This window comes from Sorex fumeus, unplaced genomic scaffold (genome assembly GCF_029834395.1).
Source record: "Sorex fumeus unplaced genomic scaffold, SorFum_2.1 ptg000003l, whole genome shotgun sequence".
Classification (NCBI taxonomy): Eukaryota; Metazoa; Chordata; class Mammalia; order Eulipotyphla; family Soricidae; genus Sorex; species Sorex fumeus.
In genome coordinates, this window is record NW_026606060.1 from 48,858,483 (window position 1) to 48,972,730 (window position 114,248).

Sequence of the window (114,248 nt, forward strand, 5' to 3'; positions counted from 1 at the left end):
TGCCAAGGAAGCGGCCTGTGTAAACTCGTTTAATCTTTTCACCTCTCTATGAGGGAGAGATGATCATTGTCTCAATCTAGATCTTGAAAGGGGACCAGCAGAAGATGAGGAAACTACCGGAGGGTAAGGAATTCATCCCACACTGTGAGATCTGAAGTGCAGAGCCAAGAGGTAAATCCAACGCTGACCCCAGTATCCCAGCTGCCACTTAAAATGACAATGATAATTTGTTCACAAATTATTTCATGTGCTGACTTCTTGTTATCCCAGATAGGCCTCTATGGGAAAGGGGTTAGGAGCCACCCTTGTTTGGTTTATATCTTTATACTTTCAACACACACTAGAAGGTGAGATATTCATGACCAGATATTTCAAGATATCAAAAGATGGAATAAAGGAATGGGGCAACATAGATCCTAGTGACAGAATCTCAAAGCCATTACAAAAAAAAAAAAAAACAACCCAAAAAAACTCTTAACCTCTCAACCCAGCACATTTATTTTTATTTAATTTAATTTTACAAATTACTAAGTGCCTGCTGCAACCTAAAAACGATGGTTAAGATGAAATCTTGCCTCAGGAATTCTGTAGATCAGATCCTATCAATTAAATGCCCACCTTGACCAGGAAGTAAGCACAAATCACTAAACAGAGCCAAATAAAAAAACCTGGAGGGAGTGTATTCTTGGAGCTCCAGCTTAAATCCTTCCACCTAAGACAGCATTTCCAAGAAAAAATAGAAATTCCTATTTTCTGGGATTTTACTTGTTTCTTTATCGGAATTGGGCCATACCCAGCCAATGTTTGGGGAATATCCTGGCTCTGTGCTCAGGAGTGATCGCTGGCAGTGCTCAGAAGACCCTGTGAGGTACCAGGGAAGGAACAGGGGTTGGCCATATGCCAGGCAATTATATCTTGTTCCTGAGTTATGTCTCCACTCCCAGGATTTTATGGGGGGGTATTTTGTACGAAATACTTATGTGGGCCATGCAAAAAATTCACTTACAAAGTAGATTGAACTCATGAGCTACCATGTTGAAATCTCTGGTTTAAAAACTAAAGCACAGGCTGGAGTGATAGTACAGAGGGTAGGGTGTTTGCCTTGCATACGGCCAACCCAGGTTCAATCCTGGGCCTCCCATATGGTCCCCCCAACACCAACAAGAGTAATTACTGAGTGCAGAGCCAAGAGTAACCCCCGAGCATCACTAGTTGCGAACCAAAAAGAAAAAAAATAAAATAAAACAAAAAAACAACTAAAGCACACAGGAGGCTGGGGACTAGCAGAGGAACCTGCTGGGAGTATAGGTTTTGCATGCGCCAGGACAAGGGTCCGAATCATGCACAACCAGGTGAGGCCTCAAGACCCCACCACCATTAGGGTGGCCCTGGTGATGCCCAGCACTGCAGGGACAGAGCAATTCCACATCCTCAAACCCTAGGATTGATCCATTGGCCTGGTTAGTTGAGAATTGACAGAAGTAGCCTCTGGGCCCCCTAAGCACTGCTTGGGAGTGCTAAAAAGGACACAGATATAAGACAACTGGATTTAGAAAAGACTACAATGACTATAGACGGGTATATTTGTGTGGGTGTGTCTGTGTGTGTGATTGTGATTTGAGATCACAGTCAGCAGTGCTCAGGGGCTATTTCTGGCTCTCTGCTCAGGAGTGACCCCTGGTGGTGCTTGGTGGACCCTATGTGGTGCCCAGAATCAAACCTGATCAGGAACATGAAAGGAACATGCCTTACTCTTTTACTGTCTCTCCTGTCCCAAGAATGGATATAAATATATATTGTATATTATATAAATATAAATATATAGACACATATATATTATGTATACACATATATTTATATATAATATTCTGAGAAGGTAGATATAATTTCCACCTAAATCATTAAAACATATTTGCATTACATATGCTATATAAGATATAAATAAAGTTATATTTGTGGTGGTGATTAGCCTTATACATGCAAACCAAGTACCTGATCACTAAGCTATATCCCTGGCCCCAAGTTGAGCACTAGAGAAGGCTTTGTGGAGGGAAAATGCCTTTGATTGAATTTATCCTTCTCAAGTAATCAATTTTGGAAGAAAGGCTGTTCCAATGGCAGAAAATAGAAGCAAAGCCCTGAGGATGAGAAATGATGCATGTGTCAGGGTCAGGGATTTTGGACTTAAACTCCACATTTCTTTTGTTTGGGAGGCATGCCTGGAAGTGCTCAGAGATTTCTCCTGGTTCTGTGTGCTGGAATAACTCCTGGAGACCTTCCTTTACCCAGGGGATCGTGTATAGTGTCAGGAATTAAATCCGGATCTGTCATGTGCAAGACAAGCGCCTTCAAACTGTATTATCTTTCTGGTCCCTTCACTTGGGGTTTTGCTTGGTATAGTCTTTTCTTCGTGAAACATACTATAGGCATGACCTATAGTCATCAGAACTAGTCCTTTCCCCATACTCCCATATGCACAGTAAGCACCGAGTAGCAGACACAGAGGCTAAAAGTGGTGAGAGCCCATAAATGAAAGGAGATTTGAAGGCAAGGGAACTGTCAGAGCTTGCAGCCGAGTGCATGGTGTTTGGTAGAACACGGAGCTTAAAAGAACATCCAAGTCTTGGAAGGGATCCAGCAAAGGCACCCGGACTAATTTGGGAGATGAAGGGTATGTCTTATGAGGAGAGGCTTAGAGGGCTTAACATGCTTCGGCTTTAAAATAAGGTGGGTGAGCAGAGTTCTATTGATAGCCCGCAAGGCTTCCAGTATGAACTTGTACTTGCTGTGACATAAAATTTAAAGTCACACTCAGGAATGTCAGGAAGGCAGAGTCCTTTCTAGCTCATTCGAGAATGATGAGTCCAGGAACATTTTGTGCAAGAAAGTAGCTTAAAATGGAACAAATTTCCATACAGTATATGAAAGAATATCTTCCATTTAATCACCAAAATTTCCATACAGTATATGAAAGAATATCTTCCATTTAATCACCTTCCATTCATAGAAGTACTAAATTGAAAATCAAGTATTTCTAATATTTATAACTTTTAATATTTTATTCTAAAATTTATAACTTTTGAGTATTTTTGTTTGCTGGTATAAGAGAGAGAGAGAGAGAGAGAGAGAGACTTAGCCATTGCTTTGTAAAACTTTGCTAAAATTTGATAAATCTTAACCACCTTTGTCCCTTATATCTTCTTGTTTCACAGATTCTGATGAAGTTTATGGACTGGAGAACGGGTAGACCTGAAAATCCGGCAATACAGAGAAGCAGTTTATGGTGGGAAATGTACACTGGTGAGGAGACAGCTTTTAGTATAAATTTGTAACTGTGTATCTCAGTGATTCAATTTTGAAAAAAGGGACAAGGTACAATATCAATACCAGACAGTATAGATTTTAATTCAAGAATTGGTACAAGAGAAAAAATACCTTATAAATTGTTGTCAATTGTTCAAGAAACAACAAAAGTATACCAAGCAACTGAGTTTCAAAGCAGATGGAGCAAAGACAGACAATGAAAGAAAGAATACAGAGCTCTGCAACAATAGTTGACAAGTTCAATAGTGCACTTTCAATAATGAATACAGCCAAACAGAGTATTAGAAAAAAAATAAGGGATTTGCACAACTATGAAAAAATTGACACCTAACAGACAGACCTAACAGACAGATATTAATAGGAAATTCCAAAAACAGAAGCAGAATGTACATTGTTTTCAACTGTACTTGGAATACTCTCTGGGATGGTTCCAATATAGTTATAAAGTGTTTTAATTTAAATTAATAAATGTTATTTGCTCTAATTATAAGGGAGGGGATAACTTGGCACGCTATTCCCATGCATTGTTCCCTTATAATAGAAATATTACATTCTTTTATAAAAAAATACGAGCCACACCCAGTGATGCCAAGGGCTACCTAGGGTTCTACCTGGCAGTACCCGGTCCATGCAGGGCCTGAGTTGAATTCAGGGTCTAGAACATGCTAGATTTGTGAGTTACCAATTAAGCCATATACATTGCCACAGACAACACTCTTTTTTTCTTTTACTTTTGGTTTTGGGACCATACCCAGCAAGCTACCCGTGACATATTCGATATGCCAAACACAGTAACAACAAATCTCAAAATGGAGACATTACTGGGCCCGCTCGAGCAAACTGATGAACAACAATGACATACAAATTTGTCCTCACTGCACAAATTTATAACTGTGTATCAACAGGGAGGACAGTGACAGTTGACCCAGCGATTCTCGGGCATTACTCCAGACTTTGCACTCAGGGATCATTCCTGGAGGTGTTGAGGGGACATATGGGATGTCAGGGATCAAAACCTAGGTCAGCTGAGTGCAAGACAAGCACTTTACATGCTATGTGATCAGTCCATCCTCTGCCTAAATAACAAATCCAAGGAGAAATTACAAGGGAACTAAAACCTGAGAGATGAATGAAAGCAAGAACACAATATACCAAAGCCTGAAAGATTACAGTGAAATCAGTGCTGAGGTGGCTTCACTGGTGAGTTCTACCAAACATTTAGGAAAAAAATAGCACCAAAACATCCTATCAAAACTCTTTCAATCCTAGTATCATGTTAAGCGAAATGAGTCAGAAAGAAAGGGATAGACATAGAAAGATTGCATTCATCTGGGGAACATAAAGGAACAAAATAGGAGACTAACACCCAAGAATGGCTGAGATTAGTACCAGGAATTTTACTCCATGGCTTGGAGGCCAGCCACACATGCTAGGGGGAAAGGGAGCTCAGATAGAGAAGGGAACACCAAATAAAGGGTGTTGGGAGGATCCTCCCAGAATGGGAGAAGCATGCTGAAAGTAGACTATAGACCAAACATGAGTGCCACCCATTGCCTCTTTTGCAAACCACAACACCCAATAGGAGAGAAAGAACAAAAGGGAATGCCCTGCCACAGAGGCAGGGTGGGATGGGGTGGATGGGGGGTGGGAGGGATACTAGGATCCATGGTGGTGGGAAATGGGCACTGGTGGAGGGATTGGTATTTGATCATTGTATAATTGAAACCCAAGCACAAAAATTTGTAAGTCTACAACTGTACCTCATGGTATCTCACTAACAAAAATTTTAAAAAAAAAACAAACCTTTTCCGATCCTGTTCACAATCATGCCTCAAGAATCATGGGCAGAAGCGATAGCACAGTGGGTAGGGAATTTGCCTTGCACGCAGCCAACCTGGGATCGATTCCCAGCATCCCATATGGTCCTCTGAGCACCACCAGGAGTAATTTCTGAGTGCAGAGCCATGAGTAACCCCTGTGCATTGCCGGGTGTGACCCAAAAGGCAAAAAAAAAAATCATGTACCTCAGAATCAGCTTAACCAAGGAGGTAAAGGACCTATACAAAGAAATAAAAGAGTTGTATGACTGAAACACAAGAACAAAAGTTTGTAAGTCTGTAACTGTGCCCCATGGTGATTCACTAATAAAAATTTTTTTTAAAAAAAGAAAGAAAAGAGGACATGAGGAAATGGAAACACGCCTCCTGTTCATGGATTGGGACCATTAACATTGTCAAAATGGCAATACTCCCCAAAGCATTATATAGATTCAGTGAGATCACTAGGATAACCATGACATTTTTCAAAGAAATTGATTAAACAGGCCTGAAATCCATGGAGCAATAAGCCCTCATGAATAGCTAAAGCAATTCTTGGTGAAAAAAAGATGGGAGGCATCACCTTCCCCAATCTCAATCAGTTATAATTAAAACAGCATGGTATTGGAACAAAGACAGATCCACAGACCAATGGAATAGGGGTGAATATCCTTACAAACACCATCAAATACATGATCATCTAATCTTTGATAAGGGAGCAAGAAATATAAAGTGGAGCAAGGAAAGCCTCTTTAACAAATGGTGCTGACAAAACTGGATAGCTACATGAAAAACAATGGGCTTCTACTTAACACCATGCACAAAAGTCATATCAAAATGGATTAAAGACCTCAACATCAGACCAGAATCCATAAGGTACATTGAAGAAAAAGCTACATATTGAAGCCAAAGGTATCTTCAAAGATAAAATGTCACTCACCAAGCAAGTGGAAGCAAAGATAAACAAATGGGACTATCTTAAACCAAGAAGCTTCTGCACTTCAAAAAAAACAGTGACCAGGATACAAAGACATTCACCCAATACCTTTCTGATAAGGAGTTAGTATCAAAGATATGCAAGGCACTGGTTGAGCTTTACAAGAAAAAAAATCCAAATTTATAAGAAAATGGGGCAATGAAATAAACAAAAAATTTCTCAGAGAAGACATCCAAATGGCCAAAAGGCACATGAAAAAATGTTCTTCATCGCTAATCATCAGGGAGATGCAGATCAAGACAACAATGATATATCATCTCACACCACAGAGACAAAAGAACAAAAGCAACCGGTGTTGGCATAGAGATGGGGAGAAAGGGACTCTCCTTCACTGTTAGTGGAAATGCTGACTGGTCTAGTCTCTTTGTAAAACAATACAGATGTTTCTCAAAAAACTAGAAATTGAGCTCCCATTTGACCCAACAATACCACTTCTGGGAATATACCTTGGGGGCCCAAAAACACATAGCAGAAATACCATCTGCACTCCATGTTCATTGCAACACTGTTCACCATTGTCAGAATCTGGAAACAACCTCTGTGCTTAGGAACAGATGAATGGATAAAGAAACTATGGCGCATGGAATACTATGCAGCTGTCAGGAAAAATGAAATCATTAAATTTGCCTATAAATGGACATGGAGAATATCATGCTGAGTGAAATGAGTCAGAAGGAAAGGGACAAATATAGAATGACTGAATTCATTTGTGCTGTACAAAAAATATATAGTAGAAGAATCATATCTATGGCCAGGGAAAACAGGGGTTAGGAGGAACTGGTCAATGGTTGGAACTAATCAAGTATGTGTGGAACTGAGGGTAGGTAAGATAGAGAATAGAGCAGTATGACAATAATAGGCAAGAGTGATCACGCAAGACAAGATCTGAGGGTTTAAAGTAGGTTAGAGATACTCTTGATAGCCTTTCTGTATCAATACTGCAAACCACAATGCCCAAAATCAAAGAGAGAGTGGGGAGGGAGAAGAAAGCATCTGCCAAAGAGGCAAGCAGAGGTGGGGGTTAGGGGGTGGGGGGTGACGGGCCGGAACATGGGTACACTGGTGCTGGGATATGTACATTGGTGGAGGGATGGGTGTTGGAATATTGCATGACTGAAATCCAATCATGAACAGCTTTGTAAGGGTCTATCTCACAGTGGTTCAATAAAAAAGTTAAAAAAAAAAACCTCTTCCAAGCAAATACTGAATAATTTCATTATCTGTGAAATATAGATACGAAACAATACTATGTATAGTACAGTGTAGTGTAGTGTAGTGTATTATAGATTTGAACAAAGTCAAACCTTTGGCCTTGGACAGCAAAACTTATTAACAAACAGTGGGAGGAGGGGTGGGAGGAAGAAGATTAAACCAGAGGTGACATAAGAGAAGTGCTGGAGGGTCACAGACACTTTGGTGGTGATGAGGTAGCAACTTTGTACATCAATACTATAAACTTAAACACTATTGTAATCACAACAATCACAATCACAACCATCCTGTTATTCGTCGATTGCCTCGAGCAGGCCCCAGTAACGTCTCCTTCGTCCTAGCCCTGAGATTTTTTTTTTTTAAAGTGCCATATTCAAGGCTCTTTCAGGGCTAGGAGAATGAGACCCATCATTGTTACTGGTATTTGGCATATTGAGTATACCACGGGGAGTTTGCCAGACTCTGCCGTGTGGGAAGGTTACATTCGGTAGCCTGCCAGTTTGTCCAAAGTAGGAATGAGATGATAAGATGTCGTGCGGCCGCAAATGCGGCCACGCATTTCCGGGACCTGGGTTTTATAGTCTCTGATCTGGGTGGAGGATGCTCAGCCCCAATTCTAGTAGGCTTGGAGATCTCAGCCCCGGGATCCGCGTGCCCTCGTTCCTCTGCTGGTACCTTCATGTGTACAGAGAGTGGTCTCAGCATGGTGGTGGCTGGTTCTGGAGGTCTTCGGCTGCCGGAGCCCTGGTGGGGGCCGGGAGGAAAACTCAACCCGCTCCCCTCCAAGGGGCCCTGACGAGGACACTATTGTAAACTATTGTAAACTTAAACACTATTGTAATCATGTTACCTAAACTATAATTTAAAAGACTCTTCCAAGATATGGGGGGGCAGGTAGTACAGCAGATAGGATGCTTGCCTTACACTTGGCAGATTTAAGTTCAATTCTAGCACCACATACAGTTCCCCCAAGCCCCACCAGAAGTGATCCCTGAGAGCTAGAGTAAGCCCTGAAAACTACTGGGTGTGGACCCCAAAACTAAACCAAAATGTAGAAGGTTTTTACAAAACTAGTATCCTGAAAATAAAACTCCAAAAAGACAACACAAAGAAAGAAAACCACAAGTTAATATTTTGTATGAATATAGTTGCGAATTCTCAATTTAAAAAGGAGCACACTGAATCTTAGAATGTATTTAAAGAATTTTATAAGTAAAATTTATCTCAGGAATACACACGTGTGTCAACATAAGAAAATCAATCAATGGTAACTGGAGAGATGATACAGTACAGCAAGTAGAATGCTTGCTTTCCTTACATGCAAGCAACCTGGGTTTGATTCCCACACCTCATTTAGATCCCAAATCCTGCTAAAAGTGACCCCTGAGCACTGAGTTAGGAGTAAACCCTGAGAATATTTGGGTGTGGCCTCAAAACAAAAAAAAAAGAAAAAAGAAAAGCAATCAATATTAGACCACAATAATAGAATGAGGAGCAAACGGATTCACTATTAAATTTTCCTATTCTCTCTAATAACAAGAGCCATTACCACTAATAGTGAAAGATTGTGTTTCCTGGCTTCCTTTGTAGACAGAGCCACATGATTAAATTCTAGCCAGTGGGCTATTTAGGTGGCTTTGTGTGGGATGTCAAAAAAATAAAAAGTTCCTTTAGAAAGAAAATGAGCCCTTTTCTTCTTTTGTTCTGTTGATTGAAATGTAGATGTGATGGCTAAAGCACTGGAAACCATTTTTAAATTAATTAATCAATTTATGCATTAATTTTATCAACTCACCACGAAGTAGCACTGTAGCACCGTAGCACTGTCTTCCCGTTGTTCATCGATTTGCTGGAGCAGGCACCAGTAACGCCTCACAACAAATTGTGAGACTTGTTGTTACTGTTTTTGGCATATCGAATACGCCACAGGTAGCTTACCAGGCTTTGCTGTGCGGGCGAGATACTTGGGTTTCAAAATACAATATTTCAACACCAATCCCCTCACCAGTGCTCACTTACACCAATATCCATTGCCTCACCCCCATTCCCCTCCTACCCACCCGCCTGCCTCTATGAGAAGCACACACATGGTTTACAGTACTGTTGCCAATAATGTTTCATGCATAACACTTCATTACCTTTCATTCTTCTGTCTTCCTCCCAGTTGAGCAGTCATTTTAGACCACTAAGTTGCCTGGAGGATGATACAGCCAGAATAAGGAATCCAGATTCCTGACGACACTGTTGAGTACCAACATCAAGACTGTTAGGGCACGACTCTGGATCTCCGACCTCAAGCAAGGACCACGCAGGAATGCAATCAGCAAGCAGGTAGTTTATTGAACTGACTAGCCAGGGTCAAGCCATCAGGCAAGACCCCGAGCTTCTTCAAAGGAGATCTTATATAGGCCTTCACTGGCCGTTATAGCAGAGCGAGCGCATTTCATAGCCAATAGATTTGTAACAACATATACTTTCTTAACCAATCCATTTGAAAGTACATCACTCCTTAGCCTATAGATTCAAAGATCAGCATTTGTGTACATGGGCATTGTGGCTAGCGGGCATCTCATAACTCAGACATCTGGTTATCTTCTATGTCTACCCGGGTCCCTGTGATTTACAGCTCATGGCACCTGCTTTCCGGTGGAGGTGGATAAGGAAAAAGTTACTAGCAGAGGGGCAGATAAGGAAGAGTTAACAGTGGAGATGGAATTTACATTTCAATTAGGAAGAGTCAACAGTGGATTTACAGCTAAGAGCTCCACTAGGGAGGGGGCAGGATTTACATCTCAAGGCTTTACCAGGGAGGGGGCAAGTAAGGAAGAGTTACTCCTTAGCAGAGTTTAGCTCTGGAATTTCCCTCGAGGTCCCACAGGACCTTACAAAGATGATACTCTATGTGGAGAGTCTGTCTGTCTGTCTGTCTGTCTGTCAGTCCTCCCATTGTTCATTGATTTGCTCGAACGGGCCCAGTAACGTCTCCATTTTTTTGAGACTTGTTGTTACTGTGTTTGGCATTTTTAGGCTTGCTGAATGCTAAGAAGAAATATTTCATTCACCTTGAATGAATTGTTATTGGTGGTTTTATGCTAGACTTGGTCAAATCTTGTAATAATATGAGAAAATGAAAGATACGGCAAAGCATTTATCAGAAGATAAAGAAGCCCTGTTGAATATTTCACCACTAGCTGATGCTGTGTTTGGAGACAAAGAATCTGCAGCTTTCTAGAAGAATGTATAAGATCTGAAATAACAGTTCTACTAAGACAGGAATACGGGGGGTGGGGGAGTCAGTTTATTAGTCTAATCTAAAGTCTTACTAATGTATTCTTCAATAGCTTATTCTAAAACTTACCCAGATTTTTATTTATTTATTTTTCTTTTTGGGTCACACCCGGCGATGCTCAGGGGTTACTCCTGGCTTTGCACTCAGGAATTACTCCTGGCGGTGCTCAGGGGACCATATGGGATGCTGGGAATCGAACCCGGGTTGGTCGCATGCAAGGCAAGCACCCTACCCGCTGTGCTATCGCTCCAGCCACATTACCCAGATTTTTAATGTCTTCCATACTTTGTTTTGTCTTTGGGGAGGAGATTGGGTTTCATGTGGCTGTGCTCAGTGGGGTGTTCTTGGCAGTGCTTGGGGGTTATTCCCGACTCTGCTGGGATCGGGAGAGGTCTTTCCTCGTGGTGCTTAGGGGGACCATGTGATGCTGAGGACTGAACACAGGCATCCTGCATGCAATGCATACAATGAACCCTTTGTGCTATCTCTGGTACCCAATGGTCTGTGTTTTAATAATCAAGCCTTTTATAACCAAGAAATTTCTCAGACCATAAGGTATTTTCTTCATGGGTTGCAAGATTTCCTGACACATGTATCTGGCCTAGTTTCAGGTTCTAGATTCTTTCATTTATTTTTTCTATGGTTCTCTCAGGGTAGACTCAGTTGGAGGGGTATACACATTTTTTCTTTCTAGACATATCCATTTAGGGGCCAAAGAAATAGTACAGCAGATAGGGTGCTTGCCTTGTACACATTCAACCCTGGGCTCGAGCCATGTTGTCTCATGTGGTCCCCTGAGCACTGGCAAGAGTGATCCCTGAGCACAGAGCCAGGAGTAACCCCTGAGCATGAAAGGGTGTGCCCCTAAAACAGACAGAGCATATCAACTTTCATTAAAGAATTTTACTGACAAACATAAAGTAACAAAATAGGAGACTAACACCCAAGAATAGCTGAGATAAGTACCAGGAGGTTTACTCCATGGTTGGAGGCCAGCCACACATGCTAGGGGAAAAGGCAGCTCAGATAGAGATGGGAGCACCAAATAAAGGGTGTTGGGAGGATCCTCCCAGGATGGGAGATGCATGCTGAAAGTAGACTATAAACCGAACATTGCCACTCAATGCCTCTTTTGCAAACCACAGCACGCAAAAGGAGAGAGAGAACAAAAGGGAATGCCCTGCCACAGAGGCGGGGTGGAAGGGGGTGTGTGGGGGGGGGACCAGATACTGGGATCATTGGTGGTGGAGAATGGGCACTGGTGGAGGAATGGGTACTCGATCATTGTATAACTGAAACTCAAGCACAAAAACTTATAAGTCCATAACCGTACCTCATGGTGTTTCACTAATAAATAATAAAAAAAAAAAACAAAAAAAGAATTTGACTGACATTTGTTCACTTAGCATCCAAAAGCAAAAAAGGAATTTTTTTTTTTTTGGTGGAGGGTGGTTGGGTCACACCCCATGGTGCTCAGGCTTACTCCTGGCTCTGCACTCAGGTATCACTCCTTCCAGTGCTCAGGGAACTGTATGCGGTGTGAGGATTTAACCTGGGCTAGCAGTGTGCAAGTTAAGTGCCTTACCCATTCTACTACCGCACTGCCCCTCTCCCCCACAAAAAAAAACACATTGTATTTAGAGCAAAAACAATATGCTTACTCGCACCAAAGTGGTGATGTAAAGACAATTCTTTGTAGATGTTTGTTGGATATGAACCGTGTTTTAGGTTTCATCAGTGAATTGTCCCTTTTTCTCCCCCCGCCCCCACCCAGAGAAACTTACAGCGCTCTTATGAGAACTGTATCCCCTGAGTTTATCTTTAAATTTTTCTTTGTGTTTTACCTCTTATTGTCACAGTCCCCAAGTCAGTCTTGGTTACTTATAAGTCAAAACTTGTGGTGATTCTAGACTTTGTAGTGAATTACTTCCTTTTTTTGTGTCCCTTATAGCCTTTAAATATTTTACTATAGAGCAATGTTCTTTGCTTAAATACAGAAAGGCCATTAATGCTATGCTTCTAACATTTGAGAGTTGATTGACTCTGAAATATATCTTCTCCTGGGCACCCATCATAATTACAGGACTCGGGTGTTGGTTGCTGTAGTTCCTAACATCCACAAAAGGGTGGGTCCCACTCTTGGCCATGAATGGACCGGGGGTGAGTGGCAAAGCTACCCTGGTATAGAAATGGGACAGCCTAGAAAGCAGAAAAGCACTGTCTTGATGCAAACTGTTTTGACTTAAGAGACAGAACTCCCATGGGGAAGGACAAACTGACCTGCCAGAGGACCTAGTCTGGGATTTACGGTAGAAGCCCAGCAGCCTTGTCCTCAGAGCTCAGAGATCTAAGTTTTGATATTTATATCTCTTATTATGTTTACCCAAATAACTTTAAGTATTAATAAGAAGTAAACTTCATTGTTTAATATGCACAACTAAAGAGAAAGAGAAAAGCAATACAGATGTCCCTGGGCGACAGTATGTTTCCTTGAGATAATCCTCCCAAGAAAACTGCCTCCACCGAAATGCTTTACCTCTATAAATGATCAATCATTCATATGTTCAGTCCTTTGCCTTGAAACGCCTCAGATGTGCTGTAAGTATGCTAGCAGCTCTGCAATAAACGGGCTGTTTTTACAACCTATCCATGAATCCCCTGTCTTTTTGTTCCTCTGCTGGAAGGCCTGGGGAGGCGATTCTCAGCCACCGAACACACACATCACACACCCACACACTGAACTCACAGGTGTTCATTGGTTTATTCATGTCTTTTTTTTTTTGTCATGGTTTTCCCCCTGGATGGAAAGGTCTCCCTAGCTGTGCTCTGTAGGTCTTGCCGAGCCAGCCATGGAACGTGGGACTCTGTCCGTGCCAGGCCACCTTCCCTGGACTGCTCACTGACCTTCCTAACTGACTCTCCTTCCCTTCCCTCCCCCGCCCCCACATAGCTAACGCATGATGCTATTAGTTCTAAGTTGAGTTTTCATCCTTATATGAAAAGTTAGCTTGGCACAGAGGTCTGACAGGGCTCAGTCTGACCAGCTGCACTCAGAGTCGCAAGGAAGGTTAGACGAGACAGCGTGGCTGGTTCAGTACAAAGCAAAGTCTCTCGACAATTATCTTGAAAACACAGACTTTAGATAAGGGCACAAGTAGTCATTGTTTCATATGAACTCACTTTAGTCTGGGTCACAGCGGTGCCATGCCTGCGGGTCCCCAAAGTCAGGTCATCCGCCGTTTGAACCACTCAAGTGGCAGTTATTGCTTTTCCATCAGTTTCCTGAGAGTCTGCAGAGAGAGTGCCTCTATCTGGTACATCTTCAGTTAGATGTGAGGGTCTGTTTGCTACTGTCACACAGAATAGCCTACCAGGCTATGACCCACACTGAAAAAAAAAACTCAGGAGACCCCAATGATGCCAATATAAAACCCAGACCTCCTGTATGCAAAGGAAGAGTCCGGCTAAATGAGTTACCTCTCCAGTTTCCTGGAAATTTTTTGTTGCCGCTATTGTTGTTGTGGGCCTGACCTACATCCATGCTCAGAAATTACTCCTAGCAGTGCTCGGGGGACCATGTAAGGCAAGCACCCTCCCCACTGTACTATTTCTCTGGCCCCTTCCCTGTAAAAAAAAGTTGTTTCTTTTTTTTTTCCCCAAAAAATAGGGCAAAGCTCAAGTACTTCTTTCTAGAAAACCATACTCTTTGTGAAGAGAAAACGAGGTAAGAGATTCAATACAGGCATTTGGCTTAAGAAATTAATCTTAACTATGAAAGATAGGAAAATTAAGTAGAATAAGAACTGGTGAAAATGCAAACCTCCTAAGAGTATAAAAGTTTAACCAAACACCAGGATTGTATCCTGCATCATCTTAGTAAAAATATAAGACTTTGTTGAAGCAACATGCTGTGGCTTTTCATTTCATTTTTCGTTTTCTCATCCAGCAAACTCCCTGAGCTCCTGCGTGCACATTTGCTTCTGTCAGACATCAGGGGTAAGAAGCACGAGGCTGCGGCTGAATTTAGAAAGTCAGAGGTGTTCTCATCAGCCACATGAGATGGACAGGAGATTCCTTCCAGTAGGCGAGAGCGCAGAGTGCAGACAACAGATGCGAGAAAGGTCCTTTTAGCTGTCAAGTTCCAGCATCTCTGCTTGAAGCAAGGGGCGGTGCCAGTGTGATTGATGGTCCCAGGCTGTATAAAAGCCCCGGGCCCTCGCTCTGACTGCTTGTCACAACGACCAGCACCAGCTCTTGGTTGCTTCTGTCAGCTCAGGCGAGAGGGGAGCAAACTCTGCAGAGTAGCATTTTTCTGTGGCCATGCCAGAACCCACTAAGAAAGAAGGTAAGAGTCCCCTGTAAATCTTGTGTGTATGTGTGTGTGTGTGTGTGTGTGTGTGTGTGTGTGCTTTTTTAATAAGGTGTTTACTTTGGCTATTTACTCACAAACCTCTGATTTCAAAAATGATGATAAAAATCACAGAACTGCTGTGATTTAGGGAAAAGTTTGTTGAAAGTAAAAAGACCAGATAGAAAATACAGGAGTACAATCAATTGGGGAAAAAATATGGGAATGATAGCTGATGACAGAATATTGACAAAGATGCACTGATTATAATTTTATCATCCAGTTGCAAGAGATGCTCGAAGTGAAGCTTCAGGATGTTAAATACTTTTTATTAATTATAGATTTCAAGTATATTTTCTTTGGTTCAATCACCAAGTTTTCACCATGCTTTGCAATTTGGACTGGGGTGGGGGTGTTGGTGGGAGGGACTTGGAAAGCTCTCTTAAATGCTTAGTTAATTTGATCATGGTTTCTAAAAAGAATTTGCGACAATATTTCCTAATTTTCTGGACTTTTTGCACAGAACACATGTAGAATGTGCAGATGTGCAAGTTTTTTGCTTCTATCAATGCTTTTGGAACGTCACTGGTTATTGCATTATTAAATTATGCTTAGAACAAAAACCAGATAACTGGGTAAAAGAAAATGTTTATATGTCATTAGTAGATTGTGTTTTTTATGAGTTTTACTGTAGATAATTCTCCAATAGTTTCTTTTAAATAATGAAATTTCAAACATTTGTTAGAAGAAAATTTCCTCCACAGTTTCTCCTTTCTGTAAAACATATAATATAAAGCCACTTATTGATAGCAAAAAGTGTAGAACTGGAAATTTCTAAAATATCAAATAAAATGACAAAATAACAGCACAATTATATTTAAAGGGGAAGGGATTAAGAGAAAGGGAAAGACCTTTCAAATTATATGTGTTTTAAAGGGAAACACCTTTTAAATATATTTTATCATTCAGATAAGACTTCCTTTGTGCTTATCGAATCTTAATTCTTGACTTCTGCAAATGAAAGGAATTTTTTTTTCCAAAAAAAAATCACACTGAATTTTTTTCAGCTAAAATTCTTAAACGACGTTTAAGCATTTTTGGAGAAACTTAAAAGACACTAGAAGCTGAATGAAAAATTCAAAATGCTGTCCAAATTTTCAAAAGTCTTTGAAATATATTTTCTTTATGTAATTAAGTAACGAGTGTTGACAGGCTGTGGTGATCAGTTTACAGGTTGGCTCTATTTAGTGGTGGAGAGCATTGATGGATGAAGTCTTCCACCCGAAATAACCACACCAAATGCATGCATTAATATGGGAACTTAATCCTGACTAGGAGGCATCAAGTCCAACCCCTGCTAAAGTGTCTTATTTGTAATGCAAATGATTTACATGTGTATTAAGTGTCCTTTTTCTGTGACCTGTCACTTGTCTTGCCTCTTCAAGTTTAATTGGGATGAAGTGCATTCGATGTTCCTTGACTAAGGGTGCAATATTGTTTTAATAATTTCATATTTAGTGACTGAATTAGCTAGTAATCTTTTTAAAACTCAAGGGAAAATGACAAGAAAGCTGAAAAACAAATAAAGAAGATAACAAGCTGTAGAGATGACAAAACTGATTACATAATTCTAATTGTGAGCTGTGATGGTTTTACTTTTTCTCTGGCAGCTCACTCTGATCCATTCTACTTTAGAAACAATAAATTTTTTAATTAATTCAGTCCCTCCTTTATTTTTTTTCTTTTTGAATAAATCCTCACATGGGCCCAAAGATCCCATGATCTCCTTTTGCAGTGAAGGCACTGTGGGTATCCTGTGTACACGCCTACAGCCAGAACAGTAATTTTATATTCATAGATTCTTTGGTTGCTTATGTTCGGAAGTTGGGAATAGGAATAAAAGATTACTGATATATTTTAAATCCTTTGAGGAAATAGGAAGATTTTTTTAAAATCACATCCTTATCCCAGAACAAATGAACTTCACCTTGAAATTATCATTATGTTATGATTGTATCATAAAAATCACTGTACTTTAAAATCACTGCACTTTAAGCTAGTTTTTAGCAAAAGAATAAGTCAGGAACTCTAGATTCAGAAACTCTTCCAGTCCTTAGTTAACACTGATTTTCTTTTCACTGTGGTTGGTTTGATTCCATAGAAGCATTTCTAAGACCAAGTCCACATGCTCCCCAAGCAATCCTGGACTCATTTCAAATTCTCTGCAGTCAAACTCAGATAGAATGGGTTCCTTCTGTCCCCCACCCCCACACTTCCCTAAGTCACCCCAGCACAGAGACTCCTGCCAGGAAGGACATGAGCAGCTTGCTGTGTAAATCTTGATGTCAGACATGGCCTGGTTTGGCCCTCCCGGAATCCAGGAGAGCCTGGCAACTCCTTAAAAGAGACTGAGTTTTCAGCACCTGAAGGTGCAAAATGTGTCTCTCTGACTGCTTTGTAACCTACAGTGGCCTAATTCCCGCAGCTTCATGTTAGTTCTAAGGAGAGCTGTGCTTCTAAGGAGGTGGGGAAGGACAGGTGTAACCCAAGAAGCCCAAGGAGCCTGCCTAATGGAAGTAATTAGTCAACAGTTCTTATTTAGACCCTTGAAAATATTCTGGATGGCTCACTAACCTCTTTTGGAGGCAGAAAGCATTGTTTTTAAGGAGGAACTATTTCTTATTCTCCCCTCTGCCTGTCACGCATTTCTTCAGGGAAAAATGGAAATGTTGGTATTGTCAATGTCAAAGAAGACAAAGGCCTGCCACTCATCTCAGTTCTAGGCACAAACTGAGGCCTCACAAAACTCAGTTATTCTCAACTATTACTGAGAGGGGATCTGGAGGGAAGGTTATATTTGTGGGCATCTCCAGAATGCTTTGTAAGCACATTTACTTACATATCAGCTATTCGTGGTTGTGGGATTTCAGAAATGGATACCATATGCTCTTCTAAAACTCTTCACACTCAATTTTTCCCCTTATTCCGCTATATAAAGGAAGCATATTTCATTGGAAATTTCTTTTCCTGACAGAAAGTGATTTTATCAACATGACATGAAAGCTTTCAATAGCCTGATTCTGGGGGTAGAATCTCTAATAATTAAAATATATGCTACAAATGGCTACTAAATCCATGAAAATGGTTTTTCCATCTCTGCTGTATGTGCTAGGTCAGTTCTTTCATAAACAATTATTATTTGTCAGATATTATAGAGCATAGAAAATTATTATCTTAATAGGAAATTGTCTTTTTGTTATGTTATAAAAAAACTACATTTTATAATTTTTTTTTTTTGCTTTTTGGGTCACACCCCCGGCGATGCTCAGGGGTTACTCCTGGCTCATGCACTCAGGAATTGCTCCTGGTGGTGCTCAGGGGACCATATGGGGTGCTGGGAATCGAACCTGTGTCGGTCATGTTGGCTGCGTGCAAGGCAAATGCCCTACCCGTTATGCTATCACTCCAGCCCCTACATTTCATAATTTTTGCACTTCATTTTTTTAATTTATTTTTTAATCAAATCACCATAAGATATACAATTACAAAATTGTTCATGTTTGGGTTTTAATTCTATAGTGTCCCATCACCCGTCCCTTAACCAGTGTACATTTCCTGCCATCAATGTCCCCAGTTTCCCTCCCATCTCCTCCCCCCTTATGATCTTTTTAAAGAATGGCAAAGAATTCCCCTTTGTGCATATGTGTTATAAAAAAAAATACTTTATGAGAGCCAGGAATGTGGCTCCAGTGGCAGATCAGATGCCTTGCAGGTGTAAAGCTCTGAGTTCAATTTTCAGCAGCACACGGCCCTTCAAGCACGACTGAGTTCAAGCACTACAGGGTGGAGCCTGGTGGCCCGCTGAGCACTGCTGGGAAAACCCTCTCCCCCATAAGAAACTCAATGAGAGTCACTATATTCATCCTGACTTCCCAGTGGGCTCTTTTCTTGTTTTGTTTTTGCTTTGGGCCATGCCAATGGTGCTAGGGGTTACTCCTGGCTCTGCACTCTAGGATCACCCCTGCAGACTTGGGGGACCATAAGGGATGCTAAAGATGGAACCTAGGTTGACTGTGTGCAAGGCGAGTACCCTGCCCACTACTATCTATCCCTGTTCCCTTCATGTAGACTTTCTTCTTGAACTCTCAAATATATGGTAAAATCAGGGTCTGTTTATGACCATGAATATAAGGTAGCATGCTGATTCTAATTGCAGGAATCAAAAGCTTGGCCTTGTTGTTTCGAATTATTTTGCTATGGAAACATATTTTATCAATTTACTAGGTTATTTAGTTTTGTTCATTCATTAAGAACATGATGATGGAGAAAACAATCTTTTTGGGCTTTTCAATTCATAGAGATTATTCCTTTCTTTTTGGGGTAGTGGTGGTTACTAGAGACCTCCTTACTTAAAGTTCTGCTAAGCCCCAAATCTTTCTGAATGCAGAAAAGCATTCATCACCCCTGGCCTACTTCTGCGTATCCTTCAAGACTTAGTCATCATCAGAGAAAGGAGTTCTTATGATGGGAAACTTCGCTCTCATAGTCACTTCTTGACCTTTTCTCTCTACCTGCAGAGAACTGCCCTGCTGACAAGTTCCACCTTAATTTGTCTTTAGAAAAAGCCATCTTCTATATAGAATATAACCTTCCCCTCAAATCGGACAGGAATTTATTTTCAGAAAGCATGGAAAGGAATAGAAGAAGGAGGATGCGTTTTATTGGGGGCAACTAACTTTCCCTCTTAACTTCTAACACTGCCTTAAAGACCCCATGAAACGTCTGAATAAGAAATAAAGAAGTGGGCTGGAGCAATAAATAGCACAGCAGGCAGGGCATCTGCCTTGCACGTGGCCAACCCAGGTTCGATTCCCAGCATCCCATATGGTCCCCCTAGTGCTGCCAGGAGTAATTCCTGAGTGCGTGAACCAGGAGTAACCCTTGTGCATTGCCGGGTGTAACCCAAGGAAAAAAAAAAGGAATAAGCAAGTTCCCCGAATCAATACCAGAACATTTTCTTCTTCTTTTTTCTTTGAAAATCTTTGCTCTGCCCTGATAAGAATTTGAGGGAGCTGTCCTGAGAAGCAACGGTCTTGGCTAAAGGCACACCAGGAGGCCTGGATACTTGGCAAAACCAGTCTTTTTCAGTAGCCTGCTTTTATGACTGTCCAGGCTGCACCTGTTAGGAAGATAAATAAAGGACTGGCCAATTCTTTCCTCTCAAGCACCCTAAATATATCACTTTAAAAAACACTTGGGAGATACACGTTGTATCCTTGATTTTTCATCCAGTATCTCTGCAGAAGTCTGCTGTAGGCCTTTCCACCAGCAGCGAAATCAGGGATCAGGAGATCTGCAAAGGAGCATCTCTCTGGCTGGTCTGAGGGGCCCGGGAGAAAGAGGACCGTAAAACACTTACGGTCCTTGATTTTTGTCTGTGACTCACTCTCCTTTGGCTGTGAGACATGGCCTTGAATCATTGTATTACATTGAATCTCTCTGGGCACACTATACACAGCCCCCTTATTTATAGCCATTTCAAAGTCCCCCTGAATCCCACATGAGCACTGGAATAAACCACACAGGTTGCATTCACCTTCAGGAAAAGCTTAGGCACAAAAATAACTCAATAAATTGTCTTTTGAAAAAAAGCATGGGTAAGTTTGGAAAAGTGTTTTCACATTCCTTTTGTTAACAAAAAAGATGCTTTCTTCAAATTCTAGAGAGTTTGGCAAGTGCCTGCTGTATGAGGAACCAATTGCTATAGGTTTTGCAGTTCTAAAATGCATTTCTGTTATTTTTATTACATTTTTTCATGACTTTTATTTTAAAATTTTATTTTAGACTCTTTATGACTATGCAGAGAAGAATTTTTATTATTGTTAATCATTTTTATTTTTATATTTTTGCTCTTTAGTTAGTCTATGAACCCTATATTAAGAGACACAAAATACTCTTGACAGTCATCAATGACTGCTGTAGTAATTCTAGATCTCATCTCTAGACAGAGTTTAGAGAATATATTTGGTATGAGAATAATAACAGGATGAATGCTACAAATAAGTGAAAAAATGAAATTTTCTATGTATACCTGTGGGAAGACTGTATCTTTGTTCTCTGTCTTCAGTTCTTGTCAGTGTTTGGTGGGGAGAGATGAATGTGCCAATGTCTCAGTTCATCCAGAATATTAAGCCCTATAGAAACTAGTAAATACACAGACAGGAAGACGTTTCTCAACTCTATGCTTTGTGTGTTAGGGTCATCATAAAGTAGCTCCTACTTACACAGGAACCATTTCCTGAAACTTGCAAGCATCTTCCTTAAGGAACAACAAACTATTGAACAGCTTCAAGACTATTGATCAGTTTCCTACATGGATGCAAATAATCAAAGAAAGAACAAGACTCCGAATGGAAGAGAAAAGGTTTCTATTCTCCATGCAAAAAGACAAAATATCTAAAGGGCAATATTGCCTGTTCTTTTTTGTAGACACAGGGCCCAATTTTAATTTACGAAGAGTATCTTTGTTTAGAATATCCACACAGAGACTTAACCAGTGAAATTTCAGAAGGCTCCCCCACTTATGGACAAGATCATAGCTGGGCTCCTTCCACCCTGACCTGGTGGGCAATGCATTATCAAGCATTTCACTAACATGTTACATTTTAGAATTCATCATCTTGGGCCAGGAAGTGGTTGATTTGCAAAAATAAAGACCAAGGAACATTTCATCACATGCTTATTTCTCTCCTAAAATGACTTCACAAAAAACGAACTACAATTTGGTTTCATGATGCTTTTCAAATTTGAAATTGACTCTGACAAGACTCTTGACCTTTTACTGCCTTAGAAATCTTTTCATGAGTCAAGTTGGCACATAAGTATAATACCTAATATCGTTTTATAATATGTCAGATGTCAGGTCTTATAATTTTCTTTAATTCATTTTTTTGGCTTGGGATAACTATGTTTATATTTCTCCAAAATCATCTAAATCTTCCTCTAATTCATATCAAATTCCTTAGCAATTTTTTGCTTAAACCCATAATAGCTTTTGCCTTCTATAATATTTTATATCTCATGGAGCCAAATGATCTGTTTTTAACATTTCACATACTGTATTTCAACATTTTAATTTCTCATCATTTCTGTAACTGTGCCTTAGAATTGTTCTGCATATAGTAAGAAGTATGCATTTTTGCTTTAAGTATTTATGGACATAATGTACCTATTCCTGTTAAACATAATGACATAAACAAAGTATGTTATTTAAAGAATATTCTTGACCATTCACATTAAAGCTGCACTATTTGCTGACTTATAATTCATATATGGGCTGGAGTGATAGCACAGCGGTAGGGCGTTCGCCTTACAAGCGGCCAGCATGGCTGACCCGAGTTCGATTCCTCTGCCCCTCTCGGAGAGCCCGGCAAGCTACCGAGAGTATTTGATATGCCAGACACAGTAACAACAAAGTCTCCAATGGAGATGTTACTGGGCCCGCTCGAGCAAATCGACGATCAACGGGAGGGCCTTTACCTTTACCTTTACCTTATAATTCATATGCCTACCTCATCTGTAAAAAGTGAATAATAATTACACCTACTTTATATCTACTTTGTAAGAATTAAATGAAACAAATAAGATTTTAAAATCCCCAGATCAGAGCCCAGCACATAAGATTTCAAGTATTACCTATTTAAAATAGTAAACTCAGAAGTCTTGCCTGTGGAAATCATTTCCAACACATACCTTCTGTTCACCTCCATTCCTGGTGTTGATATTTTTAAGAGTGATTTTCTACCACTGGATTGTAGACTTGTCTGTAGGTATTTTCTACCAGTCTACAAAGAAGCTATTGCCACTTGGCACATGGTACATCTGGAACCTGAACAGAAGTGGAGTGGGATAGAAAAACTAATAGGAGAGGCCAGAAAGATTATATAGGGGTTAGCAAGCTTACCTTGCACATAGCCAGCAGAGCTCCCTGAGCATAGAGTTAGGAGTAAATCTGGGGTGCTACTAGCTGTGGTTCAAACTCTCCCCACAAAAATACATATAGGGATACCTGAAATGTAGTAAATGGGTGAGGGTACATGCTAAGTCAGACTGTTAGCCAGACAATGATAACCAGTCCAGCCATTTCCTCATTGTTTGCTTCACTGGGTAAGAGGAACAGATGGGAGGGTGGGTGAGATGGCCTTTCCCACTTATCTGAAAGAGTCACCAGCAGTCAAACCTGTAAGTGCCACCAAGGATAATAACGTTTGTGTTTGTGGGAAATTCGTATCATTCTCCCCAGCGCTGCTTTTCTTCAGGATTGCTTTGGCAAGTGGACTCTTGCTGTGTGTGCATATTTCAGAGGTAACCACATAAGGAACACTGCGTGGCCACATAGAGGCGGGTGGGTGACTGATGGAGTGCCACTATGTTTACTGCTGTGGAATTTTATTTTTATGATCCCACCTGGCATCAGGCCTGTCCTTCCTCTATTTTTAAAAAGTCAGCCAATGTGAGGCCCAGCAGTGGCAGGGGGCAAGCCCTGCGAGGAATTTATCTGACACCCACAGAAGAGGGGAGTGACTGGTGATGGTCTGCCCATGAGTAGATGCCCAAGAAAGGCACAATAAGAAATTAAAGGAGGAATTAATGAGCAATGCATATAACTTTTGCGATAATTTCCTTTGACCTTGAAAGCTGTGGGCTTCCTTTTTTATTTTTTTCAATTTCTTCAATTGGATACAAGTTTTTCCTACATCACTATCTTCATCAATGACCTCCATTTGATTCTGTAGAGCAAAGTTTTTCAACTGGGGAGCCCTTAGGATATTCCAGGGGATCATAAGTGAAAAATGCACAAATGGGGTGCATGGTTTTAAACTAGGGAGCTAACTGGGTGGAGGTTGGAGAACAGGAAGGAAAGGTTTAAAAGCCACAGTGGGGAAAAGGTGAAGGAGTGCCTTAGAGCAAGGGAAGAGGCATGATTCAGGCAAGCCACTCGATCTTTCTTTCACTCAAGTTTATGTTAACACTGAGAAACTATTGCTAGATCATAATAATTACCACATATTTATTTTTTCCCCATGTGAAATGATCTATTATGTAGAAAACATGCATGACTATAAAAGCACAAAAGCAGGTTGACTAAGAGAGGGAGGAAAATTTTTTTGGATTGAGGAAAATTCCATCCAGTTGAAATAAAGGAGATTGAAATTTTACATAATAGACGCAAAATGAGACTGTCTACACTTTAGAATATAGTCTTTAGCAATTTTTTTTTCTTTTTGGGTCATACCCGACCATGCACAGGGGTTACTCTTGGCTCATGCACTCAGGAATTACTCCTGGCAGTGCTCAGTGGACCATATGGGATGCTGGGAACCGAACCCCGGTCGGCCACATACAAGGCAAACACCCTCCCTTCTGTGCTATCACTTCAGCCCCAGCAATCTTTGATTATGCAAATAAATACAGATTAAACAGAATTGTTTGGGAAAGCTGGATTCTCAGGACAGCTGAGTCTATTTCTCACTTGAAACTTATTTTATCAATTCCATAAAAAACACTCCTAAAATGTAAAATATTAAACTTACTTCTAAAGGCAAGGTATAGGAGATATCCTTGAACTTTGTATTACAGATATCAGATATTGTATCATGTGATATCCTGAGACACCAGATTATTTCTCTCCCTATGGGCTAATGTTCATTTGTATTTTGAACTTGTGTTCCCTTTTTTTCATAGCTTTCCAATTCCATCTCTTGCAGAAGGCTTCTCTCTCTTATTTCTCTTACCAGCATATGAAGCTGCCCTCCTCTCTTACCTTTGTTGTTTGCCGTAAACGTCCTCAGATCTTTAATCTGGCTGGGTATGGCTTTATCTAATGACTCACTACAGGGTATCTGGGCCCCATATTTAAGGAGATACTCTCAAGGTCACAGAAATGCAGGATAGGCCCCTTCGAGTGGGTGCCTCCTTAAATGCATCTCTCTGGCTTGCCACTCCATCACTCCTGGTATCTGGGGATAGAAGCTTTCAGGGAGCAAGGCACTTGTAGTCTCAGTGTTGGAAGTTTTAAATCAACAATTCTGCTCTTTGGAGGCCTTTTAAATTTGTTGGTCAGAGGCCACTGTCTTGCTGAGTGAGGTGCTAGATTGCTGGAATCTAAAGAGAGAAAGAGCTACAGTGCTGCCTTTGTCTATTGTGATATACCTAAGAAGAGAAGTTAGCATCCGTCTAGTGAACTTACTACTAGTTTGTAAATTACTAAACATCTCTCCTGTTCATCTACTTCCTGTTCAGTCCTGGAGGACTGTGAGGTGCCCAGGATGGAAAGAACCCAGGTCTCTCTCTGCATTTAAAGCTTGCGAATGCCTGTCCTCCCACCCTTTTAACCACCCATTTGTACTCTTAATCAATATTTAAAAACCAAAAACATGCGTTTATCTACATTATATAATCAAGTTTTACAGTATTTGGAATTAAAATCAATAAAAAATTTAAAACATAGCAATAGATAACACACAATATGACAGAACAGAGATGTCATCACAGACTCTATGTCCTCTGGAGAATCGTGTTGTATAATTGTTGGAGAAGGTAAATCAAAAAGGCAAGTAATGGGAATAGTACAGTGGGTAGGGCAGTTGTCTTACACATGACCAACCTGGGTTCAATCCAAGGCATCCCATATGATCCTCCAAGCCCCACTAGGATTAATCCCTGAGCCCAGAGCCAGGAGTAATCCCCGAAGCACCATTGGGAATGACTCAAAACTGAAAGATAAATGATGTCTTGGCATTACTGTAAAAATAGTTGGATTTTTTAGGAGGAGGGAATCACACCCAGCGATGCTCAGGACTTAGTCCTGGCTCTACATGCAAAGATCAATCCTTATGGGCTTGGAGACCATAGGGGATGCTGATGATCAAGCCCCAACCAGCTTCATGCATGCAAGAGCCCTACCCACTGTACTATCCTCTGGCCCCTATGAAAATAACTTTGACCTTGTGGATTTCCTAAGTCTCGGTAACTCTTGGTATTCTTGACCATACTTTGAGTCTCACCACTCTATTGTGTGTGTGTGGGGGGCGGGTCTTTGTTTCTCACTCAGCAGTGTGTAGAAATTATCCCTGGCAGTGTTTAGGGTGCAGGGAATAAAACCAGGTCATCTGCAGGCAAGGCAAGAGCCTTACCTCCTGTACTATCTCTCTGTCCTGAGAATCACTATTCTAATACAGAATTGTCTCTTTTCAAATGTGCAATTTCCTTATATTCCAATTTATGAAATATCTATCCTTTATAATAATCAACAAAATAAACATAGGACTGTGAAAACATTACCTTAAATACTAACGTAAAAATCGATATCTCTTTGATGCATAAGCAATGTGATAAATAAAATTGCACTGTCGTTGTCTTTGATGATTCAGGGGGTGACATTTATGGTTCTATTCTAAAGAAAAAATTAACAGATTATTTTGAGAAAAGATTAGTTTGTAATAGCATAAATGTTTATATGCTTTAGATGTATCACACTTATAATTCTAATAACCAAGACTTTCTTAAACATTACTAATATTGTCATGCAAGCATTTTTTATATTAAATCAGTTTCCAGGGGCCGGAGACATAGCGCAGGGTTAAGACCCTTGCCTTGCATGAGCTAGACTTGAGAGATCGACTTGAGTTGGAGCACTGCATATGATTCCCCCAGTAGAGGAAAAATGGAAGTGGGGTCAACAAACAAAACAACTTTGAATCAGCAATGTATTCATGTGGCTCAAAATTAAATACAGGACTGGGGATGTAACTCAGAGACAGAACTTCTGTCTTACATATATGAGGCCCAAGTTTTAATCTACAGAACCATACACACATACGAAATCAAAATATAAGAAGGCTGGGCTGGAGCAATAATACAGTGGGTAGAATGTTTACCTTGCATCTAGTCAACCTGCATCCTATATGGTTCCCCCCCACCCCCCGCCCCAGCACCGGTTTAATTCCTGAGTGCAGAGCCAGGGAGTAAAACCTGAGTGATGCCATGCATGCACCCCCCCATCCCAACAAATATATATATATATATATATATATATATATGTGTGTGTGTGTATATATAGGAGGTGTTTCTATATACAAATACATATGTGTGTATATATGTACAAATATACACACACATATATGTGGTGTGTGTGTGTGTGTGTGTGTGTGTGTGTTCACACATGAGAGAAAGTACAGGAGTTGAGGCACTTGCTTGGCATGTATCTGGTGATGATCTGATTCCTCAGCCATCGTACATGGCCTCCTGAGCCTCACTAGGGGTGACTCCTGAACCTTTCCCCAGAAATAGCACCACCAGTTGAGGCCCACACCGTCCCCTACACCACTAAACTTACAACAAAACAGTGTTCTGTGAAGAACTATTTCCCGTTCCTCTAGGCACATTTACTCAACTCACTCCTCTCTTGCTAATGCCCCTCCCTGATTTTTAAAATTAGGTTTTATAAAAATACAAGTATAATCATGTAAAAGTATAAAGTAAAAGTAAAGTAAAGGCCCTCCCGTTGATCATGGATTTGCTCGAGCGGGCCCAGTAACGTCTCCATTGGAGACTTTGTTGTTACTGTGTTTGGCATATCCAATACGTCACGAGGAGCTTGCCAGGCTCTGCCATGCGGGCGAGATACTCTCAGTAGCTTGCCGCGCTCTCCGAGAGGGGCGGAGGAATCGAACTCGGGTCGGCCATGTTGGCTGCGTGCAAGGCAAATGCCCTACCGCTGTGCTATCACTCCAGCTGTAAAAGTATAAATATATCAAAATCTAAAAGTATATTTAATACAAAGAGGTAGTAGAGGGGTTTAAGCAGATGCCTTGCATGCATCCAACCTCAGTTGGATTCTTGGCACCACATGACCTGCTGAGAATGATCAGGTGTGGTCCCCAAAACACAACTCGTGTGGCACTGATTGTCCCCTGTACTGCGGGGTCTGAACAACAACTGCATAGTCAGGCCCTCCTATGGAATCACCTGCTGGTTGGCCACATATCCCCAAAAGGGGTTCCCCAATATCCTCTCAAAATTGACTAAAAGAAAAACCACACAAACCCAAAATCTTAACATTCAATAAGTACCATTGTATGCTCTTCCTGTCTCTTTATGCCTAACGGTACATATGGATATATCATTGTTTTCCCATGTTTTCAACATGCAAACTAAATTGCAGATAATGGGAGCTATACAATACTTTCCAGTAACTCAAGCAAAGCACCCTTTGAGCCAGAGAATCCCAGTTTGTTTGTATCATTTTGAGGGACAGACACATTCATACAGTGAGATAGGTTAATTCTGGTTAAAAGAGAAGATTTGACTCCCCTTCGTCATTCTGACCGTGAACTCTGAATTGTTGAACTCTGAATTCACACACCATCTTGGAGAGGGTTTTGGGTGTGTGGAGAGAGTGGGCTTCTCTCTCTCTTTTTTTTTTTTTTTGCTTGTTGGAGTTCTTTAATTTTTTAAATTTTTAAAAAATTTTTTGGTTTCAATTATACAATGATCAAATACCCATCCCTCCACCAGTGCCCATTTCCCACCACCACGGATACCAGTATCCCTCCCACCCCCCATCCCCGCATCCCACCCTGCCTCCGTGGCAGAGCTTTTTAATAGCTGCACCTGTGGCCATCAGGTGCACCTGTCCTGGTGCTCACTGTAGCCTAGGCCATCCATGGCATACATGTGCTTCTTACAGTAGGTGGTCATGGGGAAAATCCACCAGAAATAGATCCGGCCATTGGAAGCACTTCAGTGCTGCAAAAGGAAAGTGAGTATCTGCAGATAAGATCAAAGAAGAGAAGGAGAAGGAGCCAGGAGCTTTAGCTGCCAACGGTAGCCCTTGTTGAGCCAGCTCATTTTTCATTTCCTATGATTTATAGTGTTATATTCAAGCTATGAGTATGCTCACTTTTATTTTGTTGTGGGTCATTAAAATAATTTACTTGGGTTTATTTTTAGGACATTTTTTACATTTATTTTGCTACTTATTTATTTGTTTTTCCTTTTATTTATTTTTGTATTAATATAAATATTAATGTATACTCCACAAATCATCTGCCAGTCACCTATAAAAATATTTATTTACAATTTTTTCATTTGTTTTGCTCCTTATTTTTATTTGTCTTTCCATTTATTTATTTATAATTGGATATTGGTCTATGCCTGGTGGTACTCAGGGCTAACTCTTGACTCTGTGCTCAGAGATCACTTCTGGCTGGTGCTTGAAGGACATTACGTAGTGCCAGAGATTGGATGGGTGACATCCAACTGCAAGGCAAGCACCTTAATCTCTGTACTATTTCTCCAGCCCTTTTTTAAAAAAATTATTTATTTATTTATTTATTTATTTATTTTTGCTTTTTGGGTCACACCTGGCGATGCTTAGGGTTTACTCCTGGCTTTGCACTCAGGAATTACTCCTGGCGGTGCTTGGGGGACCATATAGGATGCTGGGAATCGAATCCAGGTTGGCCGCATGCAAGGCAAACTCCCTACCCGCTGTGCTATGACTCCAGCCCCTCCTTTTTTTTTAAAAGGTTTTTTTTCCTTTTTGGTCACACCCAGCGATGCTCAGGGGTTACTCCTGGTGCTGCTTGGGAGATTATATGAGATGCTGGGGATTGAACCCGGGTCAGCCATATGCAAGGCTGTGCTACCACACCCTACCCGCTGTGCTATCCCTCCAGCCCCTCTCCAGCTCTTTTTATGTTGAAAAAATGCCCTTACAAAGAGCAGCATACTACGTCCCTCTTACGGGTGTATTCTCTAATAGAGACAGGGAAGTGGGACTTGGCATGAAGAGGTCAAAGAACAACTTGACTTACCTGGCAGAGTAACTCTCCCCGCCCCCTGCCCCCTGCGACTCCCTACACACACACTGGACTCTGATCTTGGTTTCTGCGTGAATGTAAAGCCAGCAATAAAGACTCCTTTGCACTAAGTCCTGTGATTCAGGACCAGGGGTGACCAGGGGTTGACAGCTTCTGTGACCAGGGGTTGACAGCTAACTAGGGTGGAACAAGAGAACTGTGGAGCCAACTGGTTGCCATCGAGTTGTTGGTAAGATCTCCAGCCCAGAAAAGGGGGTTGCTTAGAAAGACAAGGGGTGTGTCTGTACTCAGTCAAAGCTCTAGTCCTCACTGCTCTCCTCCCCTTGTTAAGAAGCGGAAGAAGACTTGTGTTGACAAGAAGAAGCAATGGGCATGATGAAGTTGGGCAAAAGCCTGAGAGCACACAGCCAGCAGGAGGGTCACCCATGGGAGACATAATGTTCCCTGCGGGTAACATGGAAAGAGCCACCTTCCGAGTGCCAGGGAATGGTTCCTGACTGCTTGGCAGCGAGGAGAAGGGGCTTTGTGCCCCACAAACCACCTGCCAGTCATCTCTATTTATGGGGCACCTGCTGGGAGTGTGCTGGGGAGGCAGGGAGCCTTGTCCTCAGAAAGCTTATGGTCAAAGAGGAGAGAGTTCCATCAATGGTAGCCCTGTTAGGTTCCGCAGTCACTTTAGATAGTGGAAAGGTTGGTCCAGAAAGGTTGGTAGTGCAGGAGTCATGGTGCTTAGAATCCATAATTGGCTTCACTTCCAACCGGGGGTTCCTTACAAATTAGTGTTTACACAGATTCTGAGAAGTGTGGCCAGTGTTATAGTACATATACAATTATACAAAGTGTTTTCAGTCAGAAATAGGAACCAGAGGTATTAGAAGCAAAATATCCCTGCCCTTCCATAGCTTGTACCAAATCAATAAAAGAAAAAGAATTAGTGAATAATGGGTTTATTATACTATGGTCCAGAGAATAAACGATGAAAGCATAAGATTAATTAGTTCTGAGACTGAAATTGTGAGAAAAATTAAAAAAGACAAGGGTTGCCAAAGGGGGTTCTAGTTATTGCTGTTAACTCTCAAACTCCTTCTACATATCAGGGACTGCACTGTGCCATTACATAGGATTAGCACTCTAAGGAATTGTGTATGTTATTATTCTGATTTCGCAGTTGAGGAGATCAAGGCGGATGGAGAATCAGGATAATGCCCAAGATCATACGTTTAACAAGGCTTATTTGGGATTGGAAACTTGACCTGTCTTTACCAATCACCCATAGAGGAAAGGCTCGAGGTCCCTTGGGAACAAAAATATCACTCATTTAAGAAGTAGAATGAAAAATCAGTTCTATAATAGATGAGCCTTGGTGAAGGCAGGAGGGGGTTGTCAATAAGAGAAGGGAAAGAGAATATGCCCACCAACAATGACTGAACACTAACCCCAAGAATATAGACTCATCCGGAGGGGTGACCAGAACACCCACAGGAATCTCTGCCTCTGCAGGGAACAGACAGTGGAGTGCAGAGGAGCTTGTCTATAGAGGGGAACCAGGAAGGGACACTCAGGCAGCCTCTGGATGACAATGACCTGGCCCAAAAGATAGTGTGTCAAAGGAATGGGCTTTGTGTTCTGATCTTCATAGGCTACAACAACTCATCTAAAGCCTAAAGGGCAAGATTAGATTTCCATTTCTGTGCTCAGATCTCTGAAAATAAAATGCTTTGATGAGGGGTTTTGTCTTCTGTTGGATGCTGGCACTTTATCCTTTCTGTGGTGTGAAGAAGAAACGAAAGCTTCTAATAAACCCTGTGCTTTTCTTATTTCTTTGAACCTCATCCCATGTTGCCATGTTATCTTTTGCCAAGCAATATATTTTTGTTTGTTTTTTGTTAATGTGGGCCTCATCTGGCAGTACTTTGGAAGCCAATGGGGCTACACCCACAGAGCTGACAGTGAGGGGCATGTGGTGGGTTCAGACTAGGTATTGCACATACTAGGTGTGTGTTCCTTCATTAGAGTCCCCGCCATGGCCCCCCATTATATGCTTTTTCCCTTTGATTATGTATTTTTCTCCCTCTTTAGGAAATAGTCATATGCTTATTGATGGTCATGTTAATGAAAACAATTTTAATACAGTAAATTAAGAGTTTATACCCAGCATGAAAACTTTTCAAAGGAAGAAGATATTGCTACCTCCTGGCAGATCTGCAGGGCTGCTACTAAAATTGGACTCCACTATAGTTCATTCCTGTTCTATGCTCATTCCAGGCTGCTGAGAGTAAAATGAGGCATGTGACACCCTCATAATAATGATTTTGAGCATTGTTGTACGATAATGTCTTCATTGCTCAGAAATTACCATTTATGGGAAGAAAATGCAGAAATTCTTACCCTCTAGCAAAGATAGGTCTCCTGGTATCTCACACTATATGTAACCTAGTTTTTTTCATTGATTTTACTTAATAATTAGTCAGAAGATAGTCTTCAAAGCATCATTCTTGTAGTTTGCCTCTTTCTGTCCCAGACTAGAAACAACTGACTCCCGTGTAGGCACTAACTCCCAATCCCAGGGATGCATGGGGGTGTAGCAGGAGAAATTCTAGTCCTACTGATCATGCCCTGAGCTCCTTGGAAACAATTTATTATAAAAATTTCTTTAGCAGATTCCCCCACCAGATGGTCCTGTAATCCTGGATATCCAAAGTCAGGCATGAAAGTTTAAAATTAAAACTCAGCAAGTTTTCCATAAGTGTAGGAAACTATCAGGCATATGCACTTCCAGACACCAAGGTGGGAAGGGTTGGTTCTGTGTTTCGCTGAACAGCGGTTAGCCATAGAAAAGCAAATGCTTTCAAGTAAAGAACTTTAGTCTAATCAGCTTGGGAAACTATCTCTCACAGGGGAAGAATGAAGTTAGATACGCTGGGTGCCCTGGCCCTTTGGGAAAAGCAGAGTCTCTTTCTGAGCACTGGTCTCAAGTTGCATGCAGACATGAGTACTTTGGGCTAACACTTCCATCTCTTTTCATTTCTAGAAAATGAAGTGGCAACTCCAGCTTCGCCCCCAGAAGGTGAGTGAAAACACTGTCTCACATATCTGGGAAGCAAATACAGAGCTCCCAATCCAGCATGATTCAGCCTCCCTCAGAGCTGTGAGTGCTTATGAAAGAAGTTGGGTGATGGCTGTTGTTATAGGTTTACAATAATGATAACAATATGTTGAAAAATTGTACCGCCCTCTCAGGTCAATCAACTTAAGATAGCATGTCTTAGACATATAAAACCCTGCAATATATGGCATTATTGTTGTGATACCCACGTAGAGGCTGAACCTCCAAAAAAATGGAGGCATTTACAGCACTTTTTCCAGACATATAAGGGCAAATCGGACCCACACCACCCTTCTGAGAATAGGGCTCAGATCTCTCTCCCACCACAGGCCTTGATGCTCTACAGCCCTTTCCCAACTTGAATTAAGCCACCACAAAGCAGAAATTCCTCTCAAGCTCCTTATCAGTTTTTTGGTACTATGTAAGCAACCAGATGGTAACAGCAACAAGTAGCAAAGACCAAAAACAAGAGATAGAGTCCCAGAACACTCCCTGATGGGTAGAGAGAGAGGGCTTGATGACACAGTAAGTGAAGCTGACTTTCACAGCCATATGGACCTAAAAATTGAACAAAATCAAAAGGAAGACAAGTCCAAGTGGAATGATAAATGCCCAACATGGATCTCCACCATTGCTCTTTTCCTCAGCCAAATGGCCCCAAAGTTGGAGGCAACCAAAGTGACATGCATTTTCCTATGATGACACCAACATGCCCTCTCTCATCACTCTTATTCGTTGCCCAGGAAGAAGGCTGGCATCCATTCAAGAATCACTCATTAGATACAGAGCAAACTAACACATACTTGTTGATTGTTAGGTCAAACATACTGTACCAGGTGCAGTAAGAAACTATAAATAGAAAACAGTTCCTTGTATTTAGTTTGCTTACGGCCAAGTAAAAAATAAAACACAGCTTAGAGAATAATTACATAAAATGAAACCACTGTATTGAAATACTCAGAGAGTACTCAGAGACGTCTCTGAATGAGTGTATTCTGAAGCCTGTGGCTAGGTGGTGAACTAAGAGAAGGAATTGATGAAGGCATCAGTTTCTGGTGATCCATTTGAATGAACATGTGTAAAACTCTTCTGCCCTGGAAATAATTTTTCAGAAGAGCAATTTGAAAAATCTGAACACTCTTAAGAGTTTCTTTGACCTGCTAGTACCAGTTTCAGGTATAAATCCTAAAATGGTGAGTATTACTATGGGTCCCAGTGAATTCAAATAGGGACAAGCTCATCTTTAGATTCCTTTCAACCAGTGTAGATGTGTGATCTTCTTTTTCTGTTTCCTCCTTATACATGCAGATTTATTTTTTTACCAGCAATGAGTACACTAAGAACCCACAAACCTTCATAAACATCAAACTTGTCTTCTGTTCTTCAGATTAGTAATTGTCCTAGACCCTTCTGTATTTATTAATATTGTGTAATTTTTACCATTGTAATCTAATTCTATTCCTTCTATTTTGTTTCACATTCACTACACAAAAGTAAACTTCTGTTGCTAAAGCTATCTTCTTTAAACACTGCTATGATTGTTCTAAGTAAGACATCATTTGCTAGTATCTACACTAATAGAATTCCAAACAGAAAGAACGCGAACCAAATGACTTCAACTAGCTAAGCCTGAGGTCACTTCTCTGGGACAGTGGTTATAGCTGCTGCTCTCATTCCGATTCTTGATGAGAGCACCAAAATATTTTCTTTGAAACTATCACACAATTGTAGATCTAATATTTTATTTCCATAGTGTACAATGTTATGTAGATATCCAAACTATTGGAAGTACTACACAAGTCAAAACATCCTTTAAAAGTCAGTGCCTGAAACCAGAGTGATAGTACAGCAGTAGGGTGTTTGCCTTGCATGAGGTTGACCCGGCTTTGATTCCTGGCATCCCATCTCGTAACCTGAGTACCACCAGCAATAATTCCTGAGTGCAGAGCCAGGAGTAACCCCTGAGCATTGCTGGGTGTAATCCAAAAAGCAATAAATAAATAAATTAATTAATAAATAAATTCAAAGTTAGTGCCTTGTTGAGATCTAAAATGAAGACTCTATATTTTACTTTTAATACCATTAAAGGCAGGTATAACATGGCCCCAGCATATCTAAACATATTTTAACAAAATGTGTAATGTGTGTTTCGTATCTATTTAGAAAAATAGATATTAATTATGGATTTCTTTTAAGTTTCATGTGATTACATTCTTGTTCCAAAATTCATATATACAGCGATAAGTATGTACCATCACTTATGATCTATTCTGCAACCATTAATTTTTATTTCCACCTTTTGCCTCCTTACACATCACACAGAAAGATGCTATCTTTCAGACACTTTTAAAAACATGCTTGTACTTTTCACACAGAACCAAATAAAGAGAAGGAGGCTGGAACTGGACAAGGAAAAGGTGAGTTGCAGGGAGGGGAAGTAAGGCTGAATTCAATAAAATCACGAGCAGAAAGAGGTCAGTAATGATTGCCACAGTGGGCATACAGAGTTCCTCTTCATTACCTTATCATCTGAGTGATTTTGAGTTCTTTGTTTGCATTTTATCTGCACAATCCAAGCAGCATAGTGAAAATGGTACTTTGATTGATTTTCATTGCATGTATTTCTAAAAGAAAAACAGCGATGATGAAAATATTACAACAGTGTGTTGCAATTCCAGCAAATTAATTGGCACTTTTCAAGTTCCAATGTACTTGTGCAGCAAAGAGAAGTTTAGTCTTCTTGGGGTTACACCTTTTTGGAAAATTATCTGGATTGCCCAGGTTTTTTTAGGATTGCCTTTTTTTAAATCAAATAAAATGTTTTCATGATAATCTTTGAACTGTCCTGGGTTTCACTAATAATTTTTAAAACTCCCCTCTTATTTTGTACAACTTTTTATTTGTTTCTATTTATATGATGATTTGTATAAATTGACAATACAAGTTAATATCATTTTGCTTCCTATTGTACTGGAAACTAATTTATACTTTTAATAATTTTCTTTTTTTACCTTTTATGGAAGTAGTCAAGTTTTATAAAATGAAAAACTTTATCATATACTTCTCTTGTGGCTCTGAAATATATATTTCTTTGTCTCCTTATGAGGAAAGTTTCCAAAGAATTAGATTTGACGATTCAGCTTTATACATTTGTATTACCAGCTTCAGAGTTTTTATTTTATTTGTTTAATTTGTTTAATTTGTTTAATGAGTTACATAGTTTAAATTTGGGAATAACCAATTATTTCCAATTATAATAGGAAATATTCCTCTTTTTTTTCTGGATACCAGTCATTCCAAAGCATATTAAATATCTCTTTGCTTTTACTAAGACAAATAATGAAATTTCTCTGCCTAATTTCTATGATATTATTGTCACCTATAAATTAGTAAAAATTTTTTTGCTCTCTTTCAGTATTCTGGACTACTATTCTTCAGCTAACTTGAATTTATATTCTCATAAATGAACACATAATGTTAGTGGACTCACTTTGTCCTTGACCTTCAATGGCTCCCACGGATAGTAACATGAATACTAATCCTCCCCACGTGGACCATACTCTGAAAGTTATTTGCTTATGGAATGCAGACAGTGCAAGCTCCTCGAACTCCTTCCATGTGATGGGTTCAAGGATGTTTGGACATCCTGGCTGAAATTACTGTAACATTATTCTCTGCAAGGCATATGGCAAAGACTTCTGTTTCCATATTTGGCAAGGTGCTTGGACCAGGCTGCAAGACTCAACCAACAGAGCAGATGATGTAATCCCAGAGGGCGAACTGACAAAGTTTAAACAAAGCCTGTGCCTGACCTTTAATCTGGAAAAGTCATTATATTTGAATCCTGAAATAAAATGCCTTTCTGTCAGTTTAAAGCAATCAAATCCTCCAAATAGGCAACCAATCAACAATCTTTTCTTCTTGATGAACACATCAAAGAACAAGGTTAGATGACTAGGGAATCCCAAAATTAGTCATATTCCCCCCTTCAACATTTGTAATAGTAAAGCAAATGGACAGTCCATCATATGTCCAGGTACATGAACTGTCATGTATGTATTTTCACTGCATACTTGGGAAGCGAATCAGTTTAGGACAGAAAATTACATCTTTAGCTAAATAAAGAAGAAGATGGGTAAAAGTTACTTCTAAATATATGACACTCCTCAGCTCTTAGCTATTTTCATTTAGTTCAGGAAAATTTCCAGAAGATACTTAAGTTTAAAAAAAAAAGTGGGTGCAATGATCATTGTTGTATGTATCACAGGTTGGTAAAGAAATCTTGCTGGTTCATAGAACAAGTGCAACAGACCTTTCTCCAGCCTTTGCTAAAATGTTCTTTTCTGACTTCCCCTCCCCCAACTCTGGTAGATAGTTTTTTAAACCTTTCAGCATAATTTTCAGTCCTTCATGCAGCTTCCCTTGACCATTCTTGCTCACTTTGACATCCCCTTCCTCTTCTTGATTTCTCTTGGACCTATAGCCTTGTTCATTCAGTCACTGTTTTTTTCCCCACTTAATCTCATATTAATTCACTCTTTTCCTAACAGGACTTAAGCCTTTGATCTTCAGACGCCGTCATAACAGCTCTTCATCTCATCCTTTCTAGAGTCCTAAAGAGAACAGCACACAACAACCTTCTAAAAAGTAATTGTGGGGAAAATGAATAATTCAATCTCTGTGCTGGTTGAGCTGCTGGCAGATAGCAATTGTTTGAGGTACTTTTGTTTACACTGAACACATTTGCAGAGCAAGAGATGCATAGCCTATGAGTTTTCTTTCTCAGGGAGGGGCAGAATGAAGGATTAGCTCTTGGCATTCCAAGAGATGGACTTATTTTGTTGTTAATTAGCTCATTTTTAATTGAGTCACTGTGAGATACATAGTTACAGAGATGTTCATGGTTGGGTTTCAGTCACACAATGTTCCAACACCCATCCCTTCACCAGTGTACATTTCCCACCACCAATGGAGATGGACAGTTTTTACTCTAATGTGAAATCACGAGTGAAAAATGGTCAGACCTGAGTCCAGAGAGATACTACAGGGGACACATGGTTCCGTCCCTGGTACCACAGGTCACACAAGCATTGCTGGGTGGTCCCATCTCCACCCCTTCCACCCCAGCTGTGATTTCTCAGCACAGAGTCAGGAGTCAGCCCTGTGCTGAGTGTAGCCCCAAATCAAAACAAAAACTTCTTTTGGTCAATGATGCAATGGTTGCTAGGGCTGAAGGAGTGTTGCTGCTGCAAAGTATTAAGAAAATGAGACAGAGGTGAGCAAAAGGCATGGGATCAGGGCCTTAATAGCCCCGTGGACTGAGACTAGATTGTTCTTTCCATTCTAGATGCTTAATATTTCTTCTTTTTTTTTCTTTTTGGGCCACACCCAGCAGTGCTCAGGAGTTCCTGGCTCTACACTCAGGAATTACTCCTGGCAGTGCTAGGGGACCATATGGGATGCTGGGAATGGAACCCGGGTTGGCTGCATGCAAGGCAAATGCCCTACCCGCTGTGCTATTGCTCCAGCCCCTCATATGTCTTAGGAGAGGAATTAAAAGTTAAATGCAGAACTATGCTAATATAAGCCGGCTAAATTCTTTAAATATCTGAGGGCCAGTACTGTGGCAAAAATGTTTTGGGGTTTATCTTTTAATTTTTTCTTTTTGGATCACATCCGGCAATGCTCAGGGGTTACTCCTGGCTCTTCACTCAGGACTTATTCCTGGCGGTGCTCAGGGGACCATATGGGATGTCTGGGATCGAACCCTAGTTAGCCTCATGCAAGGCTGTACTATAGCTCTGACCCCCATGGGGTTTATCTTAATGGGTGAAAGGGCAGATACAAAGCAGTTATCAGACCCTGTTTCAGTGGCTCATTTGTGTTCAGGATTTTAGGATCCTGTTATCTGTTCATTCTGCCCTTTTCCTCTGTCATCCTTAACCCTTTGTTACTAAAACCTCATTTTTCTTTTCTTTCTTCTGTTTTTTTTTTTCAGCCACAGTGGCTGTACTCAGGGCTTACTCCTGATTCTGTGCTCAGGGATCACTCCTGTTGGTGCTAGGGGACCACGTGGGGTACATTGTGCCAGGAATGAGCTTCAGTCTACTGTGTGCAAGACAAGTGCCTTACCACACTGTATTATCTCTCTGGCCCCCTTCCCCCACCTTTTTTTTAAAATTGTAGTTTAGGTAAAGGTAGTTTAGGTAACACTGCTATAATAGTGTTAAAGTTTATGGTACTTAGGTAAAAAGTCACTGCACCCCACTCTGCCAAGTCCCCTTAATCCTATTTCACCTCTAGTTTGATCTTCATTTTCCACCCCCTCTCACCCAGTCTATTATCCCTCAAAGCTCATTTTCTTTTTGCAGGCATTAATATTTCTTCCGACAGATGAGCAAGTGAATTGACAGAGGTTCCAGCATTTTCCCCCCAAAATGTTGTTGTCCTGTTTGTTTATTTTAAAGAGTGGTGCATGAGGGGTTGGGCTACATTTAATGGTGTGCAGAGCTTATTCTAAGCTCTGAGCCTGGGAATTGCTCTTAAGAGTGTGTGAGGGATTGAACCAAGGTCGGCCACATGCAAGGCAAGACTTGATTCCAAGTGCTCTTTTTTAAGTTAAAAGAATCATTTTGTTCGTTTGTTTGCTTTGTCATATCCTCCAATGCTCAGAGATTATTGATTAATTCCTGGCTCTGCATCCAGCACTCAGGAATTACTCATTTTGGTGCCCAGGGGCCATACGAGATACCCAGGATTGAACCCGACAAGACAAGTACCCTAACCACTGTTGCTGTACTTCTCTCTAGCCCTGAGTGATGGATTTTTAAAAAAATTTCAACCCCTTTACGACATCAATAATACTATCCTGGCACATTTTGTATACATGCTCAAATATTTTTATGCTATTTTTATTTTTTAGGTATCAAATAGTCAATTCTTCACTAAAATGTCTCTGTGCTTTACCTATGTATTCTAATAATTTCTTTGCAATGAGTGTTGTTAAAAATGAATATCGCGATACTTTCCCAAGACACTGTCATTCTTTTTTCAGAGAGGTCTACTGGGATGTAAAATGGAACGGAAAAGAAACTCCCCAGCTGGAGAGAAACTTAGAACAAGACTATGTTCAAACACATTATTTTAAGATACAACTTTGAGCTAATACATTTGATTTTGAGGGGGAGGAAAAACATTAAATATCCATAGTTATTATGAGTCCCAATATTAGAAACATAAAAGTGAGAAGGTAAGAAGGGCTGGAGCGATAGCACAGAGGTAGGGCGTTTGCCTTACAAGCGGCCAACATGGCCGACCCGAGTTCGATTCCTCCGCCCCTCTCGGAGAGCCCGGCAAGCTACCGAGAGTATTCGATATGCCAGACACAGTAACAACAAAGTCTCCAATGGAGACGTTACTGGGCCCGCTCGAGCAAATCGACGATCAACGGGAGGGCCTTTACCTTTTTTTACCTTTTACCTTAAAAGTGAGAAAGCACGTGTCTGCCCATTAAGAAATATAATAAATGAGTCAAATGTCTCAAAAGATAAAGTGATGTTCCTATCTCCTCTAGAGGTTATTATTACTAGTACTGTTTTTTGTTGCTGTTGTGGTGATTTTGGTCACACATGCCAATATTTACAAGATATGGTTGATTGTCCTGCTTAACAAACTTATCAATTTTAATAAATTAAAAAGAGCATTGTGCCAGTATGCAACAGGCAAGTTTATAAATTTTTGAATGTATTTTAAACATGTTCTAAATTTTTCTAGTTTTTGGTCTTTAAGAATAAATCTCAACAATGGCCTCAAGTTTGTATTACTTATAAAACTAAATTAAAGGGGCATACAAATCCATTATAGATAGAGGTTATTTTGCGTGCAAGAGAGTTTGGGAAATTTTAAGAATGCACATGCGTGTTCGAGGATCTCTGGAGTTCTCTCACTCACATTCCTGATTTGATGTAACATGCCTAAAATCCCAGGCTTGTAATGTGAAACCACATTGTTTCCCCACTTTCTAGACGTTCTCTGAGAACCTCCCTTGTTTAAAGAATCGTTCTCAGAGTTTTACGAATACTTTTTTCCCATGACCCGAAGACAGAATTTTGCTTTGGTAATCTGCCCTTCTAGGCAGAAGTGGGGAGAGCATCATTGCGCTTGGTATGTGATCTTCTCAAGTGCTCGATTCTAAAGAGTTAAAAACCACACGTGTCTGTTTTTACTGTCACCATAATCACTTTGAGACAGAAGAAAACATGACTCACAAAATCATTTTTGCTTTATTTGAAAATATTCCTCACTTGATACTATGCCATTCCCATATGTGTTGCTGAATAAGGCATAACCCAGAAGATTTGTATGTTCACTTTTCCTTCTAACAAAGAAAAGTGATTTTTTTCACCCATGTTCAATAAGAACTGTGAACTGTTAAATTATCTCTTTAATTGTCTTCTGGAACACAGAAATCTCCTGAGAGCTTAGGAGTACTTATGAATCATTTCATGGGATGTTAGTGGGTATTTTAGGAGAAAGGGATTTAACAGTGAACTAAGTTTGAGAGATGGTAACTACGCTATCATTTTTTTCCTTCATCCCCAGTGTTGGTGTACATTAGCACACCCTAAGACTCCTGAAATATCCTTCAGTAAATGAACACACTGATACAGAGACACACACACTCATACACACTCACACACTACAATCAAATAAAAGTACTAAACTCAATTTTAGTGTGTTTTTTCAACTTTTGTACTTTTTATTTTAAAGAAATTTGTGCTGAAGTTACAGTGTATTATAATATGGTATGGGTTTGGGTGTATACTATAATAACTCAGCAGCTGTATTTATTGCATTAAATTCACCATTGAAAATCCAAATCTATCTTTCACTATACACTGACCCCATTTTTCTCAGTTAACTCACTTCTCTGTAGTGACCACTAGTTTTGTTTTATAGTCTAAAAGAGATCTTTTGTTGTTTTAGCTCATTTATTTTGTTTCTTTATGGACAACATATGAATATAATTATGTATTGGTCCTTCTCCTTACAACAGATTTCACTAGGCATAGTACTATATAGGTCCTTTCATGTTGTAGCAAATGGCAGGATTTTGACTTTTTAGAGCTGTATAGAATTCCTTATTTATATATGCCACATCTCCGCCCCTCTCAGAGAGCCCGGCAAGCTACCGAGAGTATTTGATATGCCAAACACAGTAACAACAAAGTCTCCAATGGAGACGTTACTGGGCCCACTTGAGCAAGTCGACGATCAACGGGAGGGCCTTTACATCTTTTTAATTCCATCGTCTGTCAGTGAAACAGGTTGTTTTAATCACTTAACTTTTTCAGAACATATTTACATTTTTCCCTTCCAAAAATCATGTTAAAAATGACGTGGGCAACTAAAACTCATGGAGTTGGTAATGAAAAATAAAATGAAAATATTTAAAAACGGATGGGTTAGCCTGTCAATTGAAATTGTGTATTCTGTATGGAGAAAAAATACTGTATGTCCTGTAGTACTTTATAAAACTAAAAACAATAAGACACATTTGTGTGATTTCTATTGTGGACAGAGTAAAGGTAAAGGTAAAGGCCCTCCCGTTGATCGTCGATTTGCTCGAGCGGGCCCAGTAACGTCTCCATTGGAGACTTTGTTGTTACTGTGTCTGGCATATCGAATACTCTCGGTAGCTTGCCGGGCTCTCTGAGAGGGGCGGAGGAATCGAACTCGGGTCGGCCATGTTGGCCGCTTGTAAGGCGAACGCCCTACCCGCTGTGCTATCGCTCCAGCCCCCAGTGGACAGAGTAGAGCTCTTTTATTTTTTTTTTCATATTTTGTTTGGTGGTTACACTCAGGGTTACTCCAGGCTCTGCTCTTAGAAATTACTCCTGGTGGTGCTCAGGGGACCATATAGGATTCCAGGAATGAAACTTGGGCTGGCTACATGCAAGACAAACCCCCTAACCTCTGTACTCCTCTCTAGCCCTAGAGCGAAGCTCATTGATTTCAAAAGGTACTGAAGCTTTCCCCTTAACAATTATTTTGAAAAAAACAGACATTTAGAACAAGTTCATTTTATGCATTGACTGATAAAATATTTGGTCTGAAGATAGAATAAATATAATACATTTTCATCAAGTTAAAACAACATATCACTATTATGGCCTAATTCTAGAACATGCCTTGATGGGCTGTCTCCAATTTTTCAATTAATTTATTCAATTTATTTTTACCTTTTGGTTTCTTGGGCTGGGCTGGAGCTGTAGCACAGTGGTAGGGTGTTTGCCTTGCATGCAGCTGACTCGGCCAACCCGGGTTCAATTCCTCCGCCCCTCTTGGGGAGCCTGGCAAGCTACCAAGAGTATCTCGCCTGCACGGCAAAGCCTGGCAAGCTACCCGTGACATATTCAATATGACAAACACAGTAACAACAAGTCTCAAAATGGAGACATTACTGGGTCCACTCGAGCAAATCGATGAACAACGGGAGGACAGTGCTACAGTGCTATAGTGGTTTCTTGGGCCACACCCAGTGGTGCTCAGGGGCTAGTACTTGGGGGAGCCATGTGGTGATAGGGATTGAATATGGGTCTCCCACATTCAAAGGATGCTCCAGCCCTTTAAGCCTCACACAGGGCCACACCTCTTAGTCAGGATCTTTTAAAGACATTTTTAATTAAAAAAATTATTAAAACCCCATGATTTACAAAGTTGTTCATAATACAGTTGTTTCATACATTTAGTATTCCAACACCACCAATGTGACCTTCCCTCCACCAATGTTCCCAGTTTCCCTCCCAAACCCAAGCTGTCCCTTTAAGCACAAAGAAAATTTACTTTATATTGCTTGTCCCAACAAAACTTAAAAGCAGTTCTTAATTACATCATGTTCACTTGTTTTATAATCATATGTTTGTATTTTCAATTCTCCAACTCTTCTACTCTTTTATGTATAAATATTATTACTCATGCTTTAGGAAGGGAGGAACAGAAACTCAGATAATCCCAGACTTTTTTTTAAAAGGAAATATTTAATACCATGACACATAAAATGCTAAAAAATGTATTTTGATCAAAAATGCTCTTGGGTAAATTTTTAAAACTTATATACTTTTGGATAATGGCAGACATTCTTTTTTTAATTAATCTTGCAGATATTCTTTTTATTCTTTTTTTAAAATATTTTATAAAATTGTTCATTATTAATTCATGATTAATTATATTCAATATTCGAATACCAATCCAACCACGACTTTCAGTATTCTTCCAAACTTCCCAAAATAACTATTGTTAAACTCATTAAATTTGACATATTGATTTATATTAGTTAGTGTGAACTGTTACCAAAAAAATAGAAGCGGAATTAATCCTGAAGGGTTTTTTTTCTTCGGGGGGGCAAATTTTGAAATAATATAAATAATCTATGCTTTCTAACCTGTGTCCAGATGAGTTTGCTATGTGAATGATGTCACTCATTGATTTTAGTTAAAGTGAAAACTTGAAAAAGTCCTTTCTTTATTGATTTTGAAGAGAGGGTTTTTTTTTTTTTGGTGGGCAGGAGTGGTAGGGGCACACCCAGTGATGCTCAGGGTTTTTTCCCAGCTCTGCACCCAGGAATCACTTCTGGCGGTGCTGGGGACACCATATGGGATGCTGGGGATCGAACGGGGCTGGCTCAGTCCCTTTGAGAATTGATCTTTAGCTTCCTTTCTTTGCTAACTCGCAGTCGCATGGAACATTTGCGTGAGGGTCCTGTTCCTTTCATTTCACTCTTCCCCACGCCCCTCACTCCGCTGTCCATCTTTTTCTCTTGTCTGATATGCTAATATTTAATCTTCCAGGAACCAGGTTTTCCAGGACCCACTCATTCCTTGAAGGGGTCTGTGTAACTTCTGTTCTTTTTCAGATCCCTGTTTTCTCCGGAGCCTCCAGTGAAGACCTTTTCTCTTTGACTTTTTATTCCTATCTCTGTTTCAGATGAAGACGAAGCCTCCCCGCCTAGTGCTGAGCCTCCAGGTTAGGACCATCCCGTCCCCTCACCTACCCAGTCCTTTGTTAGTAACGGTGAAAGAAAAGGAAGGACAGAACCTCCTCAGGAGGTAGTTTGTGGAACAGGGCCACCAAGAAGGAATGTGTTGGTTTTCTTGACAAGTCCTTGTTTTCCATAGAGAAACTGACAAAGAGGCTTTCTTTGTGAAGTAATAGGTCAAGTAAGTCCTGGGTAAAAATTTTAGGGACAATAAAATGTCTTCTATTTCTAGCTATATTTCTTTTTTACCCTGTCCATTAGATATTTAGGTTTTAAGTTTTTATTATTGTTTTAAAAGTAAGTCACTTTCTTTATTATTTTTTTTAAAGGTAGATACTGTTTTGAACCTGCACGGCAAAGCCTTGCAAGCTACCTGTGATGTATTCGATATGCCAAAAACAGTAACAAGTCTCACAATTAGTTGTGAGATGTTACTGGTGCCCACTAGAGCAAATTGATGAACAACAGGAGGACAGTGCTGCAATGCTACTGTTTTGAAGCTTTACTGATTTTTTTTTTTTTTGCTTTTTGGGTCACACCCAGTGATGCTCAGGGGTTGCTCCTGACTCTGCACTCAGGAATTACTCCTGGCATTGCTCAGGGGACCACATGGGATGCCCAGGATCAAACCCCAATTGGCTATGTGCAAGGCAAACTCCCTACCTAATATATTATTGCTCCAGCCCCTGATTTTTCTATTCAAGCCAACTTCTAGGTGTTTTTCTTCCTCTACCACCCAAAGGGGACAGGGTTTGGGGAATCCAAGAAGGTTGAAATCAGCACTCCATTTTTACTCCCTTCCAAATCATGCTTTCCTTTCAGGTGTGGGTAGTTGGGCCCTGGAAAGAAATGATTCAGATGAGCATGTGCCTGGAGCATACAGGCTCACCCCACTGTGACCACTGATGACTTCGCTTCTTGAAAACTGTTTTGGTTCTACTGATTGTTATTCAATTTGTAGCTTTTACAGAAGTTTCACTATTTCCTCTTAAGTGAAATTAATGTATTGAGAAACAATTCTGCCTGAAAAATACACACATCCAGGAACGTAGCCACCTGATGTACCGTGATCTGCCATAGGAATGTTCTGCAGTAGTTACTTTCAACATTTAGCAAATACACAGAGATTAGGAACTTGTTGTTTTAAATTCTCCATTCCTGGGGTGGAAATGGAAGTTAGATAGTAATCCAGATTTTTTAAAATAAAACATGACATATCCTTGAAAATATATCTACTCAAGCATTTAGGCAGCTGTCACTACACTTCTATGAGATGATTCACTTATTCATTTCATAGGTGGTGATAAAGCCCAGCTATGATCTGACTGTGGGCCTTCTTGTGACAAGCACTTTCTCAGGCACTTGCCTGGTGGAAATTTCCAGAATAACAATTCCTATACTTGCTTCCAAATGTAATAGCAGTTCTTCATTGTTCCTGTTTATATCACAGGTGCACACAACATAACATTTGTTGTGTAACATAACAACACAACAAAATGCCCACTTGGGTATTTAAAACATTGTATGATCTTGTGAGAATGTTGCAAAACATCACTGTGAAAACAGTGGTTTCCTATGGATGGAATTACTGAGTGTGATTAATCCAGGGAAGTGAAAATTACCTAAAGGTCCATTTTCTTTATCTTCAAGAAACATTAATAGACTGTTGGCAATCCATGCATTACCCCCACTTAAGTAGCTGAAACAGAATTCTCTGTATTCAGTTTTTGGAGCCTGAGGGAGGACAGATAGCCCTCTGTCTTCTCTTAGCTTTCAATGAAGTGAGCTACTGAATAATACAAACTAAGCTCTGGGAGTACAAATTAGAAAATTCAAAACACCACTTCACTTCCGGTTCACTTCCGGTTGTTTATTCATAGGAGTTGTTTTTGTTGTTTATTATTTTCCTTCTGTTTTTCAGTTTTTAGTTTTCCTCTTTTAGGCTATTCCTAGCTTTCTGAAATGTATACCAGCAGGTCAGGATGCTACTCAATTGTCAGACTATGACCTCATCTATGTAATCCTAATAGAATTATTTAATCATATTACAGCAAGGAATCTGGGCATACCTGACCAGGTTTGACGGGTCTGATTCTTGCCAAGTGACCTAAAAACTGACCCACTCGGTTCTGTTTTTGAATAGATACGGCTTTAGAGTGAATCACCTGGGAAAATGCTGAGAATTCTGCTCAAATACACTCACCACCATTATTTTTGGAGCAGACAAAATGGGGAAACAGGAATGATGAACTCCAACAGAGAGAACAATCTACTAGAAAAGGTTTTTGTTGTTTCTAGGAATTAGATCATATTCCTTTATCCCTCATAGAAGAGACATCCTGGTAAGACTGGGAGTCTCTCATTACTGATGGTGGCAGGAGAGATGGAGGCAATGTTTGATATCACATTTATTCAGTTTTATTAGACAGAGCAAAGCTTCAGTGTTAGAACTGAAAATCCAGGTAAGTCTGCCTGAGAAGAAGTTGGCTCTGAAATGATCTTTCATTTATTTTTCTGCTCCTCAGAGTGGTCTCCAGGTGAATCACCAGGCACAGAGGACCAAGACAAACAAAATGCCAACTCTCAGCAGTCCACCCTGTTCGTGGAAAAGCCGCAAACAGGGAGAGTGAGCGTTGGTGAGTCCTGAGCATTAAATATTTCTTTTGAAAATAGAGACAAAAGTCACATAACATAAAATTAAACACTCTAAACAATCAGTGAGTATTAGCACCTTCAATATTATATAACTATGATTTTTTTCTAGTTTTTGTTTTCTTTTTATTTTTTTTTACTTTTTTGGGTCACACCCAGTGATGCTCAGGGGTTACTCCTGACTCTGCACTCATAAATCACTCCTGGCGGTGCTCAGGGGACCATATGTGATGCCAGGGATCAGACCTGGGTCGACTGCATGCAGGACAAATGCCCTACCCGCTGTACTATCACTCTGGTCCCTGATTCTGTCTAGTTTTAAATCATTTTATCACCCCAAACACAAAGCATACTCCTCATTAAGCAGTTACTCTATTTTCTGCCTTCTTTCAGTCCCTGGGAACCAGTAACGTGCTTTGTGTCTGTGGATATGCTTATTCTGGATATTTTACACAAACAGAAATACAGATTATATGACCTGTTGTGTCTAGCTGCTTCCACTTAGCATGATGTGTTCAAGGTCCATCCATGTCATGATATGAATCAGTCAGTGCTTCATTCACTTTTATGATTGAATAGTGTTTTATTCTGTGTATTTTATACATTCTTACTTCTGATGCATCCTTCGATGCTCAGATTGGACCATCAACCCAGGTGACTGAGAATAACCTAGAAGGACCCCCAGATCACTGAACACCACTTGGGAGACCCAAAATAAATAAACAATTCCATTTCAATGATTCCTTCACTAGCCCTTTTTTTTCTCCATAAATTTTTACAACCAGAACAAGCCAGAGAATAGTGTTTCTAGGGCACACACACAAATATGGTCCACTTCATTGTCCCATTCTGGGGCCATCAATCACTTCCAGTTTATGGGCTAGAGTCTTGTGCAAACTCCATCATGTCCAGAACAGAAAAATCACACTTTTGAAACCACAAACAACAGCACTTGTGTTTTGTTCCAGGTGGAAATATCACCTTTATCGCCCGAGTCCAGGCTGAAGATCTTCTTAGAAAACCCACCATCAAATGGTTCAAAGGCAAATGGATGGACCTGGCCAGCAAAGCTGGGAAGCATCTCCAGCTAAAAGAAAGCTTTGAAAGGCAGACGCGGGTATGGCCCTGAGTTCCAGGCAGGAACTTTCGCTCACAAATTCACTTCTTTATGGGTAAAGGTCATATTCAAGTTCAGTTTGGGGAGATTTAACCCCGACAGGAAATCTCTGGAGGCATATAGACACTTGTGTCTACACTCAAATGTGGTTGCTCTGCTGTGCCCACAGTAGAGTTCACTGACCCCTTCTTATGCTGAGAAGCCTGTCCTGGAATACCCACTTGCCAGTGCTGAGAAATTTGGAAATGAACTTAACTGTGAGGGCTTCTTCGTGCCTTCAAGGTGACTCTGAAATGTGCCAGATATATTTCGTTGCAGGTGTACACATTTGAGATGCAGATCATCAAGGCCAAAGAGAACTACGCAGGCAACTATAGATGTGAGGTCACCTATAAGGATAAGTTTGACAGCTGCTCATTCGATCTTGAAGTACATGGTAAGAGAGCTTTCTTGTCTGGGTAAATATTTGGAGGTTGGTGAGAAGATGGTAGAGAAGATGGTCCTTGAATACGATGACATTTTTTAAAATAATATTTCAAGACTGCATGTTTCTGAACAAACTTGCTGTTTTAAGTTGCTGAGATGATTGAAAAACAGAATTTAGGGATTTTGTTGTTAAATATCTGTTGTTTGAGCTATCTATGGTCCTTCGACCTCCCGAATAAGGGTTATTACAGAATCTATCTTCATCTGTTCCCACTCAGGTCTGGGGATAAGACAATGGGGGCATCAGGATACCCAGGTGGAAGGGAAGATTTCTCCTATGAGTAACAATGCTGAATATGAAAGTATTCTCTCTGTAGAGTCTATGAACTGCACAGAGTAAATTTAAAAAGAAAAAATCTAAAGACATCCATATAGGGGGGTCAGAGTAAATGGGTAGGACACTTGCCTTGCATATGACTGGCTCTGGTTTGATTCCTGGCACCCCATATGGTCCCCCAGCCCTGCCAGGAGTAATCCCTGAACACAGCCAGGAGTAAGTCCTGAGCACTTCTGCGTGTGATCCAAAAGTGAAAGAAAGAAAGAAAGAAAGAAAGAAAGAAAGAAAGAAAGAAAGAAAGAAAGGAAGGAAGGAAGGAGAAAGAGAAAGAGAGTAAAATGTAATTGAAGGTCTCTATCTAGAGTGGAAAAAAGAGAATCCACTTCTATCTATCAGTATGCAAAGAGAAAGTTCACTTGGCAGTAAGATCAGAGACTTTAAGACAAAACCTAAGTGTAATCAAGCTACAAAACAAAGTATTTTAAGCTGGGCTATTCCAGTGGTATAGCATCTAATATACAAAATGATGCCACTAACTCTAGGCTACTTGTTTTATATTAGGAATAATGTCTTTAGCTATGAGTCAACCTGGATTAACCAGGACCCCTCTGGAGCTGGGTAATCAGGATAAATAAAAAAATCCAGTAACCAGATGCTATACAGTTTGAATGTTTTTGTGAAGGAGATCTGGCATATATGACTTGCCTAAATAGGGGGAAGACAAGTACTTAAACATCCTGGAATAAAAGATGGAAATAAGAGGAGAATTTTACCCAAACTGCAGTGTGAAATCTTTAACAAAAACTCTGAGAATATCCTGGGAAAGTTGGGAACTTCACATTCTGAGTCTCCAAATAGACTAGAAACTCATGGGTCGGGGTGTGGTTGAGATTTCCAGATCAAATGAAAATCTGGTTTTGAGCCCTGTATCTTTGGCCTTTCCAGAATCTATGAGAATCACCTGGAGGACTCTTCTAATGAAGAACTACGAATTTCTAGATGTCTGTTTCTCATGTTATGACTCTCCTATAGGGAGATCAAGAGCAGATATTATTTAAGTTCCTTGGGTGATTGTCAGGGGCAGAAATGCTGAATAATGACTAGGAAAGATCACTTTTAAGGACTTCTGTAGGGAGGGTGAGCTAAAGGTTCTCGAAGGAGGTGCAACCTCATCATTCAAGGAGAGCTGCCATCCCTCTTCCCAAGATATTCTTTCCATTGGAACAATCCCCATAACCTGGAAAGGAACACAACATAGGTTACCTTCCCTGTCTCCCTCCCTCCATTCCTCCCTCCTCCCTCTTTTTCCCCTCTCTCCCTCTTCCTTCTCCTCCCCCCCCCCTTATTTTTTTGTCCATACCTAGCTATCATGGCTATGCTCAGGGGTTACACCTGGCTCTCCACTCAGGGATCACCCCTGTTAGTGCTTTTGGGAGACCATATGTGATACCAGGGATTGAACCCACATCAGCCGCATCCAAATCAAGCACCTTACCTGCTGTTTTATCTCTCCAGCCCCAAGCCTGACTTCTTAATTAATATTTATTTTATCATTTTTTTTCACTTGTCAAGAATCTACTGGAACTACACCAAACATTGACATCAGATCTGCTTTCAAGAGAAGGTAACTTAAAAGGGGAATCTAGGTAGCTTTGGAATAATAGGAAAGGGGAGGGTTTTGAAAAATCACTTTCCTTCCTTCAGATTAGACATTCCCAAGAACAATTCTTTACTGTAGTCATACATAGCATATATTCAACAATTAATGTTCTAGAAAGGCCATGGATTTCATGTTGAGTAAAATGTATTTATTTGTCATTGTTTAGAATATTTTTGTTATAAACAAACTCCCATTCTTGCAGGTTTTATAGCTGCTTTTAAAGACATGCTTTCAATTCACTGTTAAATGACTTCTTTAATTGCATTATTAGTCAAGGAAAAAAGACATACAAAGATACATACCACATAGAGTATTTGTTATGTAATGTCAAAAAGCTCTTAGTGCTTTTCAACTAAGAATTCACTATGGAACTATTAAATCGTGTACCCAGGAAGCCACAATAAAGTAGCTGGTTACTAAAAGTAGCAGTATTTAAACACTGAATTATCTTAAATGTAAGATCACTGAGTTTGCTGGAATAAAGGATATTGTAGAAAGGAAATATGATATCTATCTGTTAACTTCTAAGACTAAAAAATCAGGCAGTCAAGAAAAAATTATGAAAAAATTATCTAGTCTCTGAGGAACAGCCCCTCCACCATTATTTTAGACTGTATTTAACTCTTCTATAATATACATATATTAATGATAATTCATATTTTGCCCTTCCTACAACTGAAGCTGTATAGCTTTGTTAAATAAGGAAAAAACTATAGAACAGTAAGTTAACCTATTAGTAAAGGGCACATTTCCTTCCTATCTTGTGCCTATCAAGATGGAGTAGGGGCTTGGGAACACTTGTGGAGGGAAGTTGACACTGGTGGTTGGTTTAGAGTTGGAATATTGTATGCCTAAAACTCAACTATCAATAACTGTACATCAAGGTTCTTTAATTAAATAAAGACAATTTTAAAATCACAATTCTAATAAATACATGTATATATATTTACTGTTACTGATCTGTGAATTATTATTTTTAAGAAGTCCTAACTTTCCCATTACTTCCACTTCCCTTTAGCCACTGTTCAGCAAAGGCATAGGTTTATTTATTTATTTATTTATTTATGGCTTTTTGGGTCACACCTGGTGTTGCTCAGGAGTTACTCATGGCTTTGCACTCAGGAATCACTACTGGCAGAGCTCAGGGGACCATATGGGGATGCCGAGGATCGAACCCCAGGTTGACCACGTGCAAGGCAAACGCCCTAGCCACTGTCCTATTGCTCCATCCCTCAAAGGTATAGGTTTAAAATGATGCTTTTATGATGTTCAAGTATATCTTAAAAGAGGGAGATAGGGAGCTGGAGCAATAGTATAGCAGTGTAGGGGACTCCTGAATGCAGAGCCAGGAGTAACCCCTGAGTATTGCTGATTTTGGCATCAAAACAAAACAAAAAAAGAAGAAGAAAGAAAGAAAGAAAGAAAGAAAGAAAGAAAGAAAGAAAGAAAGAAAGAGAGGAAGACAAGAATTAGTAATCTTGGGCTTTAAAAGAATAGAAATGTGTGTACTCCGAAGTCTTCTTCAAAGATATGCTAGAATAGAAACATTGAAAACACAAGATTTCAATTCTTATAACTTTCATGTTCTGCACACTGTTTTTAAACCCACAGACTCTTTTCTTAGAAACCATAGCTAACATTTGTAAAGAGCAGGAAACACAATCTTCATTTAAAAATAAAACATGTAAGTAAGTGTGTAGTGCCATTTCAATGCCAGTTTCCTAGCTTTGATTTAGAGTTTATGTGAAATCACAAAGGTGGCTGCATGGCTGATTTAAGATGCATTTCTCTATAGGAAGGCCCTTTTGAAAACTCACAGTCAAAGCCTCATCAATAATTCAAAGACACACAAAAACATAATAGGCATTAATATTAACCAAAAAGTTAAAAGTTATAATTATTCCCCTTTAAAATAGAAAGGAATGCATCTTTCTAAAAGTTCTGCACCAGCTGTTTTATGTTATGTTGGTATCACATGATCTGATTCATGTATTGATGGACACAAAGAGATTAGCTTTGAATATAAGCTTTGTTCTTATATGGTTGACATTGGTACACTTCATCCTCCAAGCCAATCTCTGTTGTATGTGTACAGAGATCAGCAAAAGTCCTTTGCTTTTTACACAGGTATGTTTTAAGAGTACCCAATTTGCAAAAACAAAGTACTTTGTGTTGCTTGGCTTAAGAGAATTTGTGTTACTTCATTTTTAACACAAATCCAAGCAGCTTTATAATATATGCAATCTACAAAAAATGTGTATTCTGAAATGGTAGAGTAACACAAGCTCCTGTTTACTTTTCCACAAGTCATACTGAAAACACTTAAAAATGTCACTTGTGTGAAAAGAAATAGTTTGTGTTGATTTAGTCCACAACTTGTGTGGTAGTAGAAAATTGCATATACGTTAAATGTAGAGTGTTTGGGGGGAATGATTGTTTGTGCCTCAGCATTAAACCCAGATTTGCTTTTCTTTTGTTAATGACAGTGGAGAAGGTCAAGAGGATGCAGGGGAACTTGACTTTAGTGGTCTCCTGAAACGTAGGTGAGAACCAAAGCGTGAGGCGCTGTGACTGGAAATCTTTTATCTAAAATACCCACTCTAAATATCTAAGATAACCACTCAGAAAAGTCAGGTTTAAGTGGATGCTTTTCAAAGAATTTTTATCTCCTAAAATGTGTTTTGCTTAAAGAATATAACCAAGTCAACTAAAAGAGAGGGACAGTGAAACAACTGCATACTAATCTGTTGAAAGATTTTAGCTGTTGCGTTCAAACTTTGTTCTTAAATTTTTCATAAGTATTCATCTACTTAGTTTGGGGATGAGGAGACTTGAAAACTGAGACAGAAGACTTAAATATCTAGAAATCTCTAATTTTTCGCATTTCAATCATGCTCCTTATGATGATAGATAAAGGATCCTTTTTGCCTTTGATATCTAATAACTTCACAATACTGGAATAAATTTCTGTGGATATGCAAATATATTCAGAACAAATCATACTTTAACGTAGCATTGATGATTTGCTATATTTTATCAAATCTAAGACATTTCATTTTAAGGTACACCTGTATTTTTATAAGTTACTTAGTAATAACATTTGTTCTAAATATTTTATTATGACACACTGTTAATTTTAAGAGATACCCTCATTTTAGAGATGTTTCACATGTCAAAAAATAAGGATTTTGGAAGTGATAAATATGGTAGTGAAACAGAAATAAATATTAGCATTATAATTCACAATCTTAATTTTTTCTTTCATAGTAAAATTTGTGGAATTGTATTATAAATACTTAATATATAATCATCTTACATGGTTTATGTTTATAAATTTTCACAAATATAATCATACACATGTATTACTATAAAATATATAGGTCTTAATATTTGCTAAAGTGCAAAAGCAACAAAAAGTTGACCTTTGCTAGCATTATGTTATGTAGAAAATTTATAAATAAGTAGAATAAAATTACAATTCTAAATCATCTATAGCTTTCACATAAATTTTTATTATATAACACTTGATGATGGGAGAAAAAGAAACATAGTGCCTTCACTTCATGAGGGTCACATGTATATGGGTGGGAAAAGACAGTAATAAAACAAGAACTTCACTCTACCACTTATTAACTACAGATGGGTCAACTTATATATCCTTCTGTGACTTGGCTTCTTATCTGTACACATGTACAAGTACAGAACGGTTTCTTTAGAATTACTGTGAAAACTAAGTAAGTACCAAATTAATACTCTCTTCCCCCAAGGAAAGATGACATTTTCTCTTGAATAGCTCATTTTCAAAGAGACAAAGTGCACACACATCAGTAAAAAGTAAAATGATAAATTATTAAACACCATGCTCCTATGTAAAAGGAAAAAGAAAAGGGGAATAGAAAAAAGAAGAAATTGGTCAGGAGTTGGGGGTGCAATCACATGTGGTACCAGAGTCCATCAGGTATGATCCAGAATGAGAAACAAGCCAAGCACAATCGTGTGTGCCCCCCAAACAAAAAAACAAACCCAAAAGAATAAATTAGTTGTGTTAGTAGTTTGCAGAGTAAATAAAATCATCCAATTAATGGTTAAAATGGCTAAAAATTTTTTTTAAAATACAAGCAGCCAATATGTCTTCAGTTCTCATTTTCTTTACCTCCTCTATGATTTTAATTCATAATTAGGTTGTTTTCAACCTAAGACTATATTCACTAGTCTATACTAATCCACCAATGTAACTTTAGAAATCATTGCTTTTTTCTACTAATTTTTGAGTTGCATGTGTTTTCGTCATGGTAATGGTGCATGTTTACCATGTCTTCAAGAATGTGTGGCAAAATCTCTATCAGAATAAATATTTTGACCAACATCACTATACAACCAAAGAGCTTCTTGCTTTGGACAGAGTCAGATCATTTCCGATGAACATTAACTAAATCGTAGTAATGCTTCTTCTTATAGAGTTTTGACCTATATACATACTTAAAGTTTTATTCTACATAAAATCTCTACAACTGGTTTGTATCATTCTATGATCAAGTTGCAGGAATTCTTGATGTAGATAAAATTACTATGGGTGTCATATAAGTCTCTTCCAATGCTTAGCAAGGAATCAGTGCTGCTTATAAAACTTCAGAATTTTTCTCTCCACGGTAACTTTGCCTTGCAGACATCGCTTGTGCAGTCACTGTGGTAAGTAAAGATAATGTTCTAGATGTGTTGAGGTAGAAGGCCCTGACCTCAAAACTCAATAAAAAAGGATGAATATTTCTACTTAAAATTATGTAATCGAAAGAAAAGGAAGAAATAAACAAGAGGTTATTGGCGTTCTTATAAAAATGTTTGATAAGATTAAGGATGTGGGAGAATGAGCTATATTCTGGTCTTGTAATGAAAACCCAGTGGTGAGAATGATTGCTTTCATGACTCTACTGTCAGAGTGACTTGAGAAATCACACTGAAAGTAATGATCTTTATTATTGGCTTCTCTCCCATCCTGTTCATCTCATGGATCTTGGCATGTCTTAGTGCTTGACTCGTGCCTCGCATCAGACCTGAAATGTATATCCGTGTTAATTCTCAGTTGAGTACAGATTTTATAGCATCTAGTATGGTATACTTTTACAGTTTGGGGACTACGTTTGGGTTGTGATATGACAAAATAAAGATAAAGGCAATAAATGAGGAAATGTTCACAAATGCATATACATATACATGCATTTGGTTCAGCAAGCACTCCCACAAAGATTTTAAAACTGTACCTGACATTTAGACCACATATTTTGTTGAAAGGACACTTTATTACTGACATTTTGACTTCACATAACTTTGTAAAGTTTTCGAAAAAAGTTTTCATTACAGTGAGATGAGTACTTGTGCCTTCACTTGTGAGAGGCACATTTTCCTAACAGTGTTGTTAGTCCTTTCCACCATGGTTACTTAATGCTGGACCAATGGCCTCTCATTTCCTTCCATTTTCCTGACTTGCCTCATCATCAACCTCTGTTGTGTTCACTACCCATCTCCACTGAACAAACAGATGTATAAGACAATGGAAATTTGACAGATAGAAGTTACTCATCTTACCCAACCAACATTCCCCAAACTGTTTAATATTTATGTTCTCCTTCCCTCCCTGTTATTGTGATCTAGTGTTTCCTCAAGTACTTCAAAACAGATAAAATTAATGTGACAAGCAGACATATGTAACCCATCATGCCTTAACACATAGCATGAATTCTATTTCCACACTGATACATAAGATGTGTTGACCAATTTTCCTGAAAAATCAGACATAAACCACCATTATCCACAGTAAGTAGTCACTATAACATCTTTTAGTCAATCCTACATAAACAGTCAACTAAGCACAAACAAAATCAGGACTATTTAGGCAGTGAATTCATTTAAATTATAATTCGCAGTTACACTAGCATCTCAAAAGTGTTTACTCCTGATCGTGTTTCAAAATAAGAGCAAACAAGTGTACTTTAAACCCTATTTCAACCACGTATCTTCTTAAATGTTCAATTTCTTTAGTCAGTGATAAAAGTTTTGTCAAAACTTTAATATAGCAACAAAAATTACTTTCTCTTATTGTGGATTCCTAACATATTTAACTTAGTTTACTTTTAAAATTTTTATGGTTTATATTCTATACTCAAGTTTCAAAAGAGTTAAGAAAATAACTTTCAGAAGAATTAAGATAATACTTTTAAGATGAAATATGAGAAAAGGTTTTCAACTCATTCTCCTTTTTGCCTGTCAATTTCAGGGGGGGAGGGGGAATTCCTTTTTTTTTCTTTTTGGGTCACACCTGGCGATACACAGGGGTTACTCCTGGCTCTGCACTCAGGAGTTACTCCTGGCGGTGCTCAGGGGACCATATGGGATGCTGGGAATCGAACCCGGGTCGGCCGCGTGCAAGGCAAACGCCCTACCTGCTACTTCAAATTTTTTTTTTCCAAAATAAAAACAGCAAAAAATAAGGCAAATATACATACTACTGTGGTAGATATACATACTACTTTGTATTTGCGAAATTTAAGGGTTTGAGATGCTGTATTTATACTGTCTCCGCATAGAGCCAGGGCCATGCACCAATTAAGGTCGATAGAGATTTTTTTTTTCTTCTTATGGGTCAGCTTTTACAATCTTTTATTTCTGATTTCATTTTTCCAGAAACGACTTCACCTAAACGAATTATTCAGAAGTCCCTCAAAACCCCACCTTATAACTAGCGTTCAAATTGGAAATAAATCAGGGCGGGAAATGGACCTTCAGAGTCTTCCTTGTTCATCTCTCCCCCCGTTAAATAAAGCGTCCAATAAAGCGCATTTAACTCGATAAACGGAAAGGGCTCCCAGTAAGCGCACGCATCGGATAAAATGTAACTAGCTGCACATTTCCCCGAGATTTCAAGCAGCGCGGTAGATTTGGTCCCCAGCCTGAAGCACTTAACGGTTTGCAATTCAGCCTTTGACGCTGCACCCCCAAAAAATCAATGGGTAGTAACCCAGCTCTGGCCATCGCGGCTCCTTCAGGGTTAGCGCAGTTACTAAACTCGATCGTGGTTCTCCCCGGCTAGGGAGGTGAAGCAGCAGGAGGAGGAACCCGAGATAGACGTGTGGGAGCTGCTGAAGAATGCCAACCCCAACGAGTACGAGAAGATCGCCTTCCAGTACGGCATCACCGACCTGCGAGGCATGCTCAAGCGGCTCAAGCGCATGCGCAGGGTGGAGAAGAAGAGCGCAGGTGAGCCCGGCCGGGGGCGTGGCCACGGGAGGGGCACGTGACCGCCGGCCCCAGCCGGGGACCCTGCTGAGCTTCCAACCGGGTCTGGCTGCAGAAACGAGGCTATTATTGCTCACCTTTGGTTTCTGCTGATTAGGTTTGGGTTTTTTTTTTTTTTTCTTGTCTTTTTCTCTGTCTTGCATCTCCCCGTCCAGTTGCTGGAGGATTCGGAAGCCTTACCTTGCCTGTAGGGATGCCACATTAAATACATGTTCTCGCAAGCACTGGGAATTTCCCCGGCCTCGACGTCTCCCTCCATCTTTTTATTTATTTATTTATTGCATCGCCGTGAGATAGAGCATTACAGAATTGTTCATGATTGCGTTTCAGCCACACAATGTTCCAACATCCATCCCTCCACCCGTGTAGTTTCCCATCACCAGTGTCACCTGTTTCCCTCCCACCCCTTCAAGCCACCCTTTCCCCTCAGTCTGGAGGGAGATTTCCATTGCGAGGAGATGTTTCTTTGTCCTACTATCAGGTACTCCTCCCCACACTCCCCTTTACGTTTGATAGAAAGTGGAAGATGCCCCACTCCCTAAAGCATTTGTCAAAGAAGTATTAGGTAAAACCTCTACTGTGGCTTCCTGGGTGTCTGAAATGCACACCATTTATTGTGGTTTAAAATACCTTTTTATAAAAAAAAATATTGACATGGTAAAACTTGACACAAGACAGCTTAAACCAAAGATCATTAGCTCACCCAAGTTTCCTAAACTGACCATTATCAGCAGTTTCATTGTTTGTGAATATTCAGCTAGAATTTAAAGAACCTCATCACTACTTTCTACAAATCTGATCTTTATTTCTAAACCTTTCTGTAAACTACGAGTAAGAAACTACGGTTGTTTTTGTTCATTTGATTGGTTGTTTGGTTGACATGATTCAGTCTTTTCCCCACTCTCAAGAGTTTCCAAGGTTTTTTTTTGAGAGTTGTCTGGGGTACAAAGACGCCCCGCTGAGGTGCAGGCCAGGCTGGTATAGCCTTTCTCCTCACATTCGGCTGTCTTATTTTTCCACTTAGCTCTAAATTTATTTTTGGAGGTGTGTGACAGATCATCTTTCTGAGTAAGTGTTCATGTTTCAAATATGAGATGAGCTTTTTAAAGCAATATGAAATGTGACGGAAATACAACCATGACAACTTCTTGAGTTATTTTACACTTATATGTATTTTCCAGACTAAATGAGAATAATTGTCTTTAAAATTAGGAAGACAATATGGAAAATGTTAAGAAAGAAGTGCACCTATTTAGGATCTTTGGCAATAATAGAAAGCTCATGTTATCTTAAATATTTTGGAATCTTGAATATATATATTATACATAGCACAGCGGTAGGGCATTTGCCTTGCGCGCAGCCGGTCCGGCCGAGCCAGGTTCGATTCCTCAGCCCCTCTCAGAGAGCCCAGCAAGCTATCGAGAGTATCTCACCCGCATATATTCAATATTCCAAACAAAATAACAAGTCTCAAAGTGGAGACGTTACTGGGCCCGCTCGAGCAAACTGATGAACAATGAGAGGACAGTGTTTGACGGTGTTTTATATATAAATTTTTCAAAAATATGCCACTATTTACAAATTTCAACAGTACAGAAACTTGATAAGCCCATTGTTTCAATTAATAAAGCCATCTTATTTAAGCTACTCGTGACATATTCAATATGCCAAATACATTAACAACAAGTCTCATGATGGAGACTTTACTGGGCCCGCTCGAGCAAATCCATGAACAACGGGAGGACCATGACCATGATTATTGGGTCTGGCTGGAGTGATAGTACAGCAGGTTGGGCACTTGTCTTGCACACCGTGACCTAGGTTCAATCCCCAGCATCTCATATGGTTCCCCAAGCACCACTGAGAGTGATTCCTGAGTGCAGAGCCAGGAGTAACTCCTGAGCATTGCCAGGTGTGGCCCCCCAAAAAAACAAAAACATGAATTCTATGATTTCTTCCCTAAAGGATATAACACTTTTCTTAACATTTTAAGCCATCTCATTATTCAACAGAATTAATAGAATTCATTTGATCCTGGTCAATGTATTCCAATATATAAAGGATAATTGAAAGATTCCTAGTTTTTTTTTCTGCCTCTCAATTACTTATTTGGTTTGGGTTCTTATATATCTATAAGTTCATTACATCTGTACATATGAACTACATACATACTAATGTAGTTTCGCATCTTCTCTTAACCAGCTTTTTCAAAAATCCTTGATCCTGCATACCAAATTGACAAAGGAGGCAAAGTTAGGTTTGTTGTGGAACTGGAAGATCCAAAGCTGGAAGTGAAATGGTTTAAAAATGGCCAAGAAATTCGACCCAGTACAAAGTAAGTAGCTTTCATAAATAATCAGTGTGCAAATAAATAAATAGTACTTTGATTTAGTGACCTGGGAATAAAAAACATTTTCTAATAATACTTTTGTAAGGCAAAAAATATATGGTGGAAAATCAAAACTCAAAGTCAATTTTTATGTATTTTAAAGCCATTTATTATTGTGTTGTAGGGGCCAGAGTGATAGTACAGCCCATAGGGCATTTACCTTGCATGCAGCCAATCTGTATTCAATCACCTGCATCCCATAAGGTTCCCCGAGCACCACCAGGAGTAATTCTGAGCATCGAGTCAAAAATAACTCTTGAGCATGACTGGATATGGTCCAAAAAAATCAAATACAAACAGACAAACAAAAAGATTACTGTGCGATAAATCAAAACTTGTTTTAAGTCCATACAGATGAGTTTAAGTGATTCCTAATTTGTGTTTTAATCCTAATTCCTATTCTTCCAATTTTTTTTAAAAAATTAAATTTTAGATTTTTTTTATATACTAACTGAAATCATCCCTCCCAACTGGGTATCTTTTTTTTTTTCTCTAAGTCATCTAAAATGCCTGTGTTTTAATATTTCTTAACTTCTCCCAAATTAAAGAGACAGCAGAATCCCTGATGAGTGATAGTATCTCTTTGTTGTGAAACTATTTTACAGAGATCCTTCTCAGTCCGAGAGATTTTCAGTCTTAGTATATTTAAAATTTTTATTTATAGTTTTTAAGCTTGAAGCTCCTGATGTACTATACTGTTAATAATAGGGTTTCATGCATACAATATTCAAATTCCATGCCTTCACCATTGTCTTAGGTCTAATTTTTTAATGTTTATTTTTTACTGTTAATTAATTTTTTTTATAATTTTATTTTATTTTTATAAAGTAGCTCACAATATTTGAACAGCAATCCCACCACCATTACACCTTTCCACAAAGAGACCTAGCCCCAGCAGCCAAAAACCTCCAGATCTCAACTATCACCATGCTCACGACCACTCTCCACATTCTAGGGCCGAGCCTTACCCACGAATAAATCTACCCCTGAACCGAGCGACATCTCATACCTTACACCACTCATACTCCAAGAGTAGCACACCACATTTGATGTAGAAGGCAACAAATCTTACAGAGAAATATATTTTTACAGATATATATAAACTAATACATATATATGTATACACACACACACACACACACACACACACACACGAGGCTCAACCCTTAACAACACATTAAGTAATCTCTTGTAGAAGGGCTTAATGGCCCCTGGGTGAAATACAAGAATCTTCATCTTCACACACTCTCTTCTAAGGAAAGTATTTTTTTTTTGGAACATTTTTAGCTGTTTATTCATAACAAACCATACAAAATAAATTATTTCAGTTCTGCTTGGGGCAGGGGTTGGGGTTCAGGCTGAATACGGTCTAATCTACTTTTTTAAGTTGCCAGGAGCTACCACATATTTATAAATGGTTTAAATCTAAAAATATGTCACTTCTGCAATTCAACAATATAGTTTCTGATTTCTTACTCTGATAAGACCCATAGAGCGAATTTGTGATGATAAAATTTACCTCTGGTTGAAAAAAATCTTACAAAAAATCTAAATATATAAAAGAATAATTTTAATTGATTATGTAGAAAATGTTGTTTAGCATCTTGTTCTTGAAATCTTTCATTTGAGAATTTTCCATATAGAAATTTTTTTCTCTAGTCTGTTACTACACCGTAGTATACTGACCCATCCATAATCCAGGCAACAGATACTTAATTTTGTGGTCTTGGCATTTAGTTTTATGTTTTCAAGTACATACTTCTTTCTTGGTGGATCGAAATTATAGTATGAAAGCACCAGTTATTAAGCCCATTTTTAATAATATTATATTTTGTAGAATTACTGCCTGTGTTAGTGATTAAGTTAACATTACTGCTTAAATCACATAATAAAATCTTGACCAGGCAAGGAGTGAAATCAATGAATGAGATCAACTTTTTCTGCTCCTATAAAATAGGTAAATTGGGTCATTGTTTTAAGTGTACAAAATTTTAAATATTTCTACCTCAGTCAACCCTATTTCTAACAATTAGCTAAATATTTAAAGAGCAAATATGTATAAACTGATTTATCTTTGGGAAAAGGATCTTAAATAAAAGAAATTAACAGAAATTAAGTGTATTAAATATGCACATATATTACCTCATTTAATTAAGCATTGGTTTCCTGTTTGAAAATGAATAAACTATAGTATATGTTACATAAGTGGTGGAGCAAAGTGATATACTGAAGCATTACCAAGCTCTAAGCCAAATTTGTATGCAATAAAGAAAAAAATGAAATCGAGTTCATGGACTGTTTATCTTGCTCCTTTCTGAAACAGGTACATATTTGAACATAAAGGAAACCAAAGAATTATGTTCATCAATAACTGTCAGCTGACAGATGATTCAGAATATTATGTGACAGCGGGTGATGAGAAGTGTTCCACCGAGCTCTTTGTGAGAGGTAAGGTAACATCTTTTACTGCAGTCACTAGGTGACACTGCCCTTCTCTTCAGGGTAAGAGAATCCCAATGAAAGTGACGAGGTGAGCTCTTGAGCTCTTGAGCACAGGCACCCCTTACATGGTTTACCGTGGGTGTTAACTCAGCCCTGCTTTCAAGCTCCATGCTCAGGCAGTCACTATAATTAATTATCACTAATCTTTAGAGATTTTTAAACCTGGAAAAGCGGATGAAAAGAAGGGGAAATTTATGAATAAAAATGCCTCATAGATAAGACTCAAGCAAGCAGATTTTGCGATATAATTTTTTGTGTGTTTGTTTTGGTTGTTGTTTTTTTTTTTGTCACACCCAGTGGTGCTCAGGGCTTACTTCTGGCTCTGTGCTCGGGGAACACTCCCAGAAGACTTGAGGGACCATATGAAGTGCTAGGGATCAAACTCAGGTCAGATGGGTACAAAGGCAAATACCTTACCTACTGTCCTATCTCTCTGGCCTCTGCAATATAACTTTTGTAGTTATAATTTCTGAATCGAACAAAATCTTTTAGATAACCCTCCTTTCACAGACCCTGTGGACCACAAATAGATTTCTCTAGAAATCAACATCATTAATCAGCAGGTACTGAGAGTGCTCAAGACCATCATTTGCTCAGATACCTGAGCATGTTGGATGGTATCAGTGAAGTTGAGTGCCCTTATTTTCTTGATGAGGCCCTCAGATTACAGCTTTGTAATTTCTGCGATTCCCCCTAACCTAGAAACAAGGTCTGACATACAACAGGTTCTTCTCCAGAAATGTCTACCACTTGTTATCTTGTTTGCCAAAGGATAATAGATACTTATTTTATTTGCTCTCTAGAACAGTAATTTTCTTACATGGAGTATTATGAGAACATTTAGAAAACATGCTCAGAACTGCTAAATTTTTTGCCAATAAAAGGCATCAAATAAACCCTGTGTCTAGTCCCTTATATCAGCCACATTTTTTTATAACAAATAATCTGTCCTCTCATTGAGTTTTCTTCTGTATACAAATCCTAGGCTATGAAGCATATTTTGAGCATATTATCACCTGAGTATTTCCTTTTTTTCATATTAGAGCCTCCAATTATGGTGACCAAACAGCTGGAAGATTTAAATGCTTACTGTGGAGAGAGAGTGGAATTAGAATGTGAGGTATCTGAAGATGACGCCAACGTAAAATGGTAAATAGTTTTCCTGAGGTCTGGCCAATTTTTAATCAATTTCCAATATACATCAAGTGTTTAGAGAATAGAAAATGGTTTTTATACATATGAAAAGAATCTCATTGTTACTTATTTTAGTAGAATTGATAAAATTCTATTAAGATATTGAGGGTATTTTACACCTCTGAAATTAGAAAATATCAGAAATCTAAATTAGTAAAGAAGTAGGGAGGTAGATACTAATACATTGATAACTCTAGTTTATCCAGTTCTGTTTAACTGTAAAGCTTATGGTGGTTCTCATTATGCAACACTGGAAATTTATCATTTAATTCCTAAGCATTTTATTGTTTTAGTAAACAAGTAAAATATTTTAGGCAGAACCACTCATTATATTTTTTAAAAGGTTTACTTTTTGTAGGGTGCAGGGTGTTTTTTTCCCAGGTTCCATGTGAATAATCAAAAATTAAAAACTATAAATTACAAAATCTTAAAATGAAATGCTTTGTTGACAAGTACAGTAAATTACACATGAGAAATTTCTTATAATCTGTATAGAATAGATTGGTAAAAAGAATTTGGGGCTATCATTAAAATATTGTATGTTTTTAAAGGAGGAAAGGTTCTTGTGAAGAGAAGGAGTTTAGAAGGATATAAACATATTTAATGATCTCATTTATTTGTGGAATGTAAAGTTCAAAATAAGGCAACTGACAAAGCCAACAAAAAGAAATGTGTGGTCTCTGACTGTCATACCTATGTTAGGAAGGAGGGATGGGGAGAAGATTGAAGGGAAAGAAAGTCCCAGGGTTTATGGTGAGGAATGTTAGCTCTTGGTTAGTAGGCCTGGTGTGGTATGGTAACATACATATACAAGAAGTAGGAAACTATGTCCTTAAAACATACAGTCTATACAACAAACCAATATTATCTCAATAAAAAATTGTCAAGCAACACTATTTTGACTAGAATGCACCAAGAGATAATAGCCAGTCTTAGCCTCTTCATACGCTGGCTCTCCAGTTGGAAGAGGGGAGTTACATTCCTTTAATATAGTCTGCAGGCAATGTTTGTTAAACCACTAATTTAGCAACAGTGATACTTTAATTTCACTGTCACTGTCACTGTCACTGTCCTCCCGTTGTTCATCGATTTGATCGAGAGGGCCCAGTAACGTCTCCATTGTGAGACTTATTGTTACGGTGTTTGGCATATCGAATACATCACGGGTAGCTTGCCAGGATTTGCCGTGTGGGCGAGATACTCTTGGTAGCTTGCTGGGCTCTCCGAGAGGGGCGGAGAACTCGAACTCGGGTCGGCCATGTTGGCTGCGTGCAAGGCAAACGCCCTACCCGCTGTGCTATCGCTCCAGCCCACTTTGATTTCATAAATAGTTAATAATTTCTGCAAGACACTGAAATATAGCAACAAAAAATCAAAAGGATACGTGGGAAAATAGCAGGATGTTCCAACTTCTGGTCTTCTAGAGATGCTCTTGCTCATAAATCTTGCTTTGTTGTTTCTTTCTTTAAACTCAGGTTCAAGAATGGTGAAGAGATTTTCCCTGGTCCACAATCAAGATACAAGGTTAGAGTGGAAGGCAAAAAGCACTTTTTGGTCATTGAAGGAGCCACCAAGGCTGATACTGCAGAATATTCTGTAATGACAACAGGAGGGCAATCATCCGCTAAACTCAGCGTTGATTGTAAGTGAAACTTCCTAGGATGCCTTCAAGTTGGCTTATCAGTAATGGTGTTTTTGTTCATTCAGTTTTAGAGAAGTATTGATCTATTTTATTTATCCTTGTAGTGGGTTTTTTTAATGTAACATTGAATCCCAAGAATAGTTGGTAGATTGAGAGGGGTATGTGTACAGATTGATGTGCACACATTTTGCGTGAAGTCCTCCTTGCCTCAGTTCCTCCTCCCTGACTCAGTTCAGCTGGGTACAGTTTTCTGGGTTTACCTAATCTTTCTTCTGAATGAAACCAGATGTAATTAAGCATTAAGTGTGTGTTATGCTCTAATTTCCCTAAAGAAGCAATTGCACTGGAAGAAGTTCTCATTTTCAAAATAAGCAAGCAGACTCATTATAAACTGACACCTCATAGCCTGTTTGGGGGTGATACTGAAAACCATCTATTATTTTCATAGTGAGACCCCTAAAGATATTGTCACCTCTAACTGATCAGACAGTAAATCTTGGAAAAGAAGTCTGCTTAAAATGTGAAATCTCTGAAACTATCCCCGGAAAATGGACTAAAAATGGCCTACCTGTTCAGGAGAGTGAACGTGTAAAGGTTGTTCACAAAGGCAGGTAAGCAAGTTAGGTGACAAGTAATATGTAAAATAGTTCCTCCTTTCTCTAATTGATTAACTACCTCTGTGTAAGCAGTCATAGTAAGAGAATCTGTTTCTGGTTATTTGCTTCCACAGAACAAAAATGTGTCACTTTTCTGTTGTATGTTCAAAGTGTGATTGTGTATCTGCATCTTCCACTCTTGTGCTTTGTCTATTCAAACCCCTTTGACTGATTCCTTTCATCTCCCCATGAGGTGAGAGGAAAGACACAGTTGAGAAGCTGATGGAAATATGTTATCTGTTCTGAACCAACACATTTCACATGATCTTTCTACAATTTGGGATCCTAGATTCTTACAAAAACCTAAGGCAAGGATTTTTACCCATTGATCTGTGGAGCCTTATTTTTTTTTATCATGAATAAATTTAAAGAAGCTCCATAATTCACTTCAATTACAAGCCAATTTTACACACATAAAAATGCCTTTCTTCAAGGAAAGGGTCCCTACTGTCCACTAGATATTTACTGGTTCAGAACCTCAAGAATGTTAAGGACTTACTTTGGGGTTTAATGTATAAAAGCAAAGTCAGGATAAGAAACTTTCCTTATAGGCAGCTGACTCTATTTGGATTCCTGGAATCTTATCTGGTTCTCCAAACACCACTGAGAATGACCCTTCCCCCCAGCCCCCCCCCCACCCCCCAGTGAGGAGTAGCCCCTGAGCACCTAAACAAAAATATTTTTTAATATATTGGGGGGAATGGTAAAAGGGGACCACTCCCAGTGGTGTTCCCAGTAGTGCTTGGGGACCATGTGGTGCCATTGTTCAAACAAGGCCTCCAGCATGCATTCAGTTCCTGTAAATTATCTCCCTAGCCCAAGTTGGTAAGATGCTTTGTTTTAGTCTTTTAAAGTTATGAGGTGACAAAAGGAAAAACTGACTCTTGTGTGCATAGTACATAGGCTGTATTTGCAGTTAATTTTATGTAAACCAAATAAATCATCAGTGTGGCTTAACAAATAGGACTATAAAGGTTTCACATTCATTTTCTCTATTTGCGTGCTCTCTCTCTCTCTTTCTATCAATCTTTATCTCTCTTTCTCTAGTTTACCCTAAACAAATTAGATAAAGGCCAAATGTGTCTCTTATTTTGTAGTCATAGATAATTAAAATCTTTTCAAAGTCATAGATGAATTCTTGTCTTATTTCCTCAGAATCCACAAATTAGTGATAGCCAATGCGCTCATGGAAGATGAAGGTGAATATGTATTTTCACCAGACGCTTACACTGAAACTTTGACTGCCAAAGTTCATGTTATTGGTGAGTTGCTGTTGTTTTCATATTGGTTTGTTTTGTTCATATTAGTTTGTGTTCATATTAGTTTAGAAGGACATGTTGTTGTTTACGTCTCCAAAATTGACATTTAATAAAACACACACATTAATGGGTGAGTCTCGTGGTCAGGCATATGTGCAATCCTCACCCCACTATCATCTCAACAAAACACCAACAACTCCAAGGGAAGGAGAAATGGAGAAGTAAAAAAACATGCATCGGCATTAATCACTAACCGTCACCATTGGGTTTCAGGATTTGTGCTGAAGAGGTATTTCTTCAAGGTGGTAGGCATCAACTTCATTTACCTCTCTTCTATTAATTACTGCTAACATGAGTTCTAGGTAAGCATTAGTTTCATAATCCCATGCACACAACTGGCTGATAACAAAGGCAATGTTTGATAATCTAGATCCTCCTAAGATCATCCTGGACGGTCTCGATGCTGACAATACAGTGACAGTAATTGCAGGAAACAAGCTTCGCCTTGAGATTCCTGTCACTGGAGAACCACCACCGAAAGCCATCTGGAGCCGAGCAGATAAGGTTTGTTCTATACACATACATGTGTACATACACACCCCATCCACATACTTCCTGTCCTTCACTAGTCAGATGAAAGAAGACAAATAAATGGGGAATAGTACAGATACTACTCGTTTGAGATAGATACTGAATTTCAGGCAAATGGAATAATCATTCATACTTTCTTTCATATTTCTTATTTACCTATTATGTCAGGCTGGAGAGATAGCAGAGCAGGTAGGGTGTTTGCCTTGCACGCAGCCGACCTGATTTCAGTTCCTCCGCCCCTCTCAGAGTGCCCAGCAAGCTACTGAGAGTATCCCACCCACACAGCAGAGGCTGGCAAAATATCCATGACGTATTCGATATGCCAAAAACAGTAACGACAAGTCTGACAATGGAGATGTTACTGGTGCCCGCTCGAGCAAATTGATGAACAATGAGAGGACAGTGCTACAGTGCTACCTACTATGTCACCTGGTGTAGATATAAACATGTCTATGTATAGTGGGTGAAAATCTGGGATTCCCGAAACATGTTTCAGGGGATACTCTAAGAAAAGTACACAATGAATTATTATATAAATAAATGAAACACAAATCACTTGGGATAGTAATAAGCACTATTAATCACTTGATCACTTGATCACTTGCATACCGTTACTCATCGATTTGCTCGAGCAGGCGCGAGTAATGTCTCCATTCATCCTTGTTGCGTGCTAGTGTAGCCCAGTGGCATCTGCTCGCTCCAGAAACACAAAGATTCTCAAACCAATCGTTCAGTCTTGACGAAGAAGTCTGACCATCTCGCAGGTGGAGGGTCATGCGATCTTTTGATGTCCCATGGAATACAGTCGATAATGATTCTAGTCCAACGGCCGTCTCCAAATCGCATTAGATGTCTAGCCCATCTGATTTTAGATGCCATGGCAAACGAAAGAGCATCCCTGATTTTCGATCGTCGGGGATGCTGTCTCATGGTGTATTTGATATGCCAAAAATAGTAAAAACAGTAAAGCACTATTGATAATTTTTTAATATCCAACACCCCAGGAAGAAGGAGGGGAAAGGGGCTTTGGGACAGTGATGGAGGAACTTGGAATCGCTGGTGGAAGGATTGGTGTAGTATAGTCTACAACTATAAAATCATGACTTCAATATCATGTAAACTATGGTGCATCAATAAAATAATTTTAATGGTATAATTAAGTTAGAGGTGGTAGAATTATCAAGGTAACATATAAATTAGAATTTTATTACTTTTACCCTAAATAAGAGTATAGAATATTTGAAAAATATTATCAATTTATCTTGATCTAATTATCATTTGTAGAACACTACATTGAAAAAAGCAGAATGCGAAATATTTTTAAGTGCGTATGGAGAATTTCTCAAGAAAAATCATTATTATATCACTGTATCACTGTCATCCCATTGATCATCGAATTATTCGAGCGGGCGCCAGTAACGTCTCTGTTCCTCCCAGCCCTGAGATATTAGCAGCCTCTTCTTACTCATCTTTTACCAATGATTGGAGGCTCTTTCAGGGTCAGGGGAATGAGACCTGTTGTTCTTACTGTGTTTGGCATATCAAATACACCATGGGGAACTTGCCAGGCTCTGCCTGTGTGAGCAGGATACTCTCAGTAGCTCACCAGGCTCTCCAAGAGGCATATATTTATATATTTCTCTCTATAAAAAGAAAAATCTTAAATCTCAATAAGTATAAAAGGATTCAAATAAGTTATTGTATAATAGCACAGCGGATAAGGCAATTGTCTTGCACGTGGCCAATATGACCGACCCAGGTTCGATTCCTTTGCCCCTCTCGGAGAGCCCGGCAAGCTACCAAGAGTATCTCGCCCACACGGCAAAGCTTGCCAAGCTCCCCATGATGTATTTGATATGCCAAAAACAGTAACAACAAGTCTCACAATTTGTTGTGAGACATTACTGGTGCCCGCTCGAGCAAATCGATGAACAATGGGAGGACAGTGCTACAGTTCTACATGTTTTTCATCAAAATGGAGTTTACTAGAATTCCATAACAGAGAGAGTCAGAAATTTTTCATATCATGGGAAACTAAATTTCTAAATACCATGTGGAACAAAGAAGAAACCATAGTGGAAAATGAGAAAATACTTATGAGCATGCACATATTTGAATTTGAGAATTATCATTAAATGAATATTGGGTAACTCTATATCTATGATAGAAACATAATTCATAGTTAAAAACCTTTCCCAGATAAAACATTTTAGGCACAGGTGGTTTTATTGAACATGAACCTCAGCTGAACGTGTAAGAAAAAGATACTAATTCTACAAACTCTTCCGGAAACTCACTGTCACTGTCACTGTCCTCCCGTTGTTCATCGATTTGCTCGAGCGGGCCCAGTAACATCTCCATTGGAGACTTTGTTGTTACTGTGTCTGGCATATCCAATACATCTTGGGGAGCTTGCCAGGCTTTGCTGTGCGGGCGAGATACTCTTGGTAGCTTGCCAGGCTCTCCGAGAGGGGCGGAGGACTCGAACTCGGGTCGGCCATGTTGGCTGCGTGCAAGGCAAACGCCCTACCAGAAACTCAGAGAGAACAATTTTGTCCAATTCACTGTTTAAAACCAATATTACCTTCATAACGAAACCCAAAATAGACATTATTTTTAAAAATTTATTTATTCTGAACACCCATCCCTCCACCAGCAACCACTTCCCACCACCGCAGATCCCAGTATCCCTCCCACCCCCCACCCTCCCCAACCCACCCTGTCTCTGTGGCAGGGCATTCCCCTTTGTTCTCTCTCTCCTATTGGGTGTTGCAGCTTGTACAAGAGTTAAGCCTGATTTTCAGGGAGAAACGTTGAATGATTTACTTTCCATTGATCACTTTGTATAAATGGAGATGTCGCGCGGCCGCGAGCTGGTGTCTTCTCCGGGAGCTGTGGAGCCCCCCACGCGGCCCTTCTTCTCTGCGGCTGTGTGCTGTAAAGATGGCGCTGGGAGGCGGGTTGTGGGCATGACTTCCGGAGTCAGAGGTTACCTGGGGGCTGGGTAGGTCCCAGCAGTTTGGAGAAAAAGTCCTAGTTCCCGCATACTCGAGCTATGCTTGTAGAGGCTTCTGGTTACCGGGGTTCCATCTGGAGGAGGCGGGATTCGGCACCTACCCCATCTGGGACTTCCCGGTGATCTCGGCTCTTTGTGGGACCTGGTGTCTTCTCTGGGAGCTGTGGAGCCCCCACGCAGCCCTTCTTCTCTGTGACTGTGTGCTGTGAAGATAGCACTGGGGGGTGGCAAAATAGACATTTTGAGGAAACTACAAATTGCTACCATTTGTAAACATAGATTTAAAAAATTCTAGACAAGTACAGCCAGAAGAGACTCCCAAGCACCAAGCTAGGAGTTCTCCCCCAAGCACTGCCTGGTGTGGGCCCCAAACAAAAGATTAAATAAACTATAATATGACTAGTATAAAGATCACGGTCACAGTCCTCCCATTGTTCATCGATTTGCTCGATTTGCCCAGTAACGTCTCCATTGGAGACTTTGTTGTTACTGTGTTTGGCATATCGAATACATCACGGGTAGCTTGCCAGGCTCTGCCGTGTGGGCAAGATACTCTCGGTAGCTTGCCGGGCTCTCCAAGAAGGGCGGAGGACTCGAACTCGGGTCGGCCATGTTGGCTGCGTGCAAGGCAAACGCCCTACCCGCTGTGCTATCGCTCCAGCCCAGTATAAAGATGTTTTGTTCTATTATGAGATAAAGTGATTATGAAAACTAGTTCAGATATTCTTACTCTTTCCACCATCTAATGTTATTGAAGATATATGAATCCTAATGCAGACAGAATACATTTAATGCAGACAATTAATTTAATCATTAGTATCAAATTATACAGTTTCTAAATTACCTTGCAATGGTATGTTTTTCCTCTTTATATATTAGCTCAACCTGAAAATCATAACATGAATTTCTGGTTTAAGGTGGGGAAAAAAAGGAAAGAAGAAAAGTAGCAGCACACAGAGTGAGAAGGAGAGAAAGAGGAGAGGGAAAGGAGGAGAAAAAGAGGAGGATGAAAGTGGTGAGGGAAGAAAGAAAATAATATAAAGGCTAAACTTCAACCCCTTTCAGTATTTTTATTTTTCACTTAAAGATATCGTTGGAAATGAACAAATCATTAATTTCTGATATGTATAAGCATATAATTACTGGTTTTGGCATATCGAATACACAACGAATAGCTTGCGAGGCTCTGCCGTGCGGGCGGAATACTCTCGGTAGCTTGCCAGGCTTTCCAAGAGGGATAGAGGCTTTTGGGGCGACCTCTAATCGCCCTTGTAGGTGTTACCATATTTGAGCCTTATCAAATATGGTACGGCAATTCCGGAAGTTGGATATTTAGTGTCTTACAATGTGTCGCTTTGCAGGTCCGGAAAGCGTTCTGGAGTGTGGCGGCAGCTGGGTAGTGGAGGTAGTGTCAGTAGTGGAGGTCTGCCAGTGAGGTATTTATCTGGTCCCGGTAGGGGTAGGGTGGGTCTTCTGTGCGCAGTCCAATCCCTGGGTCTCTGGTGGTTGGTGGAAGCAGACAGAGCAGGGTAGGGTGGGGCTCCTGATTTTAATCCCTTCGTCACTTGTGGTTGGTGGGAGCAAGCAGAGAATCTCTGTCCCTGGGTCCATTGAGCCTGGAGTCCAAGGTCTCAGAGTTCCACTTATCTTGTTCTGTGGGGCTTCAGTCATGCGTGAGTCTCGGCCAGAGCAGCCGCGCGGGTCCGGAAAGCATCCTGGAGTGTGGCGGCAGCTGGGTAGTGGAGGTAGTTTCTCTAGAATGATACTGTTGTTCAGATGTTCTCCAATATTCTCTTTTGGGAAGTAATGGCCAAGGAGTGAAAAATCTCAGATCCACCACTGAGTGATCTTAGGCCACAGTGTTATTGTCAAATTTGGATCATTGATGAGAGATAGTGGAGGATGGAATAAAGTACATGTATTTTAGGCATAAGCACCAGGTAGGGTGCAGTTGGAAGATACCATTGAGTAGTCCTTATTGTATAGTGTCACACCATACTTTTCTTATTTTCCTCCTTAGGCTATTATGGAGGGCAGTGGCAGGATGAGAGCAGAAACCTACCCTGACAGCAGCACTCTGGTGATCGATGTGGCTGAAAAGGATGACTCTGGTGTTTACCACATCAATCTGAAAAATGAGGCTGGAGAAGCACACGCCAGTATCCGGATTAAGGTTGTAGGTAAGTCCTATGGGTCTGCTAACCACGAAAATCGAACAAGCTTCACTGGATCCAGAGTTGACTTTGATAGCACTTGGTTCTCTCAGTTTTTCTGAGTCCCCAAACATTGTACATTGGGCCTGAGAGATAGTACAAGAGTTGATGCCCTTGCTAAGCATTGCTAGGTGTGCTCCCCAAACAACAATAGTTTCACAGTCACCACTTTCAAGTTAAGAGCACTAGTCTTGGGTTCCATGGGATATTTGGATAGATCTGAGCAAAGCCTCAAACATGACACTGCTTCTGTAATTATCACCATGAAACATGTTTGCCAACTAGCATTGACCTTTGTGCATGCTCTTGCTTTAAGTTGATTTTATTTCACTGTATTTTTTTTCTTTCCTGCAGACATCCCTGATCCTCCAGTGGCTCCAAATGTGTCTGACGTGGGTGATGACTGGTGCATTATGAATTGGCAGCCTCCTGCCTATGATGGGGGGTCTCCAATCTTAGGTAACATGAAAACACAATGAGGGGTTCTTAATCTTAGTGAACACCTCTTGTTCCATTTGCAAAGTTGGATTCTCCATTATGCATACTAACATATACTATGAATTTAAATAAGCATTTAGAGGAGAATCTGTTGACTTTATGTATCCTTTCACATCAAAATGTACCTGGAGATGCTCTGTAAGTACTTGATTTAAATCCTTTATATACAATATCCAATTTTAAAACAATACAAATCAAATGTTAAGCCTAAAGGTTTAAAGATATTTAAACCTAAATACCTACTTCTATCAAACTGTCAATTTTCTATAAATTGCATTTGGTGTAATTGGGAATTTTAGAATTATTATAAGAAATAATCCCTTTAGAGTTTTTAGAAGATTTTTCCCCCATCAAATGAGACTTTTTTTCTACTTATTAATAATAACACTCAACAACTCTGACCATTTCCCTTTATTTTTTTCATTGCTGCTACACAAAGTTCAAAAATATATTTTGGTTTTGGTTTTGAGGTCACACTCAGTGGTACCCAGGACTTACTTCTGGTTCTGCACCCAAGGATCACTCCAAAGAGTGTTGATGGGGTGGGGGTGGGGTGGCATATGTCGTGGCAGGAATTGAACCCTGGTCAGCTGCATGCACAGCAAGCACCCTACCTGCTGTACTATGCTCTGGTTCCTTTTTTTTTTTTTTAAATTTTGAATCACACCAGCAGCGTTTGGATGCTATTCCTGGCTCAGTGCTCAGGCAGTGCTTGGAGTAGAACTTGGCCACTGAGGACCCATCTCTTCATCCCTCACAGCCAAATCTATTGCTCAGTTCTTAACACTAAAGTCCCTAGGGCCTATATATCTGTGATTGATTTTCCTCTCTTCTGTTCCTAGTGCAATTTTCATTTTCCCCTCAATCCTACCCTTTCTTTATCTGTTTTGTTTTTGGAAATAACTGGGAGTACTTAGGGCTGACTCCTGGCTCTGTGCTCAGAGACCACTCCTGGCAGGGCTTGGGAGACCATGTGGGATGCCATGGACCAAACCCAGATCAGCCACATGCAAGGCAATCACCCTGCCTGCTATAATCTCTCTGGTGCCAATCCTGGCATTTTTATCTGTATCTTCTGGTGTTAATATTTGCATTTTCTATTATCTCTCAAAGATGGATAAAATAAGTCAGTAGGAGAGATAGTACAGCGATTAAGGTATTTGACCAACCCTGGTTTGATCCCCAGTACCACATGATTCCCAAAACACCATTAAGAGTGATCCCTAAGGGGCTGGAGTGATAGCATAGCAGGTAGGGCATTTGCCTTGCATGCAGCCAACATGGCCGACACAGGTTGGATTCCCAGCATCCCATATGGTCCCCCGAGCACCGCTAGGAGTAATTCCTGAGTGTATGAGCCAGAAGTAACCCCTGAGCATCGCCAGGTGTGACCCAAAAAGAAAAAAAAAGAGTGATCCCTAAGCACAGAGCGAGGAATAGTGAGCATTTCCAGGTGTAAACAAAATAATAATATGATAATGAAACCCAAAAAATAATATACCGGGGTGTCAGGGAAATAGCATAGTAGTTAGGACACATGTCTTGTACCCAGCCTAGATTCAATCCCTAGAATCACGTAGCTTCCTCAGCACTGCTGAGTGTAACACTGGAGCTTCTCTGCATTGCTGGTGGAGTCCTGGAAGCTCCCACACAGCCTCGGGATTACCCAGGTTACCTCCAGCATTTCAGGGTCTTAGCAACTCCCAGCCCCACTTCGAGCTATACTGGGGAGGTGCAAAACAAAAACAAACAAGCAAGTCGACTTGACTACTTCACTTCGGGTGTCAAGAATATAGGAAATGTTAGGCACATCTGCTGTATGGCAAGGTTTAATTTTGAAAACCAAGGGGAAAACCCCACTTTCTTTTCATGTCCCTTGAAGGTTACTTCATTGAGAGGAAAAAGAAACAGAGCTCCAGATGGATGCGGTTAAATTTCGATCTCTGCAAAGAAACCACTTTTGAGCCCAAGAAGATGATCGAGGGTGTAGCCTATGAAGTGCGTGTCTTTGCAGTGAATGCCATTGGCATCTCCAAGCCCAGCATGCCCTCCAAGCCATTTGTGCCTATAGGTGAGTCCAGAGAAGTGTGTGGGAGCAGGAGTGGCACTAGTGGTAGGACACATGCTTGGCAAGTAGCTTTGATCCTTAGCTTCTCATGCCCCTCCTGCATCACCAAGTGTGGCCCCCACGACAATGAAAAAGAGAAAGATGTGTCTCACAGTGGGACTCTTTCCCCTAGTGTACAACTGCTTCCTTCCAATCTCTGCCTGGAACAGACTTGGCAGATTCTTAGTGTGCTGGGAGAGCAAAAGGTGGGAGGCCATTGAGGCAATTTTTTAACTGTGAAGTGAAAGAACGTTAGTCCGAGTTGAAGCTCTTCCTAAGGAGGGCCCAGAATTCATGAGTCACAGTGTTGGGGGCTCTGGATGTCTTTTCCCACTGAAAACCTGTGTCTGAGCCCTCTGACATACAAACACACAGAAGCCCACTCTGCATCGCTCTTCCTTCCGCACTATAGTCCAGCACCTCGGACAGAACACTACAAATGACATGGTGTGGACTGAATGCTGAATGCAGTTTTTGTTTTGTTTTGGGGCCACACCTGGCAGCGGTGCTCAGGGCTTACTCCTGGCTCTGCATTCAGAGATCATTCTTGGTGATGCTCGGGGGATGATGTGGGATACCAGGGATAGAACCTGAATTGGTCACATGCAAGGCAAGCACCCTACCCACTGTACTATCTCTCTAGAACCCCAAATAAACAAAACTTTAAAAATTAAAAATAAATTGAAATAGTCGGGGTCAGAAGATAGTACAGTGTCTCTGGTGCATGGCTAGCATGTGACCTGCCTGGGTTCAATTCCTAGCATTGCATTGTCCCCCACATATGCTGGTACGGCCCTGGAGTTTTCTGAGCACCCCCGTGGTAGCCTGAGTATCCCTGGCACAACAAAACCAGAGCAATATTGCATCCTTGAGCTCTTGCATGGAACTGCTGGCCTCCTGAGCACCACTTGGCATTTTATTATTTTCAAACAATAAGGAAGGCGGGCAGCGTGGAAGTGATGAGAGGAAAACTGGGGACATTGGTGCTGGGAAATGTACACTGGTAGAGGGATGGGTGTTGGAACACTGTATGCACTAAAACTTATCAAAGCTTCATAAGGGTCTATCTCACAGTGATTCAATAAAAAAAATTAATTAAAAATTTAAAAATAAAAGCAATAAGTAATTGTTTTAAGTTAATAATTTAAGTATTTGAATAGATAATTAAGTAAATAATTTTAAAACAATGATTTTTAAAATAATTAAGTAATTAAGGAAAGGGGCTTCTGGGTATATTTCTACTTGTATTCAACTTCATTGGCTCATGGTTCCATTAGCTTAATTTTGTGATGGATTCCCCTCCCCCCCGTCTCCTTTACCATTGAAGCTGTGACCAGCCCTCCAACTCTTCTGGCTGTTGACTCTGTCACCGACTCCACGGTCACCATGAAGTGGCGGCCTCCAGACCAGATCGGCGCGGCAGGTTTAGATGGCTATGTGCTAGAGTATTGCTTTGAAGGAAGTAAGTATGACTCCCGGCTAACATGAATACCATCATCAATAGGTGAGACACATCCCTTTCCTTTTGTTTCTCTTTCTTGGGAACTCCTTGCCTTCAGACTGAAAACAAGAGCAAGCCAGTGCTCATCCTCCCACAAGGGGTAAACATACAACCTTAGTGCTTGTAGCTAACAAGTTGGCATCTCAACCATATCCTGGCGAATTAATCTGAAACATGGGAAATGTTCTGACACAATTTCTGGAACTTCCACTTCTAGAATTGGTGGGATAAGTAGGTATCCAAGCAAAAATAAAAGTCTACTGGGGCTGGAGCGATAGCACAGTGGGTAGGGTTTTTGCCTCGCACGTGGCCGACCCGGGTTTGATTCTCAGCATCTCATATGGTCCCCTGAGCACCGCCAGGAGTAATTCCTGAGTGCATGAGCCTGTGTATCGCCAGGTGTGACCCCCCAAAAAGCTAAATAAATAAATAAATAAAAGTCAACTTAGGATGAAGCAGGTTGAAATTTCTAAACTCTACATGGAACAGAGTTTCAATGTCCAAAAAGCAACTTATTTCTGGGAAATAATGAAAGACTATACATTTGAAAATCTGATCATTTTACTTTTACTTCTTTAAAAAAGAATGAATTACACAGAGCTTTCAGAGTTTAAAGGAAGCAGCATTAAATCCCAGCTGCTGTGTAAGAAAAAAAGATGTACAGATAGAAGTAACTTGTCTCAGTTTTGAACATGTATAAAAACGTAATCACTTAAATTCAGGAAGAGAGAAAAAACCAATTTAAAAGAAGCCACCAATTGACAATAGATCCACAAAAATATATAGGTTAGGGTGTACCTAAAAGCAAACAAACAAAATTGACATTTCCTGATAGACTTTAGAGTTTGTTTTTTTTTTTAACTTACTGCTTGTCGTGGGTGAATCAAACAGGGCCAACTTTGAACTACTTGACAGATGGCAGTGGTAAGCTCTTTGCCCAATCTACACATCACGGGCCGTGTTCTTAGTTGCTAAGAACTCGCTTGCAAGTCCAGCCTTTAAGACAGATCTGACATGACATAAAGGGAAAACAGGCTCCAAACACATCCGGGAAATCAGGGACATGAGAGGAGCTCACTAGCCCCAGAAGAAGCTTCTAATGAAGAGAAAACTGCCAAAAGAACACCCACACCCAGGGATTGGTGGAAATGACCATGGTTAGTCGGGAGGGAAGAAGGGTAGGGGAGCACAGCTTCCTGCAAACATCCGGTTGGAGGTCCCAGAGCTCAGCTCACAGAGCCCTAGCTTGGTTCCTCCAGGTCTATGAGTGCCACCAAACTTAACCAGAGGTTAAGAAAGTTACCGGGGAATTATCCAGAATTGTCTTAGCTTGGGAAGGTGACAGTGTCACTCACACAACAGGTAAATTCTTGAGCACTTAAAAATAAGGTCTATCCCAGTGGTTTTCAATATGGATTTTTAAGTATTTTCTTATACGCTTTACTTCTGCCTTGCTGATCTGTGAGATATGTTTCGTTTTCCCTAGTCTGTAGGTATTTTTATAAATGATTGAAAGCCACTGGTTTAACTTATCCAGTTTCCCCTCCCACCTTCAAAAATGTGAGCACACACCTCTCGGTACCGCCCAGCCAGCAGAGTTTCGCAATCTTGTACTTGACGTGGTGGCTGAGCACAAGCCTTTTGGTGTATGTATGATATAGAGCAAATTCTTTACTCTTTTCTTTCTGATAGGTTTAAAAAGTAAGAAGATACAGCAAAATGATACATGGCTGTCATTTTGATGTTACCCACCTTAGATAAAATACAACGAAGTGTATTTTACATCATTTTGTGTGTGGTCTGTGTCAATACATATGTATGTCTGCATATACATATGTATAAGTACACAGTCAGTATCATGTATACATTTTACCACATAACGTTTGGGACTTAGCTTTCTCTGGAAGTTCTTTCATAACGTCTCTTTCTTCTTGCAGTCTTTCCTTACTTTATGTGGCTGCCCTGTTCTTCATTCTCTTTTAATGGCTGTTGTCCTCCAGACTAATTTTCTGTAGTGTTTATGTATTTATATTCGTCAGGTTTTATTCTGTAAGAGAATTCTTCCTTTCATAGATTGTGTGTTGGTTTTGACAATGCCCTCTCTCTCTCTCTCTCTCTCTCTCATCTCTCTCTCTCATGCCTGCACCATTTTTCCTCTTCTTTATTTCCTTAACTCTAGTCCCTTCCTTCTTTCCATTTTGTTTTAGTTTTTGTTTGGGGGGACCACACCAAGCAATTCTCAGGGCATACTCCTGGTTCTGTACTCAAAAATCACTCTTAAAAATGCTCAGAGTGGATGGGTGAGGACTCTGAGGGGTGCAAGGGATCAAACCTGGGCCAGCTCCATACGAGGAATTACCTTACCCGTTTTTCTATCTCTCTGGTTCTTCTTTTCATTCTTAAGATTCTACTCATATATCAGTTAACTTTCACACTCCTTCCTCATTTACTGGCTGCCATTTTCTTCCTCACTGTTATCCTCCATTGAAACAGTTCCTATGGGAAGGGAAATTTCTAGGCCACTTGTGTTCTCCTCTAATCTATCTTGCTCTGCTTTCTCTTGAAATGTGCTCTTTCTCCAGTTCTTCACTCTCTCAGTCATATTTCCCCAATGTCCTGTTTTCACTCTCTCATCATTGTCTCTGACATTTTTAAACAGTTGCCCAGTAGCCCCTAAATGGATCATTTGCTTCAGGTTAGAGTACATAGCTCTTTCTCAAAGTCCTGATTAATTTTTATTATCTACATCACCAAAATATTCTGGCTTTATGATACTCTTCAGAAGGGTTAAAAAAAAAAGAGGGCAGAAGGTTCCATGGTAGTGGGTACCAGTGCAGTCCCCAGTCCCCTGCTCCACTCTTTGCATCTGTAAAGTCAACAACCCGAGCCAGTGAAGCCAAACCCAACACTGTGGGCCAGCAGTTTCCCACCATCCTCAGGAAATGCAGAGTTCCCTCAGGAGCGTTTGTCTTCATGCTCATGAGCATGTTATCATGGTGCCTAGGACTGCTTCTGGCAATGCTGGGGCAGCTTCCATTTCCAGCAGGAACTTGAACCCTGGTGAGACAGGACCCTTGCTCCTAGATTCTAATGCCTGAGTCCCAAACTGGAAGCACCGTGTGCCCTAGGGGCTCCCCCAGGCTGGGGTGATGGGGCCAGAGCAAGGATAGACTCATGGAGAGCTGCTCCCTCTTTCCTGTTAGGGACATGCGTGGCTCTTCTCTTCCTCAGTTACCACAGGTAGAGATGCCCCAACCTCCTCTCTTTTCTCTTCTCTCTCCTCCTTTTCTTTGTGGCAAGCACCCCAGGACCTCAACCCCAGTCTGAACATAGTATCCTGGGCCTCTCGTCTGGAATCCCATCTCTCCCCCATCCTTGCCCCCTAACGTGTTTGGTCCCTCCCATCACTACTCGAAAGACAAAGATTTTTGCACATTTTGCATACTTTACTAACAGAGAATGCTGACTACTGATATGATATTCTCCTGGTGTGAATGTGGGTGTTTTGAATTAATTTTAATGACGGATTCTCAAAGGTACATCAGCAAATGAGTCTAATGAAAATGGGGAGGCTGCATTTGATCTTCCAGGTAAAGTATTCAATGAATGCTCCCAAGCTTTCTTTTTTTTTAACTCTCTGATAACGTTTCTGGGAATGTCCTATGATTGAGCATGAAGTATACCCACCACCCGCACACAGGATAAAAACAAAAACAAAAACAAAAACAGCATAGCAGTAGATTGGGTGGCAGGAAGGAGTTACTAATTGGGATCCAAACCATCTTTCTTTTCTTGTAGGCCTAGGTGGATAGATAAATTAGAAGCTGAAATATTTGTAAGCCTGGTTTTAAAATGTCTTCATATTGTAGACCTTGCTCCCAGCAGCTTTATGACATCAGTCTAGATTGAGGTGAAAGAATGGTGTCTGTCAGTTTCTTAGGCTGTCATGGTCATGGGCTGAGTTGTGTCCCCAACCCCCACCCCACCCCACCCCCCCGCATCAAAAAAACTTCTCTTCACAGAATGATCTGATTTCTTATGTTTCTGTTTGTGTGTGATAGCAATAAACCAATCAAGATAAAACAAGATTATATGAGTATGGCATTTTTCATAAGAAGAACATTTTTCTATTTTTCTGAGTATTAGTGTATTCTGATGACAAAAATCTCATGGACACCCACTAGTATAAGACTAAATTGGAGAACAAACAAACAAACAAACAAAAAAACTAAATTGGAATAAAACTGGTGCAATCTTGGGAACAGTGTTAGTTTTAGTAAGCGATATGAGTAGTGGTGTCAGTATCTTAAATAAGAGGTTTCTCAGAAATAGTATCTGATTTCCTTTCTCCCATTATTCCCCTTATCCCTTCTTGGCTATTTTTTATGTAATTTTTTAAAAAAGTGTTTAAGTCCAGTCAAAATCATATTTCCTCCAAATGAGTCTATTTGAGGCAGAAAAGACCAATTGGAAGTCAACTGTAACCTGTAGGGTGATTTCTTTCATTAACCGGTTTCTTCTTCTTTTTTTTTTTTTGCTTTCTTCTGTATTGCAGCTGAGGATTGGAAAGCAGCAAACACAGATCTGATCGACAAGACCAAGTTCACAATCACAGGTCTGCCAACGGATGCCAAGATCTTTGTGCGCGTGAAGGCTGTGAATGCTGCAGGTGAAAGCGAGCCCAAGTACTACTCTCAGCCCATTCTGGTGAAGGAAATCATCGGTCAGTGGCTAAGGTTTCAGATCTCGGTCTAACATGTTAATGCTTCCCAGGACTTAGAAATGGGCAAGACTGGGGATATAGCCAAGTGGTAGTTAGAACATTTTGGTGTCCATGTGTAAGACCTTAGATTTGATCCCCAGCACTGTAAAAAAGGGGGGGAAAGCCCATTTCAGACAGTGTGAGAGATCAGCTTGGGATGCAGAGCTTGTTGGAAGACCATTTAGTTAACTCGCTAGCTCCATTGCTTCCAGGAGGCAGTGCTGACTGGGCTGCCTTTTGACAATGAGCTTTTGACACATCAGGCACATCCCCCTGCAGCACCAACTTGACTCAGTTCATTTTGCAAGGCTACAGGCATTTCTTTTTTATTTATTTATTTATTTATTTATTTATTTATTTTTTTAAATATTGTGTTTTACTTTTTTTTTTTAATTTTTTTTTATTAGTGAAACACCATGAGGTACAGTTGTAGATTTACAATTTTTTTGTGCTTGGGTTTGATTATACAATGATCAGATACCCATCCCTCCACCAGTGCCCATTTTCCACCACCATGGATAATATCCCTCCCACCCCCATCCCCCCATCCCCCCTGCCTCTGTGGCAGGGCAATCCCCTGTGTTCTCTCTCTCCTTTTGGGTGTTGTGGTCTGCAAAAGAGGCATTGAGTGGCAAACATGTTCAGTCCATAGTCCACTTTCGACATGCATCTCCCCTCCTGGGAGGATCCTCCAAACACCCTTTATTTGGTGTTCCCTTCTCTGTCTGAGCTGCCCTTTCCTCTAGAATGCCCGACTGGCCACTAAGCTATGGAGTAATCCTCCTGGTGCTGATCTCAGCTATTCTTGGGTATTAATCTCATATTTTGTTACTTTATATCCCCCAGATGAATGCAATCTTTCTATGTCTATCCCTCTCTTTCTGACTCATTTCGCTTAGCATGATACTTTCCATGTTGTACCACTTGTATGTAAATTTCATGACTTCATCTTTTCTAAGAGCTACATAGTACTCCATTGTGCTACAGGCATTTCTGTAGTGATGTGTGTGCCTTATTTGCTCTGGTCAGCATTGGACATCTGCACTGACCCTGAGATGATGAGTGTGACTGCTGCGGCCTTGAGACAGACCCAGTTAGCACCCCCAGACTGGGTCTATCTCCTTATCGTCTTCCCAGCACCCTGCACTCACAGTTAACAATCAAAGGGCCAGTTTGGGTGGGGAAGAGCTTGGAGGGCTGGAGTGCATGCTCTGCATGAAGGAGCCTGTGTTCAGCCATGGGGCTCCCCTGGCTCCCTGAGTACTGCCAGGATGAATCTCCAGAGCATGAGCTGGCATAGCTCCTAAGAACCACCTGCTGTGGCCCCCAAGTGAAACAAACCAAAATACTCCTTGTGCCTGGGCTAAAGGCGCATCCAAAATGCAGAAGAAATCTCAAACTTCTGTGTAACTGCATGAAAATTGAGTTAAAGGGTTTTAGATTCAACATTGCAGATAACCTTTACGTGCAACTTAGCATGTTTTAGTGTAGAATCAAAATGAACTGTCCACAATTTTATGGTAAGTTTATAAATTACTTACATAAATATTTGAAATATTATTCCTAGGGGCTGGAGTGATAGCACAGCGGGTAGGGCATTTGCCTTGCATGCGGCCGACCCGGGTTCGATTCCTAGCATCCCATATGGTCCCCTGAGCACCGCCAGGAGTAATTTCTGAGTGCAGAGCCAGGAGTAACTCCTGTGCATCCCCAAGTGTGACCCAAAAAGCAAAAAATAAATAAATAAAAAATAAAAAAATAAAATGTTCTTCCTATCATTGTGGACCAGATTTTATTCTAAGAATTATTTATTATAAACAATATCATTTTTTATTTTATTTATCGTCCACACCCAGTGATGCCCAGGGGTTCCTCATGGCTCTGCATTCAGGAAACACTCCTGGAGAAGCTTGTAGACCATATGGGATGACAGAGATCGAGCATAGGTCATCTGTATGCAAGGCAAGCATTCTATCCACTGCACTGTCTCTCCAGCCCCGGAATCAATATAATTCGTTCTATTAAACCAGTTCAACAAGGGCTAGAGAGATAGTACAGAGGTGAAGATGCTTACCTTGCATTCTACCAACGCCGTTTTGATCCCTGGTACCACATGTGGTCCTCAGAGCACTGCCAGAAATCATTCCAAAACACAGAGTCAGGAATAGCCTCTGGTCATTTCTGGATATGCACCCTCAAAAAGCAAATTGGCAGTTCTACATGCAATGGGGGTGCATGTAGATATTTTATGTAACATTTGAATGTCTCAGAGAATATATTTATTGTTAGAAGCTATGAAAAATACATGTTAGGCTCAAAGAAAAATTGTGTTTTTTCTATATAGTTGGTTCGAGTGTATATTAGTAATAAAAGATTGCAGTAAAATGAAGGTGATAAAGGACAAAATTTGTGGAGTTAAACTATTTAAACTCTCTTCTTGAAAAAAAACATTCAGAACCAAACTTAACATATATCATCTGTTAGTGCTACATCTAAGATTTTACTGCAAAGACACAAACACAAGAGTATCTCAGTGCACAGGTGCCATATGCTTATTGCAGATCATTTTCAATGCCTTATATTGATAATGCAATTATACTACTCCACTCTCACCCAGAACCTCCGAAGATTCGCATCCCAAGGCACCTGAAGCAAACTTACATTCGCAGAGTTGGAGAAGCTGTCAATCTGGTGATACCTTTCCAGGTAATAATTCCGGGTCACTCATTTACTCTTTCCTGTGCAAGGGTGTGAAGAAGAAGACAATGTCTGCTCACACTGAAGTTCATTATCATTCAGGATTTATCAGCAGAATAGGAAAATAATGGAAGAGACTTAGAAGTGGATAAATAATCTCCTGTGTCAGAATAAGCAACATCTATAAATATTGTCACAGATTTTTCCTTCTACATTGGACAGATAAATCTGGTCTTATGTGAAACTTGGGAACTGCAGTAGGGTGAGGAAGAAATAGAGATGACAGTCCAAAATGAAAAATGCTTCAAGACTCTGGTGTTGCACATCTGTAAAACTGACCTTCATTTTAAGAGAAACTCTCAGTTTAAATTTCAAGGAAGCCAGTTTTACAGATGTCCAAGATCAGAATCTTCCTACAATTAGCCTTGAATCAAATTAAATTTCAATAGAAGACATAATAATTTAATATCTTTAATACACTATTTGAGACATAAAAATTGTTAAATCATTCTTCAGCAAAAGATTCTGTTATTCACAAGATAATCTAGACTTTATTTACAGGAACCAATTCTGGGATTCACATTCATACAGACATGTGTGCATTCATACACATACACAACCAACACACACACATACACACAGATTTACACAGACAAGTACACAACCTTATTTATCTGACTCCTTTTTTTCTTATAAAAAAGTTTTTATTGAATATACATGATTTACTAACTTACTGATAGTTGCATTTTATTTTTTTTTGGAGGAAATTATTTAGTTATTATTTTTTAAAACTTCACTTAATCACTTAAGTGAAGTTTCACTTAACTTCCCATTAGTCGTCGATTTCCTCGAGCGGGCGCCAGTAACGTCTCCATTTGTCCCTGTCGCGTGCTAGTGTAGCCCAATGGCATCTGTTCGCTCCGGGAACATGAAGGGCCTCAAACCGATCATTCATGATCTTGACGAAGAAGTCTGACCATCTGGTAGGTGGGCGGCCACGCGGTCTTTTGACATCCCGTGGAATCCAGTCGGTAACAGCTCTAGTCCAGCGGTCGTCTCTAAATCTCATTACGTGACCAGCCCATCTGATTTTCGACACCTTGGCAAATGAGACAGCGTCCCTGATTCTTGATCGTCGACGGATGTCAGACATTTTTTAAAACAATATTTAAAAAAAATTTTTTTTATTAGTGAAACACCATGAGGTACAGTTATAGACTTATAAATTTTCGTGCTTGGGTTTCAGTTATATAATGATCAAGTACCCATCCCTCCACCAGTGCCCATACTCCACCACCATGGGTCCCAGCATCTCTCCCACCCCCCATCCCCCCATCCCACCCTGCCTCTGTGGCAGGGCATTCCCCCTTGTTCTCTCTCTCTTCTTTTGGGTACTGTGTTTTGCAAGAGAGGCCTTGAGTGGCAATCATGTTTGGTCTATAGACTACTTTTAGCATGCTTCTCCCACCTTGGGAGGGTCCTCAAAACACCCTTTATTTGGTGCTCTCTTCTCTATCTGAGCTTCCTTTTCACCTAGCACGTGTGGCTGGCCTTCAAGTCATGAAGCAAAATTCCTGGTACTAATCTCAGCCATTCCTGGGTGTTAGTCTCCCTTTTCATTGCTTTTTGTTCCCCAGATGAATGCAATCTTTCTGTGTCTGACTCCTTTTTTAAAATTTTATTTTTTTATAAAATTGTTCACAATAATTTATTACATTTAATATTTCAACACCAATCCCACCACCATTGCACCTTCCCACAACCATGTTTTAAATATTTCCACCCTGACCCCCAAAGCCTGCGCTCAAAGCAGGACCTAAATAATTTATTTTGTATTACTTGTTATGAATATTTCGCTGAAAGTGACCCCAAAAAGTTTCCTTAGAGGAAAGTCATCAGACTCCTTTTATTATCTTTTGAGTCAAGAAGGGCAGATTTCCTTATTTCCCCTTGAGAAGGGGGAAACACATTCAAAGAAACTTGAATGTGTTCTTTGTCACACAGCAAGAAAATAGTTGTGGAGAGCCACATCCACTAACACTTAAGCCCAGTGCTTATTTCAGTGTTTCTTTAAGCAGAGAACTCATTTTATTCTCCAGTAGCTAACAGCATGTTGTATGCTTAAAGAACTGGGGCCTGGAACTGTTTGCTTTCCTTAGCAGTATTATTCTCCAATTTTAAACCCCAGCCAAACCACAGGCTCTATGGAAAGAAGTTTTATATGATATGTTCACATACCTAATTACATTTCTTACCACATACCTTCAATAAGTCACCTTAGGAGCCCATGGGAAGGTGATGCTTCACCCTCCACCCTGAATCATTAACATTTAGATGACATGAATAAAAACCCTTACATAGTTCACCACAGGGAGGAGAGATAGTATAGCTGGTAGGGCACTTGCCTTGTACACGGCTGATGCTGGTTCCATCCTAGGCACTTAATATGATTTCCTGAGCACCGCCAGGAAGAATTCCTGTGTGCAGACCTAAGAGTAAACCCTGAACATCACTAGGTATGGCCCAAAACCAAAATAGGAAGATAGGAAGAGCAAGCTTGTGACTCAGTGAAATCCAATGAGATCTTAGCGATAAACAAAAGCTTAAGTCTTGTTAGCTGAGAAGATAGTACCAGAGTTGAGACACGTTCCTTGCAGGCAGTAGACCCCCAACTTGATCCCTGGTGCCACATAAGTCCCCTTAGCCCCACCAGGATTAACCCCTGAGCTTAGAGCCAGAAGTAAGCCCTGAGCACTGCTGGGTGTGCCCCACTCCAAAAACAAATAGTTTAAGTTTTTGGGCTCCGTGAGTGGAGACTACATTGTGGAGATGGGTGTACCCAAATCTCTAAAGTATTAACGGGGATAGGTTGGAGGAGCTGGTGAGACCCCAGTTGACCAGGTAGCATTTGCACAAGTGTGCATTCTGGGGTGCTAGGTGAGTGGCTCATTATCTATGATCCAACTCCACATATGTATTGGAATAAATTTGTCAATCAAAAAGATGAAATTCAATTAGAAATTAAAATAATAAAAATAAAATTCAAAACACTAACACCTTCTAAGGATATCTGTCTTTATAAGCAACCCCATGAAGGGGGTATTATCTTTGTTCTCATTTTATAAAACGGGGAACTGAGGTATAGGAAGTTAAAGTAACTTGTCCCTGATCACACAGCTATTAAGTGGAGTCTGATAAGACAGTCCCTCGAGGCCAGAACCCAGGCTCTTAACCATTATGCTGTGTGATATGAGCTCTGACACTAGAGAGACCCAACTCTAAGATGGGCCTTCACTTAGCTACAATATTTTAGGCAAGTCTTTCAACTTCTTTATGCAAGAATTGAGGAAAATGATACTTGATGTGAAAGGACATAGTGCCTTGTACACCAAATGCATTCAATGGGCAAAGGGGGGTGTCATTTCCTTCTCTAGCCACTCATCACAGGATGCTTTCAACCCCTGCCTAGAATGGGGAAGTTTCTGCCTCTTTTTGAAAACTGAGTGGGAAGAGGTGGAAAAATAGTACAGTAAGTAAGAATTCCCAGCGCCGTGTATGGTTCCCTGAGCCCTAGCAGGAGTGATCCCTAAGCACAGAGCCAGAAGTAAACCTTGAGTACAGCCAGGTGCAACCTAAAAGCTCAGCCCACCCTCAAATAAAGACAAAATAATAAAGCTGGAAATGGGGATCTGGGGGACAATCTAATTCTCCCTTTCTACTTTTATGTCTCTCTAGGGAAAACCAAGACCAGAATTAACTTGGAAGAAGGATGGTCAAGAAATCGATAAGAATCAAATTAACATTCGCAACTCTGAGACAGATACAATCATCTTTATCAGAAAAGCAGAGAGGACCCACTCTGGGAAATACGATCTTGAAGTTAAAGTGGATAAATATGTCGAAAGCGCGTCCATCGATATTCAGATCGTTGGTAGGTTGGGACCACGAGTTCTGTCCAAGTAATATAGCAACTAATTTTCCTTGGGGCTGGAGCGATAGCACAGCGGGGAGGGCGTTTGCCTTGCATGCAGCCAACATGGCCGACCCGAGTTCGATTCCTCCCCCCCCTCGGAGAGCCCGGCAAGCTACCGAGAGTATCTCGCCCACACGGCAGAGCCTGGCAAGCTCCCCGTGATGTATTCGATATGCCAAACACAGTAACAACAAAGTCTCCAATGGAGATGTTACTGGGCCCGCTCGAGCAAATTGATGAACAACGGGAGGACCGTGACCGTGACTGAATTTTCCTTGACATTAGAACACAAATAAGGAGAACCTGGGATGTGTCTCAGTGGTAGAGCATTTGCTCTACCATTTCACATGTGTGACTCCATGAATTCATCTTCCAGCTCTGCAGTAATAATAATAGTAATAATAAAGTGAGGGGCTGGAGAGATAGTATCATGGGAAAGATGCTTACCTTGCATGCGGTTGATCCAAGTTCAACCCCTAGCATCCTTATATGATTACCTGAGCTCTGCCAGGTGTAATTCTTTAGCACAAATCCAGGGCTAACCCCTGAGTATCACCTGGTATGGCCCTCAAATAGAAAAAAAGTGAGAAATTTTTGTTTTGGTGACACTTTATAGAGCTCATTAAAAAAAAATTAAGAGAGGGGCCAGGGGAAATGGTTCAAAGGACTGGGGCACATGCTTTGCATTCTGGAGGCCCAGGTTTGATCCCTGACACTGTATGGTCCCCTGAACACTACCAAGAGTGCCCTGAGCACTAAGTAGGGAGTATTCCCTGAGTATTGCCAGGAGCTTACCCCACTAAAAAATGATAGAAAAATTGGTGACCTTTGCTAGCACATCAGGATCATTTTCCTTGGTTTACTGGACTCATCATGGGAGACTGGCGGCATATATATTAAAGAATCAGCTTGTGTTTCTTAGTGAAAACTCCCTGTACTTTGCAATATACTTCTCTTATACTGTTTCTCAACTCCCTGCTGATAAAACTATTTTGTATGTTGAATTCTTGCATAAAAAATATTACAGGTCTGAGGTTGGGTTCAAGTGGTAGAGCATGGCAGTGCATGTCTTGCATGTTGGAACCCCAGTTTGATACCTGACATAACATGACACTCCTGTACCCCACCCCCACAAGGTGTGGCTCTGGTGACCCCTTGGTTCACTGAGCCTGGGAACCAAGGATATGGCCCCCACAACAATTTAATACTGAAGACCAGAAAGATAATAGTGAGTAGGGCACCACACACACACACACACACACACACACACACACACACACACACACAAAGAGGGAAATTTAAGAGCAGAGTAGGAAGAAGGTTTACTTCCACTCACTTTTAGAAACTAGTCATTCTCTAAACAGCAGTATGTTCCTATGGCAAGCCTCCCCTTGGGTGAAAGTTCATATCTTTTTCTGGACACTCTTTCCCACTTGGTGAATTCTGTTAAGTGGAGGAGCATGTGGACAGGTGGAGGAGGGTGCGGGTGCTGCTCTTAGACCCAGTCTGACCCCTTCTAACAGAGCTCCCTGTGGCAGTGTCTGTACGAATACCGCCCCTGTAATCCAGGAAAGCACATCCCAAACCCTCCTCCTCTAAGAAGGCTGTATCGGAGAGGGAAGTGACCTTCCAGTGATGCATGAATTCATCCCTTAGACCGCCCAGGCCCTCCCCAAGTTGTGAAGATCGATGATGTGTGGGGAGAGAACGTTGCTCTCTCATGGACGCCACCCAAGGACGATGGAAACGCTGCCATAACAGGATACACCATCCAGAAGGCTGACAAGAAGAGCATGGTAAGGCTAGACTTTTCCTGCTGACACCATCTCCTGGGGCACAGTGAAGGGGGTGCGGCAGAAGTAGAAAGGGTAAGAACTAAAAGAATCGAACTTGAATTCCATGTTGTTACTTAACACAGTGTCCTGAGCACCAAGAAACAAGACAAACAAAAAGGTTCCTAAAGGCATAAAACCAAGTGATATAACAGATAAATAAAACATTTCCAATAAAAAATGTTGGAGTAATGATGTTGGGAGTAGAGGAAACACAACTCTGTTTGTCTGGTGTCCTGAAAAATACCAAAGACATAGATAATAGAAATCTAAGTTGAAGTTCCTAGGAAGATCCTTTACTTTTATGTGCTTTTTGTTAACAAGTGTATTTTCTCCATTAGTGGTACTTAACGTAGTTCTCCATTGTAGCTGTCTACTGGTTGCAGAGGGATCTTCAAAACCACTATGTTCACTATGAAAAGGGTGGAAATTACAAATTAAAATAGCTTTTCTTCTTTATACATTCATTTATTGTTCAGTCATTGTTTAATATTCCAACTTCATTTGTGTGTGGGCATAGAACTCACTGTGTGTCAGGTGCTTTGAGGGGTTCTGGGGGATGATTCAGAACATCTGGCTTTGCCATCAGTCTGTTCATTCTAGTGGGGGAGGTAGGAAGTGGAGAAACAAAATAGTAAACACATAATACAGTTTAAGATAGTGACTTATCTAGGTGAAGGTGACAGAGTGTAAACAAATGATAGGAAGAACTATCTGAGCAAAAAAACCTAAAAGAGGGGATGGAGTGATAGCACAGTGGGTAGGGCATTTGCCTTGCACGCTGCCGACCCGGGTTCGAATCCCAGCATCCCATATGGTCCCCTGAGCACCACCAGGAGTAATTCCTGAGTGCAAATCCAGGAGTAACCCCTGAGCACTGCCAGGTGTGACCCAAAAAGCAAACAAACAAAAAACCTAAAAGAACCTAAATATTACGTAAATTTATTTATGGAAAATTTTTTTCTCTAATAATTTATCATCTCTTCCTCTGATTAGATACATTGACACTCAAATTCCATAATTATTTTTGTTTTTCAAAAGTTGGTAAATAGCTAAGTTAGTAGAGGACAGTCATTGTACATTTATGAGGAATGATTCAAGTAGTAGTTGACATTAGAGGTATATGAGCCTTATGTGTAAATAAAGATCAAATTACGAATGAAAATGAGTGCAAGTTTTCTTTTAGTTAATTCCTATTCTAATTAACAGCTAGAATAGTTGTGCCTTTTTAGGTAATTTTCCTCGATTGACTTGGATTTTTTTCCTTTCAGGAATGGTTCACGGTCATTGAACATTATCACCGAACCAATGCCACCATTACTGAACTGGTCATCGGAAATGAATATTACTTCCGGGTCTTTGCTGAAAATATGTGTGGCCTCAGTGAGGATGCAACAAGAACTAAAGAGAGTGCTGTGATTGCCAAAGATGGTGAGTTGGTAAAAAAGGAATAACAAACCAATAGACTTTGTTTTGTTCTGTTTTGTTTTGCTTCGCTTTTTGGGTCACACCCAGTGATGCACAGGGGTTACTCCTGGCTCATGCACTGAGGAATTACTCCCAGCGGTGCATGCTCAGGGGACCATATGGGATGCTAGGAATCAAACCTGGGTCAGCCGCACACAAGGCAAAGTACCTGCTATACTCTTGCTCCAGCCCACCAATAGACATATTTTTTTAAATGATGGTAAAAGTATCCAAGAGAAACTTTCATTTTACAAGTAAAAATTTTAAGTCTGTCTGTCCACTGTCCTCCCATTGTTCATCTATTTGCTTGAGCGGGCACCAGTAACGACTCCATTGTGAGACTTGTTGTTACTCTTCTTAGCATATCGAATACACCACAGGGAGTTTGCCAGGTTCTGCCATGCGGGCGGGATACTCTTGGTAGCTTGCAGGATTCTTCAAGAGGGACAGAGGAATCAAACCTGGGTCGGCCGCATGAAAGGCAAATGCCCTACCCTCTGTGCTATCGTGCCATTATTATTATTATTATTATTATTATTGTTATTATTAGCACTGTAGCACTGTCCTTCTGTTGTTCATCTATTTGCTCGAGCAGGCACCAGTAAAGTCTCCATTGTGAGACTTGTTACAGTTTTTGACACATCCAGTATGCCACGGGGAGCTTGCCAGGCTCTGCCATGCAGGCAGGATACTCTTGGTAGCTTGCCGGGCTAACCGAGAGGGGCGGAGGAATTGAACCAGGGTCAGCGGCGTGCTAGGCAAACGCCCTACCCACTATGCTGTTGCTCCGGCCCATTATTATTATTATTATTATTATTATTATTGCTGTGTTTAAGAAAATACAAACACGGGGCTGTTATTATTACTTTTATTATCATTATTATTATTATTATTGCTGGACTGGAGCGATAGCACAGTGGGTAGAATGTTTGCCTTGCAAGCGGCCAACATGGCCGACCCAGGTTTGATTCCTCCACCCCTCTCAGAGAGTCCAGCAGGCTAACAAGAGTATCTCGCCCGCATGGCAAAGCCTGGCAAGCTACCCGTGGCATATTCAATATGCCAAACACAGTAACAATTGTCACAATGGAGATGTTACTGGGCCCGCTTGAGCTAATCAATGAACAACAGGAGGACAGTGACAGTGACAGTTATTATTGCTGTGTTTAAGAAAATACAAACGTGGGGCCAGAGAGATGGTACTGGGGTTAAGGCATTCCCTAGCACACAGCTAAACTAGGTTTGATCCCTTGATTCTACATGGTTCCCCAACACTGCAAAGTGTTGCTGGATGTGAAGCACTGCTAGGTGTGGCCCCAACCCCTGTTCCCCCAATACAAGCATTACTTGATGTCAACATCTAGGCAGTATCTCTATAAATAGCTAAAATCACAGGGCAGAAAAAGCATGCATTTGCTTCTGGAGTTTCTATTACTTTTGTTTCAGGCACCTTCAGTGGCGGACCATATGGACTCTGGAAGTGAGGGGTGGCGAGGGAGGAAGCTAGTTTCAGCCCTGTCTTTTCACTTCTTCATAATCCATAAACCATTATTTTTCTAAAGCTTCCTTATGCCACCCACTCGGTCATAGAGCTGATCCAGTGTCCGGACACCTCATTCTAACTTTTGTTGCAATGTTAAGTAACCAGTCTGGCTTTTGGTCCCAGGAGTGTCTGTATCTTTGTGACCCTCAGGACAGAGCGATGGGGTGCTCTCTCAGAGTCTTACATGTTCTTCTAAGTTCCAGGCAGTTTTAATTGTGAGTAAATAGGCCATGGGTAATATAGGCTCAGGCCAATTAGCCTAATTCCAATGGTTATTTTTCAGGGAAAGTCTACAAAAATCCAGTATATGAAGACTTCAATTTCACAGAAGCGCCCATGTTTACTCAGCCTCTGGTGAACACCTACGCAATTGCAGGTTACAACGCTACCCTCAACTGCAGTGTGAGAGGGAACCCTAAGGTACTGGTTTGTTGTTTTTTTTTTAAGTCACTTTAATTCAACTCTCTTTTGTATTTGCTATGTTATAAGTAGTAATAGGGGTGAGAGAGATCACACAGAATCTAACACATCAGCCTGGCACCCAACGGATGCCAATTCAATCCCTGGCATGGTATATTGTTCCCTTGAGAGCTGCCAGAAGTGGCCTCTGAGCACAGAGACAGAAGTAATCCTTGATCACCCCTTGGGTGTGACCTAAAAATAAAAAACAAACAAAACAAAATAGAAATGACTGTTTTTCAGCTACCTTGTATGTCTTTTTCTGGGCTTTAAAAGAGGTTTTAGGGTGTTTGGTGTCAATGAATCTTTAGATACACTAACTTAAATCAGTAGCCAAACAGACATTTCTGTATTTTTCTTGGTTGTAGTAGTGGGGTTTTGGTTGTTGTTTTTTGGGGGACACACCTTGCTTTATGCTCAGGGATCACTGCTAGTGGCGCTTGAGGGATCATAGGTAATACTGGGGATTGACCTGAGGCCAGCTACGTGCAAAGCAAGCACCTTAACCTCTGCACTATCTCTCCTGCCCCAAAATGATTATAATTCTTTACTATCTGCTAAGGAAAAACAAAACTGCCCATGTTTAAAAGAATTAAGAAGTAAGGAGATAGTAGTACTGTTTCTCTGAAAAACTCACTCATAATATTTATGCATCGAGTTTTAAGTAAGCCATTCGAGTAAATAATGATGACACTATTAAGCAAGAAAACATTTGAAAATGTGCCATTAATGGGGTATGGAGTGCTAAAAGGGAAGAAATTATATCTGACTGAAAAGATTTGGAAAGAGTTTAAGTTTTCTTATTACCATTGGAAAAGAAGAAATGGATGTTATTATTAAGCGATCTATTCCTGGGCAACACTGAGAGAAAAGTGCCTGAATATTTAGAAAAAATATATATATGTATATTATATATGTATAAATATAATGTATATTATATATGTATAAATATATATACATATATATGTATATATATATATGTTCATGCACATGCCGTGAGTAGAAGCAGAGAGACGTCATCAAAGAGAGACGCCAAGCATCAGAAGAAGCTAAATCCCGTTTAACTGGATAAGAAGTAGATCCGTTCAAGTGGGAATGAGCAAGAGGCAGAGGAAAGACTTAGCCAAGCTTTGGAGAGAGGCCAGCGATATGTCTTGGTTTGGAAGTCCCAAACTTTGGCATGCCACTTTTCACCCCTGGGAAGCAAAACTCTAGAAAAGAATGTCACTTAAGGAAAGAATGTAGTGAGCAAAAAGTCCAAGGCCCAGGTGTGGACTCTGTAGAGATTCCAGAGAGAGGAGGAACACCTTGGGAACCTGTGCGAGACCTAATACGAGGTGGTAGAGACGAGAGTATGGAGACTCCCGAACTCCTAAATAACTCATAAATGGGACCGGAGGGGTAGCACCAGAGCAAGGGCACTACCCTTGCAGGAGGCCACTTCAGCCAACACTAGTTTCATCCCTGGCATTGTGTGTGGCCCCCTGAGCCTCACCAGAGGTCATGCCTGAGCATAGAGCCAGGAATAGCTCCTGAGCACCCATGGATAAATATAACTCTTAAATAATTCACACACTGTGCCACAGCCCTATCCCTAGAGCCTCACATTAGTTCAGACCCACCATCTACCCCTCACTCTCCCTGCAAACCATGTTGAGCCCAGATGCCCTTCCAGCCCCAGCCCCTAAGCTGGGTGTTGCTTCTCCATTCTAAGGCCAAGGCACTCTTGTATCTCTGTCTTTGGATTTTGTTTTGTTTGTTTATTTTTTTGAAATGGGCCACACCCACAAGTGCTGGGTGGTTTGTGTTCAGGAATTCCTCCTGGCAGTGCACAGGGCACCATTTGGGATGCTGGGGATCGAACCCAGGTTGGCCACATACCTGCTGTACTATTGTTTTGGTCCCAAGTGCTGCCTTTTCAGGCACTGAATCTGAATGAAAGCCAACATGTCTCCCACCCCCGTTCCCAGCACACCCCCTTCCGCCTCCTTACCAGCTCCCCCTGTCACCACCCCCACCACACACACACACACACACACACACACACACACACACACACACACACCTCTTACTTCCCCATGATTTCAGCCTGGTCTTCTCTCTCTCCTCCTGAAATGCCTCAAACTCTTTCCCATCTTCACACAGGCTGCTTCCTGTGCCTGTTCCATCTAAGGCATCATAACCAACCTCTCAACCCACCTATCCCCAGGGACATCCCACCCTGCACAGTTGCCAGGAACTAAGGACCCACATCCCCACCTTCTTGTTAGAATTGCCTTGAACAAACCAGAGTTGCTTCTGCAGGTCAACCTCACCCCTTCTTTCAGGTTCCCATAGACTAGCCTCCCACATCACAACCAATCCTCTGGAAAAAATATTATATATATATATATATATATATATATATATATACTCTCTGATGAGTTTTCATAAGGGACCTGTACATCAAAATTAAATGCAAGTAGGTCAGAGGGCTGAGTATGTGCCTTGTATAAGCCCTGGGTTCCATCCTTGGTATATATAACTTCCAGAGCACTGCCAGGTTTATTGCTGGGGAGCCAGAGCACTTCCAGGCCAGGTAGCATGGGTAGAGTACCATTCAGAGTCACCCATTAGGTGTGTCCCATTAGGTGAGTCCCATTAGGTCCCCCCCCCACCTTCCTCCCCCAAAAGACTCGAAACCCAAAATTCAGCACTGCGTATGTGTGTTCTTGTCAAAGCACTAAACAGAATTTAATTTGCAAGAAATAGTGCTCAAGTAGATGTGGATTCTTCTCTCACTGATGGACTTTCTAATTCAGACTTTAATGTTCCATCAAGCTTTGATGGGTTGTTGACATGCTAAGTCAGAGATGTTTTGCCTTTTCTAAACTTCATTCCTAACTTCAGCCCAAAATAACCTGGATGAAAAATAAAGTTGCTATTGTGGACGACCCAAGATACAGGATGTTTAGCAACCAAGGAGTCTGTACCCTGGAGATCCGCAAGCCCAGCCCCTACGATGGAGGCACGTACTGCTGCAAGGCAGTCAACGAGCTCGGAACAGTGGAGATCGAATGCAAGCTGGAGGTGAAAGGTATGTCTGCCAACACGGTGTGTATAGACCAGTCGAAGGGATGGGGGGTTGTTTTATCACTGTTTTTACTGCGGGGTTATTTTCCAAAATGTCCTGAGGTGGCAGAGGAAGGGCTCAAGATCTGCAAGACAGAATATTTATTTTTTTACATTCTATATTCCCACTCGGATTTTTCTGCTGAAAGCTACTTGATTGTTTAAGCTGACTTCTTTTCAACTTTGATCATTCTTGGTAACTCAAGGGACACTGATATCGGTGGGATGCTAGTATGTTGTACATCATGTGGACATGAACATCCAGTCGAGGGGCTATGACTTGGCGATGGAATCTATCTATAAATAAAAGCCCAAAACCAAAACATATCTACTGAAACTGCAATGAAGGAATTTGCAGGTTTTTAGTTATTGACTATTATTGTGTGAAAGGGTAAATTTACCAATTTCATGCAGAATATAGCATACTCATTAGCATATAACGAGTAGTTTTTAAGACCTCATCATGGGATTTCCATGTATGGGAACACATTTGATTGAACTTGTTTTCAGAAGCATTGCAATAAATATAAAATAGGGGGAAAAAAATCTACATGAGAATATGTTAAAAAACTCTCAGCATAACCTACCTCACTTTTGTATTCTTGAGCATAATTTTTGTACTAAAGGTTTTTTTTTCTTGATAACCAAAACCTACGTTAAGATTCCAGGAAAGCCCCACAGGCTGTTAGTGTCCCCAGTACAAGACAATATGATCCATATACCTTTTGTCTAATTCTTACTGTGGGATACAGCGGTCTATATATCTGAAGTTTATTTTTCTTCTATCCCAATAATGAAGAAATTACTATCTATAAGTCAAAGGATAATTTTGTTAATATTCAGTTTAGAAAAAAATGTATAATGAGTGCTTAGTGATTAATATTTATATTTTTAGTGCTCAATCTAGTAGAAATGTAGTAGTAATACTTACTGAAAATCATTTGCCACTTACATAAGAACCAAACAGTATTCTTGGCCAGGAGAGCACATTCTGCTCATGCCTGAATCAGTGGGTTCATTCCCTGGCACCAGAAACAAATAAAAACAGCAGCAAATAGTAATTCTTTCTCTTATACTTTACCCAATTCTTCAGTAATATAGCAAATTCACAATTGAGAGCTAGACAATTTTTCTCATATATAAAGCATAATACAAAAGTATTATTATTGTTAAAGCATAAAATTGTTCTTAGAAACATATTTAATTTAACATGTTTTAATTGTATTATTGTTTTATGAAGCACTGAGTTTACAATACTGCTATTGACAGGATTTCATGTTTGTAGTACTCCAATACTACACCCTTCCCCGGGTCTGCTTCTCCCCACCATTGTCCCAGTGCCCCCCTCCTCACCCTCCATCCTTGCCCCACACCTCCAAAAAGCTTAATTGTATAGACCAGTCTTCATTTTCGGTTGACTTTTGCCATTTTCTATTCCCTTAAACATTGTTTTTAAAGATGTTTATTAGCTACTGATACAAGTTAAAGTCACAGTTGCAAACATCTGGTTTCTAAACCCCAAACCTTCTTCCAAGTTATTGTTGGTCTTATGTTTTAACATCCAAAAACAACAAACAAAGGAAAAGCATTACCAGAGCTGCATGTATTAAAAATAGCTGAATGTTGTTAAAAAATATAAAATTATGAATCTCTACATGAGTCAACATTTGGGATCCTCTATGAAAGCGGTAATGTTATACATACAGATGACCTATTCTTTATAGTAAATGTGTAATGTATAATAAGTATGGTAAATGTATATTAAATTTCATAATAATTTAATATCAGTTATTGTGGTGTAAACTCACGGTTATCAACTGTGATATATTAGTAAAAGCCTTTGGTCCTTCAAGTAAAGTCAAGATTGTTTATCATCAGATTGTTATCTGACAATAGGTGACTTGAACTCTGTTAAGCTATGAAAAAAAATAAAGGTAAGACTGTCAACTGATAATAAATAAATACTGGTACAAATATTCTAATTCTGCAGTGATATATCAAGGCGTAAATACCCCTGGACAACCAGTCTCCCTGGAGGGGCAGCAACAGGTTTTAAAAGTTCATATTCCACTGGATATTTCTGTTCCATTCCTCTTACATGAAATCGCATTTTGCATGTAAAGCTTGACTTTCTCATTTGCTTTTAATTGAATTCTTAGCAGCTCATGGCATAGACTGATTATGCCATGAACAAGGAAGGCCAAATTATTCAAGGATATTAGGTAACATAGAAACTAAGTTTTGACAGAAAAGTCAATTCCCCACAAATAAAGCCAGAAAATTTGGGGCCAGAGAGATAGTACAGGGTGTAAGGCATTTGCTTTGCACATGACTGACCCAGGTTTAATCTCCAGCACCCCATATGGTCCCCTGAGCTCCACCAGGAATGATGCTGAGCGTAGAAGGAAAAATAAGTCCTCAACACCACCAGGTTAAAAAAAAGAGTCCCCGTGCTGAAAACCAGTCAGAGAACTACATTTGAAAGATGACCTCATTGTAGATAACATAGTCAAAATGTCCATTAATGTTATTCTTCAGTATTTATTTCCTAACATATAAATGTATGTTCCTGTTTTAATATAGTTTTCAGTGTAGTTTCTTAGATTCATGTCAAAAATCAGAAAAGTAAACATTTTAAAATAGCAAGATTTTTTTGTTTTTAAGTATTCTGGGCACTATTTCGATGGGGAATTACACAAATAAAATTTTCAGCTAAGGCACATTATCTTGGAGATTTGAAGCTCAGCTCTCCTCCTCTCTCTCATACCTACCCCTTGATCCCATTTTCCACCTTGGAGATTCACCTACATCTCTCTCTCTGCCCTTTCTTTTCTTTCTCTCTCTCTCATCTGTCTCTGTTTCCTCCCCTCATATTTCTCTAAATAAAACTATTTAACTTCAAAAATGAAGCTAAGACATGAAAACATTCATATTTTAAATTTAATTCACCAGTAGAATATCTGTAACCCATTTGTCTGTAGGATATTTGTATATTTTCATGAGACCAAAATTATTTCTGATACTTGTGAACTTGGAAGGAAAGGAAATTATAGGCCCCATTTCTAAGGTATTGAGTGATTAAATAGTCCCACAAGGTATTGAGTGATTAAATAGTCCCATTTGTACATGTATGTTTCACCTCACTTGGAATAATAAAGTAAGAAGTTATTAGGGGCCAGATCAGCAACCCCATGTAAACCCTAAAGATATAGATATAGACCTGACTTTATAATAATTGCATTCCCAGAGACAATGTCAGATTTCAAAAAGGGAAAGATTAGGGTTCTTTCTTTTAAGTTTTGTAGATTACACTTTCTAGCCTTACTTTTTAAAGTATTATGTTTGTTTCAATCAGTCATGTGTAGCCAGCTCAGTATACAATATTATAAAATGCACTAGTCTAATATTTATATCTACTTGATAATTTTGCCTTTTAGAATTTCAACATATATATATGTACACTAATGCTTTGTTTATTGTCTATGTTTTTCTTTTGTTGAAAAACAGAATATATATATGTTGTAGGGTCGGGGTTTTTTTTGTTTTTTAATCTAATGCTTTGGAAACTCTCACATTAAATAGTCACTGTCCAATCCAATTGTCTTTGCCACCTATTTAGGCAAAGTGGTTGTGCATATTAATAAATGTTTTACATATTAATGTTCTTTTGAAGTGATTGGATCTCTGCCCTTCACTCCATGTGCTTTTATTTTCTTATATCTTTCACATGACTAAGGATTAATTAAATCATTTCATCATAATCATGACCATAATTTCATCCAGCAAGTACTCAACTTTGATTTTAGCCCTTATTAATGTTTATAACCTCTTTTTCTTTCTCTCTTTTCCTTAGTCGTAGCACAATAAGGATGTTTGAATGTGTATTACCCTCCAAGGTAAGCTTTCATATGGTCTTGGCATATGAAGCTTATAACTGCATAAACCATACAAAGCCTGTAGCGTATGGCATGATTTTCATTATGCAATCCAATGAAAATAGACTATATAAAATCTCTAACTTTATAGTTTTAATTTGTATTTCAGTATCTTAAAATTAACTGTTAACCCTTATCCATCCCAATGAACATCTGTTGACATGAAGCCAATTGTTGAATGGCATGGAGCATGAATTTAAAGCATTTGAAGTAGATGAAAATGAGTGATATTCAAGCATTCTGAACTCTGCATCAAGGAATGGACATGTACATAATTTTCTACCAATATGTGACTTGAACTCTTTTAAAAAGGAGAATGACTTACTCAACTTTGCATTCAAGAAGTTTTAAGAATGTTCAGATGGCATGCTGCTTTGGTCTGAATGTGAATTTATTAGCAAGTAGTAGAGCACTTTTTAAAGGGCCATGAAACTTAATGGCTTCACTGATTCTTTCTTGAAAGTGACTTTTTACAAAATTATGTAATTCATAAATCCTTCAAGGTAAGCCTGAAATTTTGATTGATATCTCTCTCACCTTCAGAATGTATTGGATGGGTTTTACAATTTTTAAAAGATATTTCTAGTTCTTGCACTTGGACAATGCACTAAAGGAATAGGACCTTTTCTTTCTTTTCCAATGTGCTCCAATTGGAATTCTATGCTAAATCTGAAAAAAAAAAGCTGTAATTCATATTATAGCACTGTAGCACTGTCGTCCCGTTGTTCATCGATTTGCTTGAGCTGGCACCAGTAGCATCTCCGTTGTGAGACTTGTTGTTACTGTTTTTGGCATATCGAATATGCCACGGGGAGTTTGCCAGGCTCTGCCATGCAGGTGGTATATTTTCAGTAGCTTGTTGGGCTCTCCAACAGAGATGGAGGAATTGAACCCAGATCGCCTCGTGCAATTCAAATGCACTACCCGCTGGGCTATCACTTCAACCTAGAGAGGAATTTAAGCTAAAATTGAGTAATAAGGGGAGAGGGGGAGGGAGTGCTTGCATCTACCTGGCACTTGCTTCTTCTAGATGCATAGCGCTTTCAATTCTAAATGCACTAAACCCAAGGGAAGAATTCCAAATAGGAACTTGAATGGATCTTTGTGACTAACTTGAATGTAATTAGTCCCATTTCCTGGCAGCTGTGGGAAGGACTGTTCCAGGGGGTTTTCATGTTGCCAGCCTTGACTTTGCCCTCCCCTTTCTGTCCTCTCCAGGTGGTCTTTCTTTCTGCAGACTCCTCTTGCAAGGTGTGCCTCCTAACATAATTGATTCCTATTTGCGAGACTTGCAATCAAGCAATCCCGAGGAATACTAAGGAATATTCCACGCCTGCGCTCTCCTTCACTGCCTTAAAATCGAGTTGCAAGGAGAAAGCCTTTTCTGTCTTTCCACCAGACACCCAAGTGTGGTCATTTTCTTTCCTCCTAATCTTGAAGAAAAAAAATTAAAAGTTTGTGCGGATTGCTTCATTAAAATTTGCCAACAAAATCTGGTCGAAGTCTGCATCTTGGTGGTTATTATCTTGGGCTTGGTCACAGAACCTTACCCTCCAAAAAAAGCAGACAAGGAATAAGTGAAAGCAGTCCTTTTAGTACAAAGGATTGAGCTATATGTAGATGCTTTGGAGTCCTCTGGACAAAAGATTACAGTCCCTGATCGTAGAATCCTGGAAACTTTCACTTCCACTCAGACTTTTCAAGCAGAACAGTGGTTCATTCCATAATCTGAGCCCTTGCTCCTGTGAATTCACTAGAAAGCCTTTCAGACTTTCCTCTCAGTCAACATAAAAACCTATTCAACAAATGGCACATTCAGCGGGAAGCATTTGTGAGGAAATGGTAATGCTATCGCTTCTGTGATTGGGGTAGGTGTTAGACAGACATGTCTAAGGTGTGGGTTGCTGGTCAAGCCCACCAGTGCTGAGGGACTCACAGACCCCTGGTCATGTAGGAAGTAGGGTTTGTTGAGGGTATCCATGGCTCCCTGGGTGAATGCTTGCTCACAGTTGATGAGCTGAGAAGCTTGTACATGGCCATCACCTTTTCAATCATGTCCTTCATGCAGCCTGATGCTAGAGAGAAAATTTCAGTTGAGGGAGTAGAGTCGAGGTGGAAGGTACCATAGATATTCTTTCACCCTAGCCTCCTTCTTTTCCTGTTGCTCTTTTGTTCTTGGAGCTCAATAGAAGTGTACCCGTACAGTCGGGCAGTTGTTTTGTTTTTGCTCCACACTCAGTGGAGCAGTGTTCAGGAGACCATATGTGGTAACAAGATTGAACCTAGGTCAGCTGTGTTAAAACTAGAGTTTAATCTCTGAACTATCTCTCCAGCTCCTAGACCAGCTTGTGTGTGTGTGGGGGGGGGGGGTGGACCACACCCAACAGTGCTCTGGGTTTACTCCTAGCTCTACACTCAGGGATCCCTCCTAGCAAGTTTGGAGTACGATATGGGGTGCCAAGAGCTGAACCTGGGCCAGCTGCATGCAAGGCAAACACCCTACCACTGTACTATTGCTCCAGCCCCTAGACCAGCATTCTTTTTTTTAGAATATTAATCAAAATGTTTTTGTAATTTTTTAATTTTATAAGATAGTCATTTAATTACATTTAATATTGTTTGAATATTAAATGTAATTAAATATTTTGACTACCTTATAAAATTAAAAAATGCCCTACCCGCAGTGCTATCAGGTAAACACCTGGAGTGATAGCACAGCAGGTAGGGCATTTGCCTTGCATGCAGCCAACATGGCCGACCCAAGTTCGATTCCTCCGCCCCTCTCAGAGAGCCCGGCAAGCTACCAGCTACCGAGAGTATCTCACCCGCAGGGCAAAGCCTGGCAAGCTACCCGTGACGTAAGCCAAACACAGTAACAAGTCTCACAATGGGCCCACTCGAGCAAATTGATGAACAACGGGAGAACAGTGACAGTAGCAGATTCAGACACCAATCCCACCACCATTACACCTTCCCACCACCAAATCACCAAGCCCCAATCCCTGTCCCAAAACACAACTGAAATAATATATTTTGTATTGTCTGTTATGAAAAATTGCTGAAAATGCTACAGAAACGTATCCATAGAGGAAACAGTGTGAAGATTGTTCTATTTTGGCAAGGGCCAATAAGACATTCTTTGGGAAATCAATAACATGTTAAGGTTGAGTGATGTGAGCTTTTGTATATATATCTGAAAATGTGTATATATGCATATATATATATATATTTCTCCTCTATGGTTTGTTGCCTACTATTTGAACCCCATCAAATGTGGTGTGATACTTATGGAGAATGGGTAGGTAGAGTCTCACCTACCCATGATGATGTGTTGCGTGGCCGCAAATGCGGCTACGGGTAGACCAGCATTCTTAAAGAGCCTCAGTGATACCCCCAGTAAGCAATGCAATCAAGTGTGCCACCCCAAGCTTCACTGAAGCAACAACAGAAGGAAGGGAAGGGGGAAGAAGAAAGTGCTGGCTTTGCTTTTTCCCCAGATCAGAGATGGGCCCAATGCCATGATGGTAGCCATGCCTGGGAGTGCTGAAAGGCAGGGACAGCGAAGAAAGGGATGATCAAGGTTGATATATTATTCTTGGGTAGACAAGGGGAAACGCAAGCACAAGACTAGGATGGTGGAGAAGGAGTGGGGCTGCGAAGCGATGGTACAGCGGGCAGGACATTTGTCTTGCATGCAGCTGACTTGGGTTTGATCCCCAATATCCCATATGGTTGCCTGAGCACCATCATCAGGATTAATTCCTGAGTGCAGAGCCAGAAATAACCCCTGAGCATCACCGGGTGTGACCCAAAAAGCCAAAAAGAAAAGGAAAAAAAAAAAAGACTGGTGGTTAATAATCCAGAGACAGAACCATGCTGTTCTGTCTTTAAGAATAAGGACTTGTATTTTCAGTATTTCTGAAATAATAATGTATGCAGTCCAATTTAATTTATGAAGTCTATTTAGATATTGGCTAACATTTTAAAAAAAATTTTAATAGTTGAAAGGATCACTGTAGCACTATAGCACTGTCTTCCCGTTGTTCATCGAGTTGATCAAGCGGGCCCAGTTACGTCTCCATTGTGAGACTTGTTGTTACTGTGTTTGGCATATCGAATACGTCATGGGTAGCTTGCCAGGCTTTGCTGTGTGGGTGAGATACTCTCAGTAGCTTACCAGGTTCTCAGAGAGGGGCGGAGGAATCAAACCCGGCTCAGCTGGGCCGGCCACACACAAGGCAAACACCCTACCACTGTGCTATCACTCCAGCCCTGAGAGGACCACAGCAAGAAATATTCAAGGGGCCATACAGTGACAGGGGTCAAGTCAGGGTCTCCTGTATACTAGGCATGTGCTCCAGCCCATGGACCTATCCGCCCCAGCCTCAGTTATATTTCCGCTTGATTTTCAGATCCCCTGTGGTAACCCATTCCTGACTCCAGTTGGCTATATTTTATGTAAAGTAAGTCTGGCTCATCTATAAAAACAAAAAGGACTGTATCTCTCTGTCTATATGAGACCAACAACAAATATGTAGCAGGGGCCATGGGCAGGGGGGTCAGGGGGCTGTAGCCTGTAGCAGGGTCAGAGCCTCTGAGCTGTTGTTGCCTAACTCTAACAGTCCTTGACCAAGTTATGATCAAGTTTGGTAGGTGGAGAGAGAGAGAGAGAGAGAGAGAGAGAGAGAGAGAGAGAGAGAGAGAGAGAGAGAGAGAGAAGGGAGGGAGGAAGGGAGGAGAGAGCCAGCAAGCAAGCAAGCAAGCAAGTTGATTAATTTACTTCCTCTAAAAGAGAACTAAATGGGTTCAAAGAGATAATACAGTAAGTAGGGCATTTTCCTTGCACATAGCCAACCTGGGTTCAATCCCTATACCACTGACGGTCCTCTGAGCCTTATCAAGGGTGAACCCTGAGCATAGAGTCAGGAGTAAGACGTGAGCACTTCCAGGTATGACATAAAAACAACAATAACAATAAAAACAACTAATGAATATTTTCATTATATAAATTAATAAGGGAAAATGCCACCTTTGCTAGAGACTGGATAGATACTGAATCAAGATCATAGGTCCTTCACCACTCACTCTTTTAAAAATTAGATTCTGAAATGTTCTGTTTAGGTCAGCAAATGAGTTCCTGAATTTAGATAAATTGTAGGTGGTGCTATGATCAATTCAGTGAGGAACCTAGAATAAGCCCCATCACACCTTCAAGGAATTCATAAAGCACCAAGTTCAGCCCAAAAAGAATGATAGCAACAAGGTAAAGGGAGAGGAGGGTGCAGGTGACATATTTGCAGCTGTTCATGTTTGGGACATCTTAGGATAGGGAATGGGGTGTGCACTGTAATTCAACCTTTCTAAGTTAAGGTAAGCAGGACTCTGGGCTCCCCTGAGCTCATGAGATGGAGAAATTTCATCGTGTTGAGGCTCTCCTTCCAGCCTTGGTCAACAGGAATCTTCCCAGGGCCTAGAAAATGAACAAAGTGTCTTCAGTCTGCCCTGGGGGCTGCAGAACTCACTGCAGTCCAGCCCCAGATGGTCCACTCCAGGTTGGACCATTCTCAAGCCTTTCGCCTCCTCCATGAGCACAGCTTGGCTTTTCACCAGCTAATGTGAAAGATGCTCTTTGCAGGAACACTGAGCCGTTCTCCACTGGACACCAACCTTGGGTTGCAGGGGTCTCTACATTCTGACTCCCACTCTGGCCTCCCACAGTCATGTTTCACCCCAGGGGCACAGTGGAAGGGCCTTGTGGGAACTCTTACCACACTCCTCCTCCCTATAGTCTGCCTCAAGTGTACTTTCAAAATTGAACAAAAGATTCACTTTTATCCCAAGCTTGAATCTTTCTGGGATTAGCTTCAAGTCTCAAGGAAGGCATCAGGGTCTGTGCCCTAAGGCCCAAGCACTGGCATTGAGACTACCAGCTTGCCAGGAGGTTAGGAGGAGTTGGGCCATGTGACGAGAGCTTGTACAGGAGGCCCGGGCCATCTGCCCATGTGAGCCTGAGACCCCTTGTGGGTGAGCAGGGAGGGAGCTGGGTTGCACAGGGAAGACCAGCAATGGGCTAGGACGTTCCGCCAAGTCACCTGTGAAGACTAGTAAGCTCCAAGGCTAGCCTTTGCACTCATTATGAGGGTGCCTCAGTAAAGGCACGAGGACTCAATGCTATCTATCAGTCTCTGTAGCTTTCTGTGTAACTTCGAAATATTCACATCTACCAGGGTCACCCACTCCTCTCTATGCCTTTGCCTGTGTCCCCTCCTACCAACATCTCCCTCACTTCTCTATAACAGCTTCCCTCCTCTTCCCTCTTCTCCACACCCAAGGCCTGACCCCCCAATTCCATCACCAATGCAGTTCCCCTGAATGGAATTCTGTGTGTGTATGTGTGTGTGTGTGTGTGTTTTTGTTTTTGTTTTTTTGTTTTGTTTTTTTGGGTCACACCAGCGATGCACAGGGATTATTCCTGGCTCTGCACTCAGGAATTACTCCTGGAAGTGCTCAGAAGACCATATAGGATGCTGGGAATAGAACCCGGGTTGGACACGTGCAAGGCAAACGCCCTACACTATGCTATCGTTCCAGCCTCTGAATGGAATTCTTGAACTATTATTTTGATCTTTTTCCCTATGAATAGGAGAAGAAACAGCACTAATACAACCAAACTTCATGGCAGGCGGAATGAGGAGAGAGATTTTTTTTGGTAGCTGAAAGGCACTGAAAATTTTGGGGTAGCCTCAGGGCATTCTCTGCACTGGAAATTTGGGGTGGCCTCAGTGCATTCTATCCACATACAGATGTGTTAAACCATATCTGTGAACATTTCGTTTTGTTGAAGACTACTAATAAGTCAATCAGAAGGGACATGGAGAAAACCCCAAATTCACACCAGAAAATAAAACCAAACTTTACCATTTTATCCATTCACTCTCTAAAATGAGTCATTTCAGAGCCAGTGAGATGGTCCAGCTCAGGGAAGGTACTTTCCTTGCATGCAGTAATCTGGCTACCAAGCCCAGCACGTCAGAGGTCCCCACCCAAGCACCACCAGGGTGATCCCTGAGCACAGAGCCAAGAGTAAACCCTGGGCACAGCTGGATGTAGCCCCTAAACTCAGAAAGAAATTCTTAAAAATAAAATGAAATGAGTCATTCCTAACTGGGACTCTGTGCTGGATTTCCTTTCTTCAACCAGGCTTATGTCAAAGACTCAGGGTGGTCACATGTGGTTACTTATGTAACCCTTGTGGCCCAATGTTGATAGCAGAATGGACTTGAGAAACCTCCCCTAAGCTCCTGGAACAACCAGTTCTCCAAATTGAAAAGGCTGTTGGCACCCTCCAGAGTTGCCCATGCGCTCCCCCTGTCCTTGAGTGCACTAGCCTCAGTAATCTCTGGCCTAGCTCAACTGATTTTCTCTCTGCAGTAGAGAACCAGAGACACACCCTCAGCGCCGCATGCAGGGGGTGGGAGGTGTCACGTGGAGTGTGGATGTGGGCACTGGCTGGCTGGAGCATCTTCTTGTTCTTCATAGATAAACACATAGGGGGCCCGAAAGATGACATAGGAGTCAAGGAAAGTGCTTGCCTTGCATGCAGCCAAACTCAATTCCATCCCCAGCACCACAAATAGCCTCCTAGTATCACCATGAGAGATCCCTGAGCACAAAGTCAGAAATAGCCCCTGACCACTGCCTGTGTGGTCCCCAGAATCTAATTAACTAAGGAGTGAATTTATTTATTTATTTATTTATTTATTTATTTATTATCAAATCACTGTGAGATATGGTTATCAAGCTTTAGTGATCAGGTTTTAGTCATACAATGTTCTAACATCCATCCTTTCACCAGTGTACTACTTCCCACCATCAATATCCCCCATATCCCTCCTGCTACCCCCAAAGCCTGCCCCCACCCTCTCCCCTACCCTGCCTGCCTCTATGCCTCTAAGGTACTTTTCTTCTTTGTCTCCTAAGGAGTACATTTTTAATGTAAAAAAAAAAAAAAGACATATATAGTCATCCACAAAGAAGGGTCTTTTTTCCCTACTGCCACCTTCTTACTCTCAGAACCCAAGAGAACATCTTGAAGACATTACTACACTTCCATTGAAAATCCTTGGCTTAAGATGCCAAAGCTAATGAAAAAATAATAATAATTTAAAGGAAACTAGAGAATTACTGAGGTTTCCAGCAAGGCGGTGGCAGGGACAGGAAACATGATTGTTGACTGTGTAAGAAATCGCCCTTGGACGAGTGGGACCAGGGGTAGTTGGAAAGGAGACACATTTCAAAAGAAACCAGAGCTGGTTTGAAGTCATGTGGTCATTTGGAAAATTCCAGGCTCTAAGAGGGCCAAATCATGTAACTTCTTCAGGCTGCAGGATGGGGTGCTACTGGGCTGGGCTGGCCATCCCTGGCCATGTCCAGATGTCCACGAGGGGTCATCGTCAATTCAATAGCTCTCTGTGAGCTAGGTGCCCAGCGGGGCTGTGGAGAGGCCACTGGGCATCAGGACAGCCTCACCGGGGTGAGTTATTTTTGTGCACTTCTGCAGAGCTCACGCAGAGGGCTCAGGAAACATTGGCCAAAGAGACAAGAGGGAGAAGTTACACCCCGGGCTCTCTCTCCCTTACTCTAAGTCCTCAGACCAGAAAACTTAGACTCCAATTCCAAACCAGCCTTTGGCAGCACTGCCGTTCAATGGAGAGAGTAAGAAGTAGATGGCGAGGTATGGCAAGAAGGGGTCCTGGGAAAGCCAAGACCAAAGGGCTACAACAAAGCAGAGGGAGGAAAGGCAGACACATTGGATATCCTGGTAAAGAGGAAAGGGCAGCCAAGAGCAGCAGACAGAATGAAAGCCAGAAATAACCTTACCAGGCGAGGAGCTAAACAAAGACCAGAGAAACCAACAGTGGTAAGAAAAAAAAAGCACTTAGAGGCTGGAGCCATAGTACAGGGGTAGGACTTTTTTTTTGCCTTGCACACGGCCAACATGGGTTCGATTCCCGGCACCCGATAAAGACCCCTGAAACTATCAGGAGTGATTCCTGAGATCCAGAAGTAACCCGTGAGCATCTCCAGGTGTGGAACCCCCCCAAAAAAAGGGAAAATAAAAAGGAAAAATCACCTAGGTTTTCAGTGATAACACAGTATGCAGGACATTTTGCGTTGTACATGGTTGACCCAGGTTCTATCTCCAACACCCTATATGGTCCCTTGGGCCTGCCATGAGTGATACCTGAGCACAGAACCAGGAATAAGCCCTGAGCACAATTGGGTGTGGCCCAAGAACCAAAAGTCTAAAGAGTGCCTGCTTGCCAGAGCATGATCTGTCTACTCCTCAACCTCTCCAACCCCTGCTACCTTCCTTGGTCACCAAGAAGGAAGGGCAAGACCTTTTAGCGTATGTTCACTTGGTGTCCTTAGATCCTTATACTAAGGGTTTGTTTACATAGAAAACACATGGCTTTATTGGTTTGCTTGCTTGGTTTTGCTTTGGGGCCATATCTGGCGGTGCTCAGGACTTCCTCCTGGTTCCACACTCAGGGATCTCTACTGGATCTCAAAGGACCATAGTGGGTGCCAAGGATCAAACCCAGATCAACCTTTTAGAAGGCAAGTGACTTGCCTGTTGTACTCTATCTCTGGTTCCCAAAACAATTTTTTCTTCCCAGAGATACAAAGAAGATGGTGGAGCTAGTGATATTCTAGTCTGGGAAGGATGATCTTAATGTCATCAATAACCAACACCCTGCCCAAGAGTAACAAGTACATTCCCAATACATCAGCAGAACTGGAGAGATGGTGCCAGAGGTAGGGTGCTTGCTTTACATGCAGCTTTACATACTCCAGTTCAATTCTTGCCACCACATATGGTCTCGAGCATTGCCTGGAACTACCCTAAACACAAGACCAGGAGTGGCACCTATCATCACCTGGTATAACTTATAAACCCAAAGATAAAGCAAAACTCATACACTATAGATACTAATGTATGCTAGACAACTGAATAAATGTCAGTATAAGTAAAAAATAAAATATGTAGGGGCTGGTAGATAATACAGCAGGTAAGGTTCCTAACCAGCAGACCTAGGTTTGATTCCGCCACCACATGGTCCCCCAAGCATCACCAGATGCATATCTAAAGCCCCGGAGTATAGTCCCAGAGGCCCCCAGCACAAATGGGATGATCCAGGTACCCCCGATTACTGCAGGCCTCAAGCAGCATTGCATTCTTGGGCTCTCACATTGAGCCACTTGTCCTGCTGGCTGAGAATCCCTGATGGAGTCCCCAGAATACCTGAGCACCGTTTGGGGACATTCCCAACCCAGAAAATAGAATTTCAAATTGAATTTTGTTTTAATAAAAATCGAAACATAAGATAGAGAAGCTTTTTTTTTACTTTTTAAAAATTTTATTGAATCACCATGAGATAATTACAAGCTTTCATGTTTGGGTTACAATCACACAATGATCAAGCACCCATCCCTCCACCAGTGCACATTTCCCACCACCAATATCCCCGGTATACCTCCCTTTCCCACCCTCCCCCTGCCTCCATGGCAGACATAATTCCCCATAATCTCTCTCTACTTTTGGGCATTATGGTTTGCAATACAGACCCTGAGAGGTTACCATGTTTGATCCTTTATCCACTTTCTGCACACCTCTCCCATCCCAACTGATTCCTCCAGCCATCTTTTTCTTAGTGATCCCTTCTCTATTCCACCTGCCTTCTCCCCTTTTCTCATGAGGCAGGCTTCCAGCTATGGAGCAATCTATCTGTCCCATGTATCTACTGTCCTTAGATGTCAGTCTCATGTTGTGTTGTTTTATACTCCACAAATGAGTGCAGTCCTTCTACATCTGTCCCTCTCTTCCTGTCTCATTTCACTTAGCATGATACTCTCCATGTCTATACATTTATAAGAAAAGTTCATGACTTCATCTCTCCTGACAGTTGCATAGTATTCCATTGTGTAGATGTACCAAAGTTTCTTTAACCAGTCATCTGTTCTAGGCTACTTGGGCTGTTTCCAGATTTTGGCTATTGTGAACAATGCTGCAATGCACATATAGGTACAGATGTCATTTCTACTGTGCTTTTTTGCATCCTCTGGATATATTCCCAGAAGTGGTATTGCGGGGTCATATGGAATCTCAATTTCTAGTTTTTGAAGAGCTGTCTGTATTGTTTTCCAGAAAGGCTAGACTAGTGGGCATTCCCATCAAGAGTGAAAGAGTGTCCCTTTTTCCCCACATCCACACCAGCACTGGTTGCTTTTGTTCTTTTGAATGTGTGCCAGTCTCTCTGTGGTGTAAGATGACATCTCATTGTTGTTTTGATTTGCATCTCTCTGATGGCTAGCAATGTGGAGCATTTTTTCATGTGCCTTTTGGCCATTTGTACTTCTTTTTTTGAGGAAACTTCTGTTCATTTCTTCTCCCCATTTTTTGATGGGGTTGGAGGTTTTTTCTTGTCCAATTCTACTAGCGTCTTCTATATCCTGGATATTAATCCCTTATCAGATGGGTATTGGGTAAATATTCTTTCCCATTCTGTGGACTCTTTCTGTGCTTTTGTCACTGTTTATTTTGAAGTGCAGAAGCTTCTTAGTTTGATGTAGTCCCATTTGTTTATACTTACTTTCACTTGCATGGTCAGTGCTATTTCATCCTTAAAGATGATTTTAGCTTCAATGTCGTGAAGAGTTCAGCCTACATTTTCCTCTATGTACCTTATGGATTCATATCTGACATTGAGATCTTTAATCCACTTTGAGCTGACGCTTGCGCCTGGCATTAGACAGAGGTCAGAGTTCATTTTTTTGCAGGTAGCCGTCCAGTTTTCCCAGCACCACTTGTTGAAGAGGCTTTCCTTCTTCCACTTCACATTTCTTGCTCCTTTGTCAAAGATTAAGTGGTCAAATATTTGGGGGTCTGTGACAGAATATTCAACTCTGTTCCATTGGTCTGTAGGTCTGTTTCTAGCCCACTACCCTGCTGTCTTAATTACTATTGCTTTGTAGTACAGTTTGAAGTTGGGGAGGGTGATGCCACCCATCTTCTTTTTCCCAAGGATTGTTTTAGCTATTCGTGGGGGTTTATTGTTCCATATGAATTTCAGGAGTGTTTTGTCTATTTCTTTGAAAAATGTCATGGGTATCCTGATAGGGACCACATTGAATTTGTATAGTGCTTTGGGCAGTATTGACATTTTGATGTTAATCCTCCCTATGCATGAGCAGGGGATGTGTCTCCATTTCCTAGTGTCCTCTTTTATTTCTTGAAGTAGTGTTTTGTAATTTTCCTTGTATAGGTCCTTCACCTCCTTGTTTAAGCTGATTCTGAGGTACTTGATTTTCTGAGGTACTATTGTGAACAGGATTTTTTTAAA

General features: G+C 40.5%; 1 protein-coding gene across 1 annotated transcript; it reads left to right on the forward strand.

The window, feature by feature from the left end:
• Nucleotides 1-14,889: 14,889 nt before the first annotated feature.
• On the forward strand, nt 14,890-103,297 carry MYBPC1 (myosin binding protein C1). Its single transcript, XM_056115731.1, has 30 exons — nt 14,890-14,984; nt 32,904-32,939; nt 35,354-35,395; nt 47,541-47,651; nt 48,636-48,784; nt 49,103-49,220; nt 51,120-51,171; nt 53,694-53,750; nt 58,292-58,458; nt 60,700-60,832; nt 63,210-63,334; nt 64,432-64,537; nt 66,058-66,224; nt 66,673-66,835; nt 68,036-68,142; nt 68,570-68,703; nt 73,767-73,926; nt 74,314-74,418; nt 76,340-76,528; nt 77,892-78,026; nt 82,621-82,788; nt 85,445-85,533; nt 89,260-89,455; nt 91,154-91,293; nt 92,601-92,760; nt 94,623-94,759; nt 97,688-97,874; nt 99,900-99,958; nt 101,763-101,805; nt 103,063-103,297. Exons 1-29 carry the CDS (start codon nt 14,960-14,962, stop codon nt 101,766-101,768), a joined length of 3,423 nt encoding a protein of 1,140 aa, XP_055971706.1. The 5' UTR covers nt 14,890-14,959; the 3' UTR covers nt 101,769-101,805; nt 103,063-103,297.
• The last annotated feature ends 10,951 nt before the right edge of the window (nt 103,298-114,248 follow it).

What these genes read in the sequence shown, in the direction of transcription:
- MYBPC1 (XM_056115731.1), top strand. Translation starts at nt 14,960, where the DNA reads ATGCCAGAACCCACTAAGAAAGAAG. An exon ending in GGTGGAGAAGAAGAGCGCAG is followed by an intron (nt 58,459 to 60,699) that starts GTGAGCCCGGCC and finishes TCTCTTAACCAG; the next exon opens with CTTTTTCAAAAATCCTTGAT. An exon ending in TGGGGGGTCTCCAATCTTAG is followed by an intron (nt 74,419 to 76,339) that starts GTAACATGAAAA and finishes TGTCCCTTGAAG; the next exon opens with GTTACTTCATTGAGAGGAAA.